The sequence below is a fragment of the Trachypithecus francoisi genome, unplaced genomic scaffold (assembly GCF_009764315.1).
Source record: "Trachypithecus francoisi isolate TF-2019V2 unplaced genomic scaffold, Tfra_2.0 Lachesis_group13, whole genome shotgun sequence".
Taxonomy (NCBI): Eukaryota; Metazoa; Chordata; class Mammalia; order Primates; family Cercopithecidae; genus Trachypithecus; species Trachypithecus francoisi.
In genome coordinates this window covers 115,912,539-116,056,582 of record NW_022681458.1, presented here as the reverse complement: position 1 = coordinate 116,056,582, position 144,044 = coordinate 115,912,539, and the positions used below count along the sequence as shown (strand labels likewise).

At 45.6% G+C, this 144,044-nt stretch overlaps 2 protein-coding genes and 1 long non-coding RNA gene across 3 annotated transcripts; 1 reads left to right on the top strand and 2 right to left on the bottom strand.

Moving 5' to 3' along the window:
- Positions 1-26,867: 26,867 nt before the first annotated feature.
- Positions 26,868-51,203, top strand: LOC117095284. Its single transcript, XR_004441896.1, has 3 exons — positions 26,868-26,879; positions 37,987-37,994; positions 50,784-51,203. It is a non-coding gene; the product is annotated as an uncharacterized LOC117095284 (long non-coding RNA).
- A 7,749-nt stretch (positions 51,204-58,952) lies between these two features.
- LOC117094228 (5-hydroxytryptamine receptor 5B-like) lies at positions 58,953-95,494 on the bottom strand. The gene is made up of 4 exons (XM_033229418.1): positions 94,718-95,494; positions 59,748-59,937; positions 59,175-59,397; positions 58,953-59,091 (listed from the first exon to the last, which is right to left on the bottom strand). The coding sequence occupies exons 1-4, from the start codon at positions 95,492-95,494 to the stop codon at positions 58,953-58,955; spliced, it is 1,329 nt and encodes a 442-aa protein (XP_033085309.1).
- A 31,103-nt stretch (positions 95,495-126,597) lies between these two features.
- DDX18 (DEAD-box helicase 18) lies at positions 126,598-143,491 on the bottom strand. The gene is made up of 14 exons (XM_033232052.1): positions 143,257-143,491; positions 140,153-140,437; positions 138,117-138,260; positions 136,621-136,756; positions 136,170-136,270; positions 135,857-136,056; positions 135,657-135,771; positions 132,941-133,080; positions 132,546-132,707; positions 132,027-132,179; positions 131,261-131,374; positions 128,645-128,701; positions 128,182-128,359; positions 126,598-127,073 (listed from the first exon to the last, which is right to left on the bottom strand). The coding sequence occupies exons 1-14, from the start codon at positions 143,339-143,341 to the stop codon at positions 126,931-126,933; spliced, it is 2,013 nt and encodes a 670-aa protein (XP_033087943.1). The 5' UTR covers positions 143,342-143,491; the 3' UTR covers positions 126,598-126,930.
- Positions 143,492-144,044: the final 553 nt, after the last annotated feature.

The following is a 144,044-nucleotide window of genomic DNA, read 5'->3' as shown; positions in this document are numbered from 1 at the left end:
TCCCATCGCTCTACGCAGTGACCTGCACGCAGCGGCCACCAGCCTCCGGCCCACTGGATAACCGACCACCAGTTCCCCCTCACTTTGGGCGTCTTCCACTTGCAGTTCCGAGCAGGCCGAGAAACCGCCCTCAAGGGCAGTCACCTGTTCCTTATTGCATGTAATGACCTGCCACACAGGACCACCAGGAAACCCATCCCACTATCCAGGCTCCTATGGATAACCGGTTCTGGTGGGTAACTGCCTCCCCCACTTCCTCCTGGGGTGTCTGGGAGGCTCAGAAACTGCCCTCCAAGGGCACTCATCTGTTCCTTATTGCACTAATACCTCATTTACAGAAATCCACTTTGACTTCCAGCACCGCAGTTGTGACAATTTAGCAATCCTGCTTGCTACAAGAGCTTGAGGTCACGTCCACCTCGCCAGTATCCCATAGACCCAGCACTGTCCCACTGTGTTTAAAATTCCAAAATACTCCTTCAAATATACTGGCATTTGGTTTGCACATAAAATGCTAGAAACCTTCAAGTGAAACAAGTATCTTCAACAGTTGGATACAATGACATGTGAGTTACACATCCGCCAAGTTGTAAAGCCTCACGCATTTATAACATTTTATGTATGGTCAAATGGTTCATTCATATAAATTATGAGAATCTCTAAGAAACAGGTTTTTTTCTGGCATTAGATGACCAAAGGAAAACTGGGTTCTGGCTGACTTTCAGGCCTGTAGAGGCAGACATATCTGCTGACACAACCAAGCTCCTTCCCACTGATGTGGCTTCATCCCAGGCCCCTCACCCGGATGCCCACAGGCCCCTGGAGGAGCAAGCTGACCTGCCCACATTTCTCAAATACACAGCTGTTGCTGCCACTGCAGATAGAGCTCAAGGCACGAGCAGGCCACCACGCTAAAAATACCATGCAGCGTCCACGCCAGATGACGGTGGTTTTCACTCCATCCCAAAACCCCATGTATGAGTTTACAGCCATGATTACCACATGGATTTTTAGACCCTCAAGACATACTTTGTTTACTTTTATGCAACAAAGTTAAAAGACTATCACTCAGATCTAGGCTCTGAAACTGTGGAATAATTATTTGGGAACAGAGCCTCTGCCAGATCAGGATAAGCACTTGGGACAACACCCCGTGACCTCGGTCCACACAAACCCATCCAGACCAGAGGCCTCCTGCACTGTCATTTCTGTGATTTCTGTAAGCGAGGGTATTAGTGCAACAAGGAACAGATGAGTGCCCTTGGAGGGCAGTTTCTGAGCCTCCCAACCACACGGCCACATTCAGGCTGAAGCCCCGCCACCTCCAGAAACACTGTCCCTCACCGAGGTGTGCCTGGCTTCTCCCTTTTTCCAAAACTTAACAAACCCTGAAAGGACAGGTCTGTGTAGAAAAACACAAACTACTTGCGATTCCTCTTCCCAGTTCAGGCTGTAGGAAACTCGTTTCGGCCCTCACCGTGTTCTGACTGTGGCTTGGTTCCCATAAGAAATAAAGTCAGAATTCTAGTCCCTGTCTCTTGGGCGGTGTGGCAGGCATACATACCTTCAGTTACATGAGGAAAGGCGTGGTCAGCCCCCTTCCTTCAGTAAAACTGCAGTTCCCAGAACCCCGATGCCATCCCCCTCACGCCACTGTGGACACCTGGACAGAGCACATTTTAATGCGTGCACCTTTGTGGGCTAGTTTTCTATTTCTCCACTAAATCACCCCAAATTTAGCGCCCTAAACACTGACTTATTTTCTCACATTTCTGGAAGCTGGAGTCCAAAACAGGTCCCACTAGCTAACGTCGAGGTGTCAGCAGGGCTGGCTCTGGGGAAGTGACTGTCTCCTTGAAACCCACAGCCTCTAGAGGCTTCTGCATCCCCTGGTCCATATGGCACCCACTGTCTTCAGGACCCACAGCGGCTCTGACGGCCCCTCAACTGGAAGATGCAGAAATGTCAGGAGCCGGGGTTCTAGTGTAAGGGCCAAGCCTCCCCCACCTCCCAGCTCCTCACACTCTCCCATGTGAGCTAATACAGATTCCACTTTAACTAGTGTCACCTGTGTAGCGAGTAAGTGCCCAGCTGTGAACTGGTTAACCTCGCCCACACAAACCCCGAGAATAACTCACAGGCCATGGACCACTCCACAAGCAATAAGTGAACACCTGCTCAGGGACCTGCATGTCCCAGCAGAGCCCTCTGGTAATTCCTTTTGAGCTCAGACTGGCGGCAGGGGCCTGCAGAGCCAGGGGGCCCTGCATAAAAAAGACAGCTCCCATGTCGGGAGACACCCGCCCGTGGTTGGGTTCCCAGTACTTTAAGTAGCCCAGGTGGACAAGCCGCGCCGCATGCAATCCCATCACCAGAATAACGGCTGCACGTGGCGAGTGCACGGGTGGCCACCACTCAGCCCAGCTGGCCGCGCTAAGCACATCACCACCGTGACGCCCAATCAGACTCAGCTGCTGGCACAGTCCCAGCATTGGCACCCAAGAACATTCTGGATCACAATTCAGAGTAGTGATTGCGATCAGGGCCACACGTGGCTGAATGTATTTACAGGAGGACGCCACAGCTGGACTGACGGCACAGCTGGATCTGGCTGGACTAAGAGCATTTCCCACTGTGCATTCTTACAACACCATTTTATTTGCGCTTTGTTAAACTTTTATGGCTTTTTTCTGCTAATCTACTTTATGGGAGTGTTTCTTCTTCTTATGACTGCAGTGATACTTCAAGCTACAACTATCAATGTGTAAAATTAGTTTGGAAGGCGCCTTATCATTCAACATTTCACATGCAAGCAGTCAGAGGCACCTAACCCGGAGGCCTGTTTTCTTCTCTGAGCCAAACCTACCTTGGACTCAAAGAAAACGGCACACGGAGAGGGGCTGGATCTCCAGCGCCCATTCCTAGGGAGCCTCCTGGGGAGCAGATATGGAGGGAGAAGCCCTGGGTTATGGCACTGTCGTACTGAAGAAAACTCTATTTGGGTAATGTAAGCAGCACCAGACTTAAGAGATTAAGCAAACCATGAAAAGAAACCACTAACCACAGCTTCTCCAAAACAGAACTAAACTCCCTTTAGTTTGGATTGGAAAAGCAGAAGTGATGATCAGGATACAAAACAAAACAAAAAAATGACAAAGTATCTGAACACAGGAGAATAATCAGGGGCCACTGTCTCTTCCTGTGTCAGTGGGAGCCTCGCATCTAAGCTGGATTTAGAAGCTTGCTACTTTGGACTGAAAGGTATCCCCAACCCTAGTTTGTAAGCAAGTGGAGCAGAATGCTTCAATGATTTCAAGGTTTAGTGGTGACACTCTGCAACTCTCACAACCATTTTAATTGGTGTGAATTTTAAAGTGACCCAATCTGTTGGCTGGAGTATCTAACGGCTTAACCACGGGGTCACGTTGGAAAATTTTTCCAATTGCTTTTGTTTTTCCTACTGAAGATGCATTTGAACGTTCTTGTAGTTTGCAGTTGGCTGGTTCTGATGTTTGGTCCTGAGGAGGCCCAAGTACCCATAGAAGAAGAATCTGAAACCTCAAGCCACTCGAGTGCTGTCTGGGGAGATGGAGACCCCAACCCGAGGGCCACTGACGGACTCAGCATGGGCGCAGGGCCGCCCGACGCAACCGGCCACGTATTTGCCGCTTACAAAGCAACATAAGCACACACCCCCAGGTGTGCACACACGCTCTGTACACATCTGTCCCTGTCAACACCAGCACACAACCCAGGTGTGCACACATGCTCTGCACACATCTGTCCCTGTCAACACCAGCACACACCCCCAGGTGTGCACACACGCTCTGTACACGCTCACGTCTGTCCATGCCAACAACAGCACACACCCCAAGGTGTGCACACACGCTCTGTACACATGTGTCCCTGCCAATGCCAGCACACATCCCCAAGGTGTGCACACACATTCCATACGTGCTCACATCTGTCCCTGCCAACGCCAGCATACACCGCCAAGGTATGCACACACCTCTGTACACACTCACACCCCTCCCTGCCATATGAGCACACATTCCCAGGGGTGCACGCAGGCTCTGCACATACTCATGTCTGTCCCTGCAGCCTGAGTCAAACAGTCACAGAGAGGCAGAGGAGGAGGAAGAAGGATGCGATGGGCACTAAGGTCCCTGGCCGGTTCCGCTCTCTACCTTGGAGAGACCCCTCATGTGATCCTGCCGTCACTCACCCTTCCACCTCCATCCTCCACCCTCCCACAGGGATCAGGAGGACGCCCACTGCACAGAGCTGTGATGAGCATGAACAGAAGATGGCAGGAGCTCACGCCAAGGTGCTGAGCACGGGGCCTACGGAGTGATTCTCTCTGCTGTGGCTGACATCGTCAAAGAAGAGGCTGGCATGGCTTCCGGAGAGAATGTCACTCGCTGACAAACTGAAACGTGTGACCTAGGAGCCTGTGAAGGTCTAAGAACAAACCAACAAACCAAATAGTTTTGTTTGTTTTCAAACACCATAGCCTGTTTTTTCTTTTTTTCGTGCTCTACCTTGGGTATCATTTAGTTTAATTTCAAAGTAAGTCCAAGAAATACACAAAATCACAGGACTGAGCATAGAGCATTGTTTCACTTCATGTCCTCCAGCCTTTAGGACACATTAAGGAAAGACATGATTCCAGGATTCCCATTAGAAAGGCTGCCCTGAGGCACCTGCTGGGGCAGCCAAATTGCAGCTGTTGATGCTGCCCCCAAGGTGCTTGGATGAAGCAGAAGATTCTGGAGGTCTCCTCTCTTCTGCCCCTTGTCCAGGAGAGAAGGTGGGGGGAGAAAGGTGAGAGAAGACAGGAAGAGGAGGGGGGAGGGAGGGAGAGAGGAGGGGAGAGGGAGGGAGAGAGGAGGGGGGAGAGAGGGATGGGGGAGGGAGGGAGGGAGGGAGGAGGGGCATGTTCCATCCACCAAGGCAGCTACACTGCAGAGAGAATGGAGGGTGTGTTGCCTCTCAGGACAGCAAGTTCAAGCTGTTTATAATTGTTAGCGTAAACAGTGACCAGCTGAGGACAGGGCTGTCATTGGAGTTGACAGCGTTTTATTTTCATAGTTGATATTGGGGACCTGGACCTAAAGCACCGCGCCTCGCCCTTCCGCCAGATATCTATTTGACTAAATACCCGATATTGACTAGGAATTATGACGTGTGGGATACCCCTTACCACAGTAACGTCAAACTCATGCTCTAAAGGCAATTTGTTCAGGGACTGTCTTCTAACTCTGGGTGGGAATGTTAAGCTCAGTCCAGCTCAATTCAATAAGCATTTATCAAGAAACTCCTAGACCAAGAGCCAGGTTGGACACTGGGTATGGGGTGATGGGGATATGAAGATGTGGAATTAGAACTCGAGAAGCTCAAATGCTCTCATTTAATTCCCTAATGCAATTACCAAGCTTCAACCTGATGACTGTAATGTGTAAATTCACTTTTTCTTTATTACAGTTCTACATAACACAGCATAAATAATCACAGAGGAATGATTCTGTGTTGGACTATTCAGTGGACAGAGAAGAGCATTCTGACTGACGTGAGACACTGTCTCTGTTCCCAGGGAGCCCGTGAGGTGGCTGTACGGAGCACACGCGTGAAGATTCAGGAGCATGAGCGTCAGGTGATGGGAGGGGCAAGGAGGCAGCACCAGAAAGATGCCTGCGGAGAGGCCGCTGCAGCCAGGCTGGCCGGGAAGGTCACGGGAGTGGGTGCAGGCATCTCCCTCCAGCCGCACTTGGTTTTCATGAGGACGCGTGCAGAGAAGGGGATGCCACCGAAATGCTGTGGCGCTGAGGGGAGGAGGGGAGGGACACAGGACCGAGGGGTGGCCCCCACCCCTTCCGTCCCTGCCCCTAGGAACGCTGCCAAAATCAGCCCCAACGGGGAGAAATGAGGTGGGTGAAAGAGGTGGACAGACTTGGCTTCCGTGGAATTCACAGATTCCAGTCATTAAAAATCCCTTCTGAGTTTTCATCTCGAAAACTTTGCAAATGTACTTAGGGACAACAGGCAGAAGATGAAGCCAACACAGTTGGGCTCAAACCGCCGCCCTTCTTCTCTCTGCATCCAGGACCCTCCCTGGGCCCCTGAGTGCGAGAACCCGGAGCTACACAGCCCAAGGGCGTGGCCCCTGACCAGAGGAGGGAGCAGCACGGCGGGGTCCCCAGCACGTGGATGGCAGGATCTGTGCTATGTCAGTCCCAGGACCCCAAGCAGAGAAGGCCTGGGGCTCCCAGCTGAAGTTTTGCTGTCTCCTCTGTCACCAAAGTCGAGAAGGACTGAGTGGGACCAACGCTGCCCCTGGAGGCTCCTCGGTGGCTGCCGACGTGGCCCTCAGGCTGCGGGTGAGACCTTCTAGGGGAGCCCAGACAGCGGCGAGAATCACAGCCACGAGTGCTCCAGTTGCCCCAAAACTCCAGCATAGCCTGAGGAAGGCAGCGCCCGCTCAGATCCCCGTGCAGGCTTGTGTGGCACACTTGTGAGGCACACGGCACCAGAACATGGCACTTGAAGTGGCTTTGTGGGGTGTAGGAACACGAAGTGGGGTCTGGAGTGGCTCAGAAGTCACTCCTCACCAGACTGCGGGACCCGGACGGCCCCTTTGGACGTGGCTGGAGTCTCTCCAGGGCGGGCTCCAAAGTCCCAAGGATGAGGTGAGCGTCGGTCTTGCTCTGAGGAAGTCCCCTGACAAGTATCCTGAACATGCAGGCACACAGCTGGCTGACTCATTTGAAGGGACCTGCTGGGCCACGAGCCAGGGTTGGCTACAGAGAACTCGACTAACACACGAACCCTGCCCAGGCGCCCACCTGGGGCGCCCACGAGGAAACTAGGGAAGACGGAGGTGTCCACGGGGCTGGGAGAATCCTGGGAGAAGCCACATTGGGGACCGGCAGGGACGGAGGTCTGGGCCCCACAAGCAAACAAGGGAGGCACTCGGTGCCCTGTAGACCCCTCTGCACCCACAGCTGCAGGCCTGGCTGGCAACACGACCTTGTCTGCAGGGGCCCAGGAGCACGTGTGTTTGGCAGGAGCTGACTCCTGGAGCCGCACTACCGGTACCGTCATTTTAGAGACAGGTACCTGATACCAGCTATGACAATCAACCATGCCACCCTGTATTACAGCCGTGTCCTCAGCGGGTCACTCTTTATGTTGACAATTACAAAGAGTTTGAACTCGCTGTCCCAAGAGGCAACAAGCCCTTCATTATCACAGCTGCAAGCCTCTGTGCAGCCCTCCACCCACGCCGTTTCCTGTCGGGGCAACATGAAGTGCCATGAGGGTGACTCAGAGCCAGCCCAGTAGCTTCAGTGCAGGAAAAATCACAGAAACTCAAACACATCCTAAACATGGGCAGTTGGTACGAGCAGATTCCTAAATTCAGCCTGTTCGGAGGCTTTCTGGGCTAGCACAGCTCTGATCACAGGCTTGCGCTTTCTGCTCCCCATGAAGGGCGGCGAGGAGGCCGGGCTCTGCCATTCTGCAGGCTCTCCTACGTGGAACCTGCCCTGTGGCCTCGGTGGCCTGTGCCAGACTGCGTGACCGTCGCCCGCAGTGAACACTCGACACAGCGCAGCAGGCTTGGGGAAGAACAGAAAGTGACCTCTAAGCCCGCAGAAGACGCTAAGCCACGCACGGCCTCACGCGCACTGCGTGTCAATCGCCTCCGAAGCAGGAACGAGCTCTTAATAGTTCCAGTAAATGCAAAGGCCGCCCTGGAAAATGGCGTGAACCTTTCTGACAACTCACAGGTGGAGAGCCACTGCCTGAGACACAAAGGTAAAGAATTCACCTGAAACTGCATATTATAAAACTTATTTTTAAATGATGGCGCTTCATTGAAAAGACTCCCAAAGAATACTGCATTAGAAAGTGACAGAGTGAAACTGTGAGGCTGACCACAGCAGTCCCTGGAAATTTCACCAAATGTTGTGTCAAAACTGGGAAACAGAAGAACCGCACCTGATGAAACATTCGATTCATCACTCGCGTCCTCCCCACATACGAAGCTATGTAAAAAGTGTTCCCAGAAGGTCAAGTGAGCAGGAGGGCTGTGAACACACAAAGAGAGAGCCATTTCGTCCACGGGCCACAACAAAAGAAACAATAACGAGTACCAACGACACGCTGGAGTCCAGGGCTCTGGGCCCAGCTGGGATGGGGACACTCAGGGTCCCACAGTCCAGATGGGAAACCAGGGTGGAAGCACCAGGGAGCCTGTCCCAGGGTGCAGAGCTAGTGAACGGAGGTTCATACAGGGACAATCCCAGCTGCCAGGCTCTGGGGCTCCTCGGGACAGAATCCTGTTGACTTCACTCTGGGGTGCGAGAGGCGGCAGCATCCCCCAAAGGCACCTGGAGAAGTGGTGTTACCCTCCATCCCCTATGCCCGGCGTTACCCTCCATGCCCCTGTCCCTGGCGTGACCCTCCGTCCCCCTGTCCCTGGTGTTACCTCCGTCCGCTGTCCCCAGTGTCGCTCACCATCCTCCTCACCTCCAGGCCCCTCTCCCTGTCCTTCCGCATTGTCCTCTTCAGCCAGAGCACAGCACGTGTCTCTTCCCTTTTCAAGAGGCTCAGCTGCACCCAGAGGCATTCCAGCCTATTCGGGATGGGGCACACACCCTGGGGAAATGCCAGCACAGGGCCGGAAGGGCCTGAGACCCTCTCACGGTCGCCCAGGAAGGATGGAACAGCCCACGGTCACGCTGATTGTCAGGCAGGATGAAAACTTCTGTGTCCGAAATCTTCTTTTCACTGGAACTGTTCGGACCATTCGTGAACGAATCAGTTAAATACCAGCAAGGGCCATTCCCACTTATTCTCTGGCTCCAGTTTTCCACCCACCAGCAACCACACTCCTAGAAATGATCCCTAACGCAGAATCAGTGCCTTGTGCCTTTAGGAAAACCTCTTTCTCTCCAGCTTTGTCCTCCTTCCACAAAAGGTGCCTCTGACTGCCTCACTCGCCGTACCAGGATTTCACTTGGCTACGGAGGAAAATCTGCGTGGGGCTCAGAGGTGGGTGGTCCCTGCATGGGCAGCAGGTCTCTGACATCCTCTGAGGAGCCTGGCCCAGGCCTGCCTCACATGCCAACACTCTGCCTTCCGGCCCTCGGGCCCCCGAAGCTGCTTTCCCTCCAGGTGTCATGCCCTGGGCAAGAAGGCCGGACAAGGGCCCAGGGCTGCTGTGGGTCGGAAAGCCTCCTGACACCTCCCACTCCAGGACCCCCCATCAGCATCGCAGCATCTGGACCTGTGTCACCAGCCGCTCCACCACGAACAAGAGAATTGGATTTTCAGCTGGGTGTGCTGCTTCTCTAAACAAAGTAGAGTGTTGTTACTGAGGAAAAAGGAAAAAAATTGGCATCTTCTTGGCAACCCCGTGACATCCAGCCACCGGTTCTCACCACCACAGAGATGTCCATCCAGGGCAGATAGTGTCTTCAACCAAGCGCCACTGACCCAGAAGTGCAGTAATTAGTACACTTTCACCAGAGTCACCCGCTCCTTCACCTTTACACCCAAGAAAAACATGTTTGCCAGGCAAATTAGACGTCCAGGAGGTGTAAGGAAACCCCAAGCCTGCTTTAAGCCTCAGACTTTTGAGACCATTGAGGGCCGTGCACACAAGAGCAAGGCTGCACCCGAAAGCTCAGCTCCTGCCGGACGTCACGGACAGACCACACGGCTCAGCCACATGGACCCTTCCAGGACTTCACAAGAGGGACCTCCGTGGTACATGCAGTGATGTGCACTTCGTTTAGCCTCGTTACAGGGTCGGTGGTCCCCCTGCTGCCCTCAGCCCCCCACCTCACCGAGCGTCTGTGTCTGCATCTGAAATAACTTTGCTGTTTTACCTGGGAACCAAAATGCAGCATTGCGATGTTTAAAGGTCTTTAAATATCAACACTCCAGGTGCAGTCCTTGTCACTTTAATGCGGTCACTCGATGCAGGCCTCACTCACACCTCTGAGGTAGCTCATACCTTTCCTACCTAACCAAGGAAGAAACGGAGGCATGAAAGGTGCAGCTCCTAAGGAGCAGACTAGGATTCAAATCAGTGATTTTCGTCACACGCTGACCTGCCTCTCAGGCTGAGATAACGTTCAAAATTAACCAGGTAGAACAGGGTTCCATAGATCAGCTGGAAATGGTCCTTGTGGATGGGCCTGTGGTTATTCCCTGAAGAACAAGACCATTAGCCCAAAAATCCACCTGGGTCACACTCAAATGTTTACATATCCAAGTATTTTTAAAATAACCCAATCAAGCATGTTCACAGCCATTTAGAGCCATATAGATTGTCTACTTCGCTGACAATCAACCCAAGACCTCTGTCGGCAAAGGGCACGGTGCCAGGTCCAGAGAAGGTGGGACAGAGACGCAAGCAGGAACCTCTCCATCCCTGGGAGCCTCGCTCTGATGGGTCCGTGAGGACACGGTACAGACCGTGGGGCACAGGCAGACGGCAGGCCACGAGAAGGGGCTGCATTGCCGGGAGGCAGTGCTTTGAGCTCTAATGGATGGAACACTGCTAACGAGTGAAGGTGGAGAGAGGGCACCCGTCTGAGAGCATGAAGAGGCAGCAAAGCACAGCCAGCCTGGGGAACCAGAAGCCACAGGGACATCAGGTTGGGTGCTGCTGTCTGCCGGCCACCGGCTGGGGGACTGTACTGAGCCTGAAGGGACATCCCTGACACTCCCCACCAGATGCCAGGGACACCCCTAGCCCCAGGTGAGAACCATGGATCCCATGGCGAATGAGGACAGCCTGTGGGAAGTGGGGCTGGGACAGCTCTGTACAGCTTAATAGGAAACTTGGGTTCTATTTTCTGGGGTTTTGGTCACGCCGATGGCTAGTCACGGCTGTCCGTCAGGAAGTGATTTGAGGATAGACTAGAGAAGGGACTGCCAAGACCAGCGGAGCATTCACTGCCTGGGTCCAAGGAAAAGGAAATAAAGGCTGGCGATGTGACAGTGGGGGGGCAGGGGAGCACAGAGTGAAGGAACTGGTGGAGACACAGGGCTGGCCCCGCACAGGGCTTTGAGCAGCTACCCGGGGGTCATCCTATTAATTCTCCTCATGGCCCCAAGAGGAGGCTGTGAGGATCCCTCTCCTGAGGACAGAACTGCTCCAGAGCCACACAGCGAGGATCCACAGAACCAAGATCCAGGCCAGCTCCAAAGCGGGTGAACTTGAACCCTCACCGATGGTCCTGAGACAGGGATGGGAGCCTCCTGGACACACAGACACAGGAACTGCAGGAAGGGGAAACGGATGCCCAGGACCAGTGGCAGGACCCAGGGTTTCAGCCCTCCAGGGCCACTGGGACCAGCCACTGCACAGGTGGACACATGGTGCTTTAACCTACACTGGGGGAAGGAGCCCTCACTCTCAGGGTGGAGACCACAGCTCAAACGGGCCGGCCTCCCTGCTGGGCACAGCCTGAGCCACATAGGATGCTGAGGTGCCCCAATGTTGGGGTGCTCAGAGCCACTCAGCTGAGATCGGGGTGCTTTCTGTAACCACCCTCGTTTCTTTATGGTATAGATCTGGACTCCATCCTTTGCAATGTGTGGGGTTCTAGGAAGAGGCTGGCCAGCAGGAGAAGTGTCCTGGGCTCTGTCTCAGTGATGACGAACATGGCTCCCCACAAGGGTGGCCTGTTCACCACCGTGACCTCCGGGGACCACGCCTTCACCCACCTTGCTGATGATAATTCACTTCTCATCCGTGAAAGAATAAAGCTAGACTAACTCAATTTCACACTCACTTCCAACTTGAACAACTTGTGTTAGGAAATCAAAGACAAGGACTCTGACCATGTCACAAACCCAGGAAGCAAAACCCGAGACTAACGGAACGATGCCACCTTCACAGTTCCGAGCTTTACTCGTTGTTTTTCTTTTCTGGTCTGTTTTTCTCTTTTGGTCTAAATAATTAAAGATCCTCGTTGACAAGAAAAAAAATTCTCTGTGAAACTAAAAACAGTGGTTTTAATTAAACATTTAAACATTCTTCCATATGCTTTATAAACAGTTGAAATTACAGCTCTACTTACTGTTAAGTACTTTAACCAAATGAAAGGTTAATTATACAGACTGGCAATTATAAAAAATAAGGCTGCATATTCATGGCATCATGAATAATTAATAAGAACTGTTTGATTTCATTCAGACCAGAGATTCTGTGCTAATAGGCTCTCAGCTGTCTTGAAATAATGCTGAAATTTTAAAATTACTTTTGTACTTAAACGTGTCCCCAAAGTGAAGCACAGAGGCTAACATCCATCGTGGTGCCCAGCAGAGCGACCCGTCCTACTATGGCCGAAACCCTGATTCCCGAGGGCTGCATCCCGGGGCCGTGCTAGTGCAGAGAACATTGAGGAAACAGACCAGGTGGCAGGAGGGGGTCTTGTCCTCAAGGAACCTCATGAGTCTTGCTAGGGGAACAAACACCGAGAGAATGAAACCGGCAGCCACGGAATCCAGACAGCGATGCCCAGGCCTCGCCATGCATACCCCCTGGCTGGCACCTCCCTGAGACCCGTCTGGCAAAGGCAGCGGCAGGGTCCGGCCCTTGGAGCGCAGGGATGGCAGAGCAGGGCCATCAAAGCGGGTGGCATGCCGACAGCGGCTTCTCCACAAGCGCTCCTGGCCCTCAGGGAGCTGAGGGCTTCTCAATGGGAAATTCTGGCTGAGCTCCAGGGGAAACCGGGTGGGAGGCCCGTCTCCTCTGCCCCAACCCAGGAAGAGGGTCAGATACCAATGCTAACTCTTGTGCTGACTCAATTAATTCAAACAATTCAGAAAACAAACTTGCTTTAAGTATTAATTTCCTAAAAAGAACTAACATGAATTCAAATAATTCACATAATTAAAATGATTGTAATTGTTAATTTAATGAAAACATCTCTGTTTTCACAGCATCATGTACCTTGGTACTTTCTCCTTATTGCGTTTCCCATCTTCCAGGGCAGGTTTCCTTCCACCCAGGGCAGCAGCGATTCTGGTGTCTCGGGTGTTCCCAGGCTTCCGTCTGCCCCTGGGGGGCTTACAGTTCTGCAGCGGTCTCCATCCTCATTCATCTGCATAAGAACATCGGTCCACATGGATGTCCTGTGGTCCCGTGGCCACATCTGACGTGCAGCTAAACGCTGGGCGTGTCGCCTGGTGACAGCAGATGACACAACTGTGGGCAAGGTAGCATCTCTGGGCGCCAACACTCTCGGTGAGTCTTTTATAAGACCATTCTTTAATCGGTGAACCCTGACAGGAAACACTAAAGATTGTTTTTAACTATTTTTATATCGAGACAAATCTTTATCAAACGTTCACTCAATGCTAAATGTCACTTCTCCAGCCAACCCCTTTAAGAACACCTAAAACTTAAGACTGGAATGACGTAGGGCCGGGCGCGGTGGCTCAAGCCTGTAATCCCAGCACTTTGGGAGGCCGAGACGGGCGGATCACGAGCTCAGGAGATCGAGACCATCCTGGCTAACACGGTGAAACCCCGTCTCTACTAAAAAAATACAAAAAACTAGCCGGGCGAGGTGGCGGGCGCCTGTAGTCCCAGCTACTCGGGAGGCTGAGGCCAGAGAATGGCGTAAACCCGGGAGGCGGAGCTTGCAGCGAGCTGAGATCCGGCCACTGCACTCCAGCCTGGGCGGCAGAGCGAGACTCCGTCTCAAAAAAAAAAAAAAAAAAAAAAAAAAGACTGGAATGACGCTTTCAAACACATACTCTACTCATGCATTCCCAGGAGCAGAGAGCAGCTTAATGTTTTCACGATACACAGGCATGAAGTTTGGCGAAGGCATTTTAATATTTTTACCTGGATCTTTTAATAAAATCAAAAGATAATTTTCACTCTAATACTCTACTTAGAATGTAATTTTCCATTCAATAAACAGTCAATGTTCAGTTACCCACATGCTGATAAACTTTTGAAAACTTTAGAAAGTATTAAATATAATCAGAGATTACTTTTAATTTTCGAGCTGGTAAGAGCCTGTGTCAGGGAACAGAGTTGAGATTGAAGAGATAAAAGCACGATTATTTTCTTAAAGAAAAGCGACATTCGTAAAAGAGACCACGTGATTATATAAAGCAACACAGAATCTGTTTTCAGAAAAGGCAAACGTGGACCACAGAACACCAGCGTTGCCCATGATGAGAGAAACAGTTAAAAGGAAGAATTCACGGTGGCCCAGCATAGATCAGGTGTGGGAGGACAGAGAGGTGATGAAATGATCCTCCTTCTAACTTCCCAGAAAGGCACAAATGGCCAGCAATGTAACTGAAGACCACGCAAGCGCCAGTGTGAACTCAGACTCCATGGCCAGCACCGTAACTGGAGACCACATGGGCAATGGTGTGAACTCAGACCTCACGGCCCACACCGTAACTGGAGACCACACGGGCACCAGTGTGAACTCAGACCCGACGGCACCTGCCTGGGCTGCTCCAGCCACCACCAGAACCTGTTCTGCAGCTGAACTGGAAGCTGATTCCGGAAGGAACTCAGGAGCATGAGGACGAGATCCTTCTACCTCAACAAGGATCAATTTTTTAATGATTTCTTTCTTTTAGAAAACTGTTAATAAAATACTTTGTTCCAAAATGACCAGGATTTCAGCAGCCTCTACATTGCTTCATGTCAATCAAAGCTTAGGCATGTGGGTGACTTCACTGTTCGTGACACCCTTTTCAAATAAAACCCGGGGCTGCCTCTGTACCCAAGAGCCTAGGCACTGAAAATTCAGACAAAACGTCCAGGGTGAGAGTGTTCACGTCCCATCGTATGTGTTTGAAAGCAGGGAACTGAGATTCTTCTGAGTTAATGCAGGCGATTGGGCCAAAAAACAAGGTACATCCACCTGTGAATGGGGTGAGCTCCCAGCTGGCTGCGCAGAGGCTGTAGGTATGAAGGAACTCACTTCCCTGCACACTGAAGTGCATCAGCATCTCCACATCGACCGCACCTGGGCTCTGCTCGCCCCTCACACACTAGAATGACAGTGGCTGCTTCTGGACAGAATGTCAAGGACGGATGGACAGACATCCTGGACAGACACTGTACAGAGACCAGGGGCTGGGCAGGGGGAAGCGGCACAGCCTTGGGCCCAGCAGGGGCGAGGCCAGGAAGCCTCGGAGAGGGCCTGCATCTCCTCATCCAACAGAAGCAGGAGCGGCCACCCAGTGTGGGCTGCAGATGCGGTGAAGTGGCCAGTGGGACATAGCAGGAGGCCGTGGCCAGCCTTACCCCCAGCCCGGGAGGAGGGGCCCAGCTGAGGGCACTGCCCCGGGAGCCGGCATCCTGAGTCCCAGGGAAGGAGGGAAATTGCCCCTGGGCACTGGGCGCTCAGGCTGGAGGTGGTGAGACCTCGAGGCCCTGCAGCTGGGGAGGCGAGGACAGAGGTGGCCAGACTGCAGCTCAGTGAAGGGCTTTGGCAGGAAAGGCCCCCAGAGGCTGCCTCACCAGCCTGGGGGAGGTTATTTCCAGCCCAGAGGCTCAACAGGGCCCTCGGTGGTGATGCTTAACCTTGTCCTCTGACAGAGGACCATCGAGACAGAGTCACTCAAACCTCTGCCGAGCTCTGCACACAAATGAAGCTGTTACCACAGATGCTGAGGCAGGCAGTGCTCATCTCAACTCTGTACAAGTGGTTTCTTTAGCCAGTTCTCCATATTCTTAATGACAAACCACACTAAACGTGTGTTTTCAGTATCATCTATGCTCATAGCTATGTATACAATAACTATCACAAGGAAAACTAGGTGGTGAACCCAGGAGGAGGAAATCCCCACGACGAGTCGAGAGAATACCAACGGATGGTTGGCTCTTCCCGGCTGAAACCAAGAGCGCTTGTTTGGGCTCACCTCCGTTCTAATTTCCAGATTTATTTTTACTTTCCCACAATTTCATTATGAAAATGCTCTAACATATTTAAAAAGTGGAAGAACAGTACAACGAGTGGTCAAGTTTTCTCCACGTGGAGCTCCAACAATTGCTAACATTTTGTTAGATTTTCTTTCTCAATCTCTCTGTAGATCAGACAGACAGACAGATTTGTTTCTCCTCTGGAGCCACTTGAAGGTGAGAGGCTCCCGAGTCCTCAGGCACACACTCCCTAGGAATAAGAGCCCCTCTGCAGCTGCAGTACCATCATCGGCAGACAAGAATGATTTCAGAGCATCGCTGTCCAGGTTATGTTCAGGTAGCACAATCGTCCCGAAAACCTCTTTTCTATCCGTGCCACACACTGCGCCGAGTGACTCTCCTTCCCCGTCTTCGTCAGGGACAGCCTCGCACCCCTTTTATCTGTGATCTTCAGTTTTCTAGAGTCCGGGGCCATTGTCCTGCAGAATATCCCCTACCCCAGAGGCATCTGTTTCTACGGCCATCATTAAATTCCCTACTATGCACCTCCATTCCCTGTAAACAGGAAGTTTCAGTCTCGAGGCGCGATCACCTTCTGTCAAACGCTTCTCGGCAGCTTCCGAGTGAGGCTGCTGGTTCACGAGGGGCGCGAGCTCCTACTCCTGGTCACTGACGGCACCGCTGCGACCAGCACCGCACCCCGAATCAGAAACGTCTGGAGGGGCCACGGGCAGCCAAGACACCTGGAAGTGTGAACGGCACAGGCGTGGGGCAAGAACAAGGTCAAATCATAACGGAATGTCTGGTTCCAGACAGTCCCACCTGGGTAAGATGGTGACATCTCCCTAGCAAGTATCTGAAGCCAGAAAGTATGACAGAAAATTCACGACCTGCCTTTGTTCACCCAGGCTGCTCTCACAACACACCACAGGCTGAGCAGGGGCTGGCGAACGACACAAGTTCATTTCTCACAGCTCTCAGTCTGTCTCAGGCTGGGAAGTCCATAGTCAAGGCCTGACAGGTTTGCCTGGTGAAGGCTTCCTGGTTCATAGATGGCGCCTTCTCACTGGGTCCGCACACCATGGAAGGAGCGAGGGAGCTCTCTGTAGTCCCTTTTGTGAGGGCACAAATCCCATTTATGAGACCCTCACGACCTTCTCACCACCCAAAGCTCCCCCTCCTAGAACTATCTCCTCGCGGGTGAGGATTCCAACTTGTGAAACTTGGGGAGACACAAACATGACAAAAGCCCATCATTTAATTTTTTTAAAGGCATTTTTGCTTCTACAAAGTCTCAAGATAAAATCAAAATAAAGAGGTCTGAGTCAATCCACACAGTTCTCCCAAAAGGGGAAGTGATCCGTTGCCACCACTTTTTATCCGAGACCTGCTGGGTGCCCCGGTCTGCATGACTGATTCTAAATCGCCATCCTCTCCTCTGCCACTCAGAGGTCAAAGTCAGTCCAGGGCTTCACACCAAGGCAGAGCTGACTGAATGACACCAGCGAATCCAGTAAGACAGGCCAAGACTCCTGCCCAAGGCCTAATCCTTCCCCCAGGGAAACATGGAAGGGCCAGACACCTGGCAGCGCTTCCTTCCTGCTCTAAAGCCCCAGAGACACAGCCCCGCCAGGTGTGTGCCTCGGGCAATGCACGGGAATGTCCGTTGGGCACCGAGTCTGAGAACATGTTCTCAAGTAAAAATGAAAACAAGACTCCTTAGAAAAGTTCATGCTTCATCACCTGCGTGCTAAATTCTAAATGCAATGTTATTTCAGAGCTAGGTGGAAGTAATTCCTTAAAAATATATATGAACAGTGACTAGCAACCAGGGTGATAAGTACTCAATATGTGTTTGATGAATAAATGAATTTTTAAAATGTATGAAAAGAACACGCTCTATTTAGGAGAATTCTATGTAATTGGATGTCCTAACTATACAGTGACTCTTTCGTGCTGACAGCAGAGTTTGTTTCAGTTCACTCAAAAAATGGCAAGTCACTCTAACAGGAAACCAAAAGGCTTTACAGAGAGTCAAATTATGGTGCCAATTCAACTGTGCATGGCAATTTCACCTTAATATTTAAATTCTCGGAGCACCGTACTCAGAAAACAAGACATAACATACAGAAATGCATCGCCTGAAGCACCATCATCTAGAATTTGACAAAGTTTGACTGTGAGTTTCAAGAAAAGGGCTGACGAGGCCAAGAAGTTCCTTTCCCTCTCTCCTTACCTCCCATTTTGGTGACCAACTTAATGCAGAGAAATTCCTGTTTCAGGTTTGCAGACATTGGAGCAATCCTGGTATCTACTCCCCCAAGACACCAACAGGCTGAAGTCTGCAGGGTGCACCTATTGAAAATCACAGGAGCACTGGAGTGGCGGAAAGAGATGCCCATGAAGACGTCATCCTTTCCAAGACAGGCTCTGATTCCGCCTCCGGGCCCTTTTGCAAAAAGCCATTGCTACAAATTCACAGCCACCAGGAGGAAACACACAAAAGACCCCATTGACCTCCTGGCTTCCCAGAAGGCCTCAGAAGGACGAGACACGGAGCCTGCGTGCAATCCTGGACCCTCCTCCCTGCATTCAGTGTGACGCGTGTCACTTGTTTGACTGACGGAGGTCCCACAATGGGCGCAAGGAGACCCGTCAGGTCAAGAGGGTGCTGCCCGGCTCATGGTCCACACATGGGGACCTGTCAGGTCAGGATGCCTGGCTCATGGTCCACACATGGGGATGTGTCAAGTCCGGAGGGTGCCGCCCTGCTCATGGTCCACACACGGGCACCCGTCAGGTCAGAAGGGTGCTGCCCAGCTCTCAGTATCAGCCACATATGCACATTCTCCACTGAAGCCACTGCATGAAACCACTGCATGAAGCCACGCTGGAAGCACTTTCTGGCAGGTTTCGGAGGCTCGTGTCCAAAGTCATTAAACACATGGCAAGCTCGCCTTGGAGGCATTTTACTTTGCTTATGACAATGAAGCATTCTCATTGCACTGAATAGAGTACGCTTTCTTGTTCAGTGCCTCTCTGAAAAAGGCATTTTGTGCCTGTCTTACAGATTACATCAAGGCCCTAACACAATTAGACCCTTGTCTCAGGTACACACAAAGCAGCGGGATCTCTAGAATGTGTTTTGGACCACGGGAGGAAACCAAATCGCAGCATTATCCATTGAAGTTGCTTAAAGTGTATTTCCAAATGTGTCTCCCGAGCCCGGTCTGTGTTCACGGCTTCCGGTGACCACACGGCATCTGCTGGGCACTCTGTGCACTTTCTCCCACACCCGCCACGCCTGTGGTCCTGTGCCTATCCTTCCACAGGTCCCCACGCGGCTACATCTCCCACACTCACCACGCCTGTGGGCCTGTGCCTGTCCCTCCAGGCGTCCGCACCTACCACGCGGCTAACGCACACCTCCCACAGGCAGCAAGTGCCTGAACATCCCCACGGCTGGAGGGGCTCTGGGTAGGTTCTACAGAACCCACAGACAGGCATGGCCACCCCGCCCACGGCCACCAGAGGCTTTGCTTTGTCTCTAGAGGTGCCCTTCGATGAGGCGACACGGTAGATGACCCAGTGTTAGGTAATTAAGACTCAGGAAATCACGGCGGTCTTACCTTTAGAACTCACTTCTCTCCCCAGCACTACATCGCAAAGAGTGGGTCGCCAGAGCTGGGGAAGAGATCCCCAAGGCTCCCTCCTGCCCTAACAAGCTGGGACACGCTCCCCTCTGTTGGTTTCTCACCGCACCTCAATAAACTGAGCTCACAGCAAGAGGCAGGCATGGGCTGAGGAGAAACACACAGCAGACCCTGGGTGGACAGGACGGAGGACGAGGGTGCTCGCGGAGACAAGGGTGTGCCCCAGGAAGAAGGTGCACGCGGGGTAGAGGGTGCGCACGGGGAAGAGGGTGCACAGGCCCTGAGAACCTGGTGGCAGCAAGGCCGGTCAAGGCTGAACTCCAACAGAAGCAGAAGCAACGGTGTTGGGCAAGTCACAGAGAAAGCACCACCCAGAGGGGCTGCATGAACCAGCAGCGACCCCAACCCAAAGTCCTCATCGGACTGGGCACACATACACACTGTGAACACGTGTGAACATGTTCCAATTAACGTGATGTTACGTAATAATCAACAATGTTAACCCCACGACTTCATTACATGGCATCTGGCACATTGAGACTTTTTATTCTGTCTCTCTTCCTATACAAAGAAGTGGAAAATAGGTCCAAGATCATTCACAACAAATCATTGCTAATTGCAAAAAAAAAAAAAAAACCTACCCTCACCTTGGAGGATCTCAAGGCAACACCTCGTTCTTTGAGGTCATGGTTTGGACGCTCTCCGGACCCCTAGGTGGGTCTGAAACTGTAAGAAATCCCTAAATGGGCAGTTTTGGGGCCAGCACGGATGCCAGCCGTACATCCAGGCAGGTCTTGGCAGGTTGCTCCGTGACCTCGGCTGGTTCACTAACCTTTTCTTGCACTCAAAATCCGCCAGGAACAAGGGCACCAGCCCGCTCGTCTCTGCTCCCAAGGCTACATCCACTACATTCCGCTGCACTCTGGGCTCCATGCCTTAGATCCCAGGCACCTTAAAGTTGACGTTTCCCCATCAGCCCTCATGAAGATGATACTCAGATAACGTTCTTCCTCTCCCACCTGGTCAGTACCCAGGGAGAAAGGAACCCGGGTCTCAGTTTGATTTTCTGCCAGTCCATCGAGAAAACAGCTGGCCAGCAGCACTGGTGCACAGCACTGCCAGGTTACCCATGTGGAAAACAAAGCAAAACAAGATATACTCAAGTCAGCTGCAGCAAATGCTTCTACATCCCTGCTCCAACAAGGAAAGACAGGAGGCCAGGAGTGTGGCTCACACCTCTTGTCCTTCCTTGTTGGGTCAGGGGTACAGAAGCATTTTGGGAGACTGAGGCAGGAGAAATGCTTGAATTTGAGACTAGCCTGGGCAACAGAGCAAGACCCCGTCTCTACAAAAAAAAAAATACAAAAATTAGCCAGGTATGGTATCGTACTTGTAGTCCCAGATACTCAGGGGGCTGAGGTGAGAGGATCACCTGAGTCCAGGAGGCAGAGGTTGCAGGGAGCCAAGATTGCACCATTGCACTCCAGCCTGGGCATCAGGGTGAGACCCTGTATCAAAAAAAAAAAGATAAGAAATACAGGAGACCACTAATAATTCCAAATAGTGCCTGCTAATTTGAAATCTTTTCCAGATATGGTGAAGGAAATCATTTTTCTTCCTACACCCATTCTAAGGAAATGTTTCTATTTTTCTGCTATACAATTTGGTAACCTGCCATTTCAGATCCTGGCCTCTTTAAGCAGGACTTGCTGGAGTGCCAGCAAAGCCGCGCTCTGAAACCTCAGCATCCTCAGGCCCACCTGGAGGGCAGGTGAAGGATGCTGGGCCTCCACCTCCAAAATCACACTGGGGTGGGGCAGATCTGGGGTGAGGCAGGGTTTGCACTTCTAATGCATTCCAGTCTAGGGCCACACCACCCTAAACACGCCCATCTCATCTAATGCATACCAGAGGGAGAAGCCACGTGGGGCAGGTCACAGAGCAAACGTCCAGGCACCAGGTCACCAGTTGTCTATTTAAATGCAAACCCGCCAAACAGCTTAAGTCAAACAGGTTCACCCTCCTAACATATCGGCCAACACAGCTAGTGACAAATACCACTGCTGTTAGACCTTCTGCTCACTGATGACCAGAGCAATGACCTGAAACATCAAAGCTGAAGGGTGTGTGCCACGGTCAGGGCTCTGCACACCCCCATCCCAGGCCATCTCACACGGGTGCCTTCACCGGCACCGGGGTCTCACAGACCAGCTCCACGCTCACACTTACTGGGACGCAACCACCCTTTGAGCCCTTCATGCGTCTGTACCCTATAGCAGTGTTCAAGGGAGGCTAATTTAAGAAAGAAATGTAATACGGACATCTGTGAACTCTTCCTCCATATCCACTGAGTGGCTGTCCAGAAAGAGAAATAGTAAAAAGAAAAAGAAGATTTAAGAGTCAAACACAGGGCCGGGTGCAGTGGCCCATGCCTGTAATCTCAGCACTTTGGGAGGCCAAGGCGGGTGGATCACATGGGGCCAACAGTTTAAGACCAGCCGACCAACATGGCAAAATCCTGTCTCTACTAAAAATACAAAAATCAGCCAGGCATGGTGGCACATGCCTGTAATCCCAGCTACTAGGAGGGCTGAGGCAAGAGAATTGCTTGAACTGAAAGGCAGAGGTTGCAGTGAGTGGAGGTTGCAGTGAGCCAAGATCATGACACTGTACTTCAATCTGGACTACAGAGCAAGACTCCGTCTCAAAAAAACAAAAACAGGCCAGGCACGGTGGCTCACGTGTGTAATGCCAGCACTTTGGGAGGCCAAGGTTGGCAGATCACTTGAGGTCAGGATTTCAAGACCAGCCTGGCCAACACGGTGAGACCCCTTCTCTACTAAAAATACAAAAATTAGCTGGGCATGGTCGCAGGCACCTGCAATCCCAGCTAGTCGGGAGGCTGAGACACAAGATTCTCTTGAACCCTGGAAGCAGAGGTTACAGTGAGCTAAGATTATGCCACTGCAATCCAGCCTGGGTGACAGAGCAAGACTCTGTCTCAAAAATAAAAATAATAAATAATAACAAAAGAAAAAATAGATATGCATTCCTAGTCCCTTGGAGCTGCAGCAACAAAGCTGGTGATATATTTTGGGTGTTTCTAATCAATGTTTTCCATGAGCTACACTGCAAGTCTCAACCTTGACCCTGCTACAGTAATCATCTATTACAAATTGAAACAAGAGCCATAACTCTGTCTCCTACTAAAATATTCTAATTGAGACATGTTAACAGAATACATTTCTTTGGGTGAGAAAGTATCCACCAGGGTGGGGAACAGATGGCCCACCGATTGTGCTGTGGCCCTAACCACCAAGGACTCACGAATCATCCACAGCAAGGCTGGTGACTCAAAAAGAACACTAAATTGCTCTTTTACATTAATTCTTAAACCTTGAGAAACCAAAGTTCTCTTTGTAACAGACTTGACAAAGGATGAAGTCAGGATGATCTGGCTATTCCAAATATGTGGAGGGCATTCCAATTTTGTTAAAATGAAACCCAGCCTTTGAAAAGGCCCGGACTTCCCACAATGTGTGGTATTTATAGTGTGGAGGGCACTGTAGAGAAGTTATCAGAGGGTTCCTGATGGCAAGATCCACGGAAACTCTGCCATGTGCCAGTCAGGAGACAACTATTTCCATAAGACACCTCATTTCACCCTACAGAGTCCACAGACTGTTCCACATTTCACCCTACACAGAGTCCACAGACTGCTCCACAGTCTCCCACGTAAGAGTTGGTGCATCTCTGCTGAGCTACTTCTGACTTCATCCTTTCTCAACTGCTTCATGTTTCACCCTCCACAGAGTCCACAGACTGCTCCACCTTTTACCCTACAGAGTCCACAGACTGCTCCACATTTCACCCTACAGAATTCACAGATTGCTCCACATTTCACCCTACAGAGTCCACAGACGGTTCCACATTTCACCCTACAGAGTTCACAGATTGCTCCACATTTCACCCTACAGAGTCCACAGACTTCTCCACATTTCACCCTACAGAGTCCACCGACTACTCCTCATTTCACCCTACAGAGTCCACAGACTGCTTCACATTTCACCCTACAGAGTCCACAGACTGCTCCACATTTCACCCTACACAGAGTACAGTGACTGCTTCACAGAATACTACCGAAGGGACCATCAAATGATCCCCAAGAAGTAATGAGCGCCTTAAAAGTAAGAAAGCCAACCTCCTCCCCCTCTCTTAACTCCCTCTCCTCATTTCCGCAGAACCAAAGAAATATGAAGGGCCAGTGACGCCCCACTGAAGAATGTTCTCCTGCTGGTTACACTCTGTACATAGCGAGCACAACACTGCTCCGTGCTGCATGAGGCTACTATTCTATACTACACTAGTATGATCTGTGTGTTCTATTCTATACTATTCCATTCTCTACGATAGAATACTACAGCTTCATTCTATGCTATAAAATACTGTACTATCTGTTCTATTCTATTCTATTTTCTTCTATATGGAAAGGAGTTAGCCAGCTTGCTTTAGGCCGACAGTAAGGGAATGGTCCCAGAGAGCCTCCAGCCCATGTTTTGTGCAGATAGGGGGACTTGCACGGGGGGCTCGCCTAAACATGCTCATAGCAGACTAAGGGTCCCTATGCACATGGGGGAATGGGGTGGAACCACCAGAAATTTGCTCCTTAGACAGGGAGCCCAGCCCCATCAGCTTCTATATAAAAGCCCTTGTAGTCAACTGCGAAGGGGGCGACCAGCAACCTGCTCTCAGGACCCCTCTTTTCGCTGAGAGCTTAACTTTTAGCTTAATAAGTTCCACTGAACTCACTCTTCGATGTCCCTGTGCCTGTTTCTTCCTGGTCATGAGACAAGAACCTGGACCCAGCTGAGCTAAAGAGCAAAACTCCTGCATCAGTGCTACAGAACACTATCCTCTCTGTTCTGTGCCATGCGACTCTACTATTCCACATCACACTACGTAATATTAATACTATGCTGTGTGTTCTAATCTAGACTGTATTATGCTATGCAATATTATGTCATTAGTTCAACTGTATACTCTACAATACTATCCCACTTGTTCTATTCTAGACCATGTAATACTATTTGTCCTATTGCATACTATACTACATAATGTTACACTGTTTCTTCTATTCTATGCTACCCTACATAACATTATACTATTTGTTCTATTCTGCGCTACTCTATATAATTCTATTCTGTGTGTTCCATTCTATACAATACTTTGCATCATTTTACCATGTTCCACGATACAAGAGTAGAGTCAGTTATACTTTCATAATCTCTTTTCCAAGCTCTTAACCAGTAAGAAATATGATGTTTTACTATGCCTCACATAAATGCACATTTCATGATAATCAATGCCATTTTCTATGGTTATAGAATTCTGTCTCTATGATTCTATTGATATGGCTTCTTTGGGCTTTTCTGTAAGTCCTCTGCAGTGTCTGGTTTCCTAGTGAACAGATGACTAAGGTCCCGATAAGATCCTACAAAACCAGCATTCACACAGGCTCACCTGTGTGCACACTGCTGGACTCCGTGTTGAAGGAGTGACAGGAAGACAGACGGCTGTCGGTGGATGGAAGGCAACAAGCACAGAGTAGATTCCAGAACTGAGACATGTACCAAGGCTCTGGCACAGCTGAGGGTCGATCCCAATTCTAGCCTCTCACAGAAAGGTAGAGGAGACTTAGCACAAAGAGCATGGAACTTTGCTTTCATAAAGCAAATGCTTACCATCCACTGTGAGGAGCTCAAGGAGAAATGGCAGTAGGCTCTACTAATAACTACTGCTTTAAAAAATGGAAGGGGGCTGACTCTCTTTTCGGACTCAGCCCGCCTGCACCCAGGTGAAGTAAACAGCCATGTGGCTCACACAAAGCCGGTTTGGTGGTCTCTTCACACAGATGCGCATGTCATTTTGGTGCCGTGACTCGGATAAGGGGACCTCCCTTGGGAGATCAATCCCCTGTCCTCCTGCTCTTTGCTCTGTGAGAAAGATCTACTTACGACCTCTGGTGGAGACCAACCAGCCCAAGGAACATCTCACCAATTTTAAATTGGGTAAGCAGCCTCTTTTTACCATCTTCTCCAACCTCTCTCACTATCGCTCGACCTCTTTCTCCTTTCAATCTTTGCGCCACCCTCCAATCTCTCCCTTCTCTTAATTTCAATTCCTTTCATTTTCTGGTAGAGACAAAGGAGACACGTTTTATCCATGAACTCAAAACGCGGTGCCGGGTAATAGACTGGAGAAGGCAGCCTTCCCTTGGTGTTTAATCATTGCAGGGACGCCTCTCTGATTACTCACCCACGTTTCAGAGGTGTCTGACCACGCTGCAGGGACGCCTCCCTTGGTCCTTCACCCTTAGTGGCACGCCCCGCTTTTCTGGGGGAGGGGTAAGCACCTCGACCCCCTTCTCTCCCTGTCTCTAGCCCTTCTCTGCTTTTCTGGGGGAGGGACAAGCACCCCAAACCCTTCTCTCCCTGTTTCTACCCCTTCTCTGCTTTTCTGGGGGAGGGGCAAGAACCCCGACCTCTTAATTTTGTGCCCCAGTCCATTACTTCCACTCTCCGACCCCTTTCCTGCTTTTCTGGAGGGCAAGAACCCCCGAATTCCTTCTGTGTCTCTACTCTCTCTTTTCTCTGGGCTTGCCTCCTTCACTATGGGCAACCTTCCACCCTCCGTTCCTCCTTCTTCTCCCTTAGCCTGTGTTCTCAAGAACTTAAAAACCTCTTCAACTCACACCTGACCTAAAACCTAAATGCCTTATTTTCTTCTACGATGCCGCTTAACCCCAATACAAATTCAACAGTAGTTCCAAAGAGCCAGAAAATGGCACTTTCGATTTTTCCATCCTACAAGATCTAAATAATTCTTGTCCTAAAATGGGCAACTGGTCTGAGGTGCCTGACATCCAGGTATTCTTTTACACATCGGTCCCTCCCTAGTCTCTGTTCCCAATGCAACTCGTCCCAAATCTTCCTTCTTTCCCTCCTGCCTGTCCCCTCAGTCCCAACCCCAAGCTTCACTGAGTCTTTCCAGACATCCTATTCTACAGACCCCTCTGACCTCTGTCCTCCTCGCCAGGCCAAGTTAGGTCCAATTTTTCCTCAGCCTCCACTATAATCCTTTTATCACCCCCCTTCCTCACACCCGGTCTGGCTTACAGTTTCATTCCTCGACTAACCCTCCCCCACCTACCCAGCAATTTCCTCTTAAAAAAGTGGCTAGCGCTGAAGGCATAGTCAAGGTTAATGCTCCTTTTTCTTTATCCGACCTCTCCCAAATCAGTTAGTGTTTAGGCTCTTTTTAATCAAATATAAAAACTTAGCCCAGTTCATGGCCTGTTTAGCAGCAACCCTGAGACACTTTTCAGCCCTAGACCCTGAAAGGTCAGAAGGCTGTATTATTCTTAATATATATTTTATTTTATTACACAATCTGCTCCCGACATTCAATAAAGCTCCAAAAATTAAATTCCGGCCCTCAAACCCCACAACAGGACTTAATGAACCCCGCCTTCAAGGTGTACAATAGTACAGTAGAGGCAGCCAAGTACCAACTTCTTTCTAAGTTGCAATTCCTTGTCCCCACTGTGAGACAAAACTCAGCCACATCTCCAGCACACAAGAACTTCCAAATGCCTGAACCACAGCTGCCAGGGGTTCCTCCAGAACCTCCTCACCCAGGAGCTTGCTACAAGTGCCGGAAATCTGGCCACTGAGCCAAGGAATGCCCGCAGCCCGGGATTCCCACTAAGCCGTGTCCCATCTGTGTGGGACCCCACTGGAAGTCGGACCGTCCAACTCGCCCACCAGCCACTCCCAGAGCCCCTGCAGCTCTGGCTCAAGGCTCTCTGACTGATTCCTTCCCATACCTTCTCGGCTTAGCGGCTGAAGTTTCCTGGACCATCACAGACACTTTGGATAACTCTTACAGTGGAGGGTATACGCCCAGATGGCCTGAAGTAACTGAAGAATCACAAGAAGTGCAAATGCCCTGCCCCGCCTTAACTGATGACATTCCACCACAAAAGAAGTGTAAATGACCGGTCCTTGCCTTAAGGGAGAACATTATCTTGTGAAATTCCTTTTCCTGGCTCATCCTGGATCAAAAAGCTCCCCCACTGAGCATCTTGTGACCCCCACTCATGCCCACCAGAGAACAACTCCCCTTCGATTGTAATTTTCCTTTACCTACCCAAATCCTATAAAATGGCCCCACCCTTGTCTCCCTTCACTGACTCTCTTTTCAGACTCAGCCCAACTGCACCCAGGTGAAATAAACAGCCACGTTGCTCAATAAATAAATAAATAAATAAATAAATAATGGAAGGGAGAGGGTACATTTTCACATGGGCCATGTGGAAAGTTGGCTGGACCTGGGGCTGGACCTGACACTGGACCTGCCGCTGGACCTGTCCCTGGACCTGCCCCTGGACCTGCCACTCGGTCTGCTACTGGACTGCTAACAAATGCTGCAGATTTTTATGGAGAGAAAAGTACAATTCGTCTCAGAGCAGCTGTCCCAGCTCTGGATGAAGGCGGCAGAAAAAGGAAGCAGCAGAGACGCTGGTATCATTCAGTGGGCAGAGTCAATGACCCTCCTCTAAGTCCAGCAAAGCTCAACCTGCATGTCTGCAACTAGAAATACCAATCGTAAGCCAGACCTCCTGGCAAATACCATTGACCCGCTGTAATTCTGTGCGGTGTATTATGTCCCATGTACAGTAAACCATTCACAAAGCCTTTAACCAGGAAGTACTAACATGACTTTTAATGCAATATAACAGCTTTGCACCCATTTAACGTATATTTAACCCCAGTAGTATATTTAAATATATATTTTATAGAACATCAGGCATGTTTACCTAATGGCTCGAACTTTCACAATGTCTCTCTCCCTGAGAAGACAGCGGAGGATCCCATGCACTGTCTCCAGGAACATGCCTCTCCCAGAGAGGATTCACAAATCCAATGTGCACATGCATGCATGCACAGACACATATCACACACACATACACATGGACACGCACACCTACATGCCATACATACATTCACATATGCACACACATTCACATGATCACATAATACCAACACATAACACATGCAGACACATACACACAACACTCAAACACACACGCACAAACATACACACAACACTCAAACACACATGTACAAGCATACGCACAACACTCAAACACACATGCATATACATACACATTCTGACACAAATATATATGTAAATGCGTAGACATAACATGCACAAATATACATGTATAACTATACACACACGAGCATCCATGCATGCCTACTTGCGCATATGTGCAGTCGTGCCCAAACATGTAACACATGCACACACATACATGCAACACAAATACACATGCACACATATACACATGCGTGCACATGTACAGGACACACAAAGGCACACATACATGCACAACACATATACATGCAATACACACTTTCCGACACAGAAATGCAAACACACATACATATATACACCCCTGAAAGACCCCATTATTCAATTCTAAACAAAGTGGTTTATCCCCCAAATGTACCTTCTCATAATTAATAAGCTCTACTGCACATTTCTTCTTTCAAATACTGAGGTCTCACACACAGCACACACACATTTATACTCCAATACGTGTGAACATATAAATAGAAATAGGCACACGTGCACGAAGACCCTCTTCTGTAAAGGTATTCTCAAACTTGAACTGAACTGAACTCTGCTAATTGTAGTCAGAGTCAGCAAAGATATATATTTGACCTCGGAATGAATATACTCGTTCTTTTTGTTACCCCTGGCAACAGCAACAATGTAAAACAGAGGTGTGTGATACGATGCCACTTATTCAATCCCACTTTCTGGGATCTGACCCACTTGTAATAGCGTTCCCGTCTGAGTGATTTCCTTCTGACTCAAATCATGAGATAATTTCTTCCCTTCCTGCTTTCTCTTTCCCAGGCCTTTTCACTACCCTTTCATCATCTCGGAAACTAAATCATAGTTGTCAAAATGGAAGGCAAAGAAACAGCCTTAGGAGGGAATCCCACAGTGGAATGGACCCGAGAGAGGAAAACATATTCTTTTGGAAAATGTACAAAAGGAAAAGTCAAGAGGCCTGGGTTCCCTCTCAAGACAGAAACAGACGTCGGCAAAGCAGCTCGCTCAGCACAGTTCAGCTCTGTGTATGAAACAGATTCTAGTCCTTGTCCTTGTTTCAAGTTCTCTGTATGAAACAGATTCTAGCCCTTGTCCCTGTTTCATGATGTTGCAGTGAAGGAAACAAAACAGACAAAGGGCACAGGCTGAAGAAAAGGATTTTAAAAGGATGACTTTTAAAATGTGCACCTGCTTTTCAGGGGCACAATGAGGACACTTTCAAGTATATTAAAGCTGATTTATGAGAGACGGGTATAAAGACTCTACAAGGTCATTAGACTTTAGGCTTACAAAGAAAACAAATCACATTCTCCTAGCATCACGAGTCAGGTGTTCCACAAATACTAAGAATAGCCACCGCAACGGGATCCACTATGAGGGGTCAAAACATAACTCATGAAGCATGGCCGAGAGCTCCTATAATCTGATTTCTAGGAATCTAATCTTAAACATCCTCAGAGCTAGCACATCACAAAAATACAGAGCTCCAAATGCCGTAACACAAGTGCTAACAACACCTAGTTAAAAATGTACGAGGCATTTCAGGCAAAAATCTCAGAATCAGAAGAACACAAATTTTATAAGTTCTTTAAAAGCTGGTGCTGGTTGAGGCTCTTCTGCAGACTTCAACAAAAGACACGCTAGAATTAGCCACTGACGGTAACCCTGAGGCAACACGCAGTGTTCGGAAAAGCACAAGGCCTGCTCCGGGCTTCAGACCCCTGGGAACTTTCTCTGGACCACATCGAGTGGATGACTTTGAGAACTCAAAATAACCAACAACCAGTCCATGAACAGAGAAAGAAGACTGCAGCCTCCCTGGGGACCTGGCTCCATGCCTGCCCCCTTTCTTCCGGATACCTTTGCCCTTCCTGGCTCCCTCCTCCTCTTCCTGGAGATGCTCTGGGTTCAGTCCCCTCTCCAGCTGTGTCTTGGTCTACGGCTGGCTGCCCATGTGAAGCACCAGGCCTTGAAGGGCCATTTCCACCTGCTCCCTGCACTTTCCACCCACTTCCGCTGAGACCCCCAAGCTCTGGCCGCTCTCAGGGATCAGGGCACCCAGGCTCCCCTCGCAGGCTCTAACTGGAGTCCTGCCCGCTGGTTTTCAGCAACACTTGGGACTTTCTCCTGGAAACTCTCAGCTCTGGGCTTCAGTGAACTGCGCCATCCAGCTCTTCTATGGACTCTAAGCAGGATCTTTTCTGGGTCTTCCAACCCTTCCTCCATTTCCAAATGTGGGCTTTCCTTTGGCCTCCTCCCTCCAGACATGTATGCCTCACACTCTGGCTGCTTGACCTGCACTTCTACCTAAGAGGCTCCCAAGTGCACCCTGCTCCAGATTTTCCCCAAGCCTCCTCCTGTATTTCCAAACTCGCAGCTTGCAGTGGTGTCTCTAAGTATCTCCGAGTCAGATCCACACTTGCTTCTCCTCCTGATTTCCGGCAAAGCGCCACGCCGACCACGGGGTGCAGACTCGCAGCTTCATCCGCCTTCCTGCACTCCCTCTTCCCCTCCTGACCCAGGCACCGAATCTCTCAGCTCACTGGCTGCCTTCTCTCCTCCTCTCGCCAGGGCGAGTGCTCTGTATGAGACTGCTCTGTCCCCCACGGCATGTCGCACATCAGAGGCACGATTCTCTCCGAAACCCTCAGTGGCTCCCTAGTATCCGACAGGTAAGGACTTCCACATTCTGGCCCCAGTTTAACTTTCTGGCCTCAGATATGCACATGTATATTTTATCTATGCAAAGAGAGTACAGGCCTCACACCTGCTCTCATTCCTGGGCTCCTAGCTCCTCCTGAAGGCACTCTATGAGGTACCTATGCACTTTCCAAATACTAACTGAATATGCACTTGGAGAACACTTACTTGAGAATTCGTGGCATTGCTGGATAACGTGGACAAAGTGAGAATTACACAGATGTGTGGATGCTGCCATGCCCAGACCTCACTTACCCAGACACTCCCAGATGCTCAAGGTGACCAGCCCCATTGGCGCACAGACAGGCGCAGGCTGCACCCCCACAGCTGGGCCCCGCGAGCTGAACTATAATCATGAAGCAGCTGTTTGCTCCTAAATCTGTTTATGCCGGTGTACTTGTTACACATTACTGAAACCAAAAAAGTATGACTCCAAAGAGACAATCATTGTACGAAAACTAAGTTGGATGCTTTTCAAAGACTTAATAGAGGGGAAATTTTTTTTCATTTTAATCTTTTCTAAATTGCTATCAAATTAGGTATGGGCAAAAAATAAACACAGTGTTTGAGGAAATAATTTTTAAAGGTTCAAATCTAACATATCTTGTTTCTCTGTGTTGCCTGCCCATTCTCTTCTAGAAGAATCAAAACTGTGGCAGGCCTGCGATGGCTGTGGTTGAGGAAAGAGGCCACACCCACAGCCAGTAGAACCACGCTCAGCAGCAGCCTAGCCCCGCGTGGAAGAGGCGTGAACACTCTCGGGAGAGGTGGATGTGCACTAACCGTTCCCAGCTCTGATCTCTTTGATTCACTGAATATGGTGATTGGTTTTATCTGAACGTCAGACAAAAGGGTATCTACGCCCAGGAAAGACTCTAAACACTCTGGACCCTGCTGGGGCAGATGGTGACCATGACCCAGTGATAACAATCTCCAGTGGGCAGCCAGCCCAGTCTCCTAATCGTAAAGGATATTCATAGCAACACTAGGAAAAAGAAACGCTACTGTTCTGACCTGGAAAACAGAAATTTAAACCATTAAATATACATGTTCTAACTAAGAGGCAGATGGACCGGGCGCAGTGGCTCACGCCTGTAATCCCAATCCCTTGTAAGGCCGAGGTGGATGGATCATTTGAGGTCAGGAGTTCAACACTAACCTGGCCAACATGGTGAAACCCCATCTCTACTAAAAATACAAAAATTACCCGGATGTGTTGGCGGGCACCTGTCATCCCAGCTACTTAGGAGGCTGAGGCAGGAGAATTGCTTGAACCCGGGAGGTGGAGGTTGCAGTGAGCTGAGATCACGCCACCGCACTCCAGCCTGGGCAACACCTTCTCAAAAAAAAAAAGAAATAAATAAAATAAAATAAAATAAAAGGCAGACAAACAAAAGGAGATTTCCTCTGATCTTAAAAACAGAAGTATTTGTTTCACAGCCTGGATAATTGAAGATCTGCATAGAAATCACCTTGGGCCCCGCCCTCCCTCACAACAGACTGGGATAGAGGGAAGGAGGGCAGGAGGTGGGCCCCTTGTCCACCAGAGGCTCCTCCCGCCCCGTCCCCTTCCTCAGGAGGGCGGCCTGCCCAGCGCAGGCTCCGTTCTCCCCAGGTAAGACCCCGGCGTCTCTACAGGAACACCCACCTCCCTTCCCTGCAATCCACTCCAGCTGCTCATGGCCAGTCAAGGGGGGCGCTCTTCAGAGAGGAACAAACGGCTTCAGGGAGAGCCTGAACTCCCACATCCCAGGTGTGGTTTGCCAGGGAGCACAGAAGAAGGATGCAGGTTCCGAGAAGGAGGAGGCGCAGGAGGACGACGAGAGGGACAAGAGAGACAAGAGAGGCCTCCCAGCAGCGGGCTGAGCGCAGGATCTGGCTGAGGCCTCCTGGGGAGGGGCAGAGGCAAACCTGCTGCTACTTCTAGGCTGCTCGGGAGGATACAAGCTCGGAAGGGGCTGCAAGGCAGGACTCGCTGAGGAGAAGTCATGTGGATGCCCGCCTCTCACACGGCACACACTGACAACATGCACCTCACAAACAACACAACACGCATGTACAATGCGCTTATACAACACTCACAACACACAATGCACACAAACACACACAACCTATACAACACATATCCAATACATGCAACTCACAACACAATATGCATTTATAACACACTCACGCAACACATCACCAATACATGCAACTCACAACACATGTACGTACAACACACTCATACACACATACAGTGCACGTAACTCACATACAATACAACACGCACCTACAATGCACTCGTACAGCACTCATACATACACAACACACAACTCATATACAACATGCACATGCAACACACTCATACTACACACAACACACGCAACTCACAACATAACATGCACACACAACATTCACACAACATACACACCATACATACAACTCACCACATACACAAACAACACACTTATACAGCTCACGTACAACACATGCAACTCACGTTCAACACAACATGCACGTACAACACACACAACACACGCAACTCAATGCAACATTCACGTACAACACACTCATACAACACAACACTCATACAACATACACACAATACATGCAACTCACAACACAACATACACATACAACACACTCATACAACACATACAACACAGGCAACTCACGCACAACACAACATGCATGTACAACACACTCATGCAACATATAACATACAACATACACACAACACATGCAACTCAACACAAATACATGTAGAATGCACTCACAACACACAACACTACACACACAACACACACACATGCAACTCACAAACACACGTACGACACACTCATACACACCAAACACTCATACAATCAATGCAGCTCAACACAATAGACACACACAACACACATACAACCCATGCAACTCACATACAACACAACACACTCATACAACACATTCATACAACACACACTGTACAGATTCTAAGTATGAAATACAAAACAGTACACGCACGGTTTCTAAAGTCTGATGAAAGCTTTTTTCAAAAAGGTCGTCCAACATCCAAACTGGTACCATGTCCTCATTTTCAGCTGCTGTTCAGATTCAAGCATTTTTATCATCCGCTCTATGAATTATAATAATACAGCAAACACCCATTTTTCATTTTACACCCACTTTGGTGTGGGGTGCTCCAAAACAGGGGCCAGGAGCCTCAGAGTCGTCCCTCGGAACAAAACACAACCCACACTCAGAGGCCAGGAAGGGAACTCGGGGGGCGACACACACTCTCTCATCTGCAGAGCTCTGCTTCAATTACTTCACACGGAACCGGGGCTGGAACGGGGTTAGTGAGGTACAGACATGGCAAACCGAGACGAAACTGGCAGGTGGAGAAAGATCGGCCAAAATCCAAGGACAAATGCTGAACATTTTCCACAAGTAGTTCACACAACAGATGATACGCGGGCTACTGAAAGTTTATTGAGAGGGGTCTTGCTCCAAAGAAAAAGTTATCTCCCAAGGTTATCGAAGATTCACAGCAGACACCTGCCCCCAACACACCATCTGCTGAGGGCCTATGAGTCCAAAAGAAGATAAGACAGAAATAACAGTGCAGGGGGAGGAGAGCGGGAGGGGACCGAGAACTCGGAACCAAGTGAAGTGATGGGCGGACACTGAATGCCTGACTCCAGGGTTGTCAACTCAGAAAACAAGTCTGTTTAAGTCCGTAGTAACAGTGTGAGTGCTTTCACTGAACCTACACTCAACACTGGAGAACCTCCCTGTGTTATGAAGACGATCTGAAAAATAGCATGAATTCACAATGGAGAGTGATGATTCAGCCACAGAAAATAAAACTGATAGAATCCACTGCAAGTCACACTGTGTCTTTCTTTAAGGTTGGTTTATGGTGCAGAAAAGAGGCAGCTTGAGATCTAAAATACTTAAACTGGCAGACACCTTGTTTCCCTGAATTCTCACAACCGTGGCACCAGCTAGGGTAAGACAGAGTGGCTTTCAGAGCTTCCAGAACAGCAGAACAGATCAATCATAAATATGCAAAAGTCATCTGAAGACAGAATTAATATTCCACGTTTTCGCTTAAACTAGTCATGTGATTTCCAATACGTGGGAAACATTCACACCAATTTTTATAAGAAAGTTCAATGTGAACACATAGTACAGAACACTATCTTTGTTTTGGAATTTATTGATTTAATATGACAATTTCAATTGTCTTTAGGGATTCCTGATATTGGATGCTCATCTTTATTAATAATGAGCTACCCATTTTCTGACTGAGGAAAAGGAAAGTTGTCATTGCCTAACAGCAATACTCAAAACAGCCTCTATAAAAGGAAAAGGTATATCTGTGTGCACACACATGCATACACATACCTAAACATGCACACAAGCGTGTGCATATGTGCACACACATACACGTGTATGCACGTGCACACGTGCATGCACATGTACACATGTGTGCATACATACATATGCATGCACACATATGCACATACATGCATACACACGCATATACGCACATACACAAACACATATACACACGTACGCATGGACATATACATGCATATACACCTGCACATGGACACGCGTACACACACATACACACATGCACACACATGCATGTGTATATGCATACATAGGTATCATCTCAGGTATGTGGATTCAAAATTCTGATGCAAACAAGAATATTCACAAAACAAGGTAGGGTGTCAACAAGATGGAAGCTCTGGAATGTTCCAGAGACGACATGGGGAAGGTCCACACAGCACATAAACATCTTACCCGTTTTAAACGTGAGCATTTCTGCCAACATCGGCCTGGATTAAGATGATTTCATTGACATAAGGAACAGAAAATATATACTTGTTCTAATGAGATTCTCTAACCATTAGATTATTTTCACAATGATAAGTAATCACTAAATAACTTTCTCTCAGGGTCTAAAAATAAAAATAAGATAACAAAAGAAAGTCACAGTCCTGACAGGTTTATCATGCAAATCACAGCTGTGAAAATAAAGCATGTTTTTGAGGCTATGCCCTCCTCAAATCCTTTATGGAATTTTGTACTAGTAATGGCTGGTAATTAATTGTTATACCAGGTGGAAAAGTATATCATTTGGGGTACATGAAGTAAACATGTAAAGAGAAATGACCACACACACCCGAACCAGGTCTCATTTCACAACTGTTTCCTACGTTAGATTTGCTTAATTTACTTCATGAGGTGCCTCGAGGAGAGAAAGCAGAGCTGGGATCTGCCCCGAGGCTGCTTTGGGAAGAGCTGGATGGGCACCAAGCCCCTCAGACCGAGGGCTGAGCTGCGTGGCTATGACCCCATCACTATGGCTCCCCAAGCGTGTGTCCCTGTGTGTCACGCAAACCCCTGCCACACAGATGACACACGCCACACGCCTGACACAGGCTCAGCACACAGGGAGCGATCAGTAAGTGGTGACTAGAGAGAAGCGACGGCCTTCAGCGTGGACGGAGAAAACAGGTCACAGACTCACAGAGGAAATGTCACAGATCCACAGACGGAGAAAACACCACAGACGCATGGACGGAGGAAACAGACCAAAGACGCATGGAGGGAAGAAAAGCACCACAGACGCACGGAGGGAGGAAAAGCGCCGCAGACGCAGACATGGAGAAAACGCCACAGACGCACGGACGAAGGAAACGCCACTGACGCGCGGACGGAAGAAATGCCACAGACGCATGGATGGAGGAAACGCGACAGAGGCACGCTTAGAGAAAACAGGCCAGAGACCCACGAATGGAGGAAACGCGCCACTGAGGCACGCATGGAGAAAACAGGCCACAGACGCACGACGGGAGGAAACGCCACAGACGCACGAATGGAGGAAACAAGGCAGAGACGAGCACACACCAGTGTGGAACATGGGACAGGAACGTCCCGGCCATGCACCGTCCACTCCCACTAGGAACTTCCCACCCCAGAGCACTCAGGATGGCTGTGGAGCTCCTTCCATCCACCCCAGAGGTGGAGCTGGGGATCCAGAGATGAGCAGGTTCACGTCCATCAAATGCAGCTGCAATCCCTGTAGTAACTGGAGGTCACCATTAAACAGAAGGGCACCTCACTTGGAATAAAAGCACTCTGCATAAAAGAACTCAAGATTGGCCGGAGACTGCTTAGACACCATCACAATCATTCTTGTTGGTGACAGTGAAGCTTCAAGAGTGGTCACTTTTCCTGTAGAAACGCCACAGAGGTGATTCCTGGAACTCATTTAGAATATTTCTTTCGTGGAAACCACACAACCAAGAGTTTAATAATGCCGTCTCTTGGCCAGAAAGCTTAAGATTTCTGACGAAACTAAACCCTGGCCAGCCTCCTGATTCTAGAAGACACTGTACAGAAAAACTAACTCAAAGGGGTTGCATTTCTTTTGTCATCCATGACACATAAAAAAAAATTTTAATATACAAAACATGTAGGAATTGTACAGTGACTACCCATGTATCTACCCCCTGGATCACAGATTAGATGTTAAATGTAAAGTTCTAAAGGTTCCCAGCTAAGGAAATGTGCAGTGTAAACCTCTACCTGGTTAGAACCAAGGGGAATGGAATGAGCTTTCCCCGGCCTTGCTGCTCAGCTGGGAGGGGCTGCCACAGCTCAGCCACCCCACCCCAGAGCACCCAGGATGGCTGTGGAGTTCCTGCCACCCACTCCAGAGGTGAGGCTGGATCCCCAATCATGGTGTTAAGAGTGAGGCAGCCGGGCGCGGTGGCTCAAACCTGGAATCCCAGCACTTTGGGAGGCCGAGATGGGCGGATCACGAGGTCAAGAGATCGAGATCATCCTGGCTAACATGGTGAAACTCCATTTCCACTAAAAAAAAAAAAAACACAAAAGACTAGCCGGGCCAGGTGGTGGGCGCCTGTAGTCCCAGCTACTTGGGAGGTTGAGGCAGGAGAATGGCATAAACCTGGAAGGCGGAGCTTACAGTGAGCTGAGATCTGGCCACCGCACTCCAGCCTGGGCAACACAGCGAGCCTCCGTCTCAAAAAACAAAACAAAACAAAAAAAGAGTGAGCCAGCCTTTAGAGGCCATGTGGTCTATACTTGAATAGAAAATGTTCCAGGAAACCAAAGATTCCAATGCCTGTGATGAATTCTGAACCATTTGAAACCCAGGCTCCTCGTCTATATAAAGACAACAATGCTCTCTCCTGGGAAAGCATTTCAGAAGGACGAAAAAGGATCCATATGAGAGCAGCTGAAAACTACAAGGCACCTGCAATTATAAGATTTTTTCTATATCTTTGTTTTAAGGAATGTCAGCATTCTAAATATTGCACTTCATTCCACATCACCTTTCAGGAGCAAATCATAACGATCAAAACTATCAGCAGAATCCCTACCAGCTCAGTCACCACGTGCTTCTTCTCCCTGCATGAGAATTCCTGCTGAATGATGGGACCATCCAAGAATGGCTCCCTGCCATCATGTGCCCATACTACTTCCCCAGAGAGCTATTCCTGTATTCATGGGGAATGGGAAACCTGTATAACGCCACCAGAAAGTCCTTGTTTGACTTACACACTTCCCAGAAAGGCTGATTTTATCCAGAATCCGAACTGTGTCAAACACTAAACCTAAGAAATCATCAAGAAACCAAGGAAATGTAAGGCCATCTCCTGCCCCGGGTGCATGGCTACTAGGGAAGAAAGAGAAAATGAGACATGAAAGGAAACTTTTAAGATATTCAGACCATCACTGGATGATTCCAGGAACCCATTACAGATCATTGCTGTTCCTAATAACAGGAAAGAAATTCTAAAATTCCAACAGGCATGGTGAGTCCCTCACTTGCATGAAATCAAAATAATGCATTACTATCTTCAAAAGGACAAAAGAAAAACTCTACTTCCTCTTCAGATTAATTTGTGTACAAATAATTTAAGTGAGAAAATCTTAACGTCTGGACTATGATATCAATAGCAAAATAACCCCAAGCTTCCCAATTAAAAGATATGAATGGGCTGAGTGGATTTAAAACAAGAAAAACCAACTATATGCTGCCTACAAAAGACTCACTTCAGCCGTAAAGACACACATAGACTAAATGTGAAGGATGGAAAAACAGGTTCCACATTAATGGAACTCAAAAGTGAGCAAGACTAGCTATATTTATCTCAGACCAATCACTATTTAAGTCAAAAACTGTAAAAAGGAGACAAAAAGGTAATTATGTAATAAAGAGATCAACATAGCAAGAGGATATAACAATTACGAGTATATGTGCACCCAACAACAAAGCACCCAGATATATAAAGCTAATACTGGTAGCTCTAAATAGAGAGAGAGGTCTGGCGTGGTGCCTCACACCTGTAATCCCAGCACTATGGGGGGTGGAGGCAGGTGGATCACATGAGGTCAGCAGTTCAAGACCAGGCTGGCCAACATAGTGAAATCCTGTCTCTACTAATACAAAAAATGAGCCCAGCATGGTGGCACATGCCTGTAATCCCAGCTACTTGGGAGGCTGAGGCAGGAGAATCACTTGAACTCGGAAGGTGGAGGTTGCAATGAGTTGAGATTGCACCTCTGCACTCCAGCCTAGGCAACAAGAGCAAAACTCCATCTCAAATATATATACACACACACATATATATACACACATACACATATATATATCTATATATTTTTATATATATACAGAGAGAGAGAGAGAGAGACCAACACAACAATAGTAGGGGCTTCAAAACCCCACTGTCAGCACTGGAGATCATCTAGACAGAAAATAACAACAAGTTGAAAGTACAGTGTAGACCAAATGGACCTAACAGACATTTACAGAACATTTCATCCAACAGATACAAAATGCATATTCTTCTCAGCACATGGAACATTCTCTAGAATCAACCACATGCTAGGCTACAAAATAAGTCTCAATTCATTTTTTTAAAAAATTGAAATAACATCTAGGATATTCTCAGACTGTAACAGAATAAAGCTATCTATCAACAACAAAGAACAGTACTTCTCAAAAGAAGACATTTATGCAACCAATAGACACATGAAAAAATGCTCATAATCACTCGCCATCAGAGAAATGCAAATCAAAACCACAATGAGATACCATCTCACAACAGTTAGAATGGCGATCATTAAAAAGTCAGGAAACAACAGGTGCTGGAGAGGACATGGAGAAATAGGAACACTTTTACACTGTTGGTGGGACTGTCAACTAGTTCAACCATTGTGGAAGACAGTGTGGCTATTCCTCAAGGATCTAGAACTAGAAATACCATTTGATCCAGCAATCCCATTACTGGGTAGATACCCAAAGGATTATAAATCATGCTGCTATAAAGACACATGCACATGTATGTTTATTGCGGCACTATTCACAGTAGCAAAGACTTGGAACCAACCCAAATGTCCATCAACGACAGACTGGATTAAGAAAATGTGGCACATATACACCATGGCATACTATGCAGCCATAAAAAAGGATGAGTTCATGTCCTTTGTAGGGACATGGATGCAGCTGGAAACCATCATTCTCAGCAAACTATCACAAGGACAGAAAACCAAACACCGCATGTTTTCACTCATAGGTGGGAAATGAATAGTGAGATCACTTGGATACAGGAAGGGGAACAACACACACCGAGGCCTGTTGTGGGGTGAGGGAGGGGGAAAGGAAAGCATTACGAGATATACCTAATGTAAATGACGAGTTAATGGGTGCAGCACGCCAACTTGGAACATGTATACATATGTAACAAACCTGCACATTGTGCACATGTACCCTAGAACATAAAGTTTAATAAACAAACAAACAGAAAACAAATCAACAACAAGGAGAACTTTCAAAACTGTATAAATACATAGAAATTAAACAATATGCCCTTGAATAGCCAATGGGTCAATGAAGAAATTAAGAAGGAAATTTAAAAACTTCTTGAAATAATTGAAAACAGAAACACAACATATCAACGCCTATGGTATACAGCAAAAGCAGTATAAGAGGAAAGTTTTTAACAATAAACTCCTACATTTAAAAAACAGATTTAAAATAAACAACCTAACAATGAACTGCAATGAGCTAGAAGAGCAAGAACAAATCAAATCCAAAAGTGGTAGAAGAAAAGAAATAACAAAGATCAAAGAGGAAGTAAATCATATTGAAACTAACAAATATGAAAGATGAAGAAAAAAATGTTGGTTTTTTGAAAAGATAAATAAAATAGTCAAACCATTAGCTACACTAAGAAAAAAAAAGAAATTCCAAATAAATAAAATTAGAAACAGAAAAGGAGAATTACAGTTGGTACCACAGAAATACAAGGGATCATTAGAGACTATTTTTAACAACTGTATGTCAACAGATTGGAAAACCTAGAGGAAATGGCTCAATTCCTGGACATGTACAACTTACCAAGATGGAACCAAGAAGAAACGGAAATCCTAAACAGAACAATAATGAGTAACATGTATGACTATGTAATAATAAAAAGTCTCCCAACAAAGAAAATCCCAGAACTAGGTGGCTTCACAGCTGAATTCCACACATTTTTATTTCAATTCTTCTCAAACTATTGCAAAAATATTGAAGAGGAGGGAATTCTGCCAAGTTCATTCTTCAAGGTCAGCATTACCCTGATACCAAAATAAGACAAGGACACAATAAAAAGAGAAAACTATACGTCACTACCCCTGATGAACACAGATGCAAAAATCCTCAACAAAATACTAACAAACTGAATCCAACAGGAAATCAAAAAGATTATACACCATGATCAAATGGCATTTACCCCAGGATGCAAGGATTGCTCAATAAACACAAATCAATAGACACACTACATCACATCAACAGAATTAAGGACAAAACCATATCATTTCGATAGATACAGAAAAAGCTTTTGATAAAATTCAACGCTGCTTCATGATAAAAAGTCTCAACAAACTAGGCACTGAAGGAAACATACCTCAACACAACAAAGGCTATATGTGACAAACACACAGCTAACATAATGGTGAATGGGGAAACACTAAGAGCTTTTTCTCTGACATCTGTAACAAGACAAGGACGCCCACTTGTGCCACTCCTATCCAACACAGCACTGAACATCCTAATCAAGAGCAGTTAGGCAAGAGAAAGAAACCAAGGGCACCCAAAGTGGAAAGCAGGAACTCTAATTGTCTGTTTTCAGACAATATGCTCTCATATATTAAAAAAAAAAAAAATAGACTCCAGCAAAAATCCCTTTGAACCGATAAACAAATTCAGTAAAGTTACAGAACACACAATAAACATATAAAACTCAGTAACATTTCTATAGACTAACAACGAGCCAGTGGAAAAAGAAATCAAGAAAGCAATCCAATTTAGCTACAAAAATATCAAATAAAACTAAAAATACCTCAGAAGAAGTCTAACCAAGAGGGTTAAAGATCTCTGTGAGGAAAATGATATTCTACCCTCTGAAGGTAGAACACTGGAATCTAGAGACAGGAAAGGGTGGCGGGAGTGCAGAAAGGGAGAGGTTGGCTAATGGATCCAAAATTATATCTAGATAGTAAAAATGAGGTTTACTGTGCTACAGCCTTGTAGGGTGACTATAGCTTATAATTTATTGTATATTTTCAAGCAGCTAGAAGAGAGGATTTTAAATATTCCCAGCATTCAGAAATCACAAATGTTTGAGAAGATGGACATGCTAATTACCCTCATTTGCTAATTACACATGATAAACATGTATTGAAATATCACACTGTATCCCATGGATATGTACCATAACGTGTCCATTAAAAATAATAGTTGTTAAAAACCCAAGGGCCATTTCTCATTTGTCCTATGTCAATGTCATGGTCCATTGGTGGAGACCTAGCCATTTGCAAGTAAGACTATAGTCACTTGAGCTGAAAGCAAATGAATCGTCACAAAAACTACCAGTGGCACCAAGTCTTCTTTCCAGAATTTCCCGCCCACAGCACTGCCACAGTCACTGTGGGCAGGAAAGACACACTAGCAACCAAGTTTCAACCCCAGCACAGTGGATGCTTTTATTTCTCTGGTTTGGAATAAGTGTGTGTTCATAAGTTCCATTTACTCCAACTGTCCCCTTGCTTAAATAGTTCCTAAAGGATGACTTCCTGTTACTAAACTCCAACAGCTTCTGAGCATCCATTATATTCTCCAAAGTCAATAAAAAGAGAAAATGTGTTGAAAGCCTGATAATGTTCATTTAAGAATCCAGCACGATGTACCGCTTGAAATGGCCACTCCCCCTTATTCCTTTACATGACTTTTAAAGTTGGCCGGGCGCGGTGGCTCAAGTCTGTAATCCCAGCACTTTGGGAGGCCGAGAAGGGCGGATCACGAGGTCAGGAGATTGAGACCATCCTGGCTAACATGGTGAAACCCCGTCTCTACTAAAAATACAAAAATCTAGCCGGGCGAGGTGGCAGGTGCCTGTAGTCCCAGCTACTCGGGAGGCTGAGGCAGGAGAATGGTGTGAACGCGGGAGGCGGAGCTTGCAGTGAGCAGAGATTGTGCCACTGCACTCCAGTCTGGGCGACAGAGCGAGACTCCGCCTCAAAAAATAAAAAAATAAAAAAAAAGTAACCCCAGTTATTACACATAATTGAAGCCATAATTTCTGCAATACCATTAGGTCCAGAGAGGGTGGGGCCAGGGGACTTCAAAGTCTGTCTCTGAATTTTTTTTAAAAAAGGAAAGCTTATGAGAGTAGGTAATGAAAATAAATATTCACACAACTCAAAACAGGGGTTGGTGACACATAAAGCTCCAGCCTGGCACAGGTGTCCAGCCAGTGAGGGTGGGGACACACACTCGTACGGTCCCCACAATCCCCCAGAAGTGCCACAGACATGTGGGTGACCTGAGACAGAGCCAGGCTCCAAATTCCAGGAGTTGTCTGGCTCTTGTGCACCCCATGTGGTCCACGGTGCACGATGATGCCCCACGTCACCAGTCCCGATGCAGAGCACAAGAATGCCCCATGTCACGAGCCCCCACTGCAAAACATAGCCTGAAGGTGCCAGCCCAGCCTCCTACACACACTGGCCACCAAGGCACTGCCCTCCAGGAAGGAGGACCCCAGAGGTCGTGGCAGGGTGAGTTTCGGCTCTTCATCATCCCCGAGCAGAGGGGAAAGTCCCAGCAGACATTTGGGGAGCCTCTACAGGTGGCTCTGGGACTCTGAGCAGAGGTTCAAAGATGTCCCCAGATACGCCAGACTCAAACCTAAAACAGGCCATTCTTCCAGATATGCCCAGACTGGAACCTACAGAGGCCATCCTTCCTAGCTTTCCTCTGGAAAAGCAGGCTTAAAAGAGTATTGACTAAAAGGGGCCACCAGGAAGAGGGAAGTCCTATCTTTAAAAAAAGAAAGATTTTTTTTAAAAAAGAGGCATTGAGGCTCTGACCCATCTGAGCACAGAGTACGTGCTCGGCAGCGTCTGTCAGAGCAGAGCAAGCACACACATGCTCTCCATACCCTGTGCTCCTGGCCCCCGTGGTCCCCGCACCCATGCTCCCCACACCCGTGCTCCCCACCCCGTGCTCCTCACACCCGTGCTCCCCACACCCACGATCCCCACACCCACGCTCCCCACACGTATCTATCCTCCCCATGCCTATGCTCCCTGCACCCGTGCTCCCCGCACTGTGTTCCCTGCGCCCATGTCTGCTCCTCGAGCTCTCTTCCACTGATTTCCTCTGTACGTCCCTCTTGATAGTCACTGTCACCTCGAATCACCTGGCTAAATGGAGGTAAAGAAAAAGTCTAGAGTAGCACTTTGGAGGACAGAGTGGAAGTGGCTGTTTACCAAGCAGGGCTATGAGATGAGCGCATCTGAACCCCATTAATCCTGACGGTCAGTTGATTAGCCCTGTTCAGCAGCTGGGGACACTGACGTGCAGAGGGACGGGCTTGCTTACCCCAGACGATGCTGACAGTGTGGGCCCAGCCCAGTCCCACAGCCACCAGGAGGAGGCTCCCGAGTGGGCAGGCGCGGAGGTACAGCCCAGAGAACGCCTGGGACCCTGGCACAGACTCCTTAGGAAGGAAACAGAGAAAGGTCCACAGAGACTCAAGCAGTACAGAAGAAGGTCACCCACAAGTTAAACATATATGTTTGTACTTTATCGTCCCAGCATGCTAAAAATCCAGCTCGCTCACACGAACGGCCTGACGTGAGCCCGGCCTCCTTCAGCACTGGGCTAAGCGAGAGCCGCACCTGCCCCTCTCCTGACAATAGCAGGCTCGGGCAGCTGTTCTTCAACGTACTTGACACCCTTCTGTGATGATTAAGCTACACTCTGTCGACACTGGGTAAGTTTAATCCCGACACAGCTAACCGTGTGGATCTGCAGTGAACAAACAACTTACTTTGGATCATTCTGTCACTGACAAAGACCCTGAATCTCCCAGTAAAGCTTAGTGACACGACTTACCTTTCTGTTTTCATTTCAGGTACACTGGCCCATAAGGTCTAGTTTACCTGCTGATAATGCCTTGCAAAGACCACCAGGGGGCCCCGCACCATTTTCAGCTTCATGGGGATATGAATTTCCCTTTGATGACAAAGATGATGGGGAAATAAAACAAGGATCCAAAACAGATGCCTGTGTGTTTCCTGGGAGTGATAAGGCCAGGAACTGCCGCTCTGTGTCAGGTGAGGGAGTAACAGAGAGAATGGCACCAACTCCTGAGACAGGACCAGAGCATGGTGCAGTCACCGCCTGTGGCCACGGAATTTCCAGGGAATGCAGGCCCCAGTTGCATGGTACAGCCACCATCTGCGACCACAGAAATTCCAGGGAATGCAGACCCTCAGTCACATGGTACAGTTACCATCTGCGGCCACAGAAATTCCAGGGACCGCAGACCCTCAGACACATGGTACAGCCACCATCTATGGCCATGGAAATTCCAGGGAACACAGACCCTCATTCACATGGTACAGCCACCACCTATGGCCACGGAAATTCCAGGGAACATAGACACCAGTTGCGTGATGCAGACACCACCTGCAGCCACAGAAATTCTGGGGAATGCTGACTCCAGTCACATGGTGCAGCCACCACCAGTGGCCATGGAAATTCTGGGGAATGCAGGCCCTAGTCTCTAAATTGTTATTTGTTTTATGAACTTTACTGCAGTGAATGTGGAAGAGTTTCTCTCTGTGCAGAGCTCAGTATCCAGAAGGGAAGTTGGCCCTAGGAATGCCTTCCTCCTCTTCAGAGCTCAGGACCCAGGGCTGTCGCCTTTGGGAGGGGTCCTTGTTTGGCAACTGTGCCTGTGGAGGGTTCCCCAACACTCACCGTGCACCTCCTAGGAGCGGAGACTACAACAGGGAGCCAGAGACCAAGCTCTGCTCAGACAACAGTGAGCTGATGGCCTTCCACTCTAAGTTCAGCAGGGACCCAGAGACCAAGTTCTGCTCAGACAACAGTGAGCTGATGGCCTTCCTCTCTAAATTCAACAGGGACCCAGAGACCAAGCTCTGCTCAGACAACAGTGAGCTGATGGCTTTCCACTCTAAGTTCCAACTGCACGGAGTGTGTATTCCATGAATGCTTGTTAAATGAATGATTCATGTAAGGTCGTCTGTGCTGACCTTTGCTGGTCTGCTGACTGTGGGCTTCAGAGCATAGACCTCATTCCTGGAGCAGCCAGTTCTTCCCAGAGTGAGGGCTGCTGGAGCTTGGACAAAGTGCAGGGCTTCTGTCCTGCAGAAACGTGCTCAGGACCCTGAGCTGGGCACCCTGGGGGCCTCTCCAGCAGGAGATCCCCAGTTCTGACCTTGCAATACCAGTGAACCCCAGGGGAGTCCCAAGTGCTCAAAATCAAGTAAATGTCCGTTGTGATTGAACATATCCATTTTAGAAGAAAGGGCAGATTGCCACCCCCCTCCTCAAACTAGGGACCATAGATCGATCCACGGCCCTCACTGAGGCTCTGCCTTAAATCCTGCTAAAACTACCAGCCAAACACTCAAATTTACATTAGAGTTAAAGGAAAAAAACAAACTAACCCAAACACCTGTAAGAAATGGTCAAGTAACCTGTGATACATCAACCCAAAGATTAAACATTAAAACAATGAAGTAGCAAGATATTAAAGAATATAAACTCTATGTACATTATGGCTCAAGGTTCTAAAATTACACAGAGACAAATGGAATGGAAGAGGGATAGGTTTACAGATACATATTTTATTTTTTAATTTTTAATATTACTCCTCTAATGTATGATTTGACTAACCAGACGATAATTCAGCCAAAAAAAAAAAAATCAAGTATGCCTATAGATAAATATGTAAAGAATCCTTCTCTCTGATGCCAATGGAATTAGTTTGGGTCTGGCCCACAGTCTTCAATCTTTTAATGAAGACACAAAAACGATTTTTCAAGCTTCTAGAAAAAAAGAAAAGAAAAGATTTAAAACCAGGACCCCAGAAGAAAAGGACCCGCTGTGTATCACAGCGTCTCTCCACGCCTCTCCACCCGGGACAGTGCTCCCTCTTTCCCCATTTTCATACCTACTGCACAAAGCACTTAGTAAAGAACTATTTCAATTCATGAGTCGCACAGCACAAAGGGCCGATGTCGCTGCCAAACATACCCTGCAGCCCCAAAACGAAGCAGCAACCCCCAGTGAAGGAAGAATGAGAGGCTGCTGGTTGTAATTTTAAATCTCACAACTCAATGTCTTTGCACTTTCCTGCTTTGTTGGTTTCAAGGGCTTATTAAAATTAACCCCCCTACTGGATATTGAAGAAAAAAGCAGGACGGTTGTGCAGGCTCCGAAGAGGCAGAGCCCTCGTTCCGCGGCCACCGCTGTCTTTTTTTTTTTTTTTTTTTGAGACGGAGTCTCGCTCTGTCGCCCAGGCTGGAGTGCAGTGGCCGGATCTCAGCAGCTCACTGCAAGCTCCGCCTCCCGGGTTTACGCCATTCTCTCGCCTCAGCCTCCCGAGTAGCTGGGACTACAGGCGCTCGCCACCTCGCCCGGCTAATTTTTTGTATATTTTAGTAGAGACGGGGTTTCACCGTGTTAGCCAGGATGGTCTCGATCTCCTGAGCTCGTGATCCGCCCGTCTCGGCCTCCCAAAGTGCTGGGATTACAGGCTTGAGCCACCGCGCCCGGCCACACCGCTGTCTTTCTACCCACAGCAGATGGGTTAACAAATTAGTCTCCCTTAGAGGGCACTGTTTATGATCATCGCGAACAAATGGATGCAATTGCTTCTTTTGAGATGTAGCAAGTTTTGGGCCCTCAGCAGAAAAAACAAACAAACAAACAAACAAAAAAACAGGGCACTGGCACAATAGTCATAACCTCTGCGTGACACACACACAGAAGGAAAATTAAAGCCGTGGAGGCGGAGGCGTTTGGAAAGGGAAGGTGGAAGCAGGAAGGACGCCCACAGAATAGAGTGGTCAGAAACCAACCACGTCACCAAAGGGCGCCTTAGACAGTCCAGAGGACAAAATGCCCTGCTTTCCAGGGTAAACACCCATTTGCCAAACTAAGCCAGTGACCGCAAGCAAGAGTTTGCGTTTTTTTTAAGGCGTCGAGTAACGATGAGAAGAGCAAGAAATGAGCTTAATAATGGGACTGACAGGGCCCTAGGCTGGTGACTCAGTTGATGTGCACAGCATCAAAACCCGGGTTCCTCAGTGCGCTCCCTCTGCAGTTCAGGACAGCACTACAACTCACCCCATAAATCACTGCTTAAAAAAGCAGTTCTAAAAAAAGAGACGACCCATTTGAAAGCAGCTGGAGGAGGACGACAGAGAGTGACTCTCAGAATCCAACTGCTTGTAGCCTCGGAACCATAACAAGAATATGAAACTAGCGGGTCCAGTGTGAGGCAGAACAGAGATGCTGTCACGGCTCTCAGGGGGCTGAGCGGGAAGCCCATGGCTCCGTCCCCACAACGCCCTAATGGTGCCTGGAGCAGCCCACAGGCCTGTGTCCTTCGTATGGGTTCACCTTCCTAGTTTCCTGGGTACGTTCAATGTATAGCCTTTATTCACCGAGAAAAGAACATTCAAATCAAACTACTGTCATAACTCTGAAGGACTCTTAACACTCCAGTCCACACGTTCAAAAGCCCACAAATATCACTGTGCAGGTAACAATGTTTTCGATGCATAATGCACTTAACTAGTAACGATGTTTTCATGTTTTCCCTAGCCATCTCATTCAGGATACTTAAATATCTGTGACGACTTGACACTTAGTTATCTGTGACTTTCAGATAGATTTAACAAGGCTACCTGGCCAAGAAGGCCTCACCCTCCTGATCCCGGGCACAGGCGCCCCTACGTGCCCCTGGGGCCTGGGGCGCACACTCTCATCACCTCCCGCTCTTCAATGTTACATGTCCTCCCGGGGCGCCCGCGGTTGTGGGCCCAGGCTCGGGCCCCTCCTGGAGAGCCGCTTCCACATTACAGGGCAGGGGAAGCCCAGAGCCCTGCCGCGGCGCCGCTTACGACCGGGAGTTCCCGCTTTCTGGTCCTTCCCGTCCAGGGAGGCTGGCGGGGAGGGCCTGGGACCCATTTTAGTTTTCAGTTTTGTCACAAGCCGGAAGGTGACAGCACATGCGAGCGCAAGAAACCCTTTGTGTAAATCTTCCAGCGGAAACGCGAGGGGCTGCTGTACCGCCTCGGAGAGGCCAGGCAGGAACCCAGAGCACCCCCGCCCCGTCCTGCATTGCAGCAGCCGGGACCCCGCCCACACCGCGCGGGACACGAGGCGACAGGAGGCGTGCAGGGACCCCGCCGTTTCTTTCTCGACATGCTGGGTGGTGGCGTGGGGCGGATTTGGGGGCCGGGGGGCCACTTAGGAAGTGATCGCGCTGTACCCTCGCTTCGGAGGGGAAGCCCAGCCCGGTCCTACAGCTCAGAGGCAGAATGACCCCTGAGGGCGCTCCAGGTGACCCCGTCTGCCAGGCTCCATTTAAAACATAAACCGGAGGGGATGAAAAGCTCACTATCTTCCGGATGGAGGTTCCTAGGGTCATGTCCCTTCCTCCTCCGCCCCACCCCGCGAGGACCCCGGGGCCGCCTTGCCGGCTCACGCTGCCCCGCAGGTACCCCGCCCTGCCGCTCCCGGGCACCAGCTTCGACCCAGTTCTCCCGATCGCTTCCCCGCTCTTCTCCCCGGTTCTTCCATCGCTTCCCCATCTTTCCCCGGGTCCTCCCATCGCTCCCCCCCTTCTGCCCTGTCCCCCCCATCCCCTTCGCCCTATTCTGCCTCTCTCCGTCCGTCCCTCCCTCGCCACCTGGAGGGGGGCGCGCACCCTGAGCATCGCCGCCGCTGGTCAGCATGCCGATGGCCTTGCCGGCCCCGGAGAGGTGCTCCAGGAACTTCCGCAAGGAGCCCTTGGGGGCCCGGGAGTCGTCCGGGTCCAGGGCGAGGAGGCCGAGGGGAGTCGCTAGTCTGGGTGCGTGGCAGGCAATGGGGACCCCGCCCGGGCGCACCGGACTCCGAACTGCTGCCCCGCCCTCGCCCCCGCCCGGCGCCAGCGCCAATGGGCAGTGACGGGCGGGGCCAGAGCGCACGGGAGGGGCTGCGGGGGCGGGGGCGCGGCTAGGGGCAGGAGCAAGGAAAGTGGCAGGGAAAGGGCCGGGGCTGGCGGGGGTGGGGCAAGTGTGGGCAGAGCACCTACGCGGGGGTCGTATGTGAGGGCCGCGCTAGCGGTGGGGAAGGTCGCAGATGCGGGGGTACCGCCACAGGTGGGCGGGGTCCCTGCGGGTGGGGCGGCCTTGCTGGTGCAGGAGCCTCGCAGGTGGGTTGGAGGACTCTGGTTGGGGGCTTTAGAGATGCCTGAGCGCCACAGGTGGGGGCAGGGGCAGCGTCCGGGGGAGGGGAGACCGCAGGGGGGCGAGGTCACAACGTTTGCTGGACGCGCCATGGCGGGGCGGAATAGAACCCGGGGAGCATCTGGGCGGGGGGGGGGGGCAAGGGAGACCGTGAGTGGGCGCGAACGCCAGGGCGGGGGGAAACCCCGCACTTGCTGGGATCGCCCATGGCGGGGCGGGATGGAATTGGGGCGCGGAGACCCTACCTGGACGCGGAGGCTCGCGGCAGGCCCGGCTGCTCCTGCTGTTGTCGGCGCCGAGCCCGGCTGCTCGCACACCTGTAGCTAAAATGGAAAAGAATAGCTATGACTCTTTTTTTTTTTTTTGACAAGTCATGTATTTTAATGGTGCTAAAACTAGAGGTTTTTTTTTTTTTTTTTTTTTTTTTAATATTTGGCCTTAGCAATGAATCCTCTAATTCAACAGGAAGATATTCTCATGTGCGTCCGTGTGAAGAGACCACCAAACAGGCTTTGTGTGAGCAACATGGCTGTTTATTTCACCTGGGTGCAGGTGGGCTGAGTCCGAAAAGAGAGTCAGCAAAGGGAGATAAGGGTGGGGCTGTTTTATAGGATTTGAGTAGGTAAAGGAAAATTACAGTCAAAGGGGGGTTGTTCCCTGGTGGGCAGGAGTGGGGGTCACAAGGTGCTCAGTGGGGGAGCTTTTTGAGCCAGGATGAGCCAGGAAAAGGAATTTCACAAGATACTATCACCGCTTAAGGCAAGGACCGGTCATTTTCACTTCTTTTGTGGTGGAATGTCATCAGTTAAGGTGAGGCAGGGAATTTGCAATTCTTTTGTGATTCTTCAGTTACTTCAGGCCATCTGGGCATATACTTGCAAGTCACAGGGGATGCTATGGCTTGGCTTGGGCTCAGAGGCCTGACAGATATTACATGCCACGCTGACCCTACAGCTTCTACCCAGTAGGACCTGAGGGGTGTGTTTGTTCTTTATTGTCCCCTGACAGATGACTCCAAACTGTGGCCCACACCAGCACACAGTTATACCCCAGGAATGATTACTCCTTGGCCAGGAGTGCAGGCTTCACTGGGCCCTCTGCCCCAGGGGCTCTCCGCAGCTGCAGCAGGTGTCTGCTCAGGGCTGCCATGTCTTCTGAAGGCTCAGGCTCATCAGGGGAGGAGCTGCTTCCATGCTCGCTTCTGTGTTGCTGGCAGAATTCTATTGCTTGCAGGCTGTTGGACTGAACTCCCCAGTCTCTCCGTAGCATCAGCTTCAGGCTACCCTCTGCCTTGGGCAGGTGACTGGCTTTGCCAGAACTAGCACCTATCAAGAGGCAGGGGGAGAGTTCCTGTGAACGGAACCTGCAGCCCCTCCCAATCCAATCTCAGGAGAGACCGCCATCTCTTTTGCCTGGTTCTATTCATTAGAAGTGAGCCGCTGAGTCCAGCCCCCTTCGAGGGTCTGGCTGTGAACACTAGGGGCAGGGGCCAAGGGGAGCCACTTGGGAGGGGAGGTGCTGCCTGGGACCTGCCTAGGACAAGGTGAAGGAGAACATGCCTAGGGACCATGCCCTTCCCACTTCCCCTCTGTGGTGAGTGCAGGAGTTGCGGATGTGCCCTAAAGGAGTTGTGGCATCCCAGGAGGGAAGCAGCTCCCAGCCATGAGGGCACCATGACCCAGTGCCCCAGCATGTCGGGCTGCACATTTCAGGGCTACCTGAGCTGCAGCCTCTTCCCCTTCCCTGCTGTCTCTGCCTGTGCATGGAGTGGGCATCTCAAATCTGCAGAGGCCAAACTGAACTCAGGCCTCTGCACCCCCGCACCATCCCCCACCGCTCAGTCTTCCTCAGCTCAGCTCCTGGTGACTCCATCTTCCCAGGGCCTCAGGCTGAAGCCTTGCAGTTCTCCTCCACCCCGGCATCTAAGTCCCTCAGAAAAGTCCCTCTTGACTCTTCGTTGCATCTGGAGCCACTGGGGCCAAGCCACCACCTCTGACCTGGACCGGAACAGGCTCCCTCCCCATCCCCTGCTCTGCCCCAACCCCATGCCTCGGGTGTCCTCAACTTCAAAGTCAGGGTGCACCTATCAGGATGTAATTGAGGCATCTTCTGTGCTGACTCGGAGTCACAGGCCCCACACATGGCACACTGGCCTGTCCTCTGCTCCCTTCAGATCCTGGTGCTGCCCAGAGGCCCATGCAGGCACCCGACAACCTCAGGCCCAGCCTGCTCTTTCCTCAGCCCAGACCCTCTCTCCCTACCAACTCTGTCCACCTTCCTCAGCCACCATAGTAGGAAGAACAGCCCAGAGTGCACGTACTGCCTCTGCTGGGGTTGAGATGACCTTTGACCCAAGAAGGGAGGTTCAAGCTGGGACTCACGAGCCAGCAGCAGCCCTGGGACGACCCCAGACCCACCAGCTCAAAGCATCTGATGCCAAGGAACCAAATGATCCAAAGGAAAGGGGCTGATGGGGCCCTGGACCAGCTTCCCTGTACCCCCCTCCCTGCCCCCCCAAAGCTTCCCTGTGCCCCCCTCCCTGTCCTGCCCCCAACCCCCTTGCCCCCCTCCACACCCCCACCACTGCAAAGCCAGCCCTCACAGCTCGGTGCCCAGGGACAGGTAGAGCTGACTGATGGTCTCCAGGAGCTGCCCCCTCCAGCACCTTGTCGGTCACCTTGCGGGCCAGGGAGAGCTGGAACTCATGGTAGATGACACACTGGGCCTCGCTGGGCATGACGACGCTGTAGAAGTAGCACAGCCACTGGACGGCCCGCAGCTGGCCTGGGCAGAAGACAAAATGGAAGACGTCAGCCTCCCAGCATCGAAGCGGGGCTGGCTGGGCTCGGAGGCCCCTGCGCTGTGCTTGTCTCTTTCACACCTCTGTGAACCTGGGCCCCATAGGCAGGGAGCCTGAGCTCAGACAGGCCATGTACCTGTACAAGGGCAGACACCGAGCACACCGTGACATGGGCACAGCTTAGTGCAGATGCTCATGGTAGAGGCCGGCCTTCTTTACAACTCCCAGGGCCGAGGTCCTGACCAGGCTCGGCCCCTGCACCAGGCCATCTCTTTCTGCTTCACAAAGTACCTCTGGCGAGGACCAGGGCCGCCTTCAGGCTGAGCTGATGAGGCCAGGGGCACAAGTAGCCCCTGTCACAGATGGAACCCTGAGAGAGCAAAGCCAAGTGTCAGGTCTGCCACACGTGGCATCAAGTTGGGGGAATGGGGTTCAAAGCCAGCCCCTGGTGTTCCCACACATGCTTCTCTCATGCAACCAGGCTCCAAAACCACAGGCTCACTGGCCTCTCCCAAAGCCACGGTGCTGGGAACAGTGGAAAGCTTCTGATTTTCTAGTGTCAGTAACATTCTGAAGATTAACACCGGAAACCAGGTATGCCGAATGGACATCTGTCACACGCGCCCCCCAACGACAGCTGAATACACAGTCCTCACGAAACTGCAAATCAAGAGTGAAGGAAACGTGGGAAATTCAAAAATATGTGAAATTACACACTCCTAAACAACCAGTGAGTCAAAGAAGAGACCATCAGGGAAACTGAAAACTAATTTGAGAAGAATGCAAACAAATGCACAGCCCGGGCCAGCACAGTGGCTCACACCTGTCATCCCAGCACTGTGGGAGGCCAAGGCGGGAGGATCGCTTGAGTCCAGGAGTCTGAGATCAGCCTGGGAAAAATGGTGAAACCTTGTCTGTATAAAAAAATACAAAAATTAGCCGGGTGAGGTGGTGCACATCTGTAATCCCAGCTACTCAGGAAGGTGAGGCATGAGAATAGCTTGAACCTGGGTAGAAGTTGCAGTGAGCCAAGATTGCACCACTGCACCGCAGCACGGGCAATGGAACAAAACCTAAAAAAAAAAAAAAAAAAAAAAAAGCACAGCGTATCAAAAACTCCAAGATGCAGCTAAGGCAGTACTGAAAGGGAAATTTATCACTGTAAATGTGTACATTCAAAGAAAGAAGAAAAATGTCAAATCTAAAACCTAACCTTCCACCTTGAGAAACTAGAAAATGAACTAAACCCAAAGTGAATAAAAGGAAAAAAATAATACACGTGAGAGTGGAAATGGGAAGTAAAAATACAGAGAATGGAAAAACAAAAGAGATAGTCAACAGAACCAACAGTGGGTTTTTTGAAAAGAATAACAAAATTGACAAGTCTTTCACCAGACTGACCCAGAAAAGAAAGATGGGACACAAATGACTCAAATCAGAGACTAAGCACCATGGCTCACGCCTGTCATCCCACGCTTTGTGAGGCCGAGGTGGAAGGATCGCTGAGGCCAGCATTCAAGACCAGTCTGGGGAACATGATGAGACCCCTCTCTAATAAAAATAAATAAATAAACACAAATTACACCAAGTTTCTAAAATCAGAAGTGAAAGAGGAAACATTGCCGACCTGACGAAATAAAAGGATTCCATAAAACACTATGAACAATTGTACACCAACAAATCAGACCATCTAGACACAACAGCCAAACTCCTAGAAGGACACGAACTACCGAAGTGACTCAAAATGACCCCAAGTAAGCATGTGGGGTATCAACCCCACCCTCGGTCTCCTCGACCGTTCAGCGCAGGGGGGAGACAGGGAAGCATGATCTCTATTCCCTGGCCTGCATTTCCAAGTCTGAATCCCCCAGCACCCTGGGGAGGGCCTGTATGAGGAGTGTGCCACAGGCTATTGTGCCAGGAGCCACGGGAGGTGCAGTGGGGGCTGGGGCGCTGGGCTCCTGGAGGGTCTCCTTCCAGTCAGAGAATGCCCCTGGGGAAGAAGCCTGGGTATGAACCCCCCACCCCTCCTTGGGCAGATGTGTGGGACCGGGGCCCCTTCACACGGTCCTTTCCAAAATCTCATCCCCCCTAGGGCCAGGAGTGGGTGCCAGGCCTGTGCTGGGAAATGGGCAGGTTTGGTCACAGCCCCTTGGGCTCTGGTCCAGGCCACAGGAGGCACCTCTGAGTGGTCTCACTGTGCCATGACAAAGCGCTGCAAGGCAGAGGGGACTCAACAGTATCCCTTGTCTCAGCCATTTCTCTGAACTCAACTTCCTCATCTATTCTCTGCGGCCTAGATTTCGGACAGCCCTGCCCACCTACTGTCTGTTTACTGCTCAGTGTGCAGTGACTGTTCGATAGCACTCCATGGCTCCCCAGTGCTCTTGGGGAAAAGGCAAGCCACAGCCTGAGACCCCAGGCCCTGCTTAGCTCTCCAGAAGAGCTTCTCACCATCCAGCACCCAACCCACCCACTCCCAACTCTGCACCTCCCTGTATGAGCCCTGCTCACTCACCCCCGCTCACACCCCCTCATCCCCGCTCACACTCCCGCTCACTCACCCCCACTCACTCACCCCCACTCACTCATCCCCGCTCACATCCCCACTCATCCCCGCTCATACTCCCGCTCACTCACCCCTCACACCCCCGCTCACTCACCACCACTCACTCATCCCCGCTCACACCCCACTCACCCCCGCTCACTCACCCCCACTCGCTCACCCCTGGGCCTTCACACAGGCTACACCGCCAGCCCCTCCCCCACCACCAGCCCCTCATCCACACCTAGTACTTGACTATATCCTCTCAACCCTCTGGTCCCAGACTAAAGAGGCTTCCCTAACCCGGGGCCAAGTGCTGCCCCGCCATCACGCCACTCACCCTTTTGTGGCTTCTCTGGCCTGAAGCTCACGTTCCCACACTCAGCACCTGCTTCCCGAGGACCCCACAAGCTCCATTTGTGGGTGGGGCCTGGCACACTCTGCACGAGCTGCTTTTGCATGAACTGCTCTGTGGCTTTGGGCAATCACTCGCCCCGTGTCCTCTGTGAAGTGGGATGACAGGTGCGCAGGGCTGCCAAGATACCAAGCAGATAACACAGGCACAAGAACTGGCGTTCAGGGCCTGGCTCATGGAGGGGCCCCAAGTCCCAGCTCAGCAGAGCCTGCCTTGATCCCAGGGTTATGACCAGGGATTCCCAGCACGCAGGACTTTCCGTGCTCAAGGCAGGATGGTCCCTGAGCAAACCGGAAAGAGCTGGCTGCCCCAGTAGGGCACAGAGGGCCTGGCCCTGCATGGGAATGGCCTGTCTCCAGGGCGCTTGCCAACATCTGCTGCTGGCCATGACTCAGCACTTTCGATGGTGGAAAAACCACCACTTGTTTCCGAATCACAAACCCCAGGTGTGCCCTGACCCGAGTGGCCCCAGAAGGCGCACAGGAGGAACTATGGCACTCACTCTCCACGTGGTCCATCTCCACGGCAACCAGAAGGGCCCACTCATAGTAGCCCTTGCACTGCTGGGCTGGGCCCTGGCGGGTGCAGAGGTGACCCAGCTGCTGGAGTACGTGGGTGAAGTCCCGGCCACACTCCAAACAGGGAAGCCTCGAGAACAGATGCACGGCCTCCAGGAGGTAGTGCTGGGCCAGCCTGCTGGCACCCGCGTGAAGGCACAGGGTCCCGAAGTTGGCCAGCACCACTGCCTGGTTCCTCCACTGGCCCAGGTCCCAAACCACCCATAGGGCGCGGTAGTAGCCCTCGGCTGCCTGCCTCGTCCAGCCCATCCTCTTCAGAGCCACGGCCACCATGTTGGCAATCACACCTTCCTGGTCCTCGCTGGCCATCACTGCATCCTGGACAGACTGCAGGATGTTCAAGGCCACCAGGCTCTGCCCATGAAGCACATGCAGGCAGGCCAGGGACACCAGGGTGTCCACGATGGCACAGACTCTCGCAACAACACTGGCTTCCACCGCCTGCGTCATGAAGGTGATGGCCGGACCGTGGTAGCCATGGTGGCTGTACAGCTGGGTCAGGCTGGCATGGAGAAGGCCACGCAGAGCCTGGCCTGTGCCCGGGGTTAGGGAGGCCAGCGCTCGCCTGAGGTAGTGGGAAGTCTGGGTGGGGAGGCTGTGGGGCTGGAGGGCGTTCTGGAGCACCAGGTTCACGCTCCTCAGCGAGCCGGCCAGCGAGTCCTGTGTCCTCAATGAGGCCACCTTGACACAGCTCAGCACCAGGTGGGGCAGGCACTTGCGGCTGTAGATGTCAGCCAGGAGCAGGGAGCAGTCTGAGAGCCACGCAGCGTCTGGGGCTCCTGAGTCCCTGTGCAAAAACAACCGCTGCTCTAGGAAGGACAGGGCCTCCTCAGGCTGCTTGAGGTGCATGTGGTGCCTGGCCAGCAGGAAGCAGGCCCGGGCCTCGGCCTGCAGGCTCTGGCTACCCACCGCCCACTGCAGCGCCAGCTGCAGGAGCTCCCCATCCTCCTCGGTGCTGCAGATGTGGCCAGGCATCCCCAGGAGCAGGGCCATGGCTTTGGGAACCACCTGTGTACAGTTCTCCCGGTTCTGCTTCCGGTAAATGCTGGTCAGGTTGGCGTACACAGCCACCACCTGGAACAGGTCCCCGAAGCTGCCGTCCAGGGTCCCCAGTGTTTCCTCAAAGTACACCCGGGCCTGGGACAGCTTGAGCCTCCTGCAGCACAGCCACCCCAGGAGGAAGCAGAGCCTGGCCAGGGCCAGGAGGAGGCCAGCTTTCTTGGCCGCCCCCCGAGCCTGTGCCAGGCACCCAGTCAGCTCCTCCTCGTCGCTAAAGCTGCAGAACATGCCGCTCAGCCATGGCAGTGCCACGTTTTACAGGCCACGGAAGCTGGCCTTGTATCTGGAGGTGTTCAGGAACAGCAGCCGTGAGCTCAGGGACTCTGAATCCTCCCAGTCGTCTTCAGCTTCCAAGTAGAAGGAGGGCTCCTCGGGGTCCTGCAAGTTCACGTTGCTGGATGGCGCACAGAGACCCTAGGACGCTGGCTCCTGGGGGCAGCCTGGGCAGGCCTTGCATTGTTCCAGAACATTCCTCACCTTCGGAAGGGTCTCCTGTGGCTCAAGGCCCAGGCAAAGTGGCGGTATTTCTGCAAGTCACAAAAATACCTAGACAGATTAGAGTCCAGCAGTGAGTCCTTGGTCCGCTGGGGGCAGGATCCCCGCATCCCTGCCCTCTGTGTCCCTGGTGCAGCTTGCCATGAGCCCTTGAGAATTATGTGCAATGCAAACCCGGGGCTTGGAGCACCTAGGAACTCCGGCACTATGGGGACAGAGAGAACACGCAGGCCCGTGGCCCGACTCTCCTACGAAATCACCCTCCTGTCCTGCTTTGTCGCCCACCTGACAGCATGGTTTGAGGAGACTATGGCAGCTCAGTGATCCCTCAGAGATGCCTTTCCCTTTAGAAAGAATCAAAGCCTTCTAACTGGACCCATGTGTATGCAGCACCACAACTACAAATGTCACTTCTGTCAGCATATGGGCCCCCGGTGGGGTACAGGAATCCATGAAATCCTCAACAGCCAATCAGAGCTATTGATCAGCTCAAAACTGCTATGCAAAATGGTAAAGCCACCGACGGCACAGGACAGGGGTGTTGTACCCAGGTACCAAGCTCCGTGCAGGGAAACGGACCATCCCTGCAGGAAGGATGGGAAAGCTTCCAGGCCCTGTGGCCACCTTCACCTTGGATGGTCTGAAAACCTGAAGCCACAGTTCCTAAAGGGTCACAAAGGCCAGCCTGCTCCAGCAGCCCACTGGCGCCTGCTGGCTTTGGTGGATTCCTAGCCAAAGCCCCCTCCTAGAGGTGAGCAAACAAGCGCACTTCCTATTGGAAAACCTGGGATGAAAGAGGCATACAGGGGGAAAAAAAAAACTAGATTTAAACAGACTCTTTTTCAAGCTCACATGTAAAAACTATTTTCAATACAAACTGTCTCCTTATTCATCTGTAAAGCCTTGGAATTAAAAAATAATAAATATGATTAGAGGGCAAATGTCTGACTTGACTTCTCTAGATTAGCTAAGAAATCTCCCCCACCTGGCAGAGGCACACAGCCCCTCTCAGCCACTACCCTGGCCTCTGGGGCAGCTGGAGAGCCACGTGCTCTTGCTACAAGGACTTTGGCAGAGGGTGGAACCACCCCCTCCCCGAGGCTAAACCTACTACAGCCTTCCCTTCCCCACTGGCTTCCCAGGCCTCCTCTGGGACCTTGTGCCTGTATCCCAAATGTACTGGGATGGATCCCATTCCCAGGGAACTTCCAAGGGTCCTTGGTGCGTCCACATCACCAGGCTGTCCACATGCGGACCCTGTGTGAGGGGAAGAGACAGAGCCCCAGAGCGGAGATAGGAGGGCCTCCCTGAATCAGCCCCTCAGGAAAGAGCAGACCCTTCAGGGACCTCAGTTGAGGCCCCTGCAACCTAAGGCTCTGAATTCTGCTACCCGCTGAGGGCAGTGTGGCCTCCCATCTCTGAGGCAGAGCACAGGGCAAACTGCAGCTTCTCCAGGTCATGAGAAAGGAACCCACAGCTCCATGTGGGCCCCACCAGTGGAAAGGATGTCCCATCTCGGCCGGGGACCAGGCGGGGACCAGCATGTTCATTGGAAGAAGTGTGGGACCCCACAGCCTCCAGTGTCAGAGTAGACGAGAGGTTCAGGCCCACCTCAGTCAACGTCCCCCAAGCCCCCAGCGGGCACCACAGAGGGGTGACAGCCGCATCCAATGCCCACCGTACTTAGCTCTGTCACCTCCCCGGGCGTTACCCCAAGGCCCAGCTCATAATCAGAGGAAGGCTGAGCCACTTGCAAAATCCACCTTTTTCCTGTGGCTGCTCAGTCTCAGCTTCCTCTACTGAGTCTGGCAAGGGAGAAAAGAGAAGCAATGAACACCCCCAGCCAGCACCTCTGGTCCCATGTCAGGTTGAGCTGGGTGTCGGTGTTGCAGGGTGAGAGCATTGCAGGGTGCAGGGGTTGAAAGTCATATCATCCTCTTCCCTCCTGGATCATGGGAACAACATCACTGGGGGGGTGTACACTTTCTGTGATATTGGGAGTAATATCGTCTTCTGTGCCTTGGAATATTAAGGACAATATCATGGGGGGGTGTGTACATCTTCTGCAATATTGGAATAATATTATCCCCTCTCCCCCTGCATACTAGGAAAGATATCAGAGTGGGTGTTCACCTCCTGTGATATGGGGATTAATACCATCTTCTCCCCTTCCGGATGTCAGGAAGAGTATCACACGGGCGTGTACAGTGTCTGTGATACTGGGAGTCATATCAACCTCTCGGCCTTGGAATATGAAGAAGAATATCACAGGGTGGATGTACACCCCCTGCCATATTAGGAGTAATATCAGCCTCTCCTCTCCATGGATATTAGGAACAATATCGGAGGCTGGATGTACGCCTCCTGCTCTATGGGGAGTCATATCCTTTTCAGGATACTCATAACAATATCACAGGGCGGATGAACACAGCCTGCGATACTGGAACTATTATCATCCTCTCCCCTTCCGGATACTAGAACTATAACACAGAAGAGCTGTATCCTCCCTGCGATATTGGGAGTAATATCATATGCTTCTTCTGTGAATATTAGGAGCAATATCACCGGGTGGCTGTCCGTTCATTGCTATGTTGGGAGTCATGTCATACTCTACCCCCTGGAGATTAGGATCAGTGTCACAGTGTGAGTGTACACCTACTGCGATATTAAAACTAAGATCATGTCCCCTGTCCCTGGATATTAGGAACAACATCACAGGTAGGTGTGCACCCCCTGCAGTATTAGCAGCAATAATATGATTAATTAGTAAACATCAATGATCGATTTTAATAATTATCAGGTCGGTCTCGAACTCTTGACCTCAGGTGATCTGCCTGCCTCAGCCTCCCAAAGTGCTGGAATTACAGGCGTGAGCCACCATGTCTGGCCAACACTTCTTGACATCTCTTTTTGGACCTCAAATTTAGCATGCCCAAAACGCACTTTTGATTCCCCCTGCTATAACCCACTCCTCCCATAATCTTCCCCATCCCAATCACAGCATCTCTAGTCTTCCAGTTACTTAGTCCAAAATCCTTGACATCATCCTTAAAACTTCTTTTTCTCTCTCTTGCCATCCAACCCATTTAAACTCTCCTTTCAAAATATATGCCAGACCTAACCACTTCTCACCTTCCTCATCATTTCCAACCAGGTCCAGCCCTCATCATAGCGCTCTGGGTTACTGCAAAAGCCTCCCAATCGCCAGGCACAGTGGCTCATGCCTGTAATCCCAAGCACTTTGGTAGGCCAAGGCAGGTGGATCATCAGACGTCAGGAGTTCAAGACCAGCCTGGCCAATGTGGTGAAACCCCTCTACTAAAAATACAAAAAATTAGCCGAGCATGGTGGTGGGTGCCTGTAATCCCAGCTATTCAGGAGGCTGAAGCAGGAGAATCACTTGAACTCAGAAGGCAGAGGTTAGAGTGAGCCGAGACCGTGCCATTGCACTGCAGCCTGGGTGACAAGAGCGAAACTCCATCTCAGAAGGTTAAAAAAAAAAAAAAGCCTCCCAACCCTCCTCTCTCCTTCCACCTTTCACCCTGCCCTGCATTCTACCTTCCACTCTCAAACATTTCAGAAAAAAAAAAAATATATCTACAGAGAGAGAAAAAGAAAGTACAAATGGGGTGAAATGTTTGGGGAACCTGAGGGAAGACCATATGGGAATTCTCTGTACTATTTTTGCAACTTTTCCGTAAGTCTGGATTATTTTGAATTCAAGAGTTAAACAAAGGAGAAAGAAAAGAAAACTATCTCCCTTTGTGAATCCATCCTGTCTTTCCCCTGGCAACTTAAGGACGCTCTCAACTAAGCACATCTATTTTTTCATGAACCCTAAAAGAACCCTTGCCTAGTTTTGACTTTCTGTGCTTGGCAGAAGTGTGTGTGTGTGTGTGTGTGTGTATTTCATATATATGTGTGTGTGTATATATATGTGTGTGTGTGTTGTGTGTATATATAGAGAGGGAGAAATATATATGTGTGTATATATATATAAATATATATTGTATATTTACAATGGTAATATATATATATATATGTGTGTGTGTGCATATATTACATACCCCACAGCCTGTCCTTAACCAGTTCTAAACTTAGTGGGAAAAATACATACCTAAGCAGAGAATTTCAAAATAATATGATGAATATTTTGATGCAGGAATGTGTTACTATGGAACACGCTGCTAAGACACAAAACCTCCTAGATGGGACAATGAATGAATGAAGTTTTGCACCTATAGTCACCCCCTCTGATATCCCCACAAACGTTTATAGTTATATGCATTTGCTTCCCGCAGGACCCCCGTTCCATAAGGGTTAGTCCTAGAGCCTTAGCAAGTTCCTACTACAGCTGGCACACATATGCCATTCAAGAAACAGTGGCTGAGTGAATGATGAGTTAAGAACCATTTGTCAGCCAGTGCTCAGTAATACAACATGCACTGGTATGCAAATTATATTTTTGTTGAAAGCAAGGACAGGATCACAAATTATCCTTCCAGAGAAAGCAAACCTCAAAAGCTTCTTTACCCTACTAAAGCACATTATAAGTAGCTCCCCTTAGATAAAAGAAAACCTCTTCATTCGTTATCAATGGCATGTAAACCTAATAAGCCTCCACCCCGATGACATCTCTTCCATCCCCAGGGCTAGATAAAGGAGGTTCCGGAAACGCTGGTAGTTGTGAAGGTGGCTCCCAGCTCTAACAGTCTTGAACCCCGCGGAGGGTGTGACCACGGAGGTCATACAGCAGAAGAACAACCGAGGGAAGCATCATCAGGCTTTGAATATGTTTGAACCAGAGACAGCAAATAGGCTTCAATCAAATGAAGACACCAGAGATTCACGGTGGCCACCTGAGGGGTTGTGCTCTTAAAAAACAAAACTTTAAATTAAAATTAAATAATTAAAAAGGAAGGGGTCAAGAATCCATCAGGTCTGACTGAGACGTGTATCAGTGACTAACACCCCATATGGCAAAAGTACTCCGGTGCGCTTTGGGTACTCACAGCTTCAGCAGTATTCAAAGGCGTGTGCTTCCCTAAGACTAAGCCACGGGAATAGCCCCAGCAACACTGCCAGGAGAAACGTCTAACATGGATTCGGCTAGAAATACACTTGTCTTTAACAAATTACCACTGAATAAATCCTGACTTATTAGAGCCTGCGAGAATGACATTCTCAATGATAACGGTTATCACTACAATCTCCAAACATCTGTGATCCTGCAAGGAGGAACTGACAGCGCAGGCCACGTGTCCAGAATGCTTCCCAGACTGCCTGTTACAGAATAAAAGAAATGAAATCCCCCTAAGAATGTCTTCACTCACATTTAGCCAGTTGTTCCTTTGTGCGCATCTCTGTGCTAAAATGGCCATTCTTCCCCATAGCCTGAAGTCATATGCTCAAATAAATGAGACTCACATGAAGCCAGAAAGGTGCAGATGCGAGGAAATCAACACAACCGAAATGGGCTGGAGAGTGTGGCCAGGAGGATGGTACTTCCCAGGAAGTAATTACTTCATGTCTGCCCATGAAGCAGGCAGTTGTCACTGTGCCCCAGACCCACACCAGCCACTCAAAGTAGGTTCTAACCAAACTACCTCTAACAATCAACATAAATACACCACACAATTGGCTTCTGAAAGGATACCTTACAACCAACAAGAAACTGTAAGCACAACTTTGAAAAAGTGTGCAACTAAAAACCTTGGAAAGGGATAAACACTGCCACATTTTGACTCAAACACTGTTAGGTGGTAGCATCGCAATAATTCACTGAAACAAAAGAATGAATGAGGAATACGTTTATATAGGAATCAGAGGAAGCATGACTAATCATTTAAAGAAACAGGTCAAGAAACTGTTAGGTTCAAATGCTACCTTGAGACACTGTCAGGGCCTTAGGCAAATTCACTTCTCTTGGTCCTGTTTCTAGGTTCGTCAAAAACCAGTTTTGGACTAGGGAATCTGTTGCTTCTCAAAGCCTTCCTTCTGTGATTCCAGCCCAGATTTTAGGACTGCTCTCCCACTTGGTATATGAAAGCACTTTCTATGTATAATAGCAAGAGTACATTTCTGTGTTGAATGCGGTTTGGGACCTACTCTACGAGGAAGAATATCATCATGTAACTTTAAGCATGATGATAAGGCGCACTCTAGATAAGGATAACACATAAAATGTGGCCATACACCTGTGCGTGCCTGGCAGGGAGATGGAGAAGTCTCATTTAATGAAGCCGGGGTGCCTGTTGCACCTGAACATTCTCAGTCTACGTCAAGTTCACAACGTCCTTCTGACATCAAACCACATGTATCCCATACTTTTCCATACTTTCTACCCAAGATTAAAATATGCAGAGAACCGTGATAAAGATGCCTCCATCCCCAGCATGTTGGCTCTCAAATTCCTCCAGGGAAGGGCTTCAGGAATTGTTCTATGCAAATTGGACAAGCTTGCAGCTGCACAGCTTTCTGGGTAGCAAGTTCACAACTTCCTTTAATTTTGCAAGGGAATTTTGTGACCTACTCCAAAAAGTTAAGAAGCATGCAGTTTAGTTCTTATTTTTCTACTGAGAAGTCCAAAGTTCTCCCAAAACTACACAGATATAAGAAATAGTTTTTGCAAAGTCATATGTGGAGACATGATCCCTATACCATACTTGTTATATCTCTTCTGTTTCTCTCCCTCCTCCTCCATTATTCTCTAACAATCCAATAAGAGAGAAAATAGGCAGGGAAACAGAGGTAAAGAGGCAGGATGAACATAATGATGTATGGGGAACAAGGAAGAACTTTATAGAGACTGAGAGAATCAGGGATATTTCTGAAGGTGTAGGGAAAATACTTGATGCATCCAAGTATTTCTGAAAATTTTCAGACAATTAGGTGCCATTCTTAAAGGAATTGAACCATAAGCCAGATGTTTTGTTATCACTGATACAATTTGATTCATAACGTTTAATTTTCTAGAGTTAAAATAACCTTGCAGTCTGGCATGAGAATATGATTGAGCCCACAGTTTTTAAAATAGAATCAGAAGAAGGGTGGTGATTTTCTACCACCCTCTTTTCATATCTGAGCTCAGGCTGAACCCAGCTCTCATTTGTGGTTTTATCTGCAAGCCCACCAGCCATTCAGTCATTCAGGTGATCCGGATTACAAGTAAGCATTGGAAAAGCAGCAAAAACACAAAAGGTTTAGACAAGGACTCTACAAGCAAAGAAAGTTACAGGCCAATATCTCTGATGAACATAGATGCAAAACTCCTACACAAAATACTAAACTGAATTCAATAGCACATTAAAAGGAACATTCACCATGATCAAGTGGGATTTATCTCTGGGATGCAAGAATGGTTCATCATACACAAGTCAATAAGTGTGTTATACCACATTAACAGAATGAAGGACAAAAATCATATGATCATCTCAATAGATGTAGAAAAAATTCTGGACAAAATTCAACATCTTTTCATGATAAAAATTCTCAACAAATTAGGCATAGAAGTAATGTACCTCAACTTGACACAATAAAGGCCATATATGACAAGCCCACAGCTAACATCACACTCAGTGGTGAAAAGTTGAAAGCTTTTTCTCTAATATCAGGAATAAGACATGGATGTCCAGTCTCATTTCTTTTCAACATATAATACTGGTGAAGTCCTAGCCACAGCAATTAGGAAAAAAAAAAAAAAAAAAGAAAGAGAAAGAAAGGCAGGTAAACAAAAGAAAAAGAGAGAGACAGGAGTAAAAGGCATCAAAATATAGAAGCAAGAAGTGAAAATCGTGTTTTTTTCTAATATGTCTTCTTTTTTTCAGACAGAGTCTTGCTCTGTCACCAAGGCTGGATTGCAGTGGCATGATCTCGGCTCACTGCAACCTCTGTCTCCTGGGTTCAAGCAATTCTTCCACCTCAGCTTCCCGAGTAGCTGGGACTACAGGCGTGCACCACCACACCCAGCTAATTTTTGTATTTTCAGTAGAGACAGAGTTTCACCATGTTGGCCAGGATGGTCTAGATCTCCTGACCTCATGATCCGCCTGCCTCGGCCTCCAAAAGTGCTGGGATTACAGGCATAAGCCACTGTGCCCGGAAGACAACATAACCTTATATATAGAAAACCATAATACTCCACCAAAAACCCTGGAACTAGTAAACAAATTCAGTAAAGTTGCAGGATACAAAATTAATATACACAAGTCAGTAGTGTTTCCATACACTAATAATGAACTACCTGAAAAAATTTAAGAAAACAGTTTAATTTACAATAGCTAACAAAATACTTAGAAATAAATTCATCCAAGGAAGTGAAAGATCTGTGCACTGAAAACTATAAAACATTAATGAAAGAAAATAAGGAAGATATAAATAAAAAGACATGCCATGTTTATGGACTGGAAGAATTAATATTGTTAAGATGTTCATATTAACTAAGTGATCTAGAGATACAATGTAATCCCTATCAAAATTTCAATGGTATTATTCACATAAATAGAAAAAGAATCCTAAAATTTACATGGAAGCACAAAAGACCCAAAAGACCCTAAGCCAAAGTAAATAAGCAAAATGAACAAAGCTAGGGGCATCACACTACTTGACTTCAAATTATACTACAAAGCTATAGTAACCAAAATAGTATGTGTATTAGTTCATTTGCATGCTGCTATGAAGAAATACCCAGAACTGGATATTTATAATTGACTCACAGTTCTGCATGGCTGGAGAGACCTTATAATCATGGTGGAAGGGAAAGTAAGCATGTCCTTCTTCACATGGCAGCAGGAGAGAGAAGTGCCAGCAGGGAAATGCCAGACACTTATAAAACCATCAGATCTCATGAGAACTCATTATCCTGAGAACAGCATAGTGGAAACTGCCCACATGATTCAATTGCCTCCAATTGAATCTCTCTCACTACATGTGGGGATTACAATTCAAGATGAGATTTGGGTGGGGACACAGACAAACTATATCGTTCCATAACTGGCCCCTCCCAAATCTCAAGTCCTCACATTTTAAAACACAGTCATACCTTCCCAACAGTCCTCCAGAATCTTTTTTTTTTTTTTTTTTTCAGATGGAGTCTCGCTCTGCAGCCCAGACTGGAGTGCAGTGGCCGGATATCAGCTCACTGCAAGCTCCGCCTCCCAGATTCATGCCATTCTCCTGCCTCAGCCTCCTGAGTAGATGGGACTACAAGTGCCCACCACCTCGCCCGGCTAGTTTTTTGTGTTTTTAGTAGAGATGGGGTTTCACCATGTTAGCCAGGATGGTCTCAATCTCCTGACCTCGTGATCCATCCATCTTGGCCTCCCAAAGTGCTGGGATTACAGGCTTGACCAGTCCTCCAGAATCTTAACTCAGTTAAGCATTAACCCAAAAGTACAAGTTCAAAGTCTCATCTGAGACAAGGCAAGTCCCTTGTGCCTATGGACCTGTAAAATCAAAAGCAAGTTAGTTACTTCCCAGATACAATGCAAATACAGGCATTGGGTAAATACACCCATTCCAAATGGGAGACATTGGCCAAAACAAAGGGAATATAGGCCCTATGCAAGCCCAAAATCCAATAGAGCAGTCATTAAACCTTAAAGTTCCAAAATGATCTCCTTTGACTCCATGTCTCATATCCGGGTCACAGTGATGCAAGAGCTCTTGTAGGCTCCCATGGCCTTGGACAACTCTGTCACTGTGGCTTTTCAGGGTACAGCCCCCTCTCAGCTGCTTTCACATGTTGGCATTGAGTGTCTATGGCTTTGCCTGGTGCAGAGTGCAAGCTATTGGTGGATCTAGCCTTCTGGGGTCTGAAGGACAGCAGCCCTCTTCTCAGAGCTCCATTAGGCTGTGCCCCAGTGGGGACTCTGTGTAGGAGTTCCAGCCCCACATTTGCTTTTCACACTGCCCTACTGAAGTTCTCCATGAGGGGCTCCGCCCCTGCAGCAAACTTCTACCTGGACATCCAGGTATTTCCACACATCCTCTGAAATCTAGGCGGAGGTTCCCAAGCCTCAGTTCTTGACTTCTGTGCACCCACAGGCTCAACACCACGTGGAAGCTGCCAAGGGTTGGGGCTTGCATCCTCCAAAGCAATGACCTGACCTGTACCTTTGTCCCTTTTAGGTGTCACTGAAGCTGAAGCAGCTGGGATGCAGGGCACCATATCTCAAGGTTGCACAGAGCAGTGGGGACCTGGGTCCAGCCCATGAAACCATTTTTTCCTTCTAGGCTTCCAGGCCTGTGATGAGAGGGGCTGCCATAAAGGTCTCTGACATGCCCTGGAGACATTATCCCCATTGTGTAGGTGATTAAGAGTCAACTCCTCTTTACTTATGCAAATTTCTGCAACAGGCTTGAATTTCTCCCCTGAAAATGGGTTTTCTTTTCTATCACATCATTGGGCTGCACATTTTCCAAATTTTTATGCTTTGCAACCTCTTGAGTGCTTTGGCACTTGGAAATTTCTTCTGCCAGATACCATAAATCATATCAAGTTCAAAGTTCCACAGATCTCTAGGGCAGGGGCAAAATGCCACCAGTCTCTTTGCTAAAGCATAGCAAGAGATGCTTTCCCTAGAAGTTCCTCACCTCCATCTGAGACCACCTGGACTTCAATGCCCATATCACTATCACCATTTTGGTCAAAACCATTAAACAAGTCTCTAGGAAGTTCCAAACTTCCCCACATCTTCCTGTCTTCTAAGCCCTCCAAGTCTCCAGGAAGTATCAAACTTTCCCACATTTTCCTTTCTCCTTCTGAGGCCTCCAAACTCTTCCAACCTCTGCCCACTAGCCAGTTCCAAAGTTGCTTCCACATTTTTGGATATCTTTAATAGCAGCACCCCTCTATCTCAGTACCAACTTACTGTATTAGTTCATTTTTACACTGCTATGAAGAAATACCCAAGACTGGGTAATTTATAAAGGAAGGAAGTTTAGTTGGGTTACAGTTCTGCATGGATGGGGAGGCCTCAGGAAACTTACAATCATGGCAGAAGGGGAAGTAAATATCTCCTCCACATGGCAGCAGGAGAGAGAAGTGCCAGCAGGGAAAATGCCAGACACTTATAAAGCCATCAGATCTTATGAGAACTCACTCACTATCATGAGAACATGAGGGAAACTGCCCCTATGATTGAATTACCTTCCACTGGGTCCCTCCCTTGACCCATGGGGATTACAATTCAAGATGAGATTTGAGTGGGGACAGAGTCAAACCATATCAGCATGACACTGGCATAAAAACAGATATTTTGGCCAGTGAAACAGGATAGAGAGTCCAGAAATAAATCATGTATCTGTTGTCAGTTGATTTTCTATAAATGTGCCAAGAAAACACAATAGGAAAAAATACTCTCTTCAATAAATAGTAGATACAAAATGAAACTAAAACTAGATATTTTTTGATAAAAATTAGATATCCACATGCAGAAGAATAAAATTGGGTCATTATCTTACCTCTTATACAGAAATCAACTCAAAATATATTAATGCCTTAAATGTAAGACCTGAAACTACAAGACTACTAGAAGAAAACATAGGGGAAAAGCTCCTTGATATTGGGTTAGGTAATGATTTTTGGGATGTGATCCTTAAAGCACAGGCAAAAAAGTAAAAGTAGACAAATGAGATTACATCAAACCAACAGGCTTCTACACAGCAAAAGAAACAATTACCAGTGTGAAGGGACAACTCACAGAATGAGAGAATATATTTTCAAACCATATATCTGATATGGGGCTAATACTTAAAATACAGGGGGTGGTGCCAAGATGGCCAAATAGGAGCAGCTCCAACCTCCAGCTCCCAGCATGAGTGACATAGAAGATGGATGATTTCTGCATTTCCAACTGAGGTACCGGTTTCAACTCACTGGGGCGTGTCGGACAGTGGGTGCAGGACAGTGGGTGCAGCCCAATGAGCAAGAGCCAAAGCAGGGTGAGGCATCACCTCACCTGGGAAGTACAAGAGAGAAGGGAATTCCCTTTCCTAGCCAAGAGAAACCATGACACACAACACCTGGAAAATTGGGTCACTCCCACCCTAATACTGCACTTTACCAAGGGTCTTAGCAAATGGCATACCAGAAGATTATATCAGGCACCTGGCTCAGAGGGTCCCACACCCACGGAGCCTCCCTCATTGCTAGCACAGCACTCTGAGATCTAACTGCAAGGCAGCAGCGAGGCCTGGGGAGGGGTGCCCACCATTGCTGAGGCTTAAGTAGGTAAACAAAGCAGCCAGGAAGCTTGAACTAGGTGGAGCTCACCGCAGCACAAGGAGATCTGCCTGCCTTTATAGACTCCACTTCTAGGGACAGGGCATAGCCAAACAAAAGGCAGAAGAAACCGCTGCAGACTTAAATGTCCCTGTCTGACAGCTTTGAAGAGAGTAGTGGTTCTCCCAGCACAGAGTTTGAGATCTGAGAACGGACAGACTGCCTCCTCAAGTGGGGCCCTGACCCCCAAGTAGCCTAACTGGGAGACCTCACCCACTGGGGCAGACTCACACCTCACACCTCACACAGCCGGGTACCCCTCTGAGATGAAACTTCCAGAGGAACGATCAGACAGCAACATTTGCTGTTCACAATATTCACTCTCTGTAGCCTCTGCTGCTGATACCCAGGCAAACAGGATCTGGAGTGGACCTCGAGCAAACTCCAACAGACCTGCAGCTGAGGGTCCTGACTGTTAGAATGAAAATTAACAAACAGAAATGACATCCACACCAAAACCCCATCTGTACGTCACCATCATCAAAGACCAAAGGTAGATAAAACCACAAAGATGGGGAAAAAGCCGCGCAGAAGAACTGAAAATGCTAAAAATCAGAGCGCATCTCCCCCTCCAAAGGAACACAGCTCCTCGTCAGCAACGGAACAAAGCTGGATGGAGAATGACTTTGACGAGTTGAGAGAAAAAGGCTTCAGACGATCAAACTTCTCTGAGCTACAGGAGGAAGTATGAACCCAGCACAAAGAAGCTAAAAACCTGAAAAAAGATTTGACGAATGGCTAACTAGAATTACCAATGTATAGAAGTCCATAAATGACCTGATAGAGATGAAAACCACGACACAAGAACTACGTGACAAATGCACAAGCTTCAGTAACCGACTCGATCAACTGGAAGAAAGTGTATCAGTGATTGAAGATCAAATGAATGAAACGAAGCAAGAAGAGAAGTTTAGAGAAAAAAGAGGAAAAAGAAATGAATAAAGCCTCCAAGAAATATGGGACTATGTGAAAAGACCAAATCTATGTCTGATTGGTGTACCTGAAAGTGATGAGGAGAAAGGAACCAAGTTGGAAAATACTCTGCAGGATATTATCCAGGAGAACTTCCCCAACTGAGCAAGGCAGGCCAACATTCAAATTCAGGAAATACAGAGAACGCCACAAAGATACTCCTCAAAAAGAGCAACTCTAAGACACATAATTGTCAGATTCAGCAAAGTTGAAATGAAGGAAAAAATGTTAAGGGAAGCCAGAGAGAAAGGTCGGGTTACCCACAAAGGGAAGCCCATCAGACTAACAGCAGATCTCTTGGCAGAAACTCTACAAGCCAGAAGAGAGTGGGGGCCAATATTCAACATTTTTAAAGAAAAGAATTGTCAACGCAGATTTTCATATCCAGCCAAACTAGGTTTCATAAATGCAGGAGAAATAAAATCCTTTACAGACAAGAAAAGGCTGAGAGATTTTGTTACCACCAGGCCTGCCCTACAAGAGCTCCTGAAGGAAGCACTAAACATGGAAAGGAAAAACCAGTACCAGCCACTGCAAAAACATGCCAAAATGTAAAGACCATTGATGCTAGGAAGAAACTGCATCAACTAACAAGCAAAATAACCAGCTAACATCATAATGATAGGATCAAGTTCACACATAACATATTAACCTTAAATGTTAACGGGCTAAATGCTCCAATTAAAAGACACAGACTGGCAAATTGGATAAAGAGTCAAGACCCATCTTTTTGCTGTATTTAGGAGACCCATCTCATGTGCAGAGACACACATAGGCTCAAAATAAAGGGATGGAGGAAGATCTACCAAGCAAATGGAAAACAAAAAAAGGTAGGAGTTGCAATCCTAGTCTCTGATAAAACAGACTTTAAACCATCAAAGATCAAAAGAGACAAAGAAGTCCATTATATAATGGTAAAGGATCAATTCAACAAGAAGAGCTAACTCTCCTAAATATATATGCACCCAATACAGGAGTACCCAGATTCATAAAACAAGTCCTTAGAGACTTACAAAGAGACTTAGACTCCCATACAATAATAATGGGGGACTTTAACACCCACTATCAACATTAGACAGATCAACGAGACAGAAAGTTAACAAGGATATCCAGGAATTGAACTCATCTCTGCACCAAGCAGACCTAATAGACATCTACAGAACTCTCCACCCCAAATCAACAGAATATACATTCTTCTCAGCACCACATCACACTTATTACAAAATTGACCACATAGGTGGAAATAAAGCACTCCTCAGCAAATGTAAAAGAAAAAAGTTATAACAAACTGTCTCTCAGACCACAGTGCAATCAAACTAGAACTCAGGACTAAGAAACTCAATCAAAACGGCTCAACTACATGGAAACTGAACAACCTGCTCCTGAATGACTACTGGGTACATAACGAAATGAACGCAGAAATAAAGATGTTCTTTGAAACCAATGAGAACAAAGACACAACATACCATAATATCTGGGACACATTTAAAGCAGTGTGTAGAGGGAAATTTATAGCTCTAAATGCCCACAAGAGAAAGCAGGAAAGATCTAAAATTGACACCCTCACATCACAAGTAAAAAAACTAGAGAAGCAAGAGCAAACACATTCAAAAGCTAGCAGAAGGCAAGAAATAACTAAGATCAGAGCAGAACTGAAGGAGATAGAGACACAAAAATACCCTCCAAAAAATCAATGAATCCAGGAGCTGGTTTTTGAAAAGATCAACAAAATGGATAGACCGCTAGCAAGACTAATAAAGAAGAAAAGAGAAGAATCAAATAGATGTAATAAAAAATGAGAAAGGGGATATCACCACCGACCCCACAGAAATACAAACTACCATCAAAGAATACTATAAACACCTCTACGCAAATAAACTAGAAAACCTAGAAGAAATGGATAAATTCCTGGACGCATACACTTTCCCATGACTAAACTAGGTAGAAGTTGAATCCCTGAATAGACCAATAACAGACTCTGAAATTGAGTCAATAATTAATAGCCTACCAACCAAAAAAAAGTCCAGGACCAGATAGATTCACAGCGAAATTCTACCAGAGGTACAAGGAAGAACTGATATCCATTCCTTCTGAAACTACTCCAATCAATAGAAAAAGAGGGACTCCTCCCTAACTCATTTTATGAGACCAACAGCATCCTGATAACAAAGCCTGGCAGAGACACAACAAAAAAAGAGAATTTTAGACCAATATCCCTGATGAACATTGATGAAAAATCCTCAATAAAATACTGGCAAACCGAATCCAGCAGCACATCACAAAGCTTATCCACCATGATCAAATGGGCTTCATGCCTGGGATGCAAGGCTGGTTCAACAGACGCAAATCAATAAATGTAATCCAGCACATAAACGGAACCAAAGACAAAAACCACATGATTCTCTCAATAGATGCAGGAAAGACCTTTGACAAAATTCAACAGCCCTTCATGCTAAAAACTCTCAATAATCAGTATTGATGGAATGTATCTCAAAATAATAGGAGCTATTTATGACAAACCCATAGCCAATATCATACTGAATGTGGAAAAAATGGAAGCACTCCCCTTGAAAACTGGCACAAGACAGGGATGCCCTCTCTCATCACTCCTATTCAATATAGTGTTGGAAGTTCTGGCCAGGGCAATCAGGCAAGAGAAAGAAATAAAGGGTATTCGCTTAGGAAAAGAGGAAGTCAAATTGTCCCTGTTTGCAGATGACATGATTGTATATTTAGAAAACCCCATCATCTCAGCCAGAAATCTCCTTAAACTGATAAGCAACTTCAGCAAAGTCAGTGTGCAAAATCAGTGTGCAAAAATCACAAGCATTCCTATACACCAATAACAGACAGAGTGGCAAATCATGAATGAACTCCCATTCACAATTGCTTCAAAGAGAATAAAATACCTAGGAATCCAACTTACAAGGGATGTGAAGGACCTCTTCAAGGAGAACAACAAACCACTGCTCAATGAAATAAAAGAGGACACAAACAAATGGAAGAACATTCCATGCTCATGGATAGGAAGAATCAATATTGTGAAAACTACCCAAGGTAATTTATAGATTCAATGCCATCCCCATTAACCTACCAATGACTTTCTTCACAGAACTGGAAAATACTACTTTAAAGTTCATATGGAACCAAAAAAGAGCCCACATTGCCAAGACAATCCTAAGCCAAAAGAACAAAGCTGGAGGCATCATGCTACCTGACATCAAACTATACTACAAGGCTACAGTAACCAAAACAGCATGGTACTGGTACCAAAACAGAGATATAGACCAATGCAACAGAACAGAGCCCTCAGAAATAATACCACACATCTACAACTGTCTGATCTTTGACAAACCTGACAAAAACAAGAAATGGGGAAAGGATTCCCTATTTAATAAATGGTGCCTGGAAAACTGGCCAGCTATAAGTAGAAAGCTGAAACTGGATCCCTTCCTTACATCTTATACAAAAATTAATCCAAGATAGATTAGAGACTTAAATGTTAGACCTAATACCACAAAACACCTAGAAGGAAACCTAGGCAATACCACTCAGGACATAGGCATGGGCAAGGACTTCATGTCTAAAACACCAAAAGCAATGGCAACAAAAGCCAAAATTGACAAATGGGATCTAATTAAACTAAAGAGCTTCTTCACAGCAAAAGAAACTACCATCAGAGTGAACAGGCAACCTATAGAATGGGAGAAAATTTTTGCAATCTACTTATCTGACAAAGGGCTATTATCCAGAGCCTACACAGAACTCAAACAAATTTACAGGAAAAAAACAAACAACCCCATCAAAAAGTGGGCAAAGGATATGAACAGACACTTCTCAAAAGAAGACATTTATTCAGCCAACAGACACATGAAAAAATGCTCATCATCACTAGCCATCACAGAAATGCAAAGCAAAACCACAATGAGATACCATCTCACACCAGTTAGAATGGCGATCATTAAAAAGTCAGGAAACAACAGCTGCTGGAGAGGATGTGGAGAAACAGGAACACTTTTACACTGTTGGTGGGACTGTAAACTAGTTCAACCATTGTGGAAGACAGTGTGGCAATTCCTCAAGGATGTAGAACTAGAAATACCATTTGACCTAGCCATCCCATTACTGGGTATATACCCAAAGGATTATAAATAATGCTGCTATAAAGACACATGCACATGTATGTTTATTGCGGCACTATTCACAATAGCAAAGACTTGGAACCAACCCAAATGTCCATCAGTGGCAGACTGGATTAAGAAAATGTGGCACATATACACCATGGAATACTATACAGACATAAAAAAGGATGAGTTCGTGTCCTTTGTAGTGACATGGATGCAGCTGGAAACCATCATTCTCAGCAAACTATTGCAAGAACAGAAAACCAACACCGCATGTTCTCACTCATAGGTGGGAACTGAACAATGAGAACACTTGGACACAGGAAGGGTAACATCATACACCGGGGCCTGTTGTGGGGTGGGTGGAGGTGGGGAGGGATAACATTAGGAGATACACCTAATGTAAATGACAAGTTAATGGTTACAGCACACCAACATGGCACATGTATACATATGTAACAAACCTGCATGTTGTGCACATGTACCCTAGAACATAAAGTATAATAAAAAAAAGAAAAAGAAATAAAATAAAATACATAAGGAACTCGAAAAACTCAACAGCAAGAAAACAAATAACCTGATTAAAAATGGACAAAAGACTTCAATTGCTATTTCTGAAAAGAAGATATACAAATGGCCAAGAGGTTTGTGGGAAAAAAATCAACATCACTAATCAGAGAATGCAAATTAAAATCACAATGAGATATCACATCATATCTGTTAGAATGGCAGTCATCAAAAGATGAAAGAGAAGTTTTGGTAAGGATGTAGAACTAATAGAATGCTTGTACATTGTTGGTGAGAATTTACATTAGCACATCCATTATGGAGAACAGTATGGAGGTTACTCACAAAACTGAAAAGAGAATTATCATATTATCCAATAATCCTACTTCCGGGTATTTCTTTTTTTTTTTTTTTTTTTTTTTTGAGACAGAGTCTCGCTCTGTCGCCCAGGCTGGAGTGCAGTGGCCGGATCTCAGCTCACTGCAAGCTCCGCCTCCCGAGTTCATGCCATTCTCCTGCCTCAGCCTCCTGAGTAGCTGGGACTACAGGCGCCCACCACCGCGCCTGGCTAATTTTTTGTATTTTTAGTAGAGACGGGGTTTCACTGTGGTCTCGATCTCCTGACCCTGTGATCCGCCCGCCTCGGCCTCCCAAAGTGCTGGGATTACAGGCGTGAGCCACCGTGCCCGGCAAACTTCTGGGTATTTCAATTCCAAAAGAATTGAAATCAGTATGCCGAAGAGATATTTTCACCCCTGTGTTCATTGCAGACTCATTCGCCATAGCCAAGATATTAAATCAACCTAAGTGTCCATCAAGAGATGGATAGGAAAAATATGGTATATATATATATATATATATATATGATATATATGGTGTGTGTGTATACATATATAAAATACTATTTAGCTTAAAAAAGGAGGAAATTCTGTTACTTTTGGCAATATAGTTGAAGCTGGAGAACATGATGCCAATTGAAATAAACCAGGCACAGAAAGATAAATACTCCATGATCTCACTTTTACGTGGAATCTAAAAAAAATCAAACTTATAGAGGTAGAAAATTGAGTGGTGGCTACAGAGGCTGGAGGGTAGAGGGTAGGGGGACTGGAGAATGGAGAGACTTTGACTATATGGTACAAAGTTCCAGTTAGACAAAGGGAAAAACTTTCTTTCTTTTTTTTTTTTTTTTTTTTGAGGCAGAGTCTCGCTCTGTGGCCCAGGCGGGAGTACAGTGGCCGAATCTCAGCTCACTGCAAGCTCCGCCTCCCGGGTTCACGCCATTCTCCTGCCTCAGCCTCTGAGTAGCTGGGACTACAGGCGCCCGCCACCTCGCTGGGCTAATTTTTTTTGTATTTTTAGTAGAGATGGGGTTTCACCATGTTAGCCAGGATGGTCTCGATCTCCTGACCTCTTGATCCGCCCGTCTCGGCCTCCCAACGTGCTGGGATTACAGGCTTGAGCCACCGCGCCCGGCCGGGAAAAACTTTCAAAATCTGCTGCATAGCAAGGTGACTATAGTTAATAATAATGTGACGAATATTTAAAAATTGCTAAAACAATATATTTTAAATTTTGTCACTACAAAAAATAAAACAAGTGAAGTGATAAATATGTTAATTTTCTTGATATCCATACGTGTTTGTGTATGTGTGTGTGTATATACATATGTGTGTATATATATGTCCCAAAACATTACATTGCTCATTCAGAGGCAGAGCAAAGACGGCCAAATAGAAGTCTTCATTTATTGTCCCCCCTGTAGGAACAACACATTGAACAACTATCCACACAAAGAAGCACCTTCATAAGAACCAAAAATTTGGTGAGGGTATTAGTCAGGGTTCTCTAGAGGGACAGAGCTAATAGGATAGATGTATATATGAAGGAGAGTTTATCAAGGAGTATTGACTCACATGATCACAAGGCAACATCCTACAGTAGGCCATCTGCAAGCTGAGAAGCAAGGAAGTCCACCGATGTCCCCAAAGCTCAAAAGTAGGGAAGCTGATAGTGCAGCCTTCAGGATGTGTCCAAAGGCCCAAGGGCCCCTGGCAAATCACTGGTATAAGTCTAAGAGTCTGAAAACTGAAGAATTTGGAGTCAGATATTTGAGGGCTGGAAGCATCCAGCACAGAAAGAAAGATGAAGGCCAGAAGATTCACTGAGTCAAGTCCTTCCGTGTTCTTCTGCCTGCTTTTATTCTAGCCACGTTGGCAGCTGATTAGATGGTGCTCACTCAGATTGAGGGTGGGTCTGCCTCTCCCAGTTCGTGGACTCAGATGTTAATCTCCTTTGGCAACACCCTCACACACATACCCAGGGACAATATTTTGCATCCTTCGATCCAATCGAATGGACACTCAGTATTAGCCATCACAGTGAGTGATCACAGTTTCTGGTTTTAACTTCATATCACTGAAAGAGGCACTGAAGAGGATAGGAAAGACAGTCCTGAATTGCTGATACTACCCCTTCGGCATCCCCTGGCAGTGGCTATGCGGTGTGGAGAGAGAATCTGTGTGCTTGTTGGAGGGAAAGTGCAGTGATTGTGAGACTTTGCATTAAAACTCAGTGCTGCCTTGTCACAGCAGAAAGCAATGCCACGCAGAACTCAGCTGATGCCCACAGAGGAAGCATGTAGACCAACCCTAGCCTAGCCATGGGAGAGCGGCCCATACCGGTGGTCAGAACCTGAATTCTGGCAAGTCCCACCACTGCAGGCCTAAAGTGTTCTGGGGATCAAAACAAACTTAAAAGGCAATCTGGGCCACAAGGACTATAATTCCTGGGCAAGTCCTGGTGCTTTGCTGGACTTGGAGCCAGTGGACTTTGGGGTCAAGTAACCTAGTGAGACACCAGCCAGGGCAGCCAAGGGACTGCTTGTGTCACCCCTCAGCAAACCCTAGGCAGCACAGCTTCCAGTTTCAGGAGAAACTCCCCTTTACTTGAGGAGAGGAGAGGGAAGAGTAAAGATGACATTGTCTTGTAATTTTGATACCAACTCAGCCACAGTAGGATATGGCATCAGGCAGAGTCCTGAGGCCCCCATTCCAGACTCTAGCTCCTGGACAACACTTCTTGACACATCTGGGCCAAAAGGGGACTTCTGCCTTGAAGGGAAGAACCCAATCCTGGCAGGATTCATCACCTGCTTTCTAAGGAGCCCTTGGGCCATGAAAAATCAAGAGTAGGCCGGGCGCGGTGGCTCAAGCCTGTAATCCCAGCACTTTGGGAGGCCGAGATGGGCGGATCACGAGGTCAGGAGATCGAGACCATCCTGGCTAACACGGTGAAACCCCGTCTCTACTAAAAATACAAAAACTAGCCGGGCGAGGTGGCGGGCGCCTGTAGTCCCAGCTACTCGGGAGGCTGAGGCAGGAGAATGGCGTAAACCCGGGAGGCGGAGCTTGCAGTGAGCTGAGATCTGGCCACTGCACTCCAGTCCGGGCGACAGAGCGAGACTCCACCTCAAAAAAAAAAAAAAAAAAAAAAAAAAAAAAAAAAAAAAAAAAAGAAAAATCAAGAGTAATACCCAGACAGTACAAGCCACAGGCCTTGGATGAGACTCAGGGATGTGTTGGCTTCAGGTGTGACCCAGCACATTCCCAGCTATGGCAGCTATGAGGAGAGACTCCTTCTGATCGAGAAAAGGAAAGAATAAAGGAGTTTTTGTATTGCAGCTGATGTATTAGCTTGGCCGAAGTAGGGTAGAGCACCAAGCAGACTCTTAAGGTCCCCAATTCCAGATCTTGGCTCCTGGACAGCATTATTAGACCTGTCCTGGGTCAATGGAGAGTCCACTGCCCTGAAGAGAGAGTCACAGGGGTCGCAGCATTGACCACAAGCTGACTGAAGAGCCTTTGGCACTTAGTGAATATTAATAGTAGCTAGGCAGTACTCGCCACAGGCCTAAAGTGGTGGTAGCCATGGAGAGAGACTCCTCTCGTGGAAAGGGGAGGGAAGAGTGGGAAGAACATGGTCTTGTGGCTTGGGTGCAAGCTTGGCTGCAGTAGATTAAAGCACCAGGTAGATTTCTTTTTTTTTTTTTTTTGAGATGGAGTCTCGCTCTGTCGCCTGGGCTGGAGTGCAGTGGCCGGATCTCAGCTCACTGCAAGCTCCGCCTCCCGGGTTTATGCCATTCTCCTGCCTCAGCCTCCCGAGTCGCTGGGACTACAGGTGCCCGCCACCTCGCCCGGCTAGCTTTCTGTATTTTTTAGTAGAGACAGGGTTTCACCGTGTTAGCCAGGATGGTCTCGATCTCCTGACCTCGTGATCCGCCCGTCTCGGCCTCCCAACGTGCTGGGATTACAGGCTTGAGCCACTGCGCCCAGCCTAGCACCAGGTAGATTTCTAAGGTTTCCGACTCTAGGCCCTGGCTCCTGGACAGAATCTCTGGATGTGCCCAGGGCCTAGGAGAACTTGCCGCCCTGAAGGGAAGGACTCAAGCTTTGTTGGCCTCACCACCTGAGGACTGCAGAGCCCTAGGGCCTTGACTGAACCTAGGCAGTAGCCAAGGTCATAGTTATTGCGGGCCTTGGGCAAGACCTGGTGCGGTGCTGGCTTCAAGTCTGACCCAGCACAATCCCAGTGCTGGTGGCCACAGGGGTACTTGTGTTACCTCCAGGTAGTCCAGCACAGAGCGATTTTGTTTGTTTGAAAGAAAAGGAAGAGAATAAGAAGTTCTTCCCGGTAATTCAGAGGATTCCTCCAGATCTTAACCAAGACCACCAAGGTGATACCTCTCTACAAGCCTACAAGAGCCACAGCATTACTGGGATTGCATTGTCCCCTAATTCAGATATGGCTGTAGTGACTGAAAACTTAGATTACAACACTGAAGTCCCTTTGGAAACCTGGAAAGCCTTCCCAAGAAGGATGAGTACAAACAAGCCCAGACTGTGAAGAATACAATAAATGAATAATTCTTCAATGTCCAGATACTAACAAACATTTACTAGCATCAAGATCATGCAGAGAAATATGATTTCACCAAATCAATTAAATAAGGCCCCAGGAACCAACCCTGTTGAGACAGATATGTGATCTTTCAGATAGATGATTCAAAATAGCTCTTTTCAGGAAACTCGATGAAATCAAGATAACACAAAGAAAGAATTTGGAATCTCATCAGATAAATTTAACAAAGAGACTGAAGTAATTAAAAAGAATCTAGCACAATTCTGGAGTTGTAAAATGCAACTGACATACTAAAGAATGTAAGGGTATGTTAGCAGCAGAATTGATCAAGTAGAAGAAAGAATAAGTAAGCTTAAACATAGGCTATTTGAAAATACACAGTCAAAAGAGACAAACAAATAAAAAAGAATGAAGCATACCTACAAGATCTAGAAAATAGCCTCAAAAGGGCAAATCTAAGAGTTATTCACCTTCAAAAGGAGGCAGAGAGAGAGAGAGAGAGAGAGAGAGAGAGAGGTATAAAGTTTATTCAAAGAGGTAACAGAGAACTTCCCAAACCTAGAGAAAGATATGAATACCCAGTACAAGAAGGTTATAGATTACCAAGCAGACTTAGCTCAAATAAAACTACCTCAAGACATTTAATAATCAAACTATCAAAAGTCAAGGATAAAGAAAAGATCTTAAAAGCATCAAGAGAAAAGAAATAACCTACAAGGGAGCTCCAATACATTTGGCAGCAGACTTTTCAGTGTAAAACTTACATTTCAGGAGACAGTGTCATGGCATATTTATCATGCTGAAGGAAAATAACTTTTATCCTAGAATAGCACATCCAGCAAAAATATCCTTCAAACATGATGAAGAAATAAAACCTTTACTACACAGAAGCTGAGAGATTTCAACACCAGACCTGTCCTATAAGAAATGCTAAAGGGAGTTCTTCAATCAGAAAGAAAAGGATAGGCTGGGAATGGTGGCAAACACCTGTAATCCCAGCACTTTGGGAGGCCAAGGTGAGCAGATCACTTTAGGCCAAGAGTTTGAGACCAGCTTGGTCAACATAGCAAAATCCCACCTCTACTAAAAAATAAAAAAAAATCAATTGCCTGGAGTGGTGGTGCATGCCTGTAATCCTAGTATGAACCCAGAAAATCTGAGACAGATCTCAGTTAATTTAGAAAGTTTATTTTGCCAAGGTTGAGAATGTGCATCCACGATAGCCTCAGGAGGTCCCAACAACATGTGCCCAAGGCGGTCAGAGCACAGTTTGGTTTTATACATTTCAGGGAGACATGAGACATCAATCAACATATGTAAGATGAACATTGGGTGGGTCTGGGAAGGGGGAACAGCTTGAAGTGGAGAGAAGGCTTCCAGGTTATAAGTAGTTAAGAGACAAATGGTTGCATTCTTTTGAGTTTCTGATTAGCCTCTGCAAAGGAGGGACTCAGATATGAATTTATCTCAGTGAGCAGAGGGGTGACTTTGAATAGAATGGGAGGCAGGTTTGCCCTAAGCAGTTCCCAGCTTGACTTTTCCCTTTAGTTTAGTGATTTTGGGGCCCCAAGGTACCCTTTCACACTAGCTACTTGGAAGACTGAGGTGGGAGGATCGCTTAAACCCAGGAGTGGGGGGTTGCAGAGAGTCAAGATACTGCACTCCATCCTGGGTGACAGAACAAGACTCCATCATAAAAAAAAAAAAAAAAGAGAGAGAGAGAAAAGAAAGGCAGGCAGGAAGGAAGGTAGGTGGGTTAATAAGCAATAAGAAATCACCCAAAGGCACAAAATTCACTGGTAATTGTAAGTACATAGAAAAGCACCGAATATTATAACACTGTAATTGTGGTGTATAAACTACTCAATCTTGAGCAGAAAGACTAAAAGATAAACCAATAAAAAAAGAAAAACTATGACAACTTTATAAGACATAGTACCATACAATATAAATAGAAACACCAAAAGTTAAAAAGCAGGGGAACAAAGTTAAAGTGTAAAGTTTTTATTCATTTTCTTTTTGCTTATTTGTTTGCTTATGCAATCAGTGTTAAGTTGCCATCAGTTTAAAATATTGGGTTATAAGATATTATTTGCAAGCCTCATGGTAACCTCAACTAAAAGAACACACAACACATACACAAAAAATAAAAAGCAAGAAATTAAAACATATCACCAAAGAAAATCACCTTCACTAAAAGGAAGACCAGAAGGAAGGAAAAAAGACCACAAAACAACCAGAAAACAAGTAACAAAATGACAGAAGTAAGTCTTCACTTATCAACAATAAGTGAATGTAAATAAACTAAACTTTACAATCAAAAGAGATTGAGTGGCTGAATGATTTTTTAAAAACCACAGAAGCCAATAGTCTATTTCCCACAAGAAATACACTTCACCTATAAAGATGCACATAGACGTAAAGAAATGGAAAAAAAAATTCCATGCAAATGGAAACCAAAAAAAAAAAAAAGAAGAAGAAGAAGGAGGCCGGGCACAGTGTCTCATGCCTGTAATCTCAGCACTTTGGGAAACCGAGGTGGGAGGATCATGAGGTCAGGAGTTCGAGACTAGCCTGGCCACTGTGGTGAAACCACGTCTCTACTAAAGATACAGAAAATTAGCCGGGCGGGGTGGCAAGACCTGTAATCCCAGTTACTCAGGAGTCTGAGGCAGGAGAATTGATTGAATCCAAGAAGTGGAGGTTGCAGTGAGCCGAGACTACACCATTGCATTGCAGCCTGGGTGACAGGGTGAGACTCCATCTCAAAAATAAATAAATAAATAAATGAAAACAAATAAAAAGGAGTAGCTATACTTATATGCAACTAAATAGATTTCAAGACAAAAACTATAAGAGACAAAAAGGTCATTATATAAAATAAAGGGTTCAATTCAGCAAGAAGATATAACAATTATAAATCTATGTGCTCCCAACATTGGACCACTCAGATCCATAAAGCAGATATTAGTAGAGCTAAAAAGAGAGACAGACTACAAAACAATACTAGTTGGAGATTTCAACATTCTACTTTCATTATTGGACAAATTATCCAGACAGAAAATCAACAAACCAACTTTGGACTTAACCTGTGCTATAGACCAAATGAACCTAACAGATATTTACAGAACATTTCATCCAACAGTTGCAGAATATACATTTTTCTCCTCAGTACATGGATCATTCTCATGGATAAACGTATGTTAGGCCACAAAACAAGTGTTAATTCATTTTTTAAAAAATGAAATTATGTTATGTATCCTCTCTGACCATAATAGAATAAAACTAGAAATCAATAACAGAAATTTTGGAAACTATGCAAACACATGGAAATTAAACAATATGCTCCCAAATGACCAGCGGGTCAATGAAGAAATTACGAAGGAATTTCAAAATTTATACCCTGGGTGCGGTGGCTCATGCCTGTAATCCCAGCACTTTGGGAGGCTGAAGCAGGCAGATCACAAGGTCAAGAGATTGAGACAATCCTGGCCAACATGGTGATACCCTGTCTCTACTAAAAGTACAAAAATTAGCTGGGCATGGTGGTGCATGCCTGTAATCCCAGCTACTCAGGAGGCTGAAGCAGGGGAATCGCTTGAACCCGGGAGGTGGAGTTGCAGTGAGCCGAGATCCCGCCATTGCACTCCAGCCTAGTGAAAGAGTGAGACTCTGTCTGAAAAAAAAAAAAAAAATTTAACAAATGGTAATGGAAACACAATATACCAAAACCTACGAAACACAGTGAAAGCAGTATTAAGAGGAAAATTTATAGGTGTAATTGCCTACATCAAAAAAGAAAAAAAAAAAAAAACCTTCACAGAAAGCCCTAATGATGCATTTTAAAGAACCAGAAAAGCAAGAGCAAACCCAACTCAAAATTAGAAGAAAATAAACAATAAAGATCTAACCAGAAATAAATGAAATTGAAATGAAGAAAACAATAAAAACATCAAGAAAATGAAGACTTAGTCTTTTGAAAAGATAAACAAAGCCAACAAACCTTTACCAGATTAAGGAAAAAGAGAGGAGACCCAAATAAATAAGATCAGAAATGAAAAAGGAGGCATTACAACCGAGAGCACGGAAGTTCAAAGGATTATTAGAGGCTACTATGAGCAACTATACGCCAATAAATTGGAAAGCCTAGAAGAAATGGATAGACTTCTACCATGGTTGAACCATAAAGAATCCAAAACTTGAAGAGATCAATAACAAGTAACAAGAACAAAGCGGTAAAAAAAAAAAGTCTCCCAGCAAATAAAAGCCCAGGACCCAATGGTTTCATTGCTGGATTTTAGCAAACATTAAAAGAACTAATACCAAACCGACTGTAACTATTCTGAAAAATAAAGGAGGAAGGAATACTTCCAAACTCATTCTGTGGTGAGCAGTATCATCTTGATACCAAAACCAGACAAATACACATTAAAACAAACAAACAAAAAACTAGAGACCAATATCCCTGATAAATGTTGATGTAAAGTCCTCAACAAAATACTAGCAAATCAAATTCAATAGCACATTAAAGATATCAGTCATCATGACCAAGTGGGATTTATCCCAGGATGCGAGAATGGCTCAACATCTGCAAATCAGTCAGTGTGACACATCATATCAACAGAATGAAGGACAAAAACCATATGATCATTTCAATTGATATTTTAAAAGCATTTGATAAAATTCAACATCTTTTCATGATAAAAACCCTTTAAAAATTAGGTATAGAAAATAACATATCTCAACACAATAAAAGCCATAAAAGACAGAAACACTGCTTGTATCATGTTGAATGGGAAAAAACTGAGTCTTTCCTTTAAGATCTGGAACATGACAAGGACATTGTCCACGATAAGGACACTGGATCATGACAAGGACAGTGTCCATGACAAGGACACTGTCACCGCTGTTATTCAACATAGTATGGGAAGTCCTAGCTAGAGCAATCAGACAAGAGGAAGAAATAAAGGGCATCCAAATTGGAAAGGAAGAAGTCCGATTACATTGTCATTGTTTGCAGATTTGGAAAAACTTGAAGATTCCACTGAAAAATCATTGGAACTAAAAAGCAAATTCAGTAAAGTTGCAAGATACAAAATCAACATATAAAAATCAGTAGCATTTCTATATTTCAATAGCAAATAATCTGAAAAAATAAATTTAAAAAGTTATTCCACTTACAATAGTTACATATAAATTAAATACCTAGGAATTAAGGAAGTAAAGGATCTCTAAAATAAAAACTATAAAAGGTTGATGAAAGAAATTGAAGATGGTTGGGCGCGGTGGCTCCAGCCTGTAATCCCAGCACTTTGGGAGGCCGAGACGGGCGAATCACGAGGTCAGGAGATCGAGACCATCCTGGCTAACATGGTGAAACCCCGTCTCTACTAAAAAATACAAAAAACTAGCCGGGCGAGGTGGCGGGCGCCTGCAGTCCCAGCTACTCGGGAGGCTGAGGCAGGAGAATGGCATAAACCCGGGAGGCGGAGCTTGCAGTGAGCTGAGATCCGGCCACTGCACTCCAGCCCCAGCGACAGAGCGAGACTCGGTCTCAAAAAAAAAAAAAAAAAAAAAATAAGATATCATTTCACCCTAGTTAAGATGGTTTGTATCCAAAAGATAGGCAATAACAAATGCTGGTGAGGAAGTGGAGAAAAGGGCACCCTTGTACACTGTTGGTGAGAATGTAAATGAGTATAGACACTATGGAGAACTGTTTGAAGGGTCTTCAAAACACTGAAAATAGACCTACCATATCATTCAGCAATCTCACTGCCAGGTATATATCGAAAAGAGAGGAAATCAGTACATAGAAGAGATATCTGCACTCCCATGTTTATTTCAGTGCTATTCACAATAGACAAGATTTGAAAACAACCTAAGTGGTCATTCATAGATGAAGGATAAAGAAAATGTGGTACATACATGTAAACAGTGATATCCCATCAGAACAGCATGGATGGGACAGGAAGTCATCACGTTAAGTGAAATAAACCAGGCACAGAAAGACACACTTCACATGTTCTCACTTATTTGTGAGAGTTAAAAATTTAAACAGTTAAACTCATGGAGATAGAGAGTTGAATGATAGCTACCAGAGGCTAGGAAGGGTAGTGGGAGGTGGTAAGAGAGAAGGGTTCATGGGTACAAAAATACAGGTAGATAGAATGAATATGATCTAGCATTTGATAGTACAATAGGGTGAATATAGTCAGGAATAATTGATTGTACAATTAAAAATAACTAAAATAGTATAATTGGATTTTTTTTTTTTTTTTGTGAGACAGAGTCTCGCTCTGTTGCCAGGCTGGAGTGCAGTGGCACGATCTCAGCTCACTACAATCTCCGCCTTCCCATGTTCAAGCAATTCTCCTGCCTCAGCCTCCCAAGTAGCTGAAACTACAGGCACGCACCACCACGCCCAGCTAATTTTTGCATTTTTAGTAGAGATGGGGTTTTACCATGTTGGCCAGGATTGTCTCGATCTCTTGATCTGGCCACCTTGGCCTCCCAAAGTGCTGGGATTACAGGCATGAGCCACCACGCCTGGTCTGGATTGTTTGTAACATAAAAAGGATAAATGTTTGAGGTGATGGATAACCCATATACCTTGATGTGATTAATGTGATTATTACACATTGCATGCCTGTATCAAAATATCTCACGTGCCCTATAAAAATATAAAATACAAAATTTTTAAAAATTACATTGTATTCCATAAATATATACAATTATTATTTGTCAGTTTAAAATAAATATATAAACATAAAGGGCTCTGTATAGATTTTGGGTCACTCGGGGCCTAGTGCAGGTAACCTTTATGTCAGTGTGTCATTGTTCAACAAAACTCTCTAAGTCAAATTTTTGTAATACAGCATTATCTAAAATCTATGCTCCAAGTTGACATAAACCCTAAAGCTCAATACCTCACATTTACTTTGCCCTTCACAGCTTACATAGTGCTTTCCCATACACTATTAAATCTTTCAGATACCATTGTACTTTGGACAGATTTCTAGCAAAGCACTTATAAGACTTTATTGCATTTATAATTCTATAATTATAATCTACTAAAAATCCACTGGGATCAGGAAACTGCTTATTCTCTTGGAAACCTCAGAGGACATTGCCTGATACATAAGATCAGTAAGTCAATCAAGTAATTTTGAACACTACGTTCAACACTTTTTGGAAAACACTTCTCCCAAAGATGAAGCCTAATTCCTCTTTTCTTGAGTGTGAGCTGGACTTAGTGACTCACTGCTAATGAGTAGAAAATAATCATATGTGACTTCTGAGACTATGTCATAAAAGGTACTGCAATTTCCTCCTTGCTTCACTCTCTTGGATGGCTTGCTCTGGGGAAAGTCAGCTATCATGTGGTACCACCCAAGTAGCCCTTTGGAGATGTCCTTTTCTCAAGGATCTGAAGCCTCTTGTCAACAAGCATGTGAGTGCTCCATCTTGGAAGCAAAGTTTCCAGCCCCACTCAAGCTTTCGAATGACTGCAGCCCCATGCAACATCTTGCCTACAGCCAAAAGAGATGTCAGGTCAGAACCACCCAACTAAGCCATTCCCAATACCCAACCCACAGAAACTGTGAGTTAATACATGTTTGTTCTTTTAAGCCACTAAACTGTGGGATAATTTTCTACACAAGCAATAAATAATCTACCTATGATTATAAGGAATAGCAATAAGAGAAATAAAATAATACTTTTCTTATTATTTATAAGAGAAATAGAAAAATAACAAAAGTAATGTGGTAGCTATTATTTATGGTTTACTATTTGAGGGACTCCACATATGCTAGAATTTCATTTGCTCTTCACAAGATTATTATAAGACATGTGGTAATATTTCCATTTTACATATGCAGATTTGTAGATGTAGATTAAGTCACTTGGCTGAAGTGCTAATCAGTGGCAGTTAAAAAAAATAGAAACCCATGTCTCTTTGTTTCCAAGTCCCATGCTCTTAACCACTGTGTACATTATCTCCCAATATATATTTATGGATTAAGAATGAGTGCAGGAGCCCAATTCACAATTGCAAAGATATGGAACCAACCTAAGTGCCCATCGACGAATGAGGAGATAAAGAAAATGTTATATATATAACGGAATACTACTTGGCCATAAAAAGGAATAAAATAATGTCTTTCGCTGCAACTTGGATGAAGCAAGAGGCCATTATTCTAAGAGAAGTAACTCAGGAATGGAAAACCAAGTACCATATGTTCTCACTTATAAGTGGGAGCTAAGCTATGAATATATGCAAAGGCATACAGAGTGACATAATGGACTTTGGAGACTTAGAAGGGGATACTAGTCTGGTGACAACTGCACTAAAATCTCAGAATTAACCATGATATAATTCATCCATGTAAACGGAAACCACTTGTAGCCCAAAAGCTATTAAAAATTGTATTTAAAAAGTTTCAAAAGAAAGCAATAGTACAATTAAAAAAAGAACGAGGGCAAGATATTAACCAAGGTTTCGTTATAATTTGTGTGGTCCCCAGACATCTTTGCCTTCATGTATCCCTTCCTTCATTAAGAAATACTTAAAGTTATGTTAATTTAAAGACTAGTATAAGCAAGTATAAGGAAGACTGGATTCATTATAATATATTCATTAGTGTTATATTCATTTTTCCTCTAATTTTAAAAGAAATTAAAACATTTCTATGGCTCCCTAAAAGAATTCTGGTTCTAAATAGTATGACTACTACGCCTGATGGATAACTAGGTCCCAGCACCAAATTGCACACAGAAGTCAAACAAGCAATAGCAAAGAAAAGAGAGACAGAAAAAAAAAGAAAAAAAAAAAAAACTCTTTTGATGTCACATTTTAAAAGCCAAAGAAATAATGTTTCTTCTTTTCTAAACAGTAAAGGGCAAAGGGCAGTAGGAAGTAATTGTAACCCATGGGGGTTGCTTTGGGGTGGTGAGCAGATTATACTGTACATGGGATGCTCAGAGTCTCAGTTTAACATGTTGAAAGAAAAGATACCAGGCCAGGAATTAAACTTGTCCCCTGATAGAAGCAGGCAAGGCTTTTGTACTCGATTGTGTTCAGCTCTCCTGGAAAGGAGAGTTCACATGAATAGTTTTGAGATCCTGCTTTGTGGGACCCACCTTGACTGGGCTATGACTGCCTCATTCCTCTCAAACTGAGACACCCATTAGCAGAGGGGGCAGGCCTCAGAAGTGAAGTCCCTGGAGACAGCATGGAGTAATGAAAACAGTGATTTTTTTTTTCTTTTTTGAGTCGGAGTCTTGTTCTGTCGTCAGGCTGGAGTACAGTGGCACGATCTTGGCTCACTGCAACCTCTGCCTCCCAGGTTCAAGGGATTCTCCAGTCTCAGCCTCCTGAGTAGCTGGGACTACAGGCACATGCCACCACACCCAGTTAATTTTTGTATTTTTAGTAGAGATGGGGTTTCACCATGTTGGCCAAGATGGTCTTGATCTCTTGACCTTGTGATCTGCCTGCCTCGGCCTCTCAAAGTGTGGGATTACAGGCGTGAGCCACCGCGCCTGGCCGAAAACAGTGATTCTTAGATCTGGTCCAACCTTCAGCCTCTCTACCTAGTAACTGTGTGGTTTTGGATGAACTAGGTTTGTAGTGCCTTACCACAGTTTTCTCCTCTGTAAAATGAGGGCCTTTTGGCAAAGACAGTGCTCACCAGATAGCCACATGCTCTGCTCCAATTCACTGCCAATCGTTTGCCAATGGGCTGCAAATAGTGGTGACATGTTTCCAGTTCAGGGTAAGGCAGTGAAAAGCTGGTATATCTCCATATGTAGCTGTTCTCCCACAGTATATCGGGAAGGCAAATGTGCAAGACAGCATAGCTAAAAATGATAAATGACCCTAATTCATGACAGACTGCCTGGAAGAGAGCTATGCAGGTGGGCCACCAGACCCACATTGAACTTTAAGTCAGAGTGAAATAAACTTCTGGTTTGGGGTTACATGTTACCACAGCATGCCTTAGCTTATCCTGACTGATACAGACTTAATGCCAACTTTACTGAATTGTGAGAATGAAATGAAAGGGTGAATGTAAAGCATCAGAAATGTGTCTGGAAGAGACAATTCACTCAGTAAACATTTTTTTCCCTCTCAACTTTCAAAAACTGCATTTTGCCCCAAAGGATTAATCATTGCCCAAAAAGTACATTCTGATAAGACCCCTTTCTTATAATACTTTAGTGTTGGGACCTAGACACAGAATTCTGAAAAAGATGAAGGTTTTACACAGCCTCATCAACAGAGGCCTTCAGGCTTCATATAGGCTCCTGTTCCCTACAGAAAACAGTAAGACACTTTGCAGAGCCTAAACTCAATCCAACTCATTTCCCCTGGAGTGTAGAAAGATGCAGGTGGGGGAAAGTAGAGAGAAAGTATTCCTAGCGCAGTGTTTTACACTTTTGTTTAGATGTCTTGTTGCCAAAAGGCTTGCCAACGTGGACTCAGGAACATTACCCAGAAGCTTGAGTGAGGGCTTGCTGTGACCCAAAGAAGCAGCATGCCCCTGAATACTATTCCATCTACAATCTCAGCATCCTGTGATTCAAGGCCCTTAGACATGACTTAGAACAATACTGCATGCTAGAGTAGTTGAGGCCCAAAGTGGGGAAGGGCTTACCCCAGGTCCTCCTGCTGGGAGTGGCTACATTTTAATACTCCCTCTGCCTCTCAGAGCTCTCTCTATCCACTAACCGACACTCCAGATTGGCCAGCCTCTCATCCAGTCACCTCTTCCTTATGTTACCTGCCTGAATGGGAGCTGTCAAAAATGAACACTAAAATAAGGCTTGGCAAGCTTTTCCAGCATCCATTTTACTCTGATTTCTCTAACTGCACATTGGATTGATGTAGCTGTTAAAAGTCAGCCCTACCTTGGCAATCAGACAGAAAAGCTATAATCACCCCAGGCATTTCCAAGGGACCTTTCAGAGAACATCATTAATTCTGAATAAAGCTCTCCCTCACCAACACTTTCCAGTTATAGTCTTGACATTCCTATTTTATGCTGCAAAATTCCTCTGCCATTTAATGAAGAAGAAAAAAGGCCTACTTTTAAAATCGCATGTATTTGTCTGGTAGCCTAAGTATCTGAGTTAATTTTCCAAAATTAAAACAAAACTAGCAACAAAAAACTTTCCTTGTTTTTTTTTTTTTCCTCTTCCATGCACTGCTTCCCTCCCCCATGTATTGTATCTACAAAGGACAACAAATCCTGTTAATCTAAAGGACTGGGAGGATGTTAATTCAAATACCTGAGACCCTCAAAAGAGAAAGTTGAGGCTTCCAGAGTGAGAAGGATGCTGAGCAACTATTAGATCCTGGCCAAAAGGCAGAAAGCTTCAGACAGAATAATAAATATGGTGAGAGAAGATCTGCCGATTGCAATTTTGCTCATCTCATTACATTTCTAGCATTGTCTTCCTGCTCCTTATGGATTGCCAGGCAATATCCTGTTGAACCCCTTCTTTCTCCAGTCTGCCACCCAGCGTATGCCAGCCACTATGCCAGGGGCTTTACATTCTTCATCTCACGTAATCCTCACCAAGAGCCCTATGAATGAGGAATGAACATGTTTAAAGATGAAGAAATGAGACCCACAGATATTAAGCAACTGTCCTAATGTCCCAAGCTGGGATTTGAATCCATGGTTCTCTTTCCTAAATCACTAGAGGATAGCTCTGGGGTTGAGATAAGAAAAGTAAAGTGGTGGATGCAGCGCAGGCCATTATCCTAACTAGCTTAACACAGGAACAAAACTCCAAGTACTGCATTCTCTCATTTATAAATGGAGCTAAACATTGGAATATGCATGGACACAAAGAAGGAAATAATAGACACTGGGGACTACTTGAGGGTAGAGGATTGTGGGAGGGTAATGGTGAGGGCTGAAAAACTACCTATCAGGTATTATGCTCACCACCTGGGTGACAAAATAATTTTTTGACCAAGCCCCAGCAACACACCACTTACCAATGTAACAAACCTGAACGTGTACCCCCAAACCTAAAATAAAACTTGAAAAAGAAAAAAAAAAAAAAAAAAGAAAAGTAAAGTGACACCGATTATTATATTTTAAAATCCTCACTTTTCCCCTTGGCAGGGTGCTGGCTAATAGAGTTGGGGAATAGTCTCTGAAATGCAGGGGATAGACTGGGGTACCGTAGAGACAGAAAATAAGGCGTGATTGACCACAGGAATTTCTGCAAGACGAATTCCCAGTCCACTGCATCCCCTCTAGGTCTAGTTGGGACCAGGAAGTCGCGGCTCCAGGACTCACATGGACACGGGCATTTCAGGGGGGAAAACAACAGATAGTGCAGGTAACAGGGTGTGCCCTCATCGCTACTGAGACAGGCTGAACCTACAAGCCCCACTGGCCGTATCGTGCGCCCTGGGTCGGTGTCAGATCGAGCTCCCTAATGTGCAGATGGTGAAACCTTTTCCTCTGCTCGCACCAAGTACGCAGCTGGCGAAGCCCTCGACTGCGTGCCAGATGCGCCGGTGACTAGCCCCTCGGTGTACACTTCAGAAGAACTGATGGCAAACTTTTCCTCGCGCGCCCCAGGTAGGCGCGCGCTCCAATCGTACAAGCTTCCGCTCACTCTCCCATTAGCCAAGATGCCTCCTTCTCTAGCAAACCCTTCCCCAAAGCAACATTCCGCAGCCCACCCCTCACCTGCATGGTGGCCAGCAACTGCAGCACAGCTCTCCGGCGGCGGCCGAAACGAAACTTGGCTGCCTTGTAGATCTTCCAGTAGACGAACAGCACCACGCCAAGCGGCAGGTAGAAGGCGCCGCAGGTGGAGAAGACGGCATAGGAGGGTTCCTGGCTCACCTGGCAGTGCTGGAGCCGAGCGTCGTACACCTCGCCCCAACCAAAGAGCATTGGTGCGAGGGCGATGAGCGCAGACAGCGCCCAGGTGAGCGCGATCATGAGCGCCGAGGCGCGGCGGCTGGTGCGCAGCGTGTACTGCAGATGGCGCGTGATGGTCCAGTAGCGGTCCAGGCCGATGGCCGCCACGTTCCAGATGCTGGCCGTGCAGCACAGCACGTCGAAGGAGATCCACACGTGGCACAGGCTCCGGCCCAGTAGCCAGTGTCGCCCGGTCGACAGCTCACTCACCAGGCTCAGTGGCATCACCAGCGCTGCCACTAGTACGTCCGAGACAGCCGTCGAGGCCACCAAGTTATGCGGCACGCGATGGAAGGCACGGACCCGCAGGATGGTGACCAGAACCAGCAGGTTCCACAGGAAAGTGGCGGCGATCAGCAGCACTAGTAACGTCACCACCAGCATCGTGAAGACAGAGAAGGTCGGCTCCCGACCCGGCAGGACGGCATTACCCGGGGTCGAACTGAGTATCCCGCTCGGGCTTGGGCTACTGCTGCAGGTCTTGGGTTCCAGGGCAGGGGCAACGCTGGCGGTGGCCACTGAAAGGTTAGCGGCTTCCATGGCCCTCGGGATCGCAGCTCCAGGGCAGGGAGCGCACGAGTTGTCAGTGAGCTTGGCGTGGACCGGGCAGGTGGGGGCGTGGAGGGGGTACTGCCTGCTGGGGGAGGGTAGGAGAGGGGTGCAAGTCGTCCTACCCTGGTCCCTCCTGCGGGCAACAGCCCACCTCTGGCACTTAAGCCTGCAGTCCCCGTAGACCCTCTTTTCCAGTGGAAAGGGTAAAAGAGAGCAGGACCCCTCAGTCTAGCTCCCCCTCACCAGTCCCTCCCACTATCTCTCTTAGCGGTCCCGGGTGCCACCGACTGTCAGGGGGGTGGGAATCAGCGTGGCCGAGTGACCCAGCTCAGGTTGTGCTTGGAGAGTTGCCCCCTCCCCCACCCAGAGGCGGCGGGAGATGAGCTGCACCTGGAGTGGGCAGGGGTGGGCGGAAGCGGGGGTGGTGGTGGCTGGAGAACCCACCAATAGGAGCCGGGCCTTCAACTCTGTCCCCGCTGGTTTCCCAGCCTCTGCAAAGCAGAGAGAATCCTAACTGAGGTAGTCCCCGCGAAAGGTTTACAATTGGGGAGAAAGTCCCTTGCCGTCGCCCCCGCGGACCCCTGGCACCTGCTGGTGGCGCGGTTTGACACTGGGAAACAAGGGTACCGCCCTGCCCCAGCCAAGGGCTTCTGGTTTCCTGTCATCTCGATTCTACCTATACCTGAAATAGGAAATCCATGTATTGGGGTATGCGAAACAGAAAGCTCCTAAGCCCAGCCCCATCCTGCCGCTTCGTTTCCAGCAGTCTGCCCGGCGAGGGCTTGGTAGCGCCTTGAGAAGTTCACTCGCTGGCTCTATGCGGAAAGAACGCGGCTTCTCAGCAATCTGGCAGAGATCTGGAAGAGGGACCCTTTATACCATCATCTTCGCCAACTCTAACCTCCCCCATCATGTCCCCACCTCCAACATACGCGCACTCTCCACCCAGCCCTGTCCTTTCAGTTTCTGACGTTCCTGACCTATATGTCTTCACATCCAGGTTCAAACTGGAGTTATTTTTGGTGAGCCTTGGGCAAAAGTAGGAACCAATTAGAAAAGTGAAATTCCCCCAGCCTCTCACACTTAAAAAATACTTCAATCATTATTAACTCAATCTCAATCTGTGTTCCTGGGAGTAGAATAGAAACACAAAGAACACAGAGCCCAAACCGCCCCTTCTCTTGTCAAGGTGAGAAGGGTTAGACCTCAAGCAGGCTGACCTGGCTGGTGCCTGAATGACCTGGGAATGGGGGAGAAAGGGGCTATGAAACTTACAAGGTGCAAACCCCAAGAAGCAGGTTTGGACTTGATCATGGAGAAAGCTGGAATTGAGAAGATTTTGAGAAAATTGACCTGCTGAAGAGAATGTGTTAGAAGAAAAGGAAGACTAGCCTTTGAAATATTTTTATAATATCTCTCCATTTTATTGAACAAACATTATAATAAGAGCAAAGAATATTAGAAATGTAAAACATTCATATTGCACTAGCCAGATGTATCACGTGCTTTTACTTTCATCTTTTGTCCCTATCCACATACTTTTTTTTTTCTTTTTTGTGACGGAGTCTCCCTCTGTCACCCAGGCTGGAGTGCAGTGACTCACTGCAAGCTCCACCTCCCCGGGTCACGCCATTCTCCTGCCTCAGCCTCCCGAGTAGCTGGGACTACAGGCACCCATCACAACGTCCCGCTAATTTTTTTGTATTTTTAGTAGACATGGGGTTTCACTGTGTTAACCAGAATGGTCTCAATCTCCTGACCTCGTGATCCGCCCGCCTTGGCCTCCCAAAGTGCTGGAATTACAGGCCTGAGCCACTGCACCCCCCTCCACCTATATTTTTTATAGGTAAAATCAATTTTTTATTTTGCCGATTTCTGTTAGCACTTTTTGTGTTATTATATATTGTCTTCATAGTTCCACTTTTTATAGGGTACCATTTATCAGTTGGGAGACTCTGAGCAACTTAGGCTTTCTGAGACACACTTTCCTTATCTTAAAAGTGGGGATAATTATACTTGTCACAAGATCATTATAAAACTAGAGTTAGAGCCAGTAGCACAGGATTAAGTGTTCAGTAAATGATGACTGTTCCTGCTCTTTCTAACTTCTAGTCTAAACCTTAGATTCAGTTATTCTGATCTTTGAGGTAGATTATATTTTTAGATAGTTTTATTCTCTAAAATGTTTGTAACAACAAAACACTTTCACCACTTTATTACAGTTGATCTTACCCACAGTCATTTTAGGCATCATTCTCATTTGCAGAAGAAGAAATGAAGAGAGATTTGTTGACTTTCTGCTATGGACATAATTGTGTTGCCCTAGATTCATATATTTAAGCCCTAACCCTCAATGTGCCTGTATTTGGAGAGAGGGCCTACAACGAGGTTAATACCCTGATATGATAGAATTAGTGTCCTTATAAGGGGCACCATAGACCTCACTCTGTCTCTCCTTATCATGGAAAGACACAGTGAAAAGGATTCTGCCCACAAGCCAGGAACAGGGTACTCAGTAGAAGATGAATCTGCTGGTAACTTGATCTTGGACTTCCCAACCCCTTAAACTGTAAGGAATACATTTCTGTTGTCTAAGGCACCCAGTCTAAGGTGTTTGTTATAGCAGTCTGAGCAGACCGAGATACTTGCTTTGAGACTGATGGCTGGGACTCAGCTCTCTGACCCCCATTTCCCACCCCTCTATCCTACCACTCTTTCTTTTCATAGCTCTTCATGAAAAGTGACATCATATTATTATTTAATTCCCTTTCCATTATCTAGATGACTTCCCCCACTAAAGTATAAGCTCTTCTTGGGCAGGGAATTCGTTCACTGAAATATCCTTAGCATCTTGTTCTGTGCCAGGCACATAGTAGGTGACTCAATACGTTGAAATGAGTTAAATAAATGAATGAGGCATTGTTGGGAGACGTGGTTCATAGGCCCTGAGCATCCCCTGAACCTTCTCCTCATGTGTCCCAAGAATGCAAGGCCCTGACTGCTCATTTCCTAGGCCATTCCTGAGTGTTGTGTTTGTAGTGAGCAACCTTAAAAGATGAAGTAACCTCTCCTCTGGACAAGGGGCAGGCTTGCTTCCACTTAATGTCCAAGTGGTGAATCCCAAGCTCAGCGTTTCTCTCTGTGACTCCGCTCACTACTGGGTAGGCATTCAGCATGACATGAGAATTGGGAAACATGGAGAGCTATCACAAACAAAGATGAAGCTCTGGCTATGGCTTTTGCCTAGAGTATTAAAGTTTGTTGTCTCTGACTCAGTAGTCTAATGTCTTCTGCCAGCATCTATGAAATTGTAACAGGGTAGCTTGTTAGCTTGCAAGTAGGATAAAACCTCAACCCTGCACAGTGCACGACAGGCATTCAGTTTACTGATTTTTTTTTTTTTTTTTTTTGAGATGGAGTCTCACTCTGTCGCCCAGGCTGGAGTGCAGTGGTGCAATCTCGGCTCACTGCAAGCTCCGCCTCCTTGGTTTACACTATTCTCCTGCCTCAGCCTCCCGAGTAGCTGGGACTATGGGTGTCCACCACCTCGCCCGTCTAGTTTTTTGTATTTTTTTTTTTAGTAGAGACGGGGTTTCACCATGTTAGCCAGGACGGTCTTGATCTCCTGACCTCGTGATCTGCCTGTCTCAGCCTCCCAGTTTACTGATTTTTAAAAATTACAATTAGCAATTTTTTTCTCTTTTGGGTTTCTTTTCTTTTTTTGTATTTTTTTTTTTTTTTCTGAGATGGATTCTCCGTCACCCAGGCTGGAGTGCAGTTGTGTCTTCTTGGCTCACTGCAACCTCTACCCCCTGGGTTCAAGTGATTCTCCTGCCTCAGTCACCCAAATAGCTGGGATTACAGCCATGCACCACCACGCTGGGCTAATATTTGTATTTTTAGTGCAGATGGGTTTCACCATGTTGTCCAGGCTGCTCTCAAATTCCTGACCTCAAGTGATCCGCCTACCTGGTCCCCACAAAGTGCTGGGATTACAGGTGCACTGCCTGGGTTTGTTTTCTTGATACATTTTCTCCCAAATTTAATTATGGAGTTAAAATATAGGAATGGTGTAACTGTTCTTTTCATGCATTTTCAAATTGTACCTCAGAAAAATTTAATGGTGTCAGTTTTCTTAGCCCTGGCTTTAGAGAAACAAAAAAAGAAACGAACAGCCTTGCTAAAGCAAATTTTTTTATCATTAAAAACAATATTTAATTGGTGTATAATGATGTGTTTTGGTTTGCTTTTTTTTTGTTTGTTTTTGAGGCAGAGTTTCACTCTTGTTGCCCAAGCTGGAGTGCAGTGGTGCGATCTTGGCTCACTGCAACCTCTGCCCCCTGGGTTCAAGCGATTCTCCTGCCTCAGCCTCCTGAGTAGCTGGGATTACAGGTGCGCACCAACACGTCCAGATGATTTTTGTATTTTTAGTAGAGATGGGGTTTCGCCACATTGGCCAGGTTGGTCTCAAACTCCTGACCTCAAGTGATCGATCTGCCTCGGCCTCCTGAAGTGCTAGGATTACAGGCATGAGCCACTCTGTCTGGTTTGATTTGCATTTTTAATTGCTAAAAATGCTACATATTTGCATATGGTGTTTATTATCTATGTATTCTCACATAAAAGTTGTTTATTCACTTTAAACTACTCTATAAAGGAATATGGGTGTTGATTTAATGAATATTTATCAACTTTAATGCATTTAGATAACATATTTTAATAAGTTTTTTGTCACATAATTTCTCTTTATTACTCTTCGTGTTTATTACATTTTGTTGAATAATTTTTTACATAATAAAACACATTAATTCTTGTCCCCATTAATATATTCAACTTAGTAATCATAAATCACTTTCCTATCCTCCATTTGTGTTATTAAAGTTTATGACTAGATTGAAAGTGTGATTCTTTGATCCACCTGAGGTGGTTGTTGAATGTAGCAGGAGATGGTGGCTTGGCCCTCTCACCTGCATGTTGTGTATAATCGTTTTTGTTTTGTTTTGTTTTTGTTTTTGAGACAGAGTCCTGCTGTGTTGCCCAGGCTGGAGTGCAGTGGTGCTATCTCAGCTCACTGCAAGCTTCGCCTCCCAGGTTCAAGCCATTCTCCTGCCTCAGCCTCCCAAGTAGCTGGGACTACAGGCACCTGCCACCATAGCCTGCTAATTTTTTGTATTTTTAGTAGACACAGGGTTTCACCATATTAGCCAGGATGGTTTCAATCTCCTGACCTCGTAATCTGCCCGCTTCGGCCTCCCAAAGTGCTGCGATTACAGGCATGAGCCACTGAAGCATAACGTGCCCGGCCATGTTATGTATAATCTTATCCAGGGAAGGGACTGATTACTGAGGGCAAGACATCTTGGTCATACAAAGACAGGTGTGATGCTATCCTGATCCCAGAGGCCTTTCATCTATCACAGAATAAAATCTATTTATTCACAATGCAGCAAAATGTGCTAACCATTGATTAGCAGTACAAACAAGGGTTTCTGGCCTTGCTGGGGATAGAAATCACTTCCAATGAGGAGGGTCAGAGAAGGCCTCCGAGGGAGGCAACTTTTGATCTGAACCTTAAATATGAGGAAGACTTTCACCAGCAAGTATGGGGAGCAGAGGAAGGAGGCATACTTGGCGAGAGGAGGGTGAGCAAATGCCTGGAGGCAAAAGAACAACAAGAAAAAAAACCCCAAGAATAATCAGGGAGTACCCAATGTTGACTAGATGGCTGTTCATTCACTTCAGGCTTGTCAATTTTTGATTTTAAAGAAAGTATACATAGAACATTTCTATCACTTTCACATAGCTGATTCTTTGACTTTAGTAATTCCATGTATCTCCCATGGTTACCTTTTTTGCTGTTATTAAAAAACATTCATTCTTCGATATTATTTCCCTTGTGTGTTCTTCCAGATGATTTTTAATATTGTTTTATCAGGGCTTTTTTATTTCTACTTGCTCATTGAGACTCAGACCAAGTGTTACCCCTTTTGAAAAGGTGGTCTTGATCCCTACATCTGCCCCAGTCCCAATCCTAGCTGGTGCCCCTGCTGTGACTGACTCCAGAAGCTGGTGCTGACACAGGGAAGCACTTCTGCCTCTCTACTAGATGGCAGGCTCCCCAAGGATATGGCTGGGCACCAAGCGTCTCTCAGCTTTCCCTGCCATGCACCCCACTTCCACCTCACCCAAGGCCTGGCTCAGGCCTAATAAACTCACATGAATGAATGAATGAATGAGGAAAGATACGAAGAGAACCAAGAACCAGCTTACTGAGGATGGAGAACAGTTGAGGGTGTTTAAGGATATCAGGGAAGACATCTGGTCTTAGAAGCTGAGAAGAAGCTATCTAAGCATAAAGTCAAGTGGAATTAAAGAAACAGCACAAGAGAAGGGAGGGCATATACAGAGTTTTGGTTCTTTTTAAAGGTTTGTAGTCAGGGAAGGCATTAGGGCAGGGTCAAGACAAACTCCTGTACCACAGCCCAAACATCACCTCCTCAGAATGGCCTAATTCATGGGTTCTCAAACTTCAGCCAACATCAGAGTCACCTGGGAAGCTTGTTAAAGCAGATTGCTGGGGCCACCCCAGAGTCATATCTGGGCTGTAATGTGATGAGTCCCCCATCAGATTACTTAAGGGTATATGTCTGCTGCCAGAACCCTAGAGGTGATGAGCCAAGACCATGGTGCCCCACCGAGGGGCAGGTGTCCCTGGTAGCTCAAACATCCCAGGGAGTATCTGAGACCCTACTAAGGAAAACAGTCCCATCACACACACACACACACACACACACACACCACACACACACACACACACAGTAGGCAAACAGCCAGAAAAATTAGCTTAAAACTGCTTAGAGATTGGAGAGAGCACATATCTCTAGAGCTGCCCTGCTGTTGCCCAGGAATGCCTTGTATGCAAGTCTTAATAAAGTCATCTACTCACCAAGCTGTACTTATTTGAGTCACTTTTTGGTTTCTATGTTTCCTCTCAACTTGGGGGATGGTTTTTCTGTATGATTCTGGGTTTTTCTCGTTGTATGGGCTAGGGGCCAACAATTTGCATTCCTAACAAGTACCCAGGGGATGCTGGTCCTACTGATCCAGGGACCAGGCTTTGGGAACCATGGGTGTAAATAGGGTTCTCAGTCATTCTCTATCTACTTTCCATTTCCCTATATAACCTATTAACTCTCACTGTATGCCAAACATTGTTCTAAGCATTCTCTGTAAATCAAAACACTCAGTTTTTACACAATCTTGTGAGATACTTTTATTACCTCCATGCCACACATGAAGGAAGAATCAAGAGTAATTAAGTCATACCCCCCTACATCATGTAGCTAAACTCTAAAGTCCGTTGACCATAAGAGGAACTTTAAATGCTCTGAAGAAGCCAGATAGGGTCTGACTATCTGTTGTGGACCTTGGACAAGCCACTTACCTCTGCCTCAGTGTCTTCTAAAATGGATATTATAACAGCACAAATCTCATAGGGTTGTTGGGAGGATTAAGTGAATCCATTCACAAGGGCTGTTATTATAATTATGATCTGAAATATATATGATATCTTAAAGGTCTTCCCTCCCAACTAGAACATCAATTCCATGAGAAGTTGTCTTGGTTGCTAGAAACTGGAACAAAACTTGGCACACATTAGACTCTCAATAAATATCCCTTGGGTTGTCTTTTGTCAAGTAAACTTTTCTTTTTAGATCAACGTTATTAATACTTTTGAGATTCAGCTTTTATTGTATTTATGTATGAACATATAAATGTTTTTACTACCTCCTCCTGGGTCAGGGATTCTCAACATAAGCACTATTGAGATTTTGGGCTGAATAATTCTTTGTTTTTGGTGTGGTGGGCACTATCCAGATTGTTGTAGGATGTTTAGCAGCATCTTTGTTTTCTACTTCCTGTATGCCAGTAGCCACCCCCGACCCCACCAGTTATCTCCTAGGAGCAGATTCAAACCTGTTGAGAACGACTGATGTAGATAATTCAGACGTCTCTAGCTGGTATGTCCTCTCTTAAATGTCCCGTTCGACCAGGAAGTCTTAGTCCTAACAGGTTTCCCTCCTGTGGTTTCCCAGAAAAAGGTCTACAGCACTGGCTGGGCCCTGCCTTAGTGCCCTATGTGAGAATCAATGTTTTTTACAAGGAATCAGAGAAAACCACCAGACACTGGATATGGCTGTTCCAAATGACAATTTTGGAAGGGTTAAACATCTCCTCAACACAAAGGCCCTTGAGGATTTCTCTCCACCCTCAAGTTTGAGCCTCGACTCCTCAGACCTCACATTGGAGCCCATTTCCAGGGTATCTGGCACCCAGAATGTCTACTCCCATCAGAAACAAAGGATCCTTCTAAGGCCTTGCCTTAGTCCCTCCCCTTTCCTAGACAATGCAAAACCTCCAAAAGAGGGACCTTTCCTGAAGTCAGAGTTATTAAATCTGCCAGGATACCTGGTGTGAAGTTTAAAAAAGAAAGCATGTGATGAAGACATGCCACCGCATCCTTCCTACTCCCATCATAGCTTCATTCTGCTACTAACCACACAGATGGGTAAGTTCCTGAACAAGAATGTCTCTGTACACACACCAACACACATGCACACCGACACACACCTCTGGGGAACAAGCAAAAATTTTTTAGGGATAGTCTAAGTCCACATTTAGATAAATTTTTTCCCCTAAAGGGAAAGTGATGAGCAGAGAAGCATGCCACATATAGAGAAATGCTATTTTATGGGGCCAAGCAGCCCATTTTCCTTCCTTGATGCTCCTAAACCTCTTTGTTCCAGAAGGGATTGCTGCTTTACTTTGGCATTACCAAAAGGCTTAGACAAAGAAATTGTTTGATGTCACAGGTGAAATTCAGACCTCTGCCTCCAGAGAAACTGAAAAAATGCCTGCCAACTTTAGCCATCTTTCTTCCTCACCCACTGCTTGTCTTCATCAAGATTTTAGAAAATCATGTGGAGAAAAATAAAGTTATATACACAAACAATCCTGTACATGGTTGTTTATAGCACATTTATTCATAATTGCATACTTGCCAAAACTTGGAAGCAACCAAGAATAAAACCAAAATCATTTGATCTAGTCTCAGTCAGGTACCCCATTATATCTGCAGTTGGAAATAAATGGATGCACATCCTCTACACATTAATACAGGCCATAATGTCATCTGCCTTCATAAAACTGTTTTAACCTTTGATTATATTTTACACTGAAATTTAATAGTTAAAGGCACACTCCTCTCCTATGTTATAAACTACTGTTGTTGGTACTCAAGCAAAAGAGTTTTGCTCTATATGCGGAAACGGATCTGGGCTTGATGTTGGTTCCAGCCTCCTCACTGCTGTGGATTTGCTTTAGAATAAAAGTGGGTGGAAATCATTTCTCCGGATAAGCAATGGGCTTATCTCCAACCCACTATCAAAGCAGTGTTAAGGATCAGATGGAGATAGGAAAGAAAAAACAAGTTCAGGGAAACATCTAAGCAGAATTGGCATTGGTTTTCCTATTGTGTGTGGGTGTTGAAGCTAATTTGTTTGCAGGAACGTGGGGAGAGATAATGCCTTCGAGTAATTGTTCCTCCTACTACTCTTGGAGTTTTAATTAGCAGATGGGCTCCTTCCCCCACCACCTTGCCAACTGCTTTCTTTTCACATGACCAAAGGTAGCTTTTAAAAAATTCCCATGCATTCAAATCTCAGCTCTTAAAAATGCCCTTTTTCTTGTGAAAAGACCTCTAATGAAGACTCTGGGTCAAGAATGAAAAGTTTCCCAGAGTAAGCGATGATAATAAAGACCACCCAATAACTGCAAGAATCCTGCACAAACAGGTCACATCCCAGGGGAGCAACTCCACTGGGTCTGAAATTCTTACTGGCTCATCTTTCCACCTGTTGGGCTCTCCTCCCTCCCCCATCAGGAGGGGTGAGGGGATAGAAGCAGGATAAGGTGGGGAGAGAGACGAGCATGTGGAGTGTATGTCTCAGCTGATCTTTCCTGCATTTTAAGCTGCTTGTAGGAAGGCGAAATTGGGAAGGAGGCCTGTAATGAGGTCGAGAATTACCCACGTTCCCCCTGCAGGCTAATTTACTCCCCTACTCAGAGCTGTGTGAGGTTCAGGGTAGCTAGGACCAGGGAATTTAGTCCCAGATCCTGTCACTGAACCATCAGGCCTGGAATAACCAGTAGTTGCAATTTCTAACGAACTTCGGAGAAGCAAAATTAAAAAGTGCTTAAAAACCAAAATGATTAAAAGAACCCCAAGGCTTGTAATTTGGAAATGTCAATTAGGAAACACATCACTGAGAAAAGTATAGATTAGAAAAATAAATCAAGACAAGATGATACTTGTAAGTTTCATGTCTAGATTAATAGGATGACTATAGAGGGCCATAAAGAAATATCTGACTCATGCATTGCTTGTCGGTGAATGAAAGCAATAAAGTTTTAGAGAAAAGCATGAAATATTTCTTTTTTTTTTTTTTTTTTTTTTGAGACGGAGTCTGGCTCTGTCGCCCAGGCTGGAGTGCAGTGGCGCGATCTCGGCTCACTGCAAGCTCCGCCTCCCGGGTTCCCGCCATTCTCCCGCCTCAGCCTCCGAGTAGCTGGGACTATAGGCGCCTGCCACCGCGCCCGGCTATTTTTTTTTTTTTTTTTGTATTTTTAGTAGAGACGGGGTTTCACCGTGTTAGCCAGGAGGGTCTCGATCTCCTGACCTCGTGATCCACCCGCCTCGGCCTCCCAAAGTGCTGGGATTACAGGCTTGAGCCACCGCGCCCGGCCGAAATATTTCAAAAAATGCATGAGTTTAAGTATAGATTCTAAGAAAAACCCCTCATTCACTATCTTACTTCACGTTCTGTGATGAAAATTCCAATTCTGCCCAAGACCCTGGGGCCAAGGTATTCTGATTTCTGGAAGCCCTTGCCTTTCTTCTCCTCCAGGGAGTTTCTGAAATGAATTCAAATTCTCCAGCTGCACAGAAAGGTTCTGGTGGTTCCTGTTTCCCTGGTGTGCTGACTGGCAGCCGTAAATGAACTTCGGAATTCGGAAGAAGGGAGTAATACTTTCAAGTTGCCCAGGTTCCCTCAGTGCTCCCTCGCTTTCTCCGCCCAGCCTCTCCTCTCCTGTATTGATCTTTCTCTTTGCTGGAATTTGATTTCCTATGGGTGGTAGGAGAGAGTCATTATCACGCCTCCTCCTCAGAGTTTCTTTGATGTTTATAATTTCTGATTCCAGCACATTCCACGTACATACTTTTAATCTTGCAAAATCTGAACTTTTTTTCTGGACTTTATAGAAATCCAATCTCTGGATCCCCTTCCTCTGAGCAAACTTACCTTTCACTTTTTTTTTTTTTCTTTTGAGACAGAGTTTTCACTCTTGTTGCCCAGGCTGGGGTGCAATGGCACCATCCCAGCTCACTGCAACCTCCGCCTCCTGGGTTCAAGTGGTTCTCCTGCCTCAGCCTCCCGAGTAGCTGGGATTGCAGGCGTGTGCCACCACACCCGGCTGATTTTTATATTTTTAGTAGAGAAGGGATTTCGCCATGTTGGCTAGGGTGGTCTCGAACTCCTGACCTCAGATGATCCACCTGCCTTGGCCTCTCAAAGTGCTGGGATTACAGGCGTGAGCCAGCGCGCCCGGCCGGCTTTCATCTTTAAAAATGCAGTTTGTGCAATGGATTATTTTCCTACTGTGAAATTTTCTTTTGGTTTCTAAGGGTTATAGAGAAAACAGAAGACTTTCAAGGTCCTTGTTCTTTTTGCTCCCACTGTTCTTTCAGCATCTCCACATACTTACCCAGTAATGATGTAACCCAAGGCTTGGTTTGCTGTCACTGAGTGAAGAAAGAAGGGGAGCTCTGGAGCCCAGCAGATGCAAATGCCTGCCTGGTCACCACCAGGTTGCTGGTGCAGTCACTGTGGGCGGGAGGCTTCATTGCTCTGCACATTATTCCCGTGGCCTTCTTGCAGCTCACCTCTGTCCTATAGGGAGTGACTGCCTTGGCACACTCTGTTTCAAATAAGACCTGACAAGCAAGTGTGATGGATGTTTTCCTTTCTTTCCTCTTCTTCCTCCATTCTCCTCCTTTCCTTTTGTTCTCTTTTTTTTCAAGGCCATCACAGTTGACACCAAGATCCCCCTTTCAGGACTGAAGGACTGAGTAGTCCGTCCCTCCCTGTATTAGTCCATTTTCATGCTGCTGATAAAGACATACCCGAGACTGGGAAGAAAAAGAGGTTTAATTGTAGTTACAGTTCCACATGGCTAGGGAGACCTCAGAATCATGGCAGGAGGGGAAAAGCACTTCTTACATGGCGATGGCAAGAGAAAATGAGGAAGAAGCAGAAGTGCAAACCCCTGATAAACCCATAAGATCTCATGAGACTTGTTCACTATCATGAAAGTAGCACAGGAAAGACTGGCCCCCATGATTCAATTACCTCCCCCTGGGTCCCTTTGTGGGAGATACAATTCAAGTTGAGATTTGGGTGGGGACACAGGCAAACAGTATCACTCCCCTTCTTGGCTGCTGGGAAAGCTTCCACAAACAGCCTCTTTTGGAATCACCTCACACAAGGCTACTGCCTGTTCCAGGAGCAGCCCTCAGACATAATCAACACAGCATATAAAGGCCCAGGCCACAGCCCCAACTTAACGCTCAGAAGGGTCTGATCAGCTTCAGAACTTCCCAGTGGGGTTAGCTGCAATTTTTGTCAAAACTGTCATGCCTTAGCTTCCCCTTTGGCCCACATCTTCCTTCATTCCCTGCATACCAATCTCAGTCTGTGTCCTAGGGAACCTGACCTACAAGAATCATGATGAGGTAGGATAAAGAAGATACAATTCAATGGACAAAAGAAATGTACACTCAACAGGTCCATCATGATAAAAGATCGTTACAAATGAAAGGTCATAATTTAGCATTCCATTCAAACAACATATTTATGAGGAAAAAAATCAATGAGGAAAAAAATCAATAGGAGACAGTAGTCAGGGGAGGCTTCCTGGAGGAGGTGGAATGAGAGCTGTTGTTCATGGGTAGTAGGACTTGAAAAGGAGCAAGAACAATGCTGAGGACTTTAGGTAAGGGAATTGCTTAAGCAATTTGAGAATGAACATCCCTAGTTTGTGACATGGTGAGTTTTATGTGGGCAAAGCAGACATGTGGTTTGGATAAGCTAGATGGTGGTTAGTTAGATTTGGAAGAACTTTGACAGCCAGGTTGAAATGTCTGAGCTCCCCAAGCAGTGAGGAACAATGAGACATAGTGGTACAGAAGAAGGACTTGAATGCTATTTAGGTGGAAGTGATGCTGAATAATTGTTTAGGCTGCTGGTAGAGGTTTCATGATCATAGCTGTTACCAGTAGTTGAAACAATCACTCCTAATTTTACTTTTTAAAAAAAAAAAAATTACTACATTTTCATTTTGTTATAGAGTATAACAACTTGGTGGCAAATTCATTGTGGTTTTGCTATTAGAATGGCAAAACAGCAATTAATTTTGCACCAACCTAATAGAACAGCGACTCAAGTCTCACAAGGTGTGTGACTGTTGTAGCAACTGTGGACAGCTCCATTGCAATGACACCTCCCCCTCCTGGCTGTTGGCACATTATAATGGGAGTTGGAGAGAGACTGCTGGGTGGCACCAGAATTTTCCTATTGCATTTGTATGTGTAGGAATATTATTTTACCAGCAGTCTATATGATGAGTTAGTGCTGGGACTACATTGAAGGGAGGAAACCTTTTGGGTGACAATTTCCACAGATCCAAGTGGGGAGTGAAAGGAACAAGGACCCAGGCAAGGGCAACGGGGAAGGACAAGAACAAACATTTCGAGGGAATTGGTCAGATTAATTGGAATTGCCAAAGAGAGCTCAATTCTGCCTGATGGAATTTTTAAACAGGGAAGATGGGGGTAGGAGTAGGGAGTTGGAACCTGAGGCTCCAGGGGCTTCCAGACCTCATCCCTCCAGTGGACCCAAAGTGCTGTTGCCTGGTAAGGCCCAGAGCATATCTGTCCCTTTCACTGTTGCTCCCCAAATTATCCCACTTCACATATTTGGGGGAAGATGAACTGACCTCAACAAGGAGGCCACACCCCCTCACTCTGAGTTTCTTTCTCATGAAGGCAAATGGTTTGCCCTGAGCCATTCACAGTTGCTATAATTTGACACCAAAGGGTGTGAATAGGGCTGCAGATCTGGTGTGCGACACAGTTGGTATCAGAACTGTCCTCAGTTGGAGGGTATCTAGCCCATATGGACAAGAGCCAGCAGCCTTGAACTTGTTAGCATGGAAGCCTCATTTCCCTGCTTTGCCTTGGGCATCAGGATGCTTAGAGCTGTATTTAATTTGTTTAATTTTTTATTATGGTTTTACATATATATACATACACACACACACACACATATATACGTATTATGTTTTATAAACATAAAATTTGTCATTTAAAAAATTTTAAAGTGTACAATTCAGTAGCATTAATTACATTTACAACATATGCAACCACCACCACTATTCCCAAACTTTTTTTTTAAATCACCTCAAACAAAAACTGTCTAACCATGAAGCCATAACTCCTCATTTTCCCCTTCTCCCAACCCCTGGTAACCTCTAATTAACGTTATTTTTCCATGAGTTTTGCCTATTCTAGATACTTCATTTAAGTAAAATTGTATAATGTTTGTTTTTTGTGGCCAGCTATTTTTCACTTAGCAAAGTGTTTTCAAGGTTCATGCATCTTGTAGCATTTCATCTCTTTTCATCTTCAGTTGAAATATATAAACCTCATTTTATTTCTGGATTCATCTGTTGATGGACACTTGGGCTGTTTACATCTTTTGGTTATGTAAATAAGGCTGCAAAGACATAGACGTACAAGTATCTGGTGGAGTCCCTGTTTTAATTTCCTTTGGAGTAGAATTGTTGGGTCATACGATAATCCTGTGTTTAACTTATTGAGGAACTGGTGAAACGTTTTCTACTGTGGCTGCACCATGTTACACTCCCCCAGCAATGTGTAAGGGTTACAATTTCTTCACATCCTTGCAACATTTGTTATTTTCCATTTTTTCTTTTCTTTTAAAATTATAGCCATCTCAGTCAGTGTTCATTGTATCTCACTGTGGCTCATATTTAATTATTAATTGCATATATCTTTCCCTTCCTTTGTTATAATTTTATAAATTATCTCTATTTTTAGTGTTTATTGTCTTCTTTTTCATTGTACCTCTTTTTGGAAATAGGTGAATTTTAAATCATGTGTGAAGAAATGAAAAAATATCACAAAGACTTAACGGGACTTTCACTGCTTTAAAGGAGCTTATGTTTTGTGTTAAGAAGCACTACATCCCAATTGCTTTTCAGCTCCCAGATGATTTTGTCATGGAGGATTTTCTTGTTTTCTCTGTTTCTCTTTTTCAGGTTTCTTGTGTTTGCCTGTACGGTCCAGTGGAGATTTGGCTGTTTCCTGAGCCATTTGACAGTTGAACTCATCTAGTCAAAAGAAATGCTAGTCCTTATTGTCTTTTTTGAGTAACATTTATATTCAGTTGACAAGATATGGAACGTCTAGTGTATCCTGCGTGAAATGATACAGGTGATGGAAGTCACCACAACCAGCCCCAACCCTCACTCTGTCATGACAAATTTCCAAGACGAATTCTGGAAATTCTCTGTTGTTCTTTAAACATTTTCTTGGGCAAATATTAACCATTATTTTCATTAATGACTTCAAGAAGGGCTAATTACGGTTAATCACAGTGTAAAATAAAACTTGATTCCCTTTCCTGCGTGGCTTGAGCATGAAACAGGAGAAGGGACAAGACAACCTCTAAGTATTGTTTCTAATTCTTTAAAAAGTTGTACTTGCAGCCAGGCGTGGCGGCTCACGCCTGTAATCCCAGCACTTTGGGAGGCCAAGGCAGGCAGATCACCTGAGCTCAGGAGTTCCAGGCCAGCCTGGGCAACACGGTGAAACCCCGTTTCTACTAAAAATACAAAATAATTAGCCGGGCATGGCAGCATGCCTCTGTAGTGCCAGCTACTCAGGAGGCTGAAGCAGGAGAATGGCGTGAACCCAGGAGGCAGAGGTTGCAGTGAGCTGAGATCGCACCACTGCACTCCAGCCTGGGCGACAGAGAAGACTTGGTCTCCAAAAAAAAAAAAAAGTTGTACTTGCATGTAGAAAAAGCATTTGACAAATTCAACACCAGTTCAAGACAAAATATCCAAGAAACTAGGATTAAAAGGGAACTTCCAGTTGGGCATGGTGGTGGCTCATAATCTCAGCACTTTGGGAGGCTGAGGTGGGCGGATTGCTTGAGCCCAGGAGTGTGAGACCAGCCTGGCCAACATGGCAAAACCCTGCCTCTACTAAAAATACAAAAATTAGCCAGGTATTGCCCATGCCTGTAATCCCAGCTACTTGGGAGGCTGAGGCATGAGAAGCGCTTGAATCTGGGAGGTGGAGGTTGCAGTGAGCCAAGATCATGCCATTGCACCTCAGCCTGGGTGACAGAGTGAGACTCTGTCTCAGAAAAAAAAAAAAAAAAGTTGGGGGGACCTTCCTCAACATGACACGGGACCATCGACGTATATGGAAAACCATAGCTATCACATGCAATGGTGAAAGACTGAAAGCCTTCTTTCTAAGACTAGAAACGAGATCAGGATGCTAACTTTTGCCACTTCGGTTAAGCATAGTTCTAGCCACAGCAATCAAGCAAGAAATAGAAATAAAAGGCATCTAAATTGGGAAGAAATAAGTAAAACTATATTTGCAGATGACATGATATTGTATATAGAAAACCCTAAAAAATCCACAAAAAATTGTTAGAGCTAATTAATTCAACAAAGTTGCAGGATACAAGATCAACACTTAAAACTGAGTTGTATTTCTATATACAAACAATGAACAATTCAAAATAAAATTAAGAAACAATTCTACTTATAATACCATTAAAAAGTATAAAATATGTAGGAATTAATTTAGCCAAAAAGATCCAAGGCTTGTAAATGAAAACTAAAAAACATTGCTGAAAGAAATTTTAAAAGACCTAAATAAATGAAAAGACATGCCATATTCATACACTGAAAGATAATATTATATTATTAAGATATCAGTACTTCTCAAAGCAATCTACAGATTTAATGCAATCCATATCAAAATCATAACAGTCTTTTGTTGTTGTTGTTGCAGAAATAGAAAACTCCGTCCTAAAATTTATGTGGAATCTCAAGAACCTGGAATAGCCAAAACAATGTTGAGAAAAGAATAAAGTTGAGTGATTCATAATTCACAGGTTCAAAACTGATTACAAAGCCATAGTAATCAAAAAAGTATGGTACCGGCATCAGGATACACATATACACCAATGGAATGGAATTGAGAGTTCATAAATAGATTCGTATATCAATGGTCAATTGATTTTTGAACAGTGCCAACACCATTCATTGGGTAAAAGAACACTCTTCAACAAATGGTTCTGGAACAAATGGATATCCGCAAGTAAAAGAAAGATGTTGAATCCTTACCTCACACCTAATGCAAAAATTAACTCAAAATCTATCAAAGACTGAAAGTTAAGAGTTAAAACTATAAAACTCTTAGGAGACAACACAGAGGAAAATCTTCAGAGCAGTAGCTTGTGCGCTGGTTTGTTAACTATGACACCAAAGGCACAAGCAACAAAAGAAAACAATGGATAAATTAGGCTTGTCAAAACTTGAAACTTGTGCATCAAAGGACAAGTTGACAAGTTGTGCACTAGTAAGAAGGTAAAAAGACAACCCGCAGAATGGGAGAAAATATTTGCAAATTATATATTTGATAAGAGTCTAGTATCCAACATATGTGAAGAACTTTTTCAACTCAGCAATTTAAGTTTCCCAGTTTTCAAAAAGGCAAATGACCTGAATAGATATTTCTCTAAAGAAGATATATACAAATGGCCAACAAACACCTAAAAAGATGCTAAGTGATATTAGTCATTAAGAAAATGCAAATCAAAACCACAGTGAGATATCATTTTATACCCACCAGGATGGCTATAAGAAAAATGAAAAATATTAATAACAAGTGTTAGCAAGGATACAAAAAAATTGCAGCCCTCATGAAATGTAATATATAATGGTGCAGCTGCTGTGAAAAACTGTTTGGCAGTTTCTCAATAAGCTAATCATAGAATTACCATATGACCCAGCAATTCCACTCCTAGCTATACTCTCAAAAGAATTGAAAAACTTATACATGAATGTTCATAAAAGCTATGTTCATAATAACCAAAATGTGGAAGCAACCCAAATGCCCATGAACAGATGGATGGATAACTAAATGTGGTATGTCCATACAATGGAATATTATTCAGCTATATAAAGGAATGAAGTACTGATACATGCTACATCATGAGTGAACCTCGAAGGCATTAAGGTAAGTGAAAGAAGCCAGGCACCAAACAGTACATACTGTATGAATCCATTTATATGAAATGTCCAGAATGGGCAAATTTATAAAGACAGAAATTAGATCAGGGGTTATCAGTAGCTAGACACAGAGGAAAATGGGGAGTGGCTACAAATGGGTACAGTAGTGCCCCTTTATCATTGAAAGATGCATTCCAAGGCCCCCAGTAGATGGCTGAAACCATGGAGAGTACTGAACCCTACACAGATGATGTTTTTCCTATATGTATGTACATATGATCAAGTTTAATTTATAAATTAGGCACAGTAGGAAACTCAGCAATAGTAAAATAGGACAATAATAATGATATACTATGATAAAAGTTATGTGAATGTGTCTCTCTCTCTCAAAATATTTTATCGTACTGTACTCACCTATTTTCAGACCATAGTTGACTGTGGGTAACTGACCATGAAAACTGAAACATCAGGTAAGGGGAACTACCATATAGATTTTGTTTTTGAGGCAGTGACAAGGTTCAAAAACTGTAGTGAAGGTTGCACAACTCTGTGAATATATATAAAACCATTAAATTATACTGTTTAAATGGGTAAATTATATAGTATGCAAATTATATCCCCAAAAAAGATACCCATAAAAAGTTATAAAAAGAAAAGATAATCCCAGCACTTTGGGAGGCCAAAGCAGGAGGATTGCTTGAAGTCAGGAGTTCAAAATCAGCCTGGGAATAAAGCAAGACTCCATGTCTACAAAACATAAAAAGAAATTAACTGGACTTGGTGGTGTGTGCCTGTGGTCCCAGCTACTTGGGAGGCTAAGGTGGGAGGATTGCCCAAAAAGTCACTCCAGCCTGGGCAACAGAGTGAGACCCTATCTCTATAAATAAATAGGGACAAAAGTAAAACAAGAAAACATTCACAGGGGCTAGACTCCTTCAACGTCTTCAGATCACCCGGCAGGCGCCCGACTTGCACGCACTGCAGAGAGAGGAGGACCTCCCAGTTTCCACTGAGATTCTCACACTGGCCTCCATTGGTTATTCTGGGTTCTCCTGTTCCAGGCCATGGCTCCCCTTGACTTCCTCCAGACATTGCGGATGACAAGCAGGGCCTGTGGCAGTTTGGTGCTTTGTCCCACCCACTTGTATTTTGGGATTCAAGGTGACACTTTGTCACCTACTTTTGTTGTCCATGACTTTTCAGTTTTGGTTGCTCTGTTTTCACATGAGCACCCTGGAAGCTCAAAACATGATTCTGGTATCGCTGTCATCATCTTCCTAGGCCTCCCGTTGGAGAGCTTTGTGAATATCCCTTTTTGATATGGATTTCAAATATGTTTTCCCAATTTACATTTGTCTTCTGTCATTTGAGCAGCTTGGATGGGGGACTTGGATAATGAGGAGATGGGGGAATTTGGGGACCGTGGGCGGCTTGTCACCTTGCGTCCCATGTGAGCTGGCAGCAGCACTTCCTAATCGCCCAGGGAGTCCATCTTATCCCCCTCTTAACAGCCCTGAGGCTCCATAAAGTGATTAGACTTTCTCAGGTTGTTATTAGTACTTTTCTCCTGGGCTTCTTCAATAGTACAATTCAGTTCACTTATTGCTCAGAAAATATTACTATGGTAACCTATTCTGGCAAGTAAAGCAATTACCTAGAGTTGAAGAAAAAAATGTTGGACTAAAAACCTGAGTACCCAACCATTTATTACCCAAAGGCACTTGAAAGAATTAAGGAAAACAAAGGCAGGTACATTGCTCTGTTCATGACTGATGAGAAAGGGCTTAACCCAACTGGAATGATCAGAGGACAATCCTTTAAAGTAGGGAGTGTGGGTAAATTTGATTCCCTGCCACACCGAGGTTTGCAAGATAGACTGTAATGAGAGGCTGCCAAATGTCTAATTTGGGGTCAAAACCTAGCTTGTATTAAAGATTCTTCAAGTCGTGTAAGGTTCCACTGATATTTAACCCCAGGTTTCCACTGCTGTGAAACCCTGTTTCTGGGTTCAATGCAGAAGTCCAGCCTCTTTCTTCCCAGTGGTTGACAGGACTCCTGAGAAATGTGTACATGTACAAGTAAGTCCTTTAACTAGAAAGAAAGGAAAGATACTATATTAGTTTCCTACTGCAGCTCTAACAAATTATCACAAACTTAGTGGTGTGAAGCAACAGAAATGTATTATCTTATAATAATCAGAAGTCCCAACTGTGTCTCCCTGAGCTAAATCAAGGTGTTAACACAGCTAAGTTCCTTTTGGAGGCTCTAGGGAATAATCTGTTTCTTTCTTGCCCACTATATTCCTTGGCTTATGGCCCTTTCCTGCATTTTCAAAGCCAGTTGTGTAGTATCTTCAGATCTCTCTGCGACTCTCTGTCCTCTGCTTCTGTTGTCACAGCATCTTCTCTGACCCTCTTGCCTCCCTCTCATGAGGGCCCTTGTGTTTACATTGGGCACATCTGAATAATCCAGGAAAATCTCTCCATCTCCAAACTGTTTACTTAATCACATCTTTAAAATCCCCGTTGTCATATAAAGTAATATATTCACAGTTTCTGGGGATTAGGATGTGAAGATCATTGAGAGGTCATTATTCAGCAGATCACAGACCCCAATAGCTCTCAGGTATGGCTGTCCTGACGAGAACCTGGTCTTCTCACATGGGTTCCTGTGAAGCAGGTGCCAGGGAAGCTAGAATGTGACTCTGTTCCTTATAGCCAAAGACGCTCAGAGTGGCTCTTTTGAAACAAATACGTATTAAGTATTATTTGGGGTAGGAAAGAGGGTCCAACAGGAAAGTGTCATACAGGCTGAGTATCCTGTATTCAAAAATGAAGTTGCAATACATGGACCAGGAGTGTTTCAGACTAAATTTTTTTTTTTTTTTGAATATTTGCATTACACTGGTTGGGCATCCCAAATCTGAAAATACGAAATCCAAAATACTTCAGTGAGCATTTACTTTGAGCATTGTGTTGGTGCTCAAAAAGTTTCAGATTTTGGAGCTTCGGTTTTGGATCAGATTTTGGATCTGAAAATCCAAAATCAGACTTTGGAAAATCAGACTTGCCTGGCAGCTTTCTGTGTGACTTTGCTTCATCAAATACCCTCATTTTCCCTTTTTAATTTTCAACCTCTCTCACCTTTGAATTCTTCTTTCGCTTTGACCAAAAATATGCCTGAGTCTGTTCCATCCTAAGAAAAGCAAACAATACTGCCATCCCAGGCCACTCCAGCACCCCTTGACCAAGACAACTGGACAGCTCAACAACCAGTTTTTAACAGAAAATGTGGCCAGAAAATTAGTACTCATTCCACAGAACACCACTGCTGTGATGGAGACGATGTGGCTGTGGTCTAGGCATCTTCATTGCCCTTTCTGTAGGAATCACTGCACATCCAAAGTCCTGAGTGGGAGCATCCACACGGCAGAGCCAGGGTCTCGGGCCCATCGTTTGGCATCCAGGGGAACAGGAAGAAGGACAAGCTTTCCATTTTGGATCCTGAAGGGGAGCAAGACACAGCCATCATACCACAATGATATCTTGTGGCAAAGTTCCCCCATCATATATGCATATGAGTTAGAATTAGGTCTCACTGCACGTGAGACAGACAGATATGCACATGTGCACACACATACATCCCAGAAAAAAAAACAAAGCTTACACTTTATTTCTATGTCACACAAATAAAATGTGGAGGTAGACAGTCTAGTGGTGACACGGTAGCTCTGTGATCATCGACTACTCAGATTCTTTCTGGGTGGTGTGTCACCATGTTAGCATGTAGTCTTCTAGCCCAAGATGACTGCTTACACTCCAGACATCATTTCTGTTTTCCAGCCAGAGAGATCAAAATGACACAAAGAAGGTAACAACCCAAGGGGATGTGACCACATCTTTCTAGGCTACTTAAGTAGTTGCAATACATGGTACTTCCTCTGACATATCATTGGCTAGAACTTAGATAGCTACAATTAGGTTTAAGAGGGGCCAGACAGGGTTGTCTTTTTCTGGGCATCCATGTGCCTAGATGAAATCAGGGGCTTTGTAACTGAGGAAGAATAGACAATGGGACTAGTATTTTTGAGAGGTTAAATTTCTGCTATTTTTCACCTTTCTTAAAATATTGAAGAAAGTCCACTATGGCTTCTGTGTTAGTTCATTGTCTTGATTATCCTTCTTTTTTTTTTTTTTTTTTTTTTCAGACAAGGTCACACTCTGTCATCCAGGTGGTTCAATCTCTGCTCACTGAAACCTCCGCCTCCCGGGTTCAAGCGATCCTCCCTCCTCAGCCTTCTGAGAAGATGGGACTACAGGTGTGAGTCACCACGCCCAGCCAATTTTTTGCATTTTTGGTAGAGATGAGGTTTTGCCATGTTGCCCAGGTTGGTCTTGAACTCCTGAGCTCAAGCAATCCACCTGCCTTGGCCTCCCAAAGTGCTGCGATTACAGGAATGAACCATCACGCATGGCCTTCTGTTTTTAAGCCATTTGTTTTATTCTATTCCTTCCTCACTGACTTTATCGATTAAGTTACTCCGGTTGTAAGTAACAGAAAGTGACTATGTAACTTAAGGAAAAATGGGGGAAAAAAGGCTCACAGAATTGAAGGGAAGGCTTGCGAACCTAGCTTAGAGAAGTCAGAAACTCAGCAGCTCTAGAGACCTGGGAAACAGGAATTATTTGACAATCTCATTGAAATGCAATACTAAGGTTAGTGAGCTTCAACTATTTTTTTTTTTTTTTTCAACAATTTCATCATGACTCCTGGGATTGTAAGTTATATTTGAGAACATGTCATTGATTTAGCTTTTTCTCATGCCTGTACCTCCACTAGGAGAGGAGTGAGGGGGAAGAGATAATCCTCTAAAGAATATAGATGCTATTACCAAAAAGAGAAATAGCCAAAAACCTATAAATGCGTCCTACCCTTTTTCAAATAGAACAATGGTCAATTTTACTGCTCTGGCCCCACCTGCTATTCCCTGCTATGCACCTCACTCCTCCGCCTCATGACTCTCTTGCTACAGCCTTGCTAGGCATTTCCACCATTCTCACTTTATGTAAGTTGTTCCCACTGCCTGGAATGTCCTTCCAGCCCTCACTCTTCTTTACCAGAGATCTCTACTGATGCCTCCTGTTTTGGCCCATGATTCCTCAGACCACGCTGGGTGTCCATCCTCTGGGTTCCCACTGGCTCCGCTCAGAACAGATGAATTTCTATGTTTCTCCCACTATGTGTAGACCAGGAGTGCCTTATTCATAGGGGTTGCCTTGCTTGTCTCTGTTGCCACAGCATCTAGTACAGTGCCTCACACAAAATTGTTACTCAATAAAATTATGATGGCTGGATAAATGGCTCTAAATGTCTTGCTGCAAATTCTCTTCTGACTTCCAGTCTCCATGCCAGAGCCCCTCTGGCTGTCCAGCTGAATTCTCAACTCCAAACGAAATCTTTCTTTTTTCCTGTCAATCAGCACCTCCTCCTGATTTCTGTTCAACTCCTATTTGCTGAACTCATACTCTGCTTGTGAGACATGAGGGAAACAAAGATGAGTAAGATTCAGTCTATGCCTTCAAGAATTGTCTTCATTAGGGTTTCATAACCTCAGCACTATTGACATTTGGGGCTGGATAATCTGTGTGGTGGGCGTCCTGGGCACTGCGGGATGTTCAGTAATATCCCTGGCCTCTGCCCACTAATGCCAGTAGCATTCTCCTCTCGGTCAGGACAATTAAAAATGTCTCCAGATGTTGTTAAGTGTGCCCTGAGGAGCAAAACTGACCTCCATTGGGAACCACTGATCTAGATGCAGAGACATAAAGAAACAGAAAGAGAAAATTTCAATATGAAGTAGATGTAAGGACAAGTACAGAAATGGTCTGTGAGGAAATTAAAATTGGAGGCTTTAAAAATACTTGTATCTACAAGGATGAACTGGCCAATAAGCTGAAGTTTAACCACACAAAATAATTAAAGGACATCATAAGACAGCATTTTTACAGGTGGGAAGGGAAGAAAGGAGCTAACACTTGTTTAGTCTTTGTTATGCAAAACCTGCTTTGCATTTGTTGATTTATTTCATTCTTACAATAACTCAAAGTGTACAGCATGCTCTGCTAATAGCAGCTAATATTTCTGCACTGCTCACAATGCTAGTTCATATAAATTTTACGGTATAAGGGCTGGGTGGCAATGCTGAGGCACAGGGAGGTTCCCTGCTAGTCAGTGACAGCACTAGAATTCAGGCAAGAGCGGGCTCCAGGGTCCAGCCCCACGCTGCCCCTTTGCCTTGGCTCATGCTGTTCACGTTGCCTGCATGCCTTGGCTTCTCCCTTCCTTTCCCCCCTTTGCTATTAGAACATCCTTCAGGACTCAATTCCAACGCGGAGCCCACCCAAAGCCGTTCTTGAGCGTTCAGTCCTTGAGATGGCGATTTTCTCTCCGTGGTACATTTCCCCCTGGATTTTCTTCAGATCCCTCTCACATAAGTTTGTCGGAGGGTGCTGGAATCACTCTTGCACCCCCAGGCTCTTACTCTTAGTAGCCAAACAAATATACGTCTTATCAGAATGGAGTCCAGGGCGCTGCTCCTAGGGCGTCTGACCTTTTTCTATTTCCTCACCCAAAGCCGCCCTAGTAACCCTCTGTACTGGAGTCTCAGGGTTGGAGGCCACATCCTCTACCTTTGCCCCAGCACCTGCAGCCCTGGTTCGGGCCAGGCTCTCAGGCGCTGGCAGATTCCTCCTGCCCGCATCTGAGGACATCGGCAGCATTCCCTGGGGGCAGCAGGGAGGGAAGGGCAGCTCTGCCTGAGGAGGAAGAGGAGGCGGTCAGGGAGCGGGAAAGCGCCCGGCCCTAGGGCTGAGCAAATCGCGCTGGCGTCCAGGTTAGGCGCCCTCCTATCTGCGGTTTACTCTGCGCTTCTGCTCCCTCACTGTGACGTCCGGGTAAGACTGTCCTTCCCAGGGCTGCCGGCAGGCTTACAGCGCTTAAAGTACAGGGGGCACTTGCTCCAGAGCCTCAAGAGCCTGGGAGTCAGAATCCTCTCTCCACGTCCCCCTTAGCGCATGCTCTGGGCATGACCGAGTCGCGTGTCTGTCCCACTCTTCCCTTATACTCCAACCTTTCCTTCCTCAAGCTGGATAAAATGAACCCTTTATAGCGCGCCTCTGCCAGCAAAGGCAGGTCAAAATCACCAGCTGCTCCTCTGACAAGCGTAGCTGGCCCCGTCGCAGCCGCTGTCCTGAGTCGGCACAGCCGAGAGCCCTCTGCCGGGGACATCGGGAGCCGCGGAAAGGCCGGAGACTTCCCAGAAGGAGGCTCCTTTTGGCGTTTTTGGCCTAATGCCTCTGAAACCATGATTTTGATGGTGGGGAGAGGGTGTGAGAAACCGGTAAGTCCTAGAAAACGTCGTTTTTCTCATTTCTGACCTTCTTCCCGCTTTTCCTGATGTTCCTGATAATAGTGTGTTAGCTCTTGTTTCTAAGACCAGACTTGGCCTGACTCTGTGCACCTAATCCTTGTGTATTCATTCCTTCCGTTCTACAGATAAGGAAACTGAGTCACAGAGCAGGGAAGTCACTTGCCCCAAGCCTCCTGTATATTCTGCCTGACTCTAGAAAGTGCTGCCTTGGGAGGGCTGACAACTCTTGGCTCCCCCTTTCCCAGCTATGACACTCCTCTAGAGGTTCCCAGTGATGCCAAGCATCCCGCCTTTGCCGGCCTCCCAAACCTCCACAGCAGTTTCCCCATGACCTGCCCCGAGGTGGTGAGTTTGCCACTTGTTCTTTTTTTGACACATCCTTGCCCTAGATGTTTCAAAGTCCTGGTTTCCCTGTGCCAAGGGGTAGGAGGCTCCAGGCAGGGAGGGCACGAATGGTGGCAAGCAACCTGGACACTTTAACAAGAGGGAGAGGGAAACCAAACCTTAGTGGCTATTACATCATTGGGCTAATTATGAGCAACAAAAAGCCACTCTGAGAAATTTAAACTGAAACAGAATGCATTGAAAAGATATGAAATGGCTGCAGAACTAGGCTTGCAAAATAGGAACAAGGGCAGGTAGCTAAAGCGCAGGAACCCAGCCAGTCATGGCACACACTCAGTCACACTCAACCTGGTGTGAGTGTGGCTGCTGCCTGGTGCCACAGCTGGAGCTGCCTGTTCCCAACACAGCTGCCTCTGGACCCTGGATGAGAAAGTTGCTACGTCTACTGTTTCTGCTCCTGTTTTATTAGTTAGTAACTGATTTACTCTGGGCAAGTGTATGTGATTAGTCAAACCCTGGTCACAGCCCCACCCTGGCTGCATGGGAGGCATTTTTGCTTGTCCGATGGGAGGTGATCTCAGCAAACTATCAGTACTTGAAAGGTATTGTCTCCAAATAAAAGGTTGGATGTGGGCTAGGCGAGATGGCTCACACCTGTAATCCCAGCACTTTGGGGGGCCGAGGAGGGTGGTTCGCCTGACGTCAGGAGTTTGAGACTAGCCTGGCCAACAGGCTCACGCCTGTAATCCCAGCACTTTGGGAGGCTGAGGCAGGCGGATCACGAGGTCAGGAGATCGAGACCACCCTGGCTAACACAGTGAAACCCCCATCGCTACTAAAAATACAAAAAAGTTAGCTGGGTGTGGTGGAGGGAACCTGTAGTCCCAGCAACTCGCGAGGCTGAGGCAGGAGAATGGCGTGAACCTGGGAGGCAGAGTCTGCAGTGAGCCGAGATTGTGCCGCTGCACTCCAGGCTAGGCGATAGAGCCAGACTCTGTCTCAAAAAAAGAAAAAAAAATTAGCTGGGCATGGTAGCACACACCTGTAGTCCCAGCTGTTCAGGAGGCTGAGGAAGGAGAATCGCTTGAACCCAGGAGACGGAGGTTGCAGTGAGTCGAGATCGCACCATTGCACGCTAGCCTGGGTGACAGAGAAAGACTGTCTCAAAAAAAAAAGTTTGATACTGGGTAGCCCCTCAAAACAAAAAGTGTGTTTTTCCCTCCACAGAAAAGTGATCATCCAGTTAGAATTTTCCACATTCCCCTCTTATATTAAAGGTACATGTGCTCTGATTCCCAGAAGGGAGAGTGGCTTTTTTTCTCAAAGACACGTGGCCAAGGCAAATTGGTTTCATGTCTGGTCCAACAACAATGGACAGGGATTGAATGGAGCACTGTTGAGGGATATGGAGGTTTTGTCTGGTGCAAGGAGGTTCCATGAAGCTAGGCTGTCCTACTTCTGACACCAGGCATTCAAATGAAACACAGCTGTTTCTCTCTCGAAAGCCCCAGCCTGTCTCTTCCAGGCAGCCCTAGTTTGTGAATGACTACAACATACTAACACTATTTCCTCTGCTGGGCACTTTGAGTTTGCAAGATGAGAGCAGAAAACATTTACTAAGAGTCTGTATGTGAATGGATTCTAGTCTGGTTGCTCCCAAACCTAGCTGAGCATAAGCATCACCTACATACCTCTACCCTGGCAAAGGCCTACTGAATCAGAATCTCCTAGAGATGGGGCAAGAAAATCATAGTCCACTACTAGGACCCGAGGACGCAGGATTTTCAGGCTTAATAAAAATAGCTGGAATATTTGCCTGCATCCAAGGACGGAGGATTTCCAGGCTTAATAAAAATAGCTGGAATATTTGCCTGCATCCGAGGATGGAGGATTTCCAGGCTTAATAAAAATAGCTGGAATATTTGCTTGCATCTATCACATCATTTGGAAAACAATATTGCAACAATTTATGCCTACCTTCTCTAATCTGTATCCATCCTAAGAAGGATCTGGGCATATTCTTCTGTGTCCTCTGCAGTTTATGACATCTAACAGATTTATGATGAACCTTCTCTAATTTGTATCCATCCTAAGAAGGATCTGGGCATATTCTTCTGTGTCCTCTGCAGTTTATGACATCTAACAGGCTTTTAATTTATGATGAATTAGGTTATCCTAAAGCACACTACACTGTTGTTGTTGCCACCCCACACTCAGTAATGTTGAAAACAGCATTAATATACTTGACAGCTACCTTAGGAAGGTGCTGCAGGATTGGACCACTTTCCAAAGCCCAAGTCTGCCCTCCAGAATTCCAAATGATCCAGACTGTTAGAAATCCTGCCTGTATGCCAAAGCCCAGACTGGCTCAGGGTTTAGGATGAGCCTCTGTATCTGCCACTGTATGGCAGCAAGTTTTTCGTGTAAGGCGCACGGAGGCAGGTACCATGGACAGAGCACTCAGCACCTGGGCACTGTCCTGAGCACCGCCTTTTGAAGGAGGTATTATTACTTTCGCATCACTCCTGAATCAGCCCCGAGGTTAGCAAGTGGCACCAGCTGGAATTTGAATCCAGGCATTCTGGTTACAGAGCTCTCACTTATAAACCCTGTATAACTGAGAAATCCTGTTTTGGGTATCTTGTTTTATTTATACAAGGCTGGCTGAGACTAAATAAATTTAGACATAGCAATCTTATCACGTGCAGCCCACAGGACCCGAAGACTTAACGGCATGTAGTGATGTGCTTGGCTCCCCCACCTCACATTCTGCCTTCAAACCTTCACGGCTGCAGCCACCTAATCCCACCTGTCAAACGCCCACATTTGCTACCAAATGTGCTCTTAGCACAGGAACATATGAAGCCCTTACTGTGCATGAGCCTTGCAGATGGTGCTGCTTTCATTCACGGTATGTGATACTAGTAACTGGCTCTTTCATATCTGAATCTGGCCAGGCTGGTCAAGTCTGGTCCTGGACCATCCTGCCACTACAATCACAAACAGCACCCAGCAAGTACAGCAGTTCCCCCTTATCCTCCGGGGATACATTCCTGGACCCCCAGTGGACGTCTGAAACTGTGGACAACACTGAACCCTCTATATATTCTTTCCTATACATTATCTGAGACAGAAGTTTAGTTTATAAATTAGTACACTGAGATTAACATAAAACAATTACAATATACTGTAATAAAAGTCATGTAAATGTGGCCTCTCAAAGTGTATTATTGTACTGTGCTGACCTAGTTAGACCACAGTTGACTACAGGTAATGGAGATCATGGATGAGGCTGCTAATGGACCTGAACTAAGTTCTTATACAGCAGGGCCAACCCTGTCCACTTTGTTTATATGCTTTTCTTACAAAACCTCTCGAGACTGACTCATACTAGAGATAAACAATCTCAAGACCAGTAGGAGAACCAGACATACTGAGACAGGGAGAGCCAGTCTGGCACAATCAGGTAGGTATCTTGAATGTAAATCCTGGCAGACCAAGTAAGGGTCAACAAAGTATCCATAAACGAAATACAACATTGAGGTAATTATTTAATGACACAGGAAAATAACATGTTTTGAAACAAGCTGGTTACAAGTAGTAGGTAGATGACTTCATTTTCGATAAAAAAATTAAAAAGCACCAACATGCATATAAAAATTAGATTATGTACAAAATACCAATAGTATTTACTTCTCCTCAGTAATTAAATATTTTTCCGTTTTTGTCTTTTAAAAAACATTATTTCTGAAAAACAAAATCAGAAAAACATGATCCTGGAGAGAGTTATTAAACACCAGGAAATTAGGAACCCAAGAAGCTAAGCCAGAAGCTCAGCAGTCAAGGTTGGAAGCCCAGGACAGGTCCGACCAGGGTGATGGTGGCCAAGTCCAGAAATGGAAGATTGTTCTTTTCTTTTCCTACTGGAATGTTCTTTACCAAACAGTTTTCTCTACATTAGATGTTAGCGCACTAATTTAATGGGATCCTATGATTAACTGGCAAAAAAGCAAAGTGATGCTAGCAACTTTGGTTTTGAACTGCTAAAAAATGTACTATCTTGTAGTTATATACTACATAAAACACACGAATCAACTGCTCCTACAACAAAAAACTCACCTGACTAAATCACTGACTTTGCTGTTTTTTTTCTAACTTTGTTCATTTTCAATCCTCACAGCAAATGTATTTTTTGTTTCAGGGCCGTATTTTTTCTCAGAAAGAAGCTAACATTAATGTGTGCTGGGCACTGTCTGATGGCCTGGCTCTAACTCCAAGTAAGTTGCCCTTATCTTCTAAGTACTCTATAGAGTGCAAAGGTTTATCAAAATCCAAACCACCTTGAATTAAACAAATCTGAATGAGGAGCATCACCATTCTTTGTATGTGTGTTTTTAAAGTCTTTGCTATGCTACCAAATGAAGAAATGCAGTACATTACACCTCTATTGATGTAAATGAGGCTCAAACATCTCAATTCCATCCTCTTCCTACCCTCCACCCATCAAACGTTATAACTGCTTAGTGACACTTTATTCTAATTACAAACCATAGTTTTTGCTCCAAAAAACGAAACACCTGAGAAAGGCCCATTGCTTTAAAATCAAGACTCTATAAAAGCAATGCCACCCTAATCCTAAGGTGCTTCTTAGGTATTTCCCAAAGCTCTCTGCTCTTTTACACTGCAGCATTTTCAGGAGGAGTCATTAGATACTGTCAAGGTCCAAGAAATAACAAAAAACAAAAAATAACCTGAGACTCTTTTCTGCACTGCCACCAGCTGCCCAGTATACTAGGTCACCTTTTACAGTGGTGAGCACAGCAATCCATGCCACAAATGTCTTCACAAAACAAGAAGGAAAGGTACAAAAAGAATTATATTAAAACAGTAACATACACTTTTATGTATGAGGAAGGGATATTTAAAATTAAAATATTATATAATCACAAGAAAGACCAGATATTCCTTGCTCTGCCCTTGGGCAACCAAGAAAATTAAAGCCTGTTTTATGTCACAAAAATAAAAGAGAGACCCGACAGAAGTAACAGTGCTCAGTGCTTGCAACCCAAGTCAATTTATACTCTTGTTAGGTAAGTCCAAATTCTAAAGTCTACAAAAATCCTGTCAAATCAAGGGAAAAAAAAAATTCATTTTAGGACAAAGTTACTCAAGATGAAAGAAAGGCATGTCTTCAGTGAGAGAACTGCCTGCTGTCGGATGATTTCTTGCTAATGTGTTTAAAGATTTTGGACTTCTCAACTTTCTTGGTTTTCTGGTAGCCAAATCCACCACCACCTCCTCTCTTTCTCTGCTTGCCTTCATTGCTGTTGACGTCTGGAGGCAAACGTTAAGGAAATCAAGCAAAAAAGATAATGAACTCCAATCTAACATCTACAAAGAGAAAAAGTCAGCATGAACACTGCTGTCCCTCCACAACCCCATTCTCAACAATGAAAATGTGGGAACATAAGCCTATGCAACAAATTTCCAGAAAATTAGGAGTGGCCACGTGACTGTGGACTTAAAACTAGCAGGTATGATTTTAAACTTCGGTGTGTAATAGTCATATTAATTATTTCTTCCACACAATGAAATTCATGACAGTGAATAAGGATTTATGAGTTTAATCAGGAAGTTGATAGGAGCACATTAAAAAAAACACCTCCTGTGTCAAAACGAATGACTATCATTTCTCTTCGGAATTGATTTAGGAATGCCTAAGTGAAGGAGCTGCTCTTTCTTCCACAGGACTCGACATTCATTCATTTCAGTTTACTCAATGCTTAAAATGGGGATGGTGACCCAAAATTTGGTCCTCTAGTCCCCTCCGAAGTTACTCCCAATGGCAGTGAAGCACAGGCCTCATTTCAGCCGCTCAGTTTCTTCTGCAAGGCACAAATTTTAAATCACAACTGAAGCAACTGGAAGTACTCCTTCTGCCTTTTATCTTAAGCAACACCTAAGTTTTATTTTCTGTTGCTGAACTTGCCACTTTCTTGTATAAAACCCTCCGGGGGCTCTAAGAGGATTAAAACTCCTTGAAAGGTCCCATCCTCTCTTTAGCTTCAAAACATCCCATTCACCTAAGTACCAGCACAGTGCGAACTCAGCAAACACTGAAGTTTTGCTTTCTTACCTGTGTTTCTGCCTGGAATACACAACTGTCTCTGTCTCTCCTTGACAGTCAAGTTTGTCTTTTGAAGGCTCAAGGCATAAGCTGCCTTGTCCCTGTCACCCCATCCTAATGACTAATCCCTGCTTACCCCATCCAACCTCTACGTCCTGTGCTAGCACAGACAAGCAGACATTGAGTAGGGCGAACACTGGAGCCTCCAGTCTGAGCCAGAAAACATACTAATCCATTGCAAAGCCCAAAATGCCCCTCTGTCCCCAAAGCTTTTGTTTCTTAGTTCCAGGGTAACTTCATTAAAGAAAAGGATACTCAGATCAACGAAGGGAGGCACCTTAAAACCAAATGACAGAGCAACTTGAGGCAAGTTTAAGTTATTAACATTAAAGATCTGTTTCAGAGAATGGGAATCATAGGCTCGTATGTATGACTTATATGCTTCCTGGGCTGATTTATGAAGAAAGTAGTTCTTTTCAATCAATTTCTCAAGCTGAAATAGAAAGAAACACTGGTTTTAATAAATAAAAACAAACAACAACCTGCAAAACACCAGATTTCAAATATCCTAGAGCAAAGCCACTCCATAGAAAATATTTAAAGAGGGAATAGAGCGGTGGTAACTAGAATAGCAAGAAACCTTATACACCACACAGTCTGATCCTCACTTTACAACAGGGTAGACTTTAAAGGACAGTGATTGCCCAATGAATCACTATAAAGAGAGTGCTGGGACAAGGTTCCTGCCTACTCACAAAAACGTTTAACAAGCACATACCTGAGACTGAATGTCAGAAATTTTAGACCAGGAAAAGTCAAATTCACTTAATGGAACCTAGAAATCAAAAGTATTAAGATTAGTAAACCAGGATGATCGGCATTCCGATACTGGGTACTGAAGACAGGGAAGGATGAACCGGCCTATGAAATTCCCTCAGGACAGACAGGAAAATCTGCTTTTTCTAGTCTCCCCATGTTGATGGGAAAGTTTCATCTTTGCTCTGCTGAGTTAGGCAATCTGTACTTCTTTTTTTCTGAAAGGCAAGGAATTGGATAGGGATAGAGTCAGTAAAGCACTTTTCTGTAAGAATCTCTATAATCCTGATTATTTGGAACCATGAAACAGTTTGAAGCTTCTAGTCAGAAGGGCCATCAGCCCCTTTTCTCCATGTCAGAAGAGGGGCCCTAATACCCCATAGTCCTGTATTGAGGCTTCTGACACCGGAGGCCATGATGACCACAAAATCCTACGGGATGGATCTGCCATCAGTTATCACTCATTAAATAACTAGAAAAACAACAGGCCTGTGCTAGGTGATAGAGAGAAAACAGGTGCCTAAGTCCTGGACTCTGCCCTCAGAGAGCTTGCCGTCTTGTGGGGGAGAAAGATAAGTAAGTAATGAAATGTTAACCTGCAGATTCTGGATATTGGCCCTTTGTCAGACGGGTAGATTGTAAAAATTTTCTCCCATTCTGTAGGTTGCCTGTTCACTCTGATGGTAGTTTCTTTTGCTGTGCAGAAACTCTTTAGTTTAATTAGATCTCATTTGTCAATTTTGGCTAGGGCTAATATCCAGAATCTACAAAGAACTTAAACAAATTTACAAGAAAAAAATCAAAACAACTCCATCAAAAAGTAGGCAAAGGATATGAACAAACACTTCTTAAAAGAAGACATTTATTCAGCCAACAGACACATGAAAAAATGCTCATCATCACTCGCCATCAGAGAAATGCAAATCAAAACCATAATGAGATACCATCTCACACCAGCTAGAATGGCGATCATTAAAAAGTCAGGAAACAACAGGTGCTGGAGAGGATGTGGAGAAATAGGAACACTTTTACACTGCTGGTGGGACTGTAAACTAGTTCAACCATTGTGGAAGACAGTGTGGCAATTCCTCAAGGATCCAGAACTAGAAATACCATTTGACCCAGTCATCCCATTACTCGGTATATACCCAAAGGATTATAAATCATGCTGCTATAAAGACACATGCACATGTATGTTTATTGCAGCACTATTCACAATAGCAAAGACTTGGAACCAACCCAAATGTCCATCAATGATAGACTGGATTAAGAAAATGTGGCACATTATACACCATGGAACACTATGCAGCCATAAAAAAGGATGAGTTCATGTCCTTTGTAGGGACATGGATGAAGCTGGAAACCATCATTCTGAGCAAACTATCGCAAGGACAGAAAACCAAACACCGCATGTTCTCACTCATAGGTGGGAACTGAACTATGAGAACACTTGGACACAGGGTGGGGAACATCACACACTGGGGCCTATCGTGGGGTGGAGGGGAGGGAGGGATAGCATTAGGAGATATACCTAATGTAAATGACGAGTTAATGGGTGCAGCACACCCACATGGCACATGTATACAAATGTAACAAACCTGCATATTGTGCACATGTACCCTAGAACTTAAAGCGTAATAATAAAAAAAAAAGACATGTTAACCCGATGAGCACCTGTGCTATGGAAACAAGGAGGAGGGCAGGAGATCAGAGAGAGCTTCCCAGCAAAGACAGGGGCTAGCTGAAACCAAGCATTCTCGAGAAAGTGTGCAAAAGCTGTAGAGCAATTTCAGGTAACTGCCTGTGGTTACAGGGTAGAGGAAGCCTATGCCAGAAAGGCCAATGAGGATGGAAAGGTCAGGGAGGAAAAGGCGTGATATGCATCCCCATGGCCTAGAAATAAAGAGGCCACCTAGGGTTCTGATGGATTCAATTCTGGTGCGACACTAGAAAGCTAAAACCAAATTAGGCTGGTTGGGGACTGAAAGGGAGGTAAATGGCAAGAATATAAACCATTTTTCCAATAAGGCAGACTGAGAAAAGGCGACAGTAGCTATCCTGCAGACAGAGGTAGAAGAATAGGTTTTAGGTTCAAGTTACTTTTTTACAGTGAGAAATTTGAGATGGTAAAGCGCCAACTGCAAAGAGACTATAGGCCAAGAGTTGATGAATAGGAGACAGAGGGCAGTGGAGGAGGCAGAGGCTAGAGTGAACGAGGATTCCCCACTGCTTCATACGAGGTAAGAGGAAAGAGGGGGAGCAGAGGCAGAGATGACTAGGTGTGAGGGAGCTTTAAAGGAGTGGAGAAGGTTAAAAGAGGGCTGGAGGGAATGGGAAAGGAGAGGCTGGGACACAGAGGCGTTGCTGGGTAACAGAGCTAGAAAGCCGAGACACGTGGGCAGTTCCTTCTGTACTCACTTCTTGGGCTAGAAGTACATAAAACCTTACTTGCTTAATTGCCACAAGAATGGCTGTAATAGCACTGTCCAGACTCGAGACTCCTCCGACACATGTAGAAATGGTGTTTGCTAACAATCCCTACACTAAGAGAAACTTTTCTCCAAGTAAAGATCTTTACCTTGGATTGTTTCAAGTAGCGAAGAAAACCCAATTCTTCTGGGCGCAAAATAAGCAAGGCATGCCCTCTCCCATTTAGGCCTCTGGCTGTTCTACCCACACGATGAATATATTCCTTTGGTGGAGAAAGAAAACCTGAGTTAACACAGTGACTTCCGCATGAGCCCATTTGTGTGTCTGTATCCTGAGTATGCGCACGTGTGTACTGAGATGGTGCACTCCTGCGGTGCTGGGCCACACACACCTTTACCACACCCCTACAAAGCTGGGCCAGGAATCGCTCTGCGCACATCACCCCCAACAGGCCAATGATTGAGGCCAAAAAAAAAAAAGCTGGACATGATGTTTGCATTAACAGTGATCTAATAAAATGAGTATTATGTGTGCTTCATCTTCAAAACGGCTTTAATCTATTGTTTGCTGAAAATACTTCTCAATGAAGCTTATTCTAGCACATATACTACAGAAGCTTATCTACCTCCTTAAGCAATTTTATTTCCTTCAGGCATCTGCTCTTCTTAAGAGATCATTCCAAGGATTTCATTTTCATAACTTAAGTCCCACTGATACTTCTCAATCCTCTTGCACAGCCCCTCTGAGCCCCGAAAAGCCTTAAATACTTATCAATACCAGAGAAATACTGCAGTCACTGTATAGTAGGGATCTTTACCTTGAATGTGGATTGCAGTTTCTGTCAGGGAACTGGGAGAATAAGTGAACTCTTTAATGCAGAGTCATTCTGAAGATACCCCAATGATGCCAGTTACCTTAGGGTCATCCGGAGGGTCATACTGAACAATCCAGTCGACTTCAGGAATGTCCAGTCCTCTTGCTGCCACATCCGTACACAATAGTGTTCCCGAATCTGCATTGCAGAACTGGAAGAATGTGGTTGTACGCTTATTCTGCTTTTGCTTTCCCTAGAATTAAATAAAAACATCCTTCAGAGCTGGAATCTTGAGATTGTCTCTAGGAAGTCCAGCAGCAGAACCCCCAAATTGTGGAACTGTTACCCTACTTTATTTCGAGCTCGTCCCTTGGCCTGTGTCCTATTTCCCTAACTGTTCTGCAAGCCTCTCAGGGAGGGGCTTGAGTTGTCCTGTACTCTTCGGAAGTCCGCATACCCCTCCACACTCAGCTGCGATCCCTCACACAGGATCCATCACTTAGTGGTGATCAAACTACTCAGAACGATGTTTGGAGGAGAGGGCAATACCTCCAATCCTACAATCTACAGGGCTTAATAAGCATACCCTGTTTTCAATGAGCTCATCATCATCACTTACATGAATGGCCAAGACGGGCAAATCAATGTAATTCAGCAACTCATAGTGGTATTTCACAGACATACAAGACGAAAAGAAGACCATAAGCTTCTTCTTTCGGTTCTTCTTAAGGAATGTAAAGAGCAGAAGGAATCTCTTTTCAGAAGGACAAACAACGTATCCCTAGAAAACGTTTAAGGAGACAGATACAAATGAACCAAGTGGACATTTTCCGTTTCCTAACTTGTGTAATTTGATCAACAGCACTGATAAACATGGTATGTAAACTGTCATGCCTCACCTATGGCATTTTAAAAGTTCATTAACCCATTTGCTTTCTGAATGATCCTTCCAACAATTACATAAAAACACCAAGTTAAGATCCCTACAGTTTTCAGTTATTGGTAAAAAGTTACCTGCTCAAGACCATCCACTGTTGCATTAGCTTTATCATCATCAACACCAACATACAATGGCTCCTTTTTCAGAGAAATCCTTGCCAGGTCTTCAACTTTTCGAGTTTGGGTGGCAGAAAAGAGCATAGTCTGTCTACGTGCTGAAACAGATACGTATAAAAATAACCCCAATCTTTTAGGGAATCTTTACAATTGCCTCACAACTACAAATATTCTAGGTAGAGATATCAGAAATGGGAAATATCATGTCTCTACGGATTCTACAAATACTACAAAAGGTAAAACAGGTATATCATGAAACACTAGGTCTGTAAGTTTGAGAACTTAGATGAAACAGACAAACTCCTTCGAAGACAAACAACTGAAGAAAACAGGAAAACTTTAAATAGCCTCATATCTACTAAAGAAATTTTAGGGCCGGGCGCGGTGGCTCAAGCCTGTAATCCCAGCACTTTGGGAGGCCGAGACGGGCAGATCACGAGGTCATGAGATCGAGACCATCCTGGCGAACACGGTGAAACCCCGTCTCTACTAAAAAAATACAAAAAACTAGCCGGGCGAGGTGGCGGGCGCCTGTAGTCCCAGCTACTCAGGAGGCTGAGGCAGGAGAATGGCGTAAACCCAGGAGGCGGAGCTTGCAGTGAGCTGAGATCCGGCCACTGCACTCCAGCCTGGGCGACAGAGCGAGACTCCGTCTCAAAAAAAAAAAAAAAAAAAGACATTTTAGTTGAAAACTTCATGTAAAGAAAATTCCAGGCCCAAATGGATTCCACTGGTGAATTATATTGAACATTTAAGAAAGAAACATCAATTATTCACAAACTCTCTAGTAAATTAAAGATTATTATTATTTATTATACTTATGTGTCAACTCATTCTTTGAAGTCAGTCATTACACTATTCAAAAACCTGACATGACATTAACAAGGAAAGAAAACTATGGGCCAATACAATTCGTGAGCACATATGCAAAATTCGAAATAGAATTTTAGTAAAGTGAATTCAGCAATATATAAAAAGGATAGTGGATCATGACTAGGCAGGTTTATTCTACAATGCAGGGTGGTTCAACATTTGAAAAATCAACCAATACAATTTACTATGTTAACTAAAGAAAAAACCATGATTACTTCAGCAGACAGAAAAAAAATCTGATCATCTATTTCTGATTAAAAATCCTCAGCAAACTAGGAACAGAAGGGATCTTCCTTAATCTATACAAAAGCTGCAGCTAAATTCATATGTAGTTAACGGTAAAAGACTGAATGCTTTCCCCTAAGCTCAGAACCAAGACAAGGATGTCTGCTCTCATCACTTCTATTCAGTACCATACTGGAGGTTCTGGCCAGGGCAATCAGATAAGAAAATAAATAAATAAATAAATAAATAAAGAGGTGAAACTGTCTTTATCTGTACATGACTGCCTATATAGAAAATCCAAAAGGCTACAGTCATCTGGAAAGTCATACTGAATTTTCATTCAGTACAGGATTAACTGTCTTGCTAGATACAAGATCAATATAAAATTCAACTGTGTGTGTGTATGCATGTATGTGTGTGTGTGTGTGTGTACATATATTAAAACAACGAGCAATTGGAATTTGAAATTTTAATGAAATACTTGGGGATAAATCTGACAAAAGATGTGACTAAACCTGTATCCTAACCCCCCCCGCCCAAATATTATAGAGAAATAAAATATCTAATACATGGAGATATACCTTATTATGAGTTAATATTATTTTCCTCCAGTAATCTCTATTCAATAAAATCTCAATCAAGATCCAAGACTTTTTTGGAGGGAAGGGGGAGAATACCACAACTTTAAAAGAGAACAAACTTGGGGCTAACATTACCTGATTGTCAAGACTTAACAGGAGGAACTGGAACTTTCTTTCACTGCTCATAGGAATATTAAATGGTACAGCTGCTTTGGAAAACATCTGGCAGTTTTTTAAAAAGTTAAACGTATACTAAACTTATACCAACTATGATACTCCTAGGTTTACTTAAGAGAAAAGGAGATATATGCCTCTACAAAGAGTTGTAGATGACTGTTCACAGCAACTCTATTTCCAGAAAATGCAACCTAATCTAGTGACAGAAAACAGACGAATACTCACTTGGGAACGAGGTATGTGTGTAAGGAGGGGTGGGAGGGAGAAACTGAAAAGGGGCAGGAGGAAACCTTTTGAGTGGGACAGACATGTTCATTTTCTTGATTGCAGTGATGGTGTCATAGTGGTAAACAAATCAAAGAACATAAAATTGTACATTATAAATGCATATATAATTATGTCAATTATACACTGATAAAACTTTAAAAAATAAATTATACAATGAAGGAAACCATGGTCTTAGTTATAACCAGTTCATAATGTTGTAAGTACTATAACCAAGGTATGTACAAGTAAGGCAACAAATCTACGGCTACTTGGGGGATGTTAGATGAGGTAAGAATGGGCAAGAGGTGGAGGACAGGACCTATGTGAAGGCTGTTTAACATGCATTATAACTTCTAAAACAGCAAAACTACTATATCAAGTTATTAATAAGTTTGACGCTTGTATTCCAAACTACCTTTCAGGTTAACTGGCACAGCTACCTCACTTGGCTATGGTAAAGTTCTGGCATTAGTACAGTTTTTCTATAGGAACAACTCTTATCTACTTCCAACAGATACTTTGCAAACCAAATGCAGATGCTACCTACTTACTTGGCAAAAGTTTAATAATTTGCTTTAATTCCTCTTCAAACCCAACATCCAAGATACGATCAGCTTCATCAATAACCAGACACTGTAGGTTTTTATACATAAACCCCGGGGTATTCTAACAAAACAAAGGACAAAGAACAACTATTAGTTGTCAGTTTACGTTTCATACAAGATAATGAGACAAGCACTACATCTCTTACCTGCATATGGTCTAGCAGACGGCCTGGTGTGGCCACAATGATGTTGATCCCATTAGCAAGTTTCTGTGCTTCAGCAGATCTGTTACTGCCACCCATTATTAAGCCATAGGTATGCACGTGGTGAGTCATTAGCTCCTTAAGAACACCAAAAGTTTGCATGGCTAGTTCTCTGGTAGGTGAGAGAATAAGGACTCCCGTTCCTAAAAATGATACATATGGTAAAAATCTAAATGTGGTTGTCACCACTGAGTCCGTAACAGCTACAAAAAACCTCTAGTAAAATACTGGCAGAAACAAGCAGATGAAAGCTTACCATTCCTGGGCATGAACTTTAACTTGACAATGAGTTCAACTGCAGGGATGAGAAAAGCCAGGGTTTTACCACTGCCTGTTTTTGCAGCTGCTAGAAGATCCCTAAATATTAAAAAGGGAAAGGAGAAAGACATTTAGCCTACTCATTTACGATGTACTACATACACACACTTTAGGCACTAAGGCTAGAAAATGAACAAGAAGTCTACATCGCTGAAACTGATCACCTGGGTTATATACTGAAATCATAAGTCAGAACTGTGCTGTAACAGCAGTGAATATCTTTCCAACACTTTCCTTCAAACATGAGTAATTAAGTTAAAGTCTTTAATGTATGCTGGATACATGACCCAACATATAGGAGAAAATCAACAGAATATACTGGTATGTTCTTTATAACCTACTCGTTCTAAAAGTAGATACCAATATCCAAGCTTCAGTGTTAATCATACCTGCCTTCCAGAAGTGGTCTGATACTTTTATGCTGAATTTCAGTCATGTTTGTAAAACCCATTTCTTTTATTGCCTTCAGAGTGTTTTCATTGACAAGATTACACAGAGAAGCAAACGAAGTATCCTCAAAAGCTCCTAAGCAGAAGACAATTTATCATTAGCAAATTTATTTTTTTTTAAAAGTTAGTATTGCTACAGTTGCCTAAATCTATTTTGCCTAGAAAAGCTTCCCACAGTAAGTAAAGGCTAAACCTTAATTATTCATGTCTGATAATATCAACAAAAAGATCCTTTATCTTTCAAATTTCTCCATTCTTACTGGCTGTGTAAGTTATAGTCCAGAGTCTATACTGTAACAAAACAAGGGGTAGAGAGAAGGTATAACTGAGGAATTTATATAAAATAAAAATACCAAGACAAGGAAAATAATGAGAGTCCAGAGATAAATGAAATGCTTAAGAAATCTGATATAAAAAGTGAAAACATTGAACATTAATAAAAACAGAGTGTTAAGTCAATTTAAAAAAAAACTGTTAATCTCACTCCAGCAAGACACAGAAGAGTTAGATACAGCCACAGAATGTTAGGCTGAGTCTACGTATCAAGTAGTACAGTGGTTCTTCAGCAGGAGGCATCAAAATCATCTGGGGGTTCCCCACACTACACATGCCCAGGGTGTAAACCAATCACGCTTGACCTTGGCACTGCTGACATTTGGGTTGAGTAATTCTTTTTTGTGAAACGCTATCCTGCGCATTAGAAGATACTAGGCAGCATCTCTGACCTCCACTCACCAAATGCCAGCAGACTGCCCCTAGCTCCGAGAAGCAAAAATGTCTCCTAGGCTTAGGATGATCTTAGTAGGCTAGGGACAGAGGAGGTTCCTGGGATGTGGGACTTTCAGTGCTAAAACTGGAAAAGTTCTGGGCAAACCAGGATGAGTTACTCTCTTACTTGGGGGGCAAATTTCCCTGCTTGAGAGCTACTACCAAAACATTTGCAGTTTGTATTAAGCAGGTCTGGGGTTGGGCCTCAACATTTTAACAGACAAACCAACCCAAACCAAACAAACAACTCAATGAACTCCTTGACATACCTGGTTAGGAGTAGTGAATTCTAGTCTAAACTTGACTTTATAAAGGAACAAAGGTCAAAGGAGGTTAACCTGGTACAGGGTCAATGATTTTCCTGTTACAACATAGAATGAGCCTTAGAAAAGGACAAACCAAAGAATCATAGAAGCTGCTTGTGTGCATACAAAATATTGAGTGTCAGGAATGGACAAAAGCAAAATAATAAGGAACAAAAAGAACTAAAACACCACAAAATAGAAGATAAAGAGAAAAAGCAGCAGAAAGATTTACAAGAAAAGTTTCTTGTTGATAGTTACTTTTTCCAGGTAAACTAAAAGTCACAACTGAACCTTCAAACCTATAATCCTCTAAGAGAGGTACATTTTAAAGAAGTTATGTCTAAAAAACTTCCTGAACGTTACCTGTCAGTCCCAGGGGCAGGCTGGGCACCTGACTGTCATCTTCATCATTATCTGGCTTCTCCACGTTATTTTCTGTTTCTTTAGGAGTCTTGGCATTTTCTTCTTCAGATTCCCCTTTGTTTTCAGTTTTTGCTTTTTTTGCATCTTTGGTTTTAAAAGACAAAACCCGAAAAATTTTTTCCTTAAAATAAAATTCCAAATGAGATCAACAAAACAGAAGATTTCTGATGTAAAGATGTGTATTTTCAAAAGCTAAATATATTCTGTGTTACTTTGTTAAGAATTCTGTTAGATGAAAAATGACTGGTTATATTTAAAAATCCAGGGTACAAACAGACTTGGTGACTAAACATTTAGGCTTCTTAATGTATTATACCATCTCATTTAAAACTTTAAAAAGTTCAACTAAACAGTATAAAGATACCAATTATAAGTTTCACATACTCCACTGATGGGAAAGAAAGCATATCTGATTAACATAATCTTTAACAACTCATTATAAGCACTCATTTTTCCTCCCACGCCAATTACTATCAAAGGCTCTTCATGTTACTAGAGATAGACTGTAAAGGGCAACAATCCACTTGCCTGGATGACATACACTGGACTGCTCCTTGGCTATCAAGGATGAGGGTGGGAGGAAAGGCAGAGCTTCCTACCTTCTCATTTCTACATTCACAACTTTCACATGGCCCCAACTACCTTTTCAGTCCTACTTCTCATTTCTCTTTTCAATGTTCGACTCTAGGTCAAACAGATTAACCACATGCTGGGCTTATACACAAATATACAGCAATTAGTGATGTTTGAAAATAACTGACTTAGAATAGAACCCAGGACTCTTTGTAGTCCAGTACTGGTCTCTTCCCTGTACCTTATGGCCACCCCTCCAAGAAACAGTCAACTTTGTAGGACTCATATTTTCAAAAGCCATAGATATCTTCAGCTGGCCTCCATGGCTTATTTTGTTTTCCCTGGAATAGTTCTTAAAATGTACCCATAAGATGGCTGGGTGTGGCAGCTTCTACCTATAATCCTAGCACTTTGGGAAGCCGAGGTGGGAGGATCATTTGAGCCCAGGAGTTCAAGACCAGTTTGGACAATACAGTGAGACGCCCATCTCATTAAAAAACAAATACACAAACAAACAAAAACCCATAGGGTTACAACTCCCAGCATTGTGATTCAATGTTTGAGAGCAGAAATGATACCACTTCCTGGGGCATACTCAAAACAAGAATTGTGAAGGCAATAATTTTAGAACAGGATTACAATGACCTTTGTTTGAAGGCATCATGAAGGCAGTAGCATGTCTGGGAAAGTTCAAAGCTCCCTTCTAAATAAAACTCTTATTTCAGGTAAAATACACGAATAGGATGTTCTAACTCAGGGATTAGCAAACTTTCTACAAAGGGCCAGATAGTAAATGTTTTAGACTTTGCACGTCCTATGATCTCTGCTGCCATAAACACAACCAAACAGGTACTGCTATGACCCAGTAAAACTTTATTTACAAAAATAGGTAGAAGGAGGGATAGTTTGCTGACCCCTATCTTATCCTACCTTGAAATTTCTGCTTGTACAAATCTCAATTAAAATGTCCATTCTTTCATCCGAGCTTACTGAAATTCCATCACCTTCAAAAAATATTCCTTCCTTTTCCTCCTGCCATTCTTAGCACTTGAAAATTAATGTTCTGTTTATTCAGAAGTTTCCTACTTTATATACTTTGTAACTAAGACTCTTTTCAAAGGGAGAAAATTTCTAGAACTCTAAGGAGAGTCTTTTCTGAGAGTGAAGTTTTCTTCAAGCTTAGTGAAATTAAAAGTCTATTCCTCAGTATTTTGAGTAAAGTTGAAATGGACTCCCCGCTTCTGCCAATAAAACGTTTCCATTAGCTACCAGGCTAATCTCTAGTATACTGGTGAGTACAGGGAATTCTCATATGGCATGTGCACACAACAGTAATAGAAAGAGGAACAATAACCATCTGTGAAAAACTAAATGGCTGAAGTTCAAAGATAATGAACACCTACCGGGCCCAGCATCATTCACCGTTTTTCTCTTTTTCTTCTTCTTTTTCTTTTTTGATTCTGAATTGGGAGACTGCATTGCTGTTTCTCCATTGGTTAATACGGTGGGTTTCTGGGGAGATTTTTTAACTTTTATATTTTCCACTGCTTCTGGAGACATGTCTCCATTTTGAGTTTCTGATAAGCCCACATTCACACAATGTTTTGATTTTTTAACCTTTCCACCTCCCATTGTTTCTTCAGATACATCTCCATTTTGAGTTTCTGATAGGGTCAGATTTGAGGCCCCTGTTTAAATAAACAGAACACACACTGTGACAAAGAAGTTTAACTTATAAACACTGAAATCCCAAATGAGAACTTCCATGGCTTCCTGACACGAATTATTTAGCTTTTCTTCTCTTTCATGTAATTAAAACAACTTATAATTTTATGGTGTTCCCTTACAGGGAAAGTAAGTTATCTTAAAGAGACAATACTGGAAAAGGGAAAGCAATATTGATTTCTTAACTTCAAAAAACCGTACCTCTGACTCCTTAAAAGGAGTCTAGGACGGCCGGGCGCGGTGGCTCAAGCCTGTAATCCCAGCACTTTGGGAGGCCGAGACGGGCGGATCACGAGGTCAGGAGATCGAGACCATCCTGGCTAACCCAGTGAAACCCCGTCTCTACTAAAAAATACAAAAAAACTAGCCGGGCGAGGTGGCGGGCGCCTGTAGTCCCAGCTACTGGGGAGGCTGAGGCAGGAGAATGGCGTAAACCCGGGAGGCGGAGCTTGCAGTGAGCCAAGATCCGGTCACTGCACTCCAGCCTGGGCGACAGAGCGAGACTCCGTCTCAAAAAAAAAAAAAAGGAGTCTAGGACAGGAAAACTTCAATGACGTCAAATATTTAAACAGATGAGGTCAGATAATGGTAGTTACAGAATAAACATAAATATGTGATAAACATATGATTAACTGATATACTGAAAAAGACATTTACAACTCATTCGCACAAGTACTATTTCTCATACCACTTCAAAACATTCAACCTCAACTCTTCTAGACGGCAGTGAGTTGAAAATTCAGTTGATAAGACCACTTATTTGCCCCAATATTTATCACACACAAACACAGTAATGCGTGCACAATGATATTTCTGTGAATTAAGGACAATATACACAGTGGCCCCACAAGAGTATAAAGGGGCTAAAAAATTCCTATCGCCTAGTGCCATCAGTTGTTGCAATGTCGTAGTGCAACATATTACTCATGTTTGCGGTGATGCGAGTGTAAACAAACCTACTGTGATGCCAGTCACATAAAGTACAGCACACACAATTATGTACAATACATAATACATGATAATAAACAACTATGTTACTGGTTTATGTATTTACGATACTTTTGATCATTACTTTAGAATGTACTCCTTCTACTTATTAAAAAAAATATAAGAGTCAACTGTAAAAGAGCCTGAGGGAGAAAAGTATTTTAGAAGGCACTGTTGTCAGAGGAGATGACAGCTCCATGCCTATTGTTGCCCCTGAACATCTTCCGGGGGACAAGATGTGGAGGTGGAAGACAGTGATACTGAATATGTCTGTGTCTTTACATTTTTAACAAAAAGCTTAAAAAGAAAAAAAAAAAAACAAAAATCACATAGAATAAGGACAAAGGAAACTTTTTGTACAGCTGCACAATGTGCTTGTGTTGTAAGCTAAATGTTAAAATTTAACACGTTTATAAGGTAAAAGTTACAGCAGGCTAAGGTTAATTTAAGAATAAAAGTATTAAAAACCTAAACAGTGTAGCCCAAGTGTACAGTGTTTATAAAGTCTATAGTCGTGTAATGTCCTAGGCCTTCACATTCACTCACCACTCACTGACTCGCTCAGGGTAACTACCAGTCCTGCAAACTCCATTCATGGTAAGTACTCTATACAGATGTACCATTTAAAAAAAATCTCTCACGTCATATGTACATGCATTTTTACTGTACCTCTTCTATGTTTAGATATATTTAGCAATACATACATTTACCATTGTGTTACAATTCTCTCAGTACAGTACAGTAACATGCTGTACAGGATGACAGCTTAAGGGCAACAGGCTATACAAAAGCCCCTAATGACTCATTTCTCACAACGTATCCCCCCTCCTGTTATGTGATGCATGACTGTACCTGAGAATGTCCTTACCCAAGGCTCCCTGTTTGTTTACTGAAAAAGAGAAAACACCATCTTTTGTTCAAATTTACTTACACAGGCACTGAAAAGTAGTTAGTAATGCTGTAGTATTATTCTAGAGGAATTAGAAATATAAGAGTACTTCAAAACATATTCCTAAAATTCACAAACCTATTGCCTCCTGCAGAATTTGTTTTCAATCAATGTCTGTTGAAAACCAACTGGGGCAAGGCACTGTGCCTCCAACCTTTCCCTCGGGTAGTTTATATCTTAACCTGGACAATAAGTTAACAAAATTACTTCAAGATCTGTGGCTCCCTTGTCAGGACACTGGGACTGCAAATGAGGTAAGTAAGAAAGGTGACATTCATGTAAAATCCTTTTCATTTAGGTGACCGCGCAAGACACAAATATGTAGAAGCTGTTGTGAGAAAGTGCTACGAGAGTGTGTGGAGGTGGGTAGAGGAAGGCAATAGTACCAAAGAAGCTCTAGAAACAGCCAGACGGGCTTTCGGAGAAAGAAATACGGGAATTACACAGATGTGAAAAGTGGGTGGAAATGAGAACGTTCCATGTAGCCTAACCGGAAATGAGGGATGGGGTGAGGTGCGACTTGCAGGTGGTGAGGGGATCAAAAGGTAAAGTGGAAATGCAAAAGGCAGGGTTAGCCGCAAGCCTAGAAGTGAACCGGGAGGCCTCTTGCTCTAACGCTGTAAGAAGAAACTGATTGCTCAGAAAGGTCAGGAGCAGCGCTGGAGCCACGCGACTAGTCGGCAGCAGCGCAGGCCCCAAATGGAGGCTGCCTTTTCACTCTCCCCAGTCACACACTCTGCAGGGGAAGCTGCCTCCGTCACACGGAGCAGCTGGGCCCCCGGCCGCCCGAACGCGCCAGGACTGGCGCGTGGGACTCCTCAGCCATCGCGAGTCAACGCATCTCACCCTGCAACTTTAGGTTCCGCTGCCGCAATTTGAGGTTCCGCTTCTCGATCTTCTTACGCAGGAGTTTCATCGGCAGGTGAGACATGCTGTCCAAGAAGTGCCTAGAACAAGGCGCCACACGGTACAGCTACTCAGTTCTCTAGAACAAGCGCCACACGGTACAGCTACTCAGTTCTCAAGGCTGACGTTACTTCCCTTCCGGTCACATGTGCGTAGCTCAGCCAACCGGAAGGGCGTCACAGGAACGCTGGCACCCGGCGGAACGAGAATGCTCCAGAGTGGAAATGCTTCCAGACGCGCGCACCACGATACCTTTAGCGACCAAAAACTTTACATCGCCCCCTGGAGAAGTGGAGGCCAGGCCGTGCACTGGCTTCACGCTGTACTAAAGCTAATTTGAGCACCCCCTACAGGAAGATTGAAGAAAGAGCGTGGAGGGGAAGCAGTCCATAGGGAGTCGGCATTTTTATGTTCCTATCCTCTGTGGGTGCAGAATTAGAGTTGACCCTCCCTGTACCTGGGTTTCCTATCTGTGGATTCAACCAACTCCCTCATTGAAAACATTACAAAAAAAAAAAAAACCAATTAAAAATAATACAGTTTAATAACCACTTTCAGAGCATTTAGGTTGTATAAGGTATTACAAGTCATTTAGAAATGATTTAAAGTATACTGGAGGTTGGGTGTAAAATAAATGCAAATATTACACTATTGTTTGTAAGGGTTTTGAGTATCCTAAGATATTGGTACCCATAGAGGGTCCCGGACTCAATCGCCTGTGGATACTG

Excerpts from the sequence above, each read along its gene's own strand:
- DDX18 (XM_033232052.1), bottom strand. The coding sequence starts at position 143,341 with ATGTCTCACCTGCCGATGAAACTCCTGCGTAAGAAGATCGAGAAGCGG. Across the intron at positions 132,708-132,940 it reads CAGTGGATGGTCTTGAGCAG|GGATACGTTGTTTGTCCTTC; the intron begins GTAACTTTTTAC and ends AACGTTTTCTAG. Across the intron at positions 132,180-132,545 it reads TGCCCGTCTTGGCCATTCAT|GGAAAGCAAAAGCAGAATAA; the intron begins GTAAGTGATGAT and ends ATTTAATTCTAG.
- LOC117094228 (XM_033229418.1), bottom strand. The coding sequence starts at position 95,494 with ATGGAAGCCGCTAACCTTTCAGTGGCCACCGCCAGCGTTGCCCCTGCC. Across the intron at positions 59,938-94,717 it reads AGTTGCTGGCCACCATGCAG|GAGGGGGCTTTGGCTAGGAA; the intron begins GTGAGGGGTGGG and ends GCTCACCTCTAG. Across the intron at positions 59,092-59,174 it reads CACAGGAGACCCTTCCGAAG|CAACGTGAACTTGCAGGACC; the intron begins GTGAGGAATGTT and ends TGCGCCATCCAG.